This window comes from Spodoptera frugiperda, chromosome 1 (assembly GCF_023101765.2).
Source record: "Spodoptera frugiperda isolate SF20-4 chromosome 1, AGI-APGP_CSIRO_Sfru_2.0, whole genome shotgun sequence".
Taxonomy (NCBI): domain Eukaryota; kingdom Metazoa; phylum Arthropoda; class Insecta; order Lepidoptera; family Noctuidae; genus Spodoptera; species Spodoptera frugiperda.
Window position 1 is genome coordinate 340 of NC_064212.1, and position 109,513 is coordinate 109,852.

A 109,513-nucleotide genomic window follows, 5' to 3' on the forward strand; every position below is an offset into this window, starting at 1 on the left:
CGAGTACTGGCCGGATCGCCTCGACGGTAGCGAGGCCGGCGGCAGGGCGCAGAAGCCTTTGCCGCCATTCCGCCACCAAGACCTGACGGAGCTCTTCTCGGCGTCGCTCGATCTGCCGCTGAATCGGCGTCGAGCCCCGTGCGCGCTCTTCCTCGCGCCATCGATACAATGACGCGAGTACTTTCGCCTCTAGGTCCCAGGGCGGGGATCCGGCCAGAACGCAAGCCGCCTCGTAGGAAATCGTGCGATACCCGCGGACGACTCTAACGGCCATCGCCCTCTGCGGTTTGCGCAGAATGGCGAGGGTGTTGGCCGTCAAGTCCATTGCCCAAACAGGGGCCCCATACAGGGCCATGGATCGCACGATTCCCACGTACAACCGCCTACAGGCGGCGCTCGGGCCCCCCAAGTTGGGAAGCAACGTTGAAAGCGCGCCCGCGGCGCCCATCAGCTTGGGCGCCAGTCGCCGGAAGTGAGGCCCGAATTCCCATCGGCTGTCGAGCACCAATCCCAGGTATTTCATGGTAGACTCGACAGCTATGCGAGCCCCGCTGACCACGATGTGCGATCCCGGCGCCGGCGCACGCCGGGGGCCATGAAACACCATGGCCTCCGACTTGTTCAGGGCCACCTCCAGGCCCAGGCGCCGGATGCGGTTCACCACCTGTGACACCGCAGCCGTAGCTTTCAACGTCGCTTCCCTGTGCGAGCTCCCCGGGCAGTCACTAGCGTGTCATCCGCATAGCACGTCAAGTCAGCGCCCGGCGGGAGTTCGCCTCGCAACACCCAGTCATAGCCGATGTTCCACAGGAGCGGTCCCAAGACCGATCCCTGTGGAACACCGCAAGATACGAGGTGCCGACCTGCACCGTCACGTCCCCGATAAATGACGCATCTACCCTCTAGGAAAGCCCCTACTGTGCGGCGGAGGTAGGAAGGCACGCGATGGTAACTTAGTGCCTCCCTAATACAACTCCAGGGTAGGGTGTTAAATGCGTTGGAGATGTCGAGAGACACCGCCAGCACCACCCCACCCTGGGACACCGTCTCCTCCGCCAGGGTCCTCACGCGCATGATGGCGTCTATGGTGGAGCGCCCCTGACGAAACCCGAACTGGTTGTCGTCCAGGTTCGGCCCCTCTCTGCACAAGTGGCTGACGAGGCGATTCGCGATAATGCGCTCGAAAAGTTTGCCCGCCTCGTCGAGCAGCACTATGGGCCGGTACGCGGACGGCGAGTCCGCTGGGCGCCCCTCCTTCCTCAGCAGAACCAGCTTCCCCTCCTTCCACACACTGGGAAACTGACCCTGCCCGAGACATGCCGTGAAGATCCCTCTCAGCTGGGGCTCTAGCTCCTTCAGAGCAAGGACGAGAGCACGTCCAGGAACTCCGTCGGGTCCGGGCGCCGTGTTCTTTGCCCGGAGTCGCAACACGGCCGCTCTCATCTCTGCTTGCGTCACCTCGGGGACGTCGGTGCTCTCCTCTGCTGGAGAGTCTGTGGCTGAGGGCGGAGCCATCGCCGGGGGAACGTACTCAGCTCGCTCAGGGAAGAGAGCCGATACCACCGCCTCCAACAACTGTGGATCCATGCTTTGGGTTAGTGGGGGTGCCCATGGACGCAACTTGCCCCGTACCCAGCGGTAGGGGCGTCCCCACGGATCCCTATCTAGGGACCCAAGCAGCTCCTCCCTGGCACGCGACTTTGAGTCGGCGATGGCCCGCCACAGAGTCTCCTTGGACGTGCGGTACGCTTGGTACAGCGCGTCCTCCTCGACGGGATCCCGTCGTCGTCGTCTCCGGTATCGGGTGTACCGGCGGCGAACCGCGACACACGCTACGCGCAATTGCGCGATCTCGTCCGTCCACCAGTACACCTGGCGCCTTGCGGACTGTGGGCGGACGCGGGGCATGGACGCGTCACAAATTTGCGTCATCGCCCCGCGAAATCGCAGTGCCATCGCCTCGACGTCGACGGGGCCGGTCGTCGTCGACTCCCAGTTCCAGGACTGGACTAAGGCAGCTTCTTCGAGTATTTCCCTGTCGATGCGCTTGAGCGCCCAGCGCGGGCCGTCGTTAATCGGGGCTGTTGATTGGCGGCCGCTCGCGGTCCGGGCAGAGACGTCGAACCGGATGTATCGGTGGTCCGATAGCGTCTCCACCTCCACAGCGACACGCCAGTCGCGGACTCGGCCGGCGGCAGAGGGGCTAGCAAACGAGACGTCCACTATCGACCCGCCCCGCTGCCGCACGCAGGTATATTCCGAACCCCGATTCAGGACGACCAAACCAGTCGTGATCGCCCACTCTTCTAGCACCTCGCCCCGGGGGTCAGTGACTGGAGATCCCCATGCCGATGACTTGGCGTTGAGATCACCCAGTACCAGAACGGGACGAGGGTGATGGCGACCTACGACGGCGCCCAGCTCGACAAGGAAACTCTCGAAGTCGGCGAGACTCTTGTTGGGGGAGAAATACGCCCCCACAATGGCGATGCCGCCCGAGACCGCAGCAACCCAGCCGCGGCCACGAGACGGGTCGATCAGAGTCCCGCCAATAATGGCCACCAAACCATCAGCGCATCCCAACCAGTTGTCACGGGCAGGGATGAAGTATGGCTCGGCGACCACAGCGACGTCAATCGACCACTCTGCAATGCTCTGGACTAGGAGGTCCTGAGCTCTGGCACAGTGGTTGATGTTGCCCTGGAGGAAATGGAGTTGTGCCATTATTGACAGTCCATTCCCTCGGCAACAGTCCTGGACCGGGAGTCGGCCGCGGAGTTACTGGCCTGCGGGGGTGGCGAGGTTTCCCCGGCAGGCTTAGAGCTCCTCTTCTTGTTCTTTTTTCTCCTCGTTTGGGCCTTGTTGGTGGCGGGTGCACCACAGGCCCCTCCGCCCACTTTGTGTCCCGCCGGTTTTCCTGCAGCCGAGCAAAGGCTGCAGTTGAGCGCTGCGGAACACTGGGTCGCTTTGTGGCCGGGCTGACCGCAGCGATAGCAAAGATCACTACGGTCGATCTCGGCGGTGCATTTTGCCCGGACGTGCCCCTTCTCCAGGCACCGGAAGCACTGCAGAGCCCGGGGCTGCAGCAGTTTTACCCGCGCTGCAACCCAGCCAATCAGCAACCTGCCACTTTCAGCGATTTTCTTCGCTGACGCCACGGGGCACCGAATCCAGACCACGCCGAGTCCAGAGGCGTCAGCGCGTATATCGCCGGCCCGCACATTGTCTGGCGGACACTCACCACTTCGGGCAGCGGCCGCCACCACCTCCTCGGTGGTCACGGAGTCGTCCAGACCAGCAATCCGCAGCTCTGCGGTTTTCATTGGCCTGGAGACCCGGACGTCCTCCGGATTGAGGACCTCCCTAATTTTGGCGGCCAGAGCGTCCGCCTTTTTGGCACTGTCGCTTACAGCACCTGGCACCTTGAACAGCCGCGCACCCGTGGCAGCCTGTCTGAGGGTGACGGACTCGAGGCCAAGATCGGGTAGTTTGATCTTGGCCTTGGCCTCGGCAATGACGGACTGGTACGTTACGCCACGCTCCGCGGCCCCCGGCTGTAGCGTAAGCGTAACAGCCTCGGAGCGCGGGGCACGTATCTTTGGTCCTTTGCGTCCGCCTCTGGTAGTCTGCTGTGCAGGCTGCGCAGCCGCTTTAGCGGTCCTACCGGGGACGCGTGCGGCTGCTGCGGCCTTTTGACGGCCTTGCGGGCTTTCTTGCGGCCCACGACTTTCGCCCAAGTCTCGCCCTTGGACCCGGCAGACGTGGGCTGGCCGCGCAGAGGGGCTCCTTCCGCCGGCTTCTCTACTGGAGGCCCTGGTCTCGGCCGCTCCTCAGTCCTCCGCGCATCGGCGGCTAGAGGAGGGCGGAGGGTTTCGGCTGGAAGACGACGAGAGATCGCTTCCAGCCGAGCATTGACCATGCTCCCGCACTGGAGCATGCAGAGCCGGACAATGCGCTCGACCTCTTCGTCGGTGCGAAGGCTATTGGGTTGCGGCGGCGGTGCAGGAGCAGGTACGGCATCATCAGCCGCGGGTCGCTGCTGAGAGCTTAACTCAGCGACTTGCCGCCGAAGGTCGTCAAGGTCGTTACGGAGGCGACTGTTTTCCTCCCGTAACTTGGCGACCTCGTCAGAGGTCGTCCTATTGAGGAGGAGGGCAACCGCCTCCTTGATATCTGCGGCAGCCTCTTTTAACCCACGGGTGAATGTGCCCTTCAGGCTGCCGGACTTGGTGGCAACCTTTAGGACCAAGTCCACCCCATCAAGAGCCAACTGGCTCAAGGCCACCGCAGATGGCTCTCCCCTTCCGCTGCCAAAGCGGCTCGCCGCTCGCGAGCGCGTCGGGCCATTTCCGACACTTCGTCGGCCGCGACGGCTTTGCGCTGCTCCCTTTTGGCGGCATTGAGATCCGCCTTTGAGCTCCCCAGTGAGGCAGTGCTTTCACCGCCATCACATGGGTCCTCTATAGTGACCCCAATGTCACTCTCTACCTCGCTAGCCGCCGGGGTATCGGAGCGCACGAAACGCCCGTGCCTATCCCTCCGCGGCTGCGAAGCACTCGCCTCTCTTGTTTGCCGTCGTCCCCTCCTCGAGGTCGGCAACTTAGGAGCCGGCAGGCCTTCCTCGTCGGATGACTTATTAACTGGACGCTTCCTGGTGGAAGACGTCCTACGCGAGCGATTTTCGCCGCTTTCTGCATGCAGCTCCGCTGCAGCTGCAGGCGAGCTGAGCTCACCTGCCCTCTCCTCCTCTTCTGTTGGTGGTGTTTGATTTAAATCCATACAAGTCCCACGAGTATGGGGGAAATAAACGGTCCACCCAGGCAGTGCCCCCTGTACCTGGGTAAGTGTACATTTGTTCCCAACTGGGGGGTCCACCGGTCCCCCAGCTGGGGGTGCGCTCAAGACTGACACTACTCCTCAGCCACGCATACCCTCGCCGCGCACCAGAACTTGGTATTGAAGGAATTTTTTATAGAGGTTATCTTCCTCGCGGTCCGGGCAATCAAGCCAAGACCCTCGTCCCGTTAGGAGTCATAAAACATGACCATGACCTCTTCCCGGATTACGATATCGGCAGTTGCAGTCGAGGACAGCCTGTGTCCCAATGCTACTCGTTGGCAGGGTAAGTGCGCAACGAGCACCGCCCTTGCCTCTCCGCCACGCTCTCTGCTAGGTTCAGAGAGACGGGCGGAGAAACGACCCTCGGTAGCGCGGGCTATGTGTAGCCCGCCGCTTCCAGAACCCATCTCGGGTTCGCCCGCCCTGTCCAGAAGTCTGCTACAGGTAATAGTCACTCCAACACTATCGCCCCCGTCAGGGGGACTATCACCTGTACCCAGGGTGCACCACGGGGAGGTCTTCTGGCACCGCACCCCAACCTAACCTAACCTAACCTAACCTAACCTAACCTAACCTTTTTTTTTTTTTTTTTTTTTTTTTTTTTTTTTTTTTTTTTTGACCCTGGGAAAAATACTTTATGTATCGTCCTCCCGTCGGGGGACGGGAGGGATATGTGGGACTCTCCGGTAGAAGCCGGCATACCCACTAAAAAACCCAGGAGCACACCCGCATCGCCAGTTAGGGGGTCTGGGAGACCGGCTGAACCTTTACTACCAGAACCCCCTCGGCGGAGCCCACCTGTGGTGGCAGGCCATTACAAGCCCCTCCCTAGCATGGGAAAGGGGCATCGGGAACGGTCGTGTGCCAACCGCTCCCGTCCCGCGAGAGGTGAGTAGTGCAATGCAGGTGTAGGCGCCCCCGCGCCTAGCACCCGCTACTCACCCCGGGAGGGAGAAGACGGTTGTATTATCGTCTTCTCCTGCCGACTCTTCTTCGTCGGAGCGCTGGAGCGAGAGCGTCTTCCTCTCGCTCACGCTCCGCCACCTCCTTCTGCGATATTACGCACTCGCAGAAAGAGGCGACCGCCGCCCATGCCTCCTCACTCCCCAGCATAGCGCGAACAATGGAAGGGAGCGAGAGGTCTGCTCCGACCGCCGCAACCAAATTCTGCCGCGGCTCGGACCACGATGGGCACTCCTCCAGAGTATGCCGCACCGTGTCCGCTGTTGCGCCACAGTGGTGGCACGACGGGCTCTCCTCCCGCCCGATGCGGTGCAGGTATGAGCCAAAGCAGCCATGGCCTGTCATCACCTGCACCAGGCGGAAGGAGAGGAAACCAAACGGCCGCTCGAGCCAAGCCTGGAGGACTGGCCCGATGGCGTCCAGCGTTCGTCTGCCAAAGGCAGCAGCGGCAAGGTCGTCCGCCCAATGGACGACTATGGCCTCCTTGGCCTCCTGCCGCACGGCCTCCCTCACCTCATGAGCCGGGTGCTCTCCGCGCGCCCTCCGCTCTGCCGTCCAATCATAGACTCTGGCGAGCACCCACGCCTCCAGCTCCCACGGAGGTGTGCCCGCCAGTGCGCATGCCGCCGCGAAGCCCACTGTGCGGTAGGCCCGCGCCACCCGCTGAGCGATAGCCCTTTGAGGCACACGAAGGGCGGTGGCATTCTCCCTTCTGTGTAGGGAGTCCGCCCAAATCGGAGCCCCATAAAGGGCCATGCTCCTGAGAATGCCGGCGTACAAACGCCGGCATCGCGCGCTGGGCCCCCCCAGATTTGGCATAAGCCACGAGAGGGCATTCGCTGTTCTTAGAAGGCGCTTGGACAGCTCGGCGAAGTGCGGGCCGAAACGCCACCTGCTATCTAGAATGAGGCCCAGATATTTTATCTGGCCCTCTACGGCGACCCTGGTGCCGTCCACATAGATGTGGGCGTCGGGAGGGGGGCGCTGCCTCGGGCCGTGGAAGAACACGGCCTCGGTTTTGTGCAGCGCCACCGTCAGCCCCAGGCGGTGGATCCTGTTGGCAACCAGGGAGCCGCCCGCTGATGCCAGGTTGGCCGCCGTCGTGAAGCCCCCGCGGGCAGTGAGGAGAGTGTCATCCGCGTAACATATGACACTCGTCCCGCGGAGGAGCGTTCCCCGCAGGAGCCAGTCGAAACCAACGTTCCATAGGAGGGGTCCTAACACTGACCCCTGCGGAACGCCGGACTCCACGACGTAGCGCCGAACCTCTCCGTCTCTGTCGACAAGGACGACAGCCCTGTCTGCCAAGTAATCGGCCAGTAGGCTCCGAAGGTATTGAGGCACCCCGTGGAATCGGAGCGCCTCAATGATGGTTGAATGGGGGATGGAGTTGAACGCGTTGGCTATATCAAACGACACAGCCAACAGTCCATCCCCTTCTTCCACGGCCTCCTTGACCTGGCCCTTGAGACGGGTCAGGGCATCTATTGTCGACCGCTGGGCTCGAAAACCGAACTGAGCGTCGGAGAGATCCGGTCCAACGTTGGCAAGATGGCGGTTGAGGCGGGCAGCGATGATCCCCTCGAACATTTTTCCGACCTCATCGAGCAGAACGATGGGCCGGTATGCCGAGGGGGAATCCGCCGGGCGTCCGTCTTTGCGCAGCAGGCACAATTGCCCCTCCTTCCAGGGTTTCGGGAACCTCCCCGTTGCGAGACACGCGCTGAAGAGGTCCCGAAACCGCTCCTCCATTTGGGAGGCGGCAATGGCCACTACCCTAGCGGGGATACCGTCTGGGCCGGGGGCAGTTTTCTTTCCCCGGAGGCGGACTAACGCCGTGTGAAACTCGCCTTCCGCGACAGGAGGGACCTGTACCTCCGCCTCCATATCCCGAGGGGGGTTCATTGCTGGAGGGGTGAAATCGGCGTTCCGGCGCGGGAACAGGGACAGCACCACCTCATCCAGCAATGAAGGCTCAAGGGTCTCGGTCACCGGGGGACCTGAGGGGCGCAGTTTGTTACGCGCCGCCCTGTATGGTCTCCCGAATGGATCGCCGTCTAGTGTCTCCAGCAGCTCGGCTCTCGCTGCGTCTTTGGCGGCGCCGATAGCTGACTTGAGGGCCGCCTTTGCCGCCTTGTACGCTTCGTACAGACGGTCCTCGTTTGCTTCGTCTCGGTGCCGCCGGCGACGACTCCGCGTGAACTGGCGCTTTGCGGCCATGCACGCTGCCCGCAGCTGCGCCAGCTCCTCCGACCACCAATACACGGCACGGTTTGGAGGCGGACGACGAGTCCGAGGCATGCTGGAGTTACACACTTCGGTCAGAGACCCTCTGAGTTGTGACGCCGCGGCGTCAACGTCCAGGTCAAGGACGGCAGGGGGCGAAAGCCAGTCCTGCAGGAACGCGGCCTCCTTTGCAGCCTCCCGGTCCAAGCGAGTGAGAGCCCAACGCGGAAACGGGGATCGGCCCGACGATGTGGAGTTCCCCCGTCGGCTCTGGGTGGAGATTTCGAATCGAATATATCTGTGGTCCGACAGAGTCTCCACCATGTCCACCCGCCAGTTCTCCACACGTGCGGCCAGCACTGGGGAGGCAAAGGTAACGTCCACTATGGACCCACCCTGCCGCCGCACGCATGTTTGAACACTCCCCCTGTTCAAGAGGGAGAGACCAGAGGAGGCTGCCCACGCCTCAAGCGCCCGCCCACGAGCGTCGGTGGCAGAGTTGCCCCACGTCTCTGACTTGGCGTTCAAGTCCCCCAGAACGGAAACCTGTCGAGGCGCCATCCTGCCGACTACGGCCGCAAGTCCCTCGAGGAAATCCTCGAAGGCCTGGAGAGGGCGATTTGGGGAGAAGTAGACCCCCACAAGGGCCAGGTCCCCCCACACGGCGGCCACGTATCCCGATCCTCTCTCTAGAAGCGAGAGGGGAGGGGAGTCTGTGGAAGACCGTGCCGCAATCGCGACTAGGCCATCCCTGTCGCCCAGCCAACGGTCGGGAATCCGGTAGGGCTCGGCAACTACCGCTACGTCCACCAACCAATCTGCCATGGTCTGCACCAGCAGGTCCTGGGCCGCTCTGCAGTGGTTGGTGTTGGCCTGTAGGATGAGATGATTGCGCCCCATTATTCAATCATCTCATCTCCCGCGTCAGCGACCGTGACCGGGGTAGCGGTGGCGGTAGCATTGGCAGCGGCAGGACGCTTTGGCGCCTGCATTTTGCCCTTCTTGGTGGGAGGAGTGCACTTCCTCCCAGCCATGAAATGGTTCGCTGGGCGACCACTGGCCGCGCACACAGCACAGTGCGGCGTGGTGGCGTCACAGGACGCCGCCAAGTGCCCCGACTTGCCGCAACGGTAGCAGGTGTCTGCCCTCTCCGCGCTGGACGGACACATGTATCGGGTGTGGCCAGTGCCGAAGCACTTGAAGCAGCGCAGAGGTTGCTCCTCAAGTGCTCGGACCACAGCTGAGCTGAACCCGACCAGCAGCCGTCCTTTGGTTCTGTTCAGGACGGCCTTGGCTGCGGTGACTGGGCAGTCCACACGGGTCATGCCCAGGCCGCGGCGGCCAGTCCAGATGGTCCGACCATGCACCGCCTCGACGGAGCAGCCTCCTGCTGCTGCAATGGCCGCAACCACTTCATTCACGGAAACTGAATCATCGAGATCCACAACCTCCAGTGTCGCGGACTTGACTGGTCTGGCGACCTTTGCCACGTCCGCGATGCCCTCTCGCAGCTTAGCCGCGAAGAGGTCCGCATTTTGCGAACCCGCGGCCCCGGGGAACTCGAATAATCGAGCGCCGGTTTGGGTACGGCGACACTTGATGGGGCCGATGCCCAATTGAATGGGGTCAGCGAAGCTACGAGCCCGCGTCAGCACCGACTCGTATGTTTCACCCCTTTCGGCGGCCTCTGGAGTGATGGTCACCGTCACCGCCGCCGACCTGGGAGCCGCTAGCTTAACAACCTTGTTTAAGGGAGCGGCAGGAGCCCTATTGGCTGCAGGAGCAGCCGGGGTGATTTTCGGGACCGTCTTCTTCTTTTTCCCTCTCTTCACCACCTCCGTCCACGTCTCGGTGGGAGGGGTGGCGGAAGGTTCCCCCGCGTCGTCCGGCTGGCTCAGAGGAGCTGCTTGGACGGTTCCAAGCTCGACTTGTGCATCTCCACTTGCGCTGGGCGCAAGTGGAGCTGCCACCTGGGACTTTTTTCCCTTCCCTTTGCCCTTAGAGGGCTTTGGGGCCTGGGGTTGCCCGCTGGTGGAAGGGACCGTTGCCGGTGCCGGCATCGCGACTGGCGCTCTGTCCGCCGCGAGTGGAGGACGGATGCGCTTTTCCGGCAACAGCCGATCCTCTATACCTGCAAGGCAGGCTCTGGTGAAGGCTCTCTCCTCCTGAGTGACCTTGCGGATGATGTCCTCAAGGTCGGAGGAGGAGCCTGTTGCTGCTGAGGTTTTGGGGGCAGGAGCCGTGGCTTCAGCCAGCTTTTTATGCAGCTGGCTTACCTCAGCCTGCAGGCGATCCACCCGCGCCTGCAGCTGCCGCGACTCGTCCGTGGCCGTGCGCTGCACCAGTTCCGCAATAATGCCGTGCAAGCTGGCTGCACGGCATTTAAGGGCCTTTTGAAAGGTTCCCTTGAGGTTGGAGGACTTGGAGGCCACCTCCAAAATCTCCTCCTTGTCCTCCAGCGCCATTTGCGCTAGCTCGGCCACTGAGTGGTCTGCGTACAGGACGTTGGAGGCCCCGTAGCCGGCCCTGGACCGTGCAGCACCGGTTGCGCGCTCCTTGGCGGCGACCTTTTCTTCTAGGTCCTTTTGAACCTCCACCCGCTTTGCTTGCGCCAGAGACGCCCTCAGCTGGCGTTGAGCCTCATCAAGTCCCACATCGTGGGAACTTGATTTCGCCTTCGCCTTTTTAGTCCTACCAATTACAGATTCCGAAGAATCGTCGGATTCTTGCCTCAGGTAGGCCCGCTTTAAACCTAACCTAACCTAACCTAACCTAACCTAACCTAACCTAACCTAACCTAACCTAACCTTTTTTTTTTTTTTTTTTTTTTTTTTTGACCCTGGGAAAAATACTTTATGTATCGTCCTCCCGTCGGGGGACGGGAGGGATATGTGGGACTCTCCGGTGGAAGCCGGCATACCCACTAAAAAACCCAGGAGCACACCCGCATCGCCATTTAGGGGGTCTGGGAGACCCGCTGAACCATTACTACCCCCTTGGCGGAGCCCACCTGTGGTGGCAGGCCATTACAAGCCCCTCCCTAGCATGGGAAAGGGGCATCGGGAACGGTCGTGTGCTAACCGCTCCCGTCCCGCGAGAGGTGAGTAGTGCAATGCAGGTGTAGGCGCCCCCGCGCCTAGCACCCGCTACTCACCCCCGGGAGGGAGAAGACGGTTGTATTATCGTCTTCTCCTGCCGACTCTTCTCCGTCGGAGCGCTGGAGCGAGGGCGTCTTCCTCTCGCTCACGTTCCGCCGCCTCTTTCTGCGATATTACGCACTCGCAGAAAGAGGCGACCGCCGCCCATGCCTCCTCACTTCCCAGCATAGTGCGAACAATGGAAGGGAGCGAGAGGTCTGCTCCGACCGCCGCAATCAAATTCTGCCGCGGTTCGGACCACGATGGACACTCTTCCACAGTGTGCCGCACCGTGTCCGCTATCGCACCGCAGTGGTGGCACGACGGGCTCTCCTCCCGCCCGATGCGGTGCAGGTATGAGCCAAAGCAGCCATGGCCTGTCATCACCTGCACCAGGCGGAAGGAGAGGAAACCAAACGGCCGCTCGAGCCAAGCCTGGAGGACTGGCCCGATGGCGTCCAGCGTTCGTCTGCCAAAGGCAGCAGCGGCAAGGTCGTCCGCCCAATGGACGACTATGGCCTCCTTGGCCTCCTGCCGCACGGCCTCCCTCACCTCATGAGCCGGGTGCTCTCCGCGCGCCCTCCGCTCTGCCGTCCAATCATAGACTCTGGCGAGCACCCACGCCTCCAGCTCCCACGGAGGTGTGCCCGCCAGTGCGCATGCCGCCGCGAAGCCCACTGTGCGGTAGGCCCGCGCCACCCGCTGAGCGATAGCCCTTTGAGGCACACGAAGGGCGGTGGCATTCTCCCTTCTGTGTAGGGAGTCCGCCCAAATCGGAGCCCCATAAAGGGCCATGCTCCTGAGAATGCCGGCGTACAAACGCCGGCATCGCGCGCTGGGCCCCCCAGATTTGGCATAAGCCACGAGAGGGCATTCGCTGTTCTTAGAAGGCGCTTGGACAGCTCGGCAAAGTGCGGGCCGAAACGCCACCTGCTATCTAGAATGAGGCCCAGATATTTTATCTGGCCCTCTACGGCGACCCTGGTGCCGTCCACATAGATGTGGGCGTCGGGAGGGGGGCGCTGCCTCGGGCCGTGGAAGAACACGGCCTCGGTTTTGTGCAGCGCCACCGTCAGCCCCAGGCGGTGGATCCTGTTGGCAACCAGGGAGCCGCCCGCTGATGCCAGGTTGGCCGCCGTCGTGAAGCCCCCGCGGGCAGTGAGGAGAGTGTCGTCCGCGTAACATATGACACTCGTCCCGCGGAGGAGCGTTCCCCGCAGGAGCCAGTCGAAACCAACGTTCCATAGGAGGGGTCCTAACACTGACCCCTGCGGAACGCCGGACTCCACGACGTAGCGCCGAACCTCTCCGTCTCTGTCGACAAGGAAACCTAACCTAACCTAACCTAACCTAACCTAACATAACCTAACCTAACCTAACCTAACCTAACCTAACCTGACCTAACCTGACCTAACCTGACCTAACCTGACCTAACCTGACCTAACCTGACCTAACCTGACCTAACCTGACCTAACCTGACATAACCTGACCTGACCTAAACAAACTCAAAGCTCAGCTTAGATTTTATGAATATAAAAGTTCTCTTTATAGGTTATCGATAAATTCTAACTCTTTATATGTTTTTAAGCCGGGTGTAGTCGGATATCATATAATTCAAAATAGCGGAAATACAGAAAACTAGTCGAAGTGCGAAGTGGGCATCATATTAATTTGGCCAATTTTATCAAACTTTTGCTACTCAATTAGTGGTGTGGTCGTAGCGATTATATAGATATATATCGATATCGATAAATTTTGTTGGGATAGCAAAGATAATTTAAAGCATAAACTTGATAACAGTAGAGTAATCTGCATTACAAATTTTTATTTACAATGTAAATAAATATAAAATAAATAAATAAATATTTAAGTATTTACAATGTTATTGGGAAATATGTCATATTTCACATTAAAAAATATAGATAGATACTACAGGCAGAATGGATTGGTGCCATTCATTTGCAGCACAATATGCTCGCAATATAGTATGTATTAGATGATATCATAATCATCTTTACGTGTTATTAGAACTTATGACGGGATATTTACCATGTTTATTAATTTTGATGAGTTTCCAGTTACAGTACAGTTAATCCGTGATCATGGCGCTTGCAAAAGTGCCGAAATATACGTGATGGGGCGATGGCCCAGGGCGACAAGTTCCGGGGGGCGCCGATGCCGCCTCCGATGATTCCGCCTCAAAAAACTAACACTTGATATTGCTTCCCTCAAGTGTGAATTTTCGCCCGGGTTATCAGTGGCCCTTACGCCGGCACTGAACAAGGGATAGTGTATTTGATGATGTCGATAATATAATTAAAACCGGCCAAGTGCGAGTCGGACTCGCTCATGAAGGGTTCCGTTACAGCAAGTAGATGACATAATATAAAAGTTGTAAAATAACTTGGTTTTACATAGTGTTTGTATGAACGACAAAGTTATATTTGCGGTTTTTGAAAATGTTTTTATTTTTTAAAAACTAAAAATGATATCTCATTCAAACCAACTTTCCTTGTTAGTTTTCATTGAAATCTACATTATATATTTTTTTCAGTTTTCTCACTCTCTTATTTTAAAAGTTAGAGGGGGGGGACACTTATTTTTCCACTTTGGAAGCGTCTAACTTTCAAACGATTGATTTTGACGAAAAGTGGTTTTAGGAACCTCCATGTCTTTTTTAAAGACCTATCCATAGACACCCATCAAGGATATGTTAGCTGAAAAAAAAATTTTTTTGAATCAGTTCCATGTATGGAGTGCCCCCCTTTAATTTTTAAATTTATACATTTTTATTCATAATTCAAGTAGCGGTTACCGAAATACATCATCCTACAAAGTTTCAACTATATAGGCCCAACAGTTTCGGAAATAAATGGCTGTGACATACGGACGGACGGACGGACAGACAGACAGACATGACGAATCTATAAGGGTTCCGTTTTTTGCCATTTGGCTACGGAACCCTAAAAATACAATGTCCAAACCTGATCGAGCAGAAAAATATTTCGACTTATGACGAGATTACCACCCTTATTTTAACAAAATAATCGGTATAATTGCTTACATTGAGAACACCGCCATCTATGACTTAAGCTGATTTTGATTAAAATTGAAACGACTATTCAAAACAATATTTACTTATTTGTAAGTAGTACAATATCATATTATGATAAGCATTTTATTTATTTGCGTTTGCGTTTTCTAATCCGTGGTTTTTTCGACGCTGTCCATAGATAAAAGTCAATAGTATGCAAAGATTTCGGTGTTAACTGTCAAACTAGGTATCTGTCGGTTGTCACAATAATATCAATGACAATGTTACATCATATTGTCACAGAGACAGCGTGTAATGTTGTTGTTAATATTATTATGAATATGAATAGGAATATGGTATTAATTCATTGATATTGATATTATTTTGATTAAGACGATGAGTAGAATATATGGAAATACGTACAATTCTAATAAATACGTATTTTGTTGTTTTTATTGCAAACGAAAATTGAGATGTTAGGTGGTCATCGGTTGGCGATTCTGTTTTGACATCAAGTGAGCATCCAGAAGTATCATATCATACAACATAAATTAGAAAAACAGCCGACCGATTCGTCACCGGAACCGTGTCCCCGCCGGTAGAGTGCACAGCGGACGTAGGTTTCAGACGTTAGTGCGTGCAGAGTGCGCCACTCGCCAGCGATGTCAGTGTGGCAGAGCGAGGAGGCGCGCTGCGCGGTGGTGCTGCGCGAGGTGCTGGCGTGGCTGGCGGGCGCGGAGCTGGCGCGGGCGGGCGCCGTGTGCCGCGCCTGGGCGCGCGCCGCCAGCGACCCCGCGCTGTGGCGCCGCCTGCTGCTGCGGGACGCGCTGCTGCCGCTGCCGCGCGGTACCGTGCCGTGCCATGCCGTGCCATGCCGTGTCATGCCGTGTCTGCACTGTCACCTGCTCAACAACTAGCATGTGTTGTGTGCTAACTGCATGAGTTCATACATTGGCCAACTGGGTAGTTATCTTTGTATGTAACATCTAATAATATGTGTATAAAATAATGTGGTGGCCTGGAGGTTTAAGGCACCCGTTTCTTGTTTGAGGGTGCAGATTTGAAACCACCAATGTGATTTTTCTGAGTTACATGTACTTTCCAAGATTATTATGATGCTACTGACATACAATGAAGGATGGTTTCCTGGGGAAAACTGGGCTTATAATTTTATTATATGTTTGAAATTGCCAACCCGCACTGAGCATGTGTTGATTAACTAATGCTGAAAACTTTTTTGTGTGAGAATAGGCTTATGGCCAGCAGTGGCCGTTTATAGGCTGTTGATATGATGTGGAAATAATGTTTATTGTGCACTAACTGAAGACTGCATAATTAGTACAACTGCTGTCTACTGGGCAACATGCATTAAAATACTAATATGATCTGGATCTGAATGTGATCTGATCCCAAACATATAATAGTCCAGGATCCCAGAGCCATAAGTAATTTTCTAAAGCACATAACTAACTAACTTCCAATAGTCCCTTGTGTATTATTTAACCTGTTGTATGTCGGAACACGGTTCTACACGAGACACAATGTGCTTTCTGTTGTGTCTCATATACCGACAGATTAGAGGTTAATTCAATTTGTGCAGCTTTCCCTGTGACACCTGCGCAGGTACCAGAAAGGTAACCGAACTCAGAGTTACTTAACTTAATTTTTATGATTGATGTTTATATATGTTTTGCAGAATATTACTCTGAACTCATATAAAATAAACAGACACTTTCAGGAACCAAAACTTTTATCTGCCGCTTTAAATAAAGCTCTAAGAAAAATAAATGAATTAATTTGTTTCTATTTCTGATTTATTGGTATGTTATTAGGATAACTATAATTACAATTTTATATTTAACTAGCTTTTGGCCGATTACTTACCTTCAGGTGATCTGTCTGAACGTTTGCCGGCTTATTTTTAACACCAACTAACGTCAACGTGGGGATAATAATTCGAGACGGTCATCAATCCATGGAAAACCTTATCACCGCGAGTCAGAAAAATGACGTATTTGCAGAACGCCGTCTATGGGTGAATAGATAAAACGTCCGCACAAAGCGTGTTACTTGTGCGAGCGGGATTTTGCTTTTTAGTAATTTTACATTATCTCCAAAACTGTATGACCTATTGACATACTGTAAATAGCAAATCTTATCTGTATGATGTCCTTGCGACACTGAAATAATTTATTTTGATAATAATTAATATTTTGTTGCTTAAATAATCAGCCAAAGTAAGTAAGCTGAAAATATATTTTTTTAAACAATAAAAGACGTATAAAAGGTAAAATATTAAATTGTGAGTTACAAACAGTTCCTGGCTCTACGCTGGCGTAACAGACAAATGTATAGAAAACCAGTTGACCGTTCACACACAACGTACTGACGTACCATCGGTTGAGTGTGAACGGTCAAGTGTGACCGATGATAAGCGACGCATGTTCCGTCAGATGTGAACCGACCCTTAGGGTGCGTTTCCATCAGACATGTCCCTGTGTAGCTATGCTACGAAGAAGTAATAGCTTATCCGTGAAACTATGCGACCGTTTCCAGTGTCTTCAATGATTTTATTTTCTTCAGCAGTCGCGTTACATCGACGTAATCAAAGGTAACCCCGTTACCTTTTACTTAGCTCTCTCGCCACTTTTCAGTGCCATGTCTGCGACGAGACGGCATCTGGTCTAGTTTTCCAAAGGACTGGAATAGCAACAGCTTGGCGCTGCTGACTTCCTCGTCCTTAAAATTAATTAATTATTTTTTTCATTTTTTTTATTTCACAAAATTATTTCACAAAATAGTTATTTACATGAAACAGTCACAAATAAGTATTAAACAATAATTATGCTAGTGCACTAGGAATCAATATATTAATACGTGATGCAAAAACTTTGGAACAATTTTTACGAAAATTGCGCGGACGTAGGAGCATAAAATTTGGTACACTTATAGTTTATGTGTAGAAGAAGTGCATAACGCTAATATTTTTCAAAAATAATGCTCATAAAGTACATTAAATCAATAAATAAAACATTACACACACTACCATGCATAGTATCTGATCGTATTTGACAAAACGTCAAAATCGACAGACATTGCGATGATATTCTCACGTCATATAAATAGAGTTTTCCTGTTCATGATGCGCCGGAATATATTAATTTGAATTTTACAAAACTAATAGCAATTCGTTAAATAAAAATTATCCTTGAACGTACGTTAAGTGGTATTGTAAATTAAATCGTATATGGTCGAATTTCGACCACTAGGCGACCACTAGTAACTTAATAAGTAACTTACCAATATTTATTAACTAAAGGAAAATTTACTTTTTTGACCTAGACTTATGTATAATTAGCGACTTGCCCGAGCTAGGTTTATAAAAACCTGTGTTTCGGGTCATCACTTACAAGACTATCAATTTGGGTGCATGTATACAGAAATAGAATAACAACTTACAAACTAATCTTACATTCAAACTAAAACTTCCAATAGTTTCTCTGTGTCTGTGTAATCAAGATTTAGTAGATACTCTGATAACAATGTACTACATTTATAATAATTTACACTATATATATTTAGTATTTTGTTGACCTTGTTGTACAAAAATGGTCCTAAAAATACGTAAAATCTATGTGCAAATGCATGTCTTGTCTGTGGTTTAAAGTAAACCAAATCTCTCCTCCTCCCGGTTTGGGATACTGGGTCTAAAGGAAGCTGAGAGTGCTGATAAAGTACGGTTTGCAATATAAATAGTTGGCGCACTGTTAGTATTTTACATGCAGTGTTTAGTTGGTGTGTGGGAAACCTAAAAGGGCGGAAGGTAGTGTAGTGTTTATTAGTATTTGGAATAAATAAAATACTAGACACTAACTTTAAATTGTCTATATTGAATAAATAATAAAATATACAGTATTAGTAGTGAGATCAACGAAATTATATAAAGTTAACGCGAGAGTAAGTTTTCGATGCGCGCGCGATCGCTAGCCGAGGCGGACTGACGTCACTGACGTGGGCGAGCGAGGGGCGCGAGTGAAGCGCGGGGTGGAGGCGGCGGCCGCGCCGCGTGCCGAACGGCTCCGCGAACTCCCGAAGTGTCCCGAGCATGTTGTCAACGCGGGCGCCAGGGCTCCGCTAGCGGCCGGACGGTGTGTAGGTATAGCTAAGGGCGTGTACATACGTGCGCAGGCATAAGGCCGTGTATAGATGAAATAAAGTTATAAAGTAGTATGTATGGTAAGAATGTGAATGTAATGTATGTAGTATGTAGATTTGTATGTATATGTATTTGTGTATTTGTATGTATGTAAATGTTTATATTTATTTATGTATGTATTTATGTATGTATGACTGTAAATGATATGTTTATGTTTGTTTATTTATGCGTATAAATGTTTGTTATTATAATGTACATTAGCTATACCCTACAGTAGCAACCTTTAGAATTACTCTTTGAGCGCCTTCCAGAGGAAGCAAGATAGACTTTGCAGTTCCACCCCATGATGTAATACAATAGGTGAGAGCAGATTGACACAGAGCCAAATAAACCTGTTTAACTTATAGTCGGCTATGTGGCGTAGGTTCTTAAAAATGTACATTAATTTACGCACTCTTTTGCATAGTAACTCGATATGTTTACGGAAATTCAGATTTGTGTCAATCGTAACACCTAGATATTTTTCCGGAGCTGCGGACTACCTAGCGGGTTTACCGGGGCTTCGGGTCGAAAAGCAGGAGTAGGAACGGGGTGGTTTTTAGTCAGTAAGAGTGTGACACTCCCTTTCGCCTTGCCCAAGGCGGGAGAAGTCATTGGATGATTTTCCCCCTCAAAAAAAAAAAAAAAACACCTAGATATTTTATGTGGTTAGCTTTAACTAAAGTGGGACAAGTACAAGCAATGTTAGCAGAATTGCAATTATGTGCAAATATATCTAGGTTAGTAAGCGGTGGATTAATGTTTCTAATTGAAAATGAAATATATTTAGTTTTATCTATATGTTATGTTAGAAGATTTTGATTAAGCCAATTTGACACAACATTAAAACCGTTTTGGGCATATTCATATGCTTCACTTTGCGATTCAGCGGAAAACAATAGGGCTGTGTCATCCGCATATGATAATAGCCCATTACGAAGGACCAAACTACATAGATCATTAATGTAAATTAAAAATAATTTAGGACCCAAAATACTCCCTTGAGGTATTCCGAAACCACTATTTTCCATCTCAGAACTTGTGTACTGACCTATTTTAACGCATTGTTGACGACCTCTAAGATAATCGGTGAACAACTGAAGTTGTTTGCCTCTTATTCCAAGTTTTTCAAGCTTGTGTAGTAACATAGAACAAGAAATTGTGTCAAAAGCTTTAGCGAGGTCCAGGAAAATCTGTGAACTGCTTGGTTAGTCGACCTTTTTGGTCTAAACCCAAATTGGTTATTTGAAAGCAATTTGTTAACTTCAAGATAATCTATTAATCTACTATTTATATTTTTTTCTAAAATTTTTGAGAGACCTGTTAATACTGAAATGGGTCTATAGTATTGGTATATATTATTTTACCCGACTGCGCCAGAAGGAGGTTTATGTTTTTCGAGAGTATGTATGTATGTATAATTGTTTGGCACGCTCTGCAGCCTAAAGTTTTTATATTTGTAATATGCTCACCTCGTCCGTGCAGTCAATGGAACGCTAGTAATTCGTTTACTATGAGCGGTTGGGATGGGTTCCCAACCGCACATAGTGTCACCATGCAGCGCCTATTGCCGCGCAAGCCGCGAAATATTGAAAACAGCGTGCAGTGGACACACGTCCGTAGCCGAGCGAGTATCGCACTGCACATAATTATAAAAGTCAGTCATAAAAAAATAAGTTAAGTAACTCTGATTTTGTTTACCTTTCTCTCCTGCGCAGTTGTCTCCGGGCAAGTTCCACAAACATCCAAGTATTAAAAAGTACACAAGACAATACTGAGAACTGAAATGCCAAAAGTTTCTTTAGAAAACAATTGCCCCACTCTAGGATTTTCTCGTGTGTCTTTGCTTTGTTAAATCCCCCACGAACGAACTGACACAACTGACAACCAGCGACCATAACTGAAACAACAATTTGTGAATCATACAGTGTTGCTCCGTGTGGGAATCGAACTCACTGTACGTTACGTGACAGCCGGTTGCCCAGCCACCGCGCCAACCGTGCAGTCATTGAAGTGAAATTAGTTATTTATAATAGTTCAGGACGTGTTCTTTACAACAATAAAACGTTTAAAACTCAGGCGTATCATTTTGGTACTAACAATGTAATGTAATGAGATGCTTCACAGCCGTGACACTAAAATAATACGTTCGTGTGATGTCCGCAGTCCCCGGCGCGCGCTGGCGGCACGAGTACGTGCGCGCGCACGCGGGCTGGCGGCTGGGGGCGCGCCACGCCGCGGGCGCCAGCCTGCTGCACGCCGCGCTGGCCTGGGGGCGCGGGGGCGCGCGCCTGGCGCTGGGCTGCGACGACGCCAGCGTGGCCGTGTGGGCGCGCGGGCCGCGCGGCTGGGAGGAGCGGGGCGCGCGGCGCTGCGGGGGCGCGGCTGGGCCGCCGTGGCGCGCGTGCAGTGGCCGGCGGTGGGCGCCGCTCGTCTCCTGGTGGCGGGTCCGCTGGCGCTAGTGGATGACTGGGAGTTGCTCGTGCTCTCTGTTGAAGGTGGTCAAAACTTGATCGTAATATTACTTACACCTAAATCGATTCGGTAATTTAATTAGGTATCTTATCTAAATGTGTAACAGACCGCCAGAGTTATTTTCATATATACTTTCGTCTTGTCGTGCAGAGAGCTGAGTCGACTATAACTGGTATTCGCAGAGGACGGTGCGTTGGGCGCTGTGGCCAGCCGCGTCCGCTGCAGCGCGGGCGCCGCGGGCTGCTGGGCCGACCCGCTCGGACACACCTTCTGCTCGCTGGAGCTGCGCCGCCTCGGGCCCGGCCTGTACTGCACCACCGTCTGGCTCAACACTGCCACGCAGGTACACTCCACCCTCTGCACGCCGTCGCACCCTAACTCTTTGTGTATTTATGTGATTTTTACGCGCAGGAAACGGAATCTGAATATGAAGGAGTGACATCACCATTGCTGAGAATTTTCAACGAAGAAGGCCAGCATTTGACGTGAGAAGCGCTCGTCTGTATGTCCGCGCGTTCGTTTCGCAGCGTCGCTCACGTGGCGTCTCCCGCAGGCACGCGGCCGTGGCGCGCGCCGAGCCGCGCCTGCTGCTGGCGGGCGGCGGCCGGCGCCTGGCCGCGTGGCGCGTGTGGGCGCCGCGCCCCGCGCGCCTCGAGGCCAGCGCGGCCGGCGACCTGGCGGCGCGCGTGCGGCGCCTGCGCGCGCTGCGGGCCGCGCCCGCGCCCGAGGAGCCCGAGCCGGACGAGGAGACCGTGCGCGCGGCGTGCGCCCCCGCCGTGGCCTGCTGCCGCCTGCCGGCGCCGCTCGTGGGCCTGGCGCTGGACGAGCGGTCAGTTCTGACTACTTACTCGTATCACTGTATATTGTCATGTAGAAAATAAACTTATTTTTGAGTCGCTCTTTTAAAGTGTGTGAATGGAACATGTTCCGCTGTGTAGCGACGCGCCGTGACTGGTGTGTTCCAGTATAGTCACGTCGCGTCTCGATGTGTGACCCTGAGTCGATGTACTGTGCCCGGCCCGCAGGGGGCAGTGCGTGTGGGCGGCGTGCAGTGACGGCGGCGCGGCCTGCGTGTCGCTGGCGCTGCAGCCGCTGGTGTACGTGCGCGGCGCGCTGGGCCCCGCGCCCCCGCTCGCCCCCGCGCCTCCGCCCCCGCCCGCCGCGCACTACATGCAGCCTGCGGCGGCTGAGCACCTCGCTGCATGGTGAGTGTGTTCACGTACCGTTGGTGTGTGTGTGTGCGTGCGCGAGTGACCGTGTGTGTGCAGGTCGCTGGGCCCGTACAGCGCGGCGGTGCGCGTGTGTGCGACGCGGACGTGCGCGGGGAGCGCGGTGCTGACGCACGCGGCGCCCGCCGTGTGCTGCGTGCTGGCGGCGGCGGACGGCGCGGACGGCGCGGCCGACTTGTCGCCCGACGGGTCTCGCGATGGGTCTACCGACTCGTTGCCCGACTTGCTGGTTTTGGCCGGCGATGAAGTCTACGTGAGTGCAACAACCCCAAGGCAGTCAGTTGCCCGGTATACAGACAGTACACAGTACTACAGCGGCCTTGTGTTGCAGGTGTGGCAGAGCCGTGCGACGCCGCAGCGCCAGTATCTAGCTGTGTGATGCTTTCGTTGCCGATTTAATAAATAAATAAATAATCCTTTATTTCATTATTTCACAAAATAATGTACATGAAACAGCCACAAATAAGTATTAATCAATAATTATGCTAGTGCACTAGGAATAACTTAATAAGTAACTTACCAATATTTAGGAACTATAGGAAAATTTACTTTTTAACCTAGACTTATGTATAATTAGCGACTTGCCCGAGCTAGGTTTATAAAAACCTGTGTTTCGGGTCATCACTTACAAGACTATCAATTTAGGTGCATGTGTACAGAAATAGAATAACAACTTACAAACTAATCTTACATTCATACTAAAACTTCCAATAGTTTTTCTGTGTCTGCGTAATCAAGATTTAGTAGATACTCTGATAACAATGTACTACATTTATAATAATTCACACTATATATATTTAGTATCTTGTTGACCTTGTTGTACAAAAATGGTCCTAAAAATACGTAAAATCTATGTGCAAATGCATGTCTTGTCTGTGGTTTAAAGCAAACCAAATCTCTCCTCCTCCCGGTTTGGGATACTGGGTCGAAAGGAAGCTCAGAGTGTTGATAAAGTATGGTTTGCAATATAAATAGTTGGCGCACTGTTAGTATTTTACATGCAGTGTATAGTTGGTGTGTGGGAAACCTAAAAGGGCGGAAGGTAGCAACCTTTAGAATTGCTCTTTGAGCGCGTTCCAGAGGAAGCAAGATAGACTTTGCAGTTCCACCCCATGATGTAATACAATAGGTGAGAACAGACTGACACAGAGCCAAATAAACCTGTTTAATTAACTTATAGTCGGCTATGTGGCGTAGGTTCTTAAAAATGTACATTAATTTACGCACTCTTTTGCATAGTAACTCGATGTGTTTACGGAAATTTAGATTCGTGTCAATCGTAACACCTAGATATTTTATGTGGTCAGCTTTAACTAAAGTGGGACAAGTACAAGCAATATTAGCAGAATTGCAATTATGTGCAAATATATCTAGGTTAGTAAGCGGTGGATTAATGTTTCTAATTGAGAATGAAATATATTTAGTTTTATCTATATTTAATGTTAGAAGATTTTGATGAAGCCAATTTGACACAACATTAAAACCGTTTTGGGCATATTCATATGTTTCACTTTGAGATTCAGCGGAAAACAATAGGGCTGTGTCATCCGCATATGATAATATTAGCCCATTACGAAGGACCAAACTACATAAATCATTAATGTATATTAAAAACAATGTAGGTCCCAAAATACTTCCTTGAGGTATTCCGAAACCACTATTTTCCATCTCAGAACTTGTATACTGACCTATTTTAACGCATTGTTGACGATCTCTAAGATAATCGGTGAACAACTGAAGTTGTTCGCCTCTTATTCCAAGTTTTTCAAGCTTGTGCAGTAACATAGAACAAGAAATTGTGTCAAAAGCTTTAGCGAGGTCCAGGAAAATCCCAATGGTATGCATACCCTTGTCAAGGTTAGTACTAATGTATTCGGACAGTCTGTGAACTGCTTGGTTAGTCGATCTTTTTGGTCTAAACCCAAATTGGTTATTTGAAAGCAAATTGTTAATTTCAAGATAATCTATTAATCTACTATTTATAATTTTTTCTAAAATTTTTGAGAGACCTGTTAATACTGAAATGGGTCTATAGTTGTTAACACAGTTTTTATCTCCCGCTTTGAAAACTGGCGTAACTACTGCTTTTTTAAGCGGTTTGGGAAAGATTCCTTTAGACAAACATGACTGAAAAATATGGGTCAATGGAGGAGCAAGAAGGTGCTTAAACCTTTTCAGTATGTTATTAGGAATACCATCCCACCCAACAGCGCAATCGTCCTTTAACCCTGTAATTATCCCTAAAATTTCATTGACGTCAGTGTTTAATAAAACAAAAGATTTTGATGTTTTCGTAGGGGTATTTACAGCCGACAATGGTTGGTGGGGATAAGTACTATGGTTCAAGGATTTTTCAGCTAAGGTTTTGCCAATGTTAGCAAAAAAACTATTTACTTTATTTGCGGCTACTAATGGGTTTATTTCTGAAGACAGTAATTCGAGAGGCGGTTCAGGATTTTTCGATCGAAAAGTATTTGTTTTAATAAATTTCCAAACGAGTTTACTGTTTTTTCCTGCCTTCTGTAATTCATTCTTCTCGTGTTGATATTTAATTTTTTTTAAAAGGTTGTTACAAAAGTTTCTATACCTTTTATATGAAATAGAAAGTATTTCATTATCAGGTGCAAGTTTTGACTTTTGGTGTAGTTTGTCCCTATGCCGTATACAACGAACGAGACCTGGAGTGATCCACGGTTTGATCGATTTATACCTTCTAGACGTTATTTTGGTAATTGTATTTTTGTTTATCGCATGTTGTAGCGCATTTATGAAATACTGTAATGAAATATTTGCGTCATTAGTATCGTAAACAGGGTCAAAGTCGATGTCGCGAATGTCACGTGCAAGATTAGTCATATCAATTTTTAAAAAGCTACGCATGCAGTTTTTTCTAGGTGAGGATTTTTGTATTGTTAGCAAAATAGCTTGATGGTCCGTAAGCGATGAATTGGTGACTAATGTTTTGTTCGGATGTCGGGTTTTTATGATGAAATGATCCAAACATGACCCAGACTGGTGCGTGGGATAATAATGGGTTGGTAAAAGACCATGAAATGAACAAATATTTAGGTAGTTATGTACATGTGTATCTGCTCTCTCAGAAGCAATATTAATATTTATGTCACCCATTAATATAATGTTCTTAAAAGCAGATAAATGTTTTAAGTTTACATCAAGTGAGTCCAAGAAGCTGTCAATGTTTTGAGACGGTGGCCTATAAATGGCCATAATTACAGTATCCGGAATAATTTTAATTACTAAACAGTTACTATTTTGAACTCTGGGCTCTTCCACTAGAACTTTTAAGTTGTTTTTGATGTACACCACTACACCATCATTCTGATTCATGTTTGAATTTGTTTTGTGAGTGCAGTAGCCGTCGAGAGAAGGTAAATTGGCTGTCTGAGAAGACAGCCAACATTCTGTTAGGACAATAACATCACAGTTAATGTCAAGACTTTCTAATAGAACTTCAAAGCCATCCATGTTGCGATTAATACTGCGAATATTTTGAGTTAGTAGCGTAAGCGTATTTTCCCCAGAAGGAAGAAGAAGTTTACAATCTTCTACATTACAGGTATTGGCTTCAGACACAGAAAATTCATCCAGATCAGTGATTAGCTGACTGGCCATAAAAACTAATTACTAAATTAATAAAATATAGAGTAACTTTTAACTTACGAGACAATAACTAAGTGCTACTAAATAAACTATCCGGGGCGCTCTTAGGCGCCTTCATAGTCAATGGAATTGATATAATTAATCTCGGCATATTTACGCGCCGGACACTCTGCGTCACCAGTCTGATGGTCAGATTTCTTCTTGAAGCGCTTGCACGTCGCACATTGAGGCGGAGAAGATTTACTGCCACACTCCTTGTGGGAATGCCCAGTCTCCCCACAGTGGTTGCACGTAGGACTAGTTTCACGACAAAACTTGGCTGCATGGCCAAACTGCTGGCAGTTGAAGCATCTTGTAACTATTGTGAAATCTCTTACAGGGCAAGAAGTCCAGTTTATAAAAATCCGGCCTTGGTTTATGAGTACTTTCCTGACGGCAGCAGAAACTTCTAATATATAATTGCAAGTGGGAAGACCTTTCTTACCTGACTTATGGCTCAATTTGACAGTAGCAAGAAAGGACTCTCGAGTACTATTTGCCAATTTCTCCGAAAGGTTTTGCTCATAGATACAGTCAAATACTTCTCTTTCAGTAAGTGCTACTGGAACTCCAACGACAGCAATCCTAGGTCGGCGCTTGGGGGTTTCTTCTACCGTAAGGCCAGATGACATCAGTTTCGCTGAATTCCTGAGCTTTTCAATATCTCCTTTGTTCTCGGTCCTAATAAGTACACCCCCGTTTCTGACTTTTTTTAGGCCACGGACATGAAGCTTTAGTTCTTCAGGCGAAATAATTTTCTGAACAAGTGACTTTGTGTCTTCGCTTGTTCTCGTCTTGTCGCAAGGATAGATGGCCACAGAACTCAGATTTGCTGGACGGATGAGGGTTTCGGAACTTTTTTTTACTATGCTAGCGTAAGATGAAGAGGTTATGTCCGAAGGCGATAATTTGTCGATTATAGTATTTTTGATCACCTTAATAGATTCTGCAAGGTCCAGCTGTTCTTTTAGATGCAGTACTGTGTGGTGCGCTTGGATGGTTTTTTGCTTTAAAGCTTGATATTCTACGGCCATTTGACTTGTCCCCTTTAAAACGTTGCGACAAAGGGCGGAGACACGCTGCTTTTGATCGTTGTTCATTTTCCCTTCTGAGACTATGGTGCAGACCTCAGTGAGAACGGCGTCTATTGACCCAATCCATTTCTGGATATCTGGTGTTGAAACAACTTCAGGGGGTAACTCACCAGCCAACACGGCTGGAGCTTGAGGTGGAATTTGCTCAATAGGTTGAACTGGTTCTGGTTGATTTGGAGTCGGTGGAGGACTTCGCTGCAATAGTTGGCTACGCCCGAAAGGGGAAGCTGTTTGGTTAGACATAACTAACACAGATATATGTTATAACCAAGAAATATTTAGTTCATCTTGCACAATATAAGTAAGTATAAATTGTAAAATCACACTCGCGACACACTTTACTTTCGAACTGACACTGCAGTTAATTTTATAGTGACAATTATTGTAAGTTATTAAGATATTACATTATTATTAAAGGCAAAGTACACGTCTATGAAGTCTCGCGTCTTGTAAGCGAAATAAACACATTGGGGAATCAATAAACTATTGATTCCCCAATGTGGTCTTATTATTTCATTTTGAATAACGTGCGCAGTTACTTACATACTACAGTACTACTCTACCGTTATACTAAAACATCTGCAGGTTCTAAAAGTATGCTGGTATGGATACGGCACCAATATTCGACAAGGTAAAGATAAGTGCGGAAATCAGAATTTTTAATAATTGGTTGCATTATCATAGAGTAGAGTTTCTACTTACATTTAGTGAAACATTTTGATACTTAACTGAAATTAGCCGAAGTGATTTTCGGCAAAACGTTGATATACCAAACGACGGGTGAACCACGCATTATGACATATATTGCAGGGAAATTGAATTATGATAACTCTTGGTGAACAATATCGGCACATAGTCCTATGAAGCCAGTGATACTACAATGAAACGCAGTACCTCAGAGCGAGACAAATTTATTGCTGTCAAACCTAGTACCCTAATGGTTTCCCTGTAACTGAACCATTTCGCGATGTTACTCGATCCCAACACCATCTATCGAGCTACATGGTAGTTTTTATATATAAATATTGTTTTTAATAGTAGTATGGTGTTGGAACCGAGTGTGTCTTTATAAGAAAGACTTACAACTTGAACACTTGGTATTTGGTTCATGAGATTTTATACTATGGGGAAAATGTTAATAGTTACACTTATATTAGATTTAGAGCCAGAGAGAAATATAATCAGGTTCGCAACATTTCTGAGTTATTTGAATAACCAAATCGTTTTGTATATTCTGTGAGGTAGAAGGACTTACAACTGGACAATGTGCAGTTGTACACCCATGTTACTGGATCTTACTAACGTCGGACACGGGCAAGTCGTTGACTCATTGCACTATGCTACAGCTGTGGATTCTAAAGGATACACAAATATTCGGCTTTCAGCCCCTATTTCATGCCTTCTTAGGTAAAATGCGTGAAAGACGTATTTACTTGTTTAACGGTAGTAACCGCGTAACGCAAACCTTATCAGTAACTTGTTTACTTAGTAGGTATTTAAGTAAAGTAAACCATCGCCATCATCAAACATCCTGATATATAAGTCGTAGGTAGCTGTAGGTTGGGCTCGCTGTTATAGCAGCGGTAAGTCCCCTCTTTGAGGAGTGGCTAGAGAGGCGTCACGACGTCCTCACCTACCGCCTGACGCAGGTGCTTACCGGACACGGGAGTTTCGGTAGGTTCCTGCACCGCCTGTTCTTAGTGATGTGATCGGTGACGGTGACCTCTCGCGTCCGGCTCTGGTTCAGGTCATGGTGCGGAGTGAGAGGGAATGGGACGCCGTCTCCTCCTTCTGCGAAGCAGTCATGCTAGCTAAGGAGGAGTCGGAGCGCGTGAGGGAACGATTCTCCTCACGCCCCAGACCACCACAGATGGGGCTCAGTAGGGCTGATGCCCGATCCGTAGCTACGGACAACGTAAAAGGTTACCGGGGCTCCGCTCAAAGCAGGAGAAGGAACGGGATAGTTTTTATTGTCAGTAAGAGTCTGACACTCCCTCCCGCCTCACCCAAGGCGGGAGAAGTCATTTAATGATTTTCTCCCCTCAAAAAAAAAAGCTGTAGGTATGTAACATGTATGCATACAATGAATGTATCGCAATGGTTGTGGCGAAAAAAAAGACTGTCATATATAGTATCAAACAAATACAAAACCGAGTGGCCGCGGGACACATCGCGAGGGCCGCGCCAGTGGCCGGGCCGCAGTACTGTACACACACGACATGGCGCTACTCGTCCCACTGCGGGCGGCGCGCGCGACCCTCGGCGCGGGGCGCGAGGCTATAGGCGCGGGGTGCGAGGCGCTGGGCGCGGGGCGCGCGCGCGGCAGCCTGGCGGCCGGCGGCGGCTCGTGCGGCGGGCGCGAGGTGCCGGTGTGCGCGCCCTGCGCCGCGTCCCGGCCGCCCGCGTGCCGCGGGGACTCGCTCGCCCCCCGCACCGCGCAGCGCGTCGTGTGCTGCCCGCCCCCGCAGGGCCAGCGGCCGCCGTGCGCGCCGCGCGACCCGCCGTGCTCGCTCTCCTGCCTCGATGCAGTCGACCAGGTGACGATTGATGGCTCGTGTGCAACGAGTCGTACGTTCATCAGCATGTCACTGTGCACTGGTGGACAGTTAATGAAAATAATATTGATTAATAGTTATAATATTTTTTCTTCGTTACATAACTTCATATCAGCAACCTTATAAGTGGCCAGTGGCCAGTGTTGACCAAACGCCTCTTCTAGCACGGAGAAAGTTTGAGCATTAATCACTAAGCTTGCTCAATGTGATATATGATAAACAAATTATATAAATTATATAATTTGGAAAATGTCAATTGGTAAGTAGGTACCAACAGCAAGTCCTAAACAAATTTTATAAATTATATAATTTGGAAAATGTCAATTGGTAAGTAGGTACCAACAGCAAGTCCTGTTGAAGTCCTGTGTTTCGAACCCGCACTCTCATGCATGAGAAGCGGGCGTTTTAAAGCTCCGGGCCACCACGACAAGTTTAATTCAATTAAATTTAATCCAATTCTTATATCGTAACAAAAAATAATAATAATCGCTTAGAGAAGTACTTACTTCATGTGGGATAGTAAGTACCATGTATGCACATTGAGTGGACCACTGTTTTGTACGAGTTTGGGGGAGCATGGACCACCAGGATCGTGGTGTGTCTCATCTGCCCGCGAGCGTACACGAGCTGCGAATGTACCAACACCAGCATTCGCCCGATGTGAACGTATCGTTATACCTATATGACATCATACTTTTCAGAATCCGGAATCTTCAAAACGACCGAATCATATAGATCCATGTCGAGACACGTTCAACATTGGCGGATGTGACCAAGACCCTGTTGCGCTAAGACTGAGGCTCGCTAAATGCGTGCAGGAAGCTGCGTATTGGCAGGAGGTAGCAGAGCGCGCGTGCCGCGAGCCGCCGCGAGCCCCGCGCGCCGACTACTGCCTGCACGGCCAGCAGGAGTGCGCGCGCGCCACGGACGGCTGCACGTACGCCGTGCTGCCGCCCAGCGAGTGCGCGCCTGCGCCCCCGCGCTGTGGCCCCGGGCGCACGCCGCCGCCGCCGCGCTGCGTGGAGCTGGCGCCTGACGACGCTTGCCGTATCCGTGACGACGCGCACCTCGACCCGTGCGCGCACCGCCCGCGCATTATGATAGAGATCGACCGCGGTGCCAGCGCCGCGTGCCCCCCGCCCGGCACCGTGTGCCCGCCGCCCGGCACGGTGTGCCCGCCGCCCGGCACCAACCGCCCCCCGCCCGGCACCGTGTGCCCCCCGCCCGGCACCGTGTGCCCCCCGCCCGGCACCAAGCCCCTCCCGCCCGGCACCGTGTGCCCACCGCCCGGCACCGTGTGCCCCCCGCCCGGCACCGTGTGCCCGCCGCCCGGCACCAACCGCCCCCCGCCCGGCACCGTGTGCCCGCCGCCCGGCACCAACCGCCCCCCGCCCGGCACCGTGTGCCCCCCGCCCGGCACCGTGTGCCCGCCGCCCGGTACTGTGTGCCCGCCGCCCGGCACCGTGTGCCCCCCGCCCGGCACCGTGTGCCCCCCGCCCGGCACCGTGTGCCCTCCGCCCGGCACCAACCGCCCCCGCCCGGCACCGTGTGCCCGCCGCCCGGCACCAACCGCCCCCCGCCCGGCACCGTGTGCCCGCCCGGCACCGTGTGCCCGCCGCCCGGCACCAACCGCCCCCCGCCCGGCACCGTGTGCCCGCCGCCCGGCACCAACCGCCCCCCGCCCGGCACCGTGTGCCCCCCGCCCGCTAGTGGCTGCGAGGACCCTGTACCGAGGTGGTGTGCCAACCCGCCCCCGCTAGCTCCTGCGCCGCCTCGATGTCGCCGGCCTTCAATTTTGGAAAGACTTCGGGCTCGTCCTCCGGAATCTCCCAATGAAAGACGAATTCATACATCAATAATATTGTCTAAAGCAAAGAACTGTTCTAAATCTAAAACTACTGCAGGTGGCTTACAAAATATGCTCCGTTCAAAGCAACAGCTAAACGAAGCCGGGCTCGGGCGCGTTGTGGTTTGTAATGAAGCAGGGCGTAGCGAGCAGAAGGCTCCCGGCGGCAGGCTGGAGCTGAGCGTGCCGGCGGGGACGCGGCGCGTGGCAGTGTTGGTGTCGCTGGAGGGCGCCACTGGCGGCGCCTGCCCCCCACTGCCTGCGCCCCAGCTGTGTGCGCCACCCGCGGCACCCGTATGCGATAACAAACCTTCCTTCTGTACTAAAACTTCTACGACTTCTGCGAGACCGGATTCTTGGCTTTCGATAAAACAAATTCAGAAAAAATTGAACCGATGCGGAGAGAGCTCCTCCGATGTAAAAGCTAGCTCGCGCAGCCCCGGCCGCAGACACGGGACCATGGCTCCGAGCGCGCCCCAGAAGCCGACCCCCCCCGCCACCCGCTGCTCCTCAACGTCGGCTCTCTTCGCAACCACTGTCGGAGTTGGCTCCGTCTAGAATCGAATACAGTCGTGTGTGTATTATTTTTTAATAAAATAATTTTGCTTGAAGAACGGATTTCATTTATATTATTATAATTTATATTTAATTTATATACTTATATATTATCCATATTTTAATTGAATAATTGTAATAGCTCCATTCTTCGAGTTTAATTCTCTAAATAAATCAATTATTTATTATAAATAACTTGGTGCTTAATGAGAAAAATACCAAGTATTTTTAACTTGCCAAACGTACAAAGTAACGAATGTGATTTTTTGGGATGGTAAACGAGCCGGCTTATTACCTGATGGTAAGCAATCGCCGCCGCCCATGGACACTTGGAACACCAGCGGCGTTACAAGTGCGTTGCCGGCCTTTTGGGTTTTAGGAATTTGAGGGTTGTTGGGGAATCAGGGATTTGGAACGATGGGGAATTGGGCCTTCGGTAACCTCAATTACACAACGAAACGCAAGCGTTGTTTCACGTCGGTTTTCTGTGAGGCCGTGGTATCACTCCGGTCGAGCCGGCCCAGCGGTGCCGAAGCATGGCTCTCCCACACTTAAATTGATGTTGCTTTGAACGGACAAAAGTTGGAATTTGTTAAGGAGGCTATATAAGCTAATTGTGTGCAACATGTATAAAATGATTAATTATTATGTTATCGGCTTACTCACGTAATTGTTTGACGAGGACTTTGACTAGTTTTAAGCCATGCTAGAGGCTCATATTCATGAGCAGCATTCCGCGACAATCGCCGCGTCGTGTGTCACGGAATGAAACTAGTCGAGTTCCTCGTCAAACAATTACGTGAGTAAGCCGATAACACAATAGTCCAGTCAAATAAGGTTAAATTAGGTAAGAATCTCGGAATGCGAGATACCCAGCTGTAATTTTGTATATACTTGTATATTGACCCCCTAAAACTTGTCTCAAAACCTACATATGGTAGGGTGTAAGCAACTCTTAAATTTTAAGGTCAAAGGTTCCAAAAACCGTTTTCGAGATAGAGGGGGAGTTTTTTTTTGCGGTTTTTTGGAAATATCTCATTTCCTATGGGTTTTAGACGAAAAAAAATTTTTGAAGAGATGCAGTGACCGCGCTCTCTCCGCCCTCTATCACGAAAACGGTTCACCGTATAAAAAAAAAGTTTATACAAAAGTTGGAGAATTTTGTATTCTATTTATTTCCAAAAAAGCGCAAAAAAAACGTGTTTTGGGACCTTTGGACCTTAAAATTTAATAGTTGCATTTAATACCAATATTGTAGAATACAAAATTCTCTGCAACTTTTGTGTACACATTGCGTTTTTTTTATACGGTGAACCGTTTTCGAGATAGAGGGGGAGAGCGCGCGGTCACTGCATCTCTTCAGAAGAAAAAATTTTTTTCATCTAAACTATTCTCTATGGATAGGACATTAAAAAATACGTCATGGTTTCTAAAACCATTTTTCGTCAAAATCAATCCAAAGAAAGAAAGTTACAATAAAATTATGTACTTATAAAATGTGCAAAATTAGGTATAATAGATACTATGGAGGTATATCACGTTGTTGCACGATGTGTTTATACTGGTTTTAGTATACTTTGGTTGTTACTATACTTATTAGTTATTATACTACTTATAATTATGTTTGTTCTTTATCTATCAGGGAACCACAGCCGAAGCCAACTCGCAGAGACCCGTTGAACAATTTCAATCTAAATGTAATGGGACATCAACCGGTGATTATTCCTGTATGCACTATGGAAATACACCAAAGGACAATCCCCGGCTGATGCAGGACTATTAGGAGATATGGTAAAAAGAAATGATAGGGATAAGGGTGTGGGTGGCTGTGGAATATTGATATATATGATTATGATATGATTGCCCCTGCCCCTGACCAATATTGATATATACCGATAAACAGGCAGGGGGTGACTAGCAAACTCAATTACTGGGCCCTCGAAAACGGCCGCTAGTATGTAGCGACAAGGGGCCAACATACATTGAGCTGCTTGAGGAAGGAGAGGCATCCCACGGCTATCAGAGCAATCCCGGAAGTACGGTCGAGACCCCTACCAGCATCTTACTGGGATACGTCCTTCCCCCAAGTGGAGCTGAAGGCAACTCCACTCTTGCGAATCTCCACTCAAACCAGCCGGTTAAGGCAAGAATGAGGTAGGAGAGGCCTCTCCGGTTAGTACTAACCGGAATCGAAAAATAGAGCCTCTCCCGGGAGTCGGGTCCGTGGGGTCGCCACTGCCCAACAGCTCGCCACAAGCTGCCTTGCGGACTTATTATTATTATTAGTATTCCCCTATACTTATTATACTCTTTGGGTTGTTATAACAGAAATACATTGACATGTTTCATGTTTCTTAACTGCCATCCAAAGACTTCTATAGTATACTGGCTACATCCAAACTTTCTAGACAAAGGACTTGTTCTTGACTTGTATATACCACAGCTCACAGTACTGTCATAACATTTTTTGTCAGAGGCCGGCTTTACTCCAAGGAGTATAATAAGTGTAGGGGAACTTTACTCTTTGAGCGATGGAGCGATGAATGTTTTTAGAAACTGTCAATCATAGGGAAGTTGACATTTTTAGCATTATTATATTTGTAAAATATATTTAAAGTTTATATACATTTATTGAGAATGGATATAACTAGCACGTACGCGATGAAGCGCTCCTCGATGGGCAAGCAGCTGATGTTCTGTGAGCAGTCGACGCAGCTGTGCGACTCCGTGGCGCCGGACCCCGTGGAGGCGCGCCGCTACATCCTGCGCAACCCCGTGCACGCCACCGTGCAGCACGCGCCGCGCTACTCGGAGCACCACATCAACACCATACGGGCGGACTACACCAACTCGGGGGCCAACCACTCGGAAGGCGGCTGGCCGGACTACGTGAACATCCACGACCCCGAGGCCACTCAACGATACCGACGCAAACTTGAGAAGGATGACGGTTACATCCATTGCGTTATGAATCTGACTCCGGTGAGCGAACCGCCCTCAGTGACATGTGCCGAGTGTGCAGAGTGAACACGAAGCATACATTTGATAATTTAACGTTTTGCAGGACTTGGAACATTACGTGTATCAAAACAACGCCATCGACATGTACCAGACGTACTACACGGAGCTGAAAAAATATCCAAAAGTGGAAGAGAGCGATTGTCGCACGGTGAACATCTTCCGCGACAAGCAGACCCACGACGGCCGCAGGTCTGTCAGCTCCATCTGCTGGCAGCCGGAGGGCGGCTATCGCTTTGCGGTGACTTACGTAGACGTGGACTTCAACATGAATAGTCTCTCTCCCGTGGAGGCGTACATATGGGACGTGGAGCAGTCGACCAGCCCCGAGACGACGCTGGAGCCGCCGTGCCCTATGGTGGACCTGCAGTACAACCCGCGCGACCCCAGCGTGCTGGCAGGGGCGCTGCTGAACGGCCAGGTGGCGGCCTGGGACCGGCGCAGCCCGCACGGGCCCGTGCTGTTGTGTCCGCCGCACGTGGCGCACCGCGACGCTGTGCGCAGCGTGCTCTTCATCAACGCCAAGTCCGGCGCGGAGCTGTTCTCCGGCGGAGTGGACGGTGCCATCAAGTGGTGGGACCTGCGGAACTTCACGGACCCTACCGAGGAGCTCATCCTCGACCTGGTGAAATCCAATGAGCAGCAGGTGCTGTCCAACGCTAAGGGAATCAGTTGCCTGGAGTTCGAGCACACCATACCGACGCGGTTCATGGTGGGGACAGAAGTGGGAATGGTCATTACGGGCAATCGCAAAGGAAAGACTTTTGCAGAAAAACTGCCTGGAAAAGTACGTGTAACATGTTTTAATTTTTACTAAACAGAATAGGGATGATGACGGGGTAAGAAAATTAATCCATCAGTTAGATATAATGAAAAAATATTAGATGCGTATTTTTTTTTATTTTGTCATAATATAATATAACAATACTTAGATGAAACGAATTAAAGTTTAGGCGTGGGAACAAATACGTCTTTTCTACGTATAAAATGCACCTAGAAATGACATCACGCAATATTTCATATCCACATAATAATATGTAAGGTAACCTAACCAAATAAGGCCTACCTTATTTTTATTACCGCCTAGCTCGTAGGTTTAAAATGACAATGGGCTGATAATTTCAAAATCTTATATTTATTTATTAAACTTTGTAATAATAGAATCAAAATGGCTTTAGAAACAAAAATTACAATTTTGTAAACACAAATAACTAAAGGGCCTTATTGGGAACCCTATGTCTTAATAAGGCCTCAATAAAAACTAGTAAGTATTCAACTTCATAATTATAATAAAAATTTGTCAATGCTTATAATAAATGTAATGAGATCTTATTAATTAATTTTGGTCATTATACATCAGGCTAAACGAGTTTCTCATCATGTAATACCCAAGTAACATATTTGAAGTCATCGGTACCCCAGCATCAGTCAAACGAATGAGAATAACTTCTTGTTCTGTAGCCAATTTAGCGACCGACCTAGCTTTCGTGTAGTCGAACCACTCTTTAGATGCTGCGTACTTCTTTGGAAATTATATCTGGCTGCAGCAGCCTACCGGGTAAAACAGGGTGCATAAAATTCGAAGGGTAAATAGATACTATGAAGAATTTCCCGATATCCATTCACCCCTTTTCTGTATCTATTCACCCCGTTTACCCCTTTCTACCATTTTAACAGCGTTTTCCATCTTTTGCAAAATCCATTGGCTTTATTTTTGACAGAAGCTGGTGATCCGTTTTCTATAAAATTACTGAAAAACAACTATGTCGTAATAAGGCCTACACGTTTTTTTTGTAGGCTTTATTAGGGCATGGCACATAGGTAAACAAAACAATGATTATATGAAATACACCGATATTATAGCTATTTCACTTATGTGAGGAGATGGCTAAATGTATAATTGTCATACAGACAAAACACGGCACGTCGTATACTGATAAATATAAAAATACTAACAGTTTACGCAACTCGAATTTTATAAAAACTAAAGTGCGCTCCACGTCGTGATTGTTTTCGACTGTAGGTTCCAACATAATCGCGGCACGGGTTGCTTGCTGTGCTCAAATTAGTTAAGTAATGTGCATGCACACTTCTAGAAACTTTGGCGACCATTTGACATCGGGAAGAGGGAAATTTTCAAAATAGGCTTTATTGGGGCATAGGCCTTATTTGGTTAGGTTACTATATATCTTCGAAAGTGTTTGTTCCGTAAGAAAATAAAAATACGAGCGTAATATTTTAAAATACGCTAGGGTATTGTTAGGATTCTCGGTAAAAAGTTTATACTAAGACGAGCAAACGAACGACGATGTATCTGATTTGCTGGTCGTGGATGCAACACGGTGCGCGCCCCGCACACTTCACAACTAGTGTCAGAGAGTGACCAAACACTAATAAAATTATGTCTATAAGTGGATCACAAAAGGTGGACCTGTCACGTAGCCACCGAGGAGTCCAGACAAGTCTGTACTAGTTTGGGATATGGGGTTCCCTAGTCCCCAGTCAAATGTGTCAGAAATGATGAAAACTATCATCTCTTGAAGGATTGGGGCCGACTGATCTGTAGCCCTGTATAGTATAGTAGGTATAGATTAGGTTTGAATGTAGTCCGCGTCGCCACTGTATGCCGATACAGAACTTGAAGGTACACGAATATTGGATTTGAGCACTTTTATCTGATGGTAGTATAGTCTGTGGTATAGTATTTTGCCGCCGTCTTGTATGTATAACGCAGCGTGGCAGCGTGGCCCAGAAGTAGACCTCGCATATTTACGACTACTAAATTGTAGGTAGTTATTTCTTTTTTTGGATTTAGACTTTGGCTTTGAATATTTATATCTGTCGAAAACAAATGTTGCTTTGCGAATAACAAGTGAGTATATTTTTACCGTGGCAGAGCATCGAATGTTCTACCACTAGTTAGACTGTTTCTGGTTACTTCCTTGGAAGTGTTGCCTGAGTGCAGACCCTTGTGCATTGTGTTGTCCCTCGATTGCCATCCACTGCACTGGTGCGCTTCTTTGGTTTGTTTCAGTTTGACGCGCACGTGGGTCCAGTGTGGCGGGTGGAGCGCAACCCTGGCTTCCTGAAGAACTTCCTGACGGTCGGCGACTGGACGGCGCGCGTCTGGAGTGAAGAGTGCCGCGAGTCCGCCGTCTTGTGGACGGCTCCACACCGCCACATCATCACTGACGGTGCCTGGAGTCCGACTCGGTAAACACGCAAGGCACCGTTCTTGTCCTAAAGCATTTCATCAAAGAAAGAAAGTAGTTTCTACTTTCTTTCATAAAATAAAGTAGTTTTGCAATTCAACCGTACACGGTAGTGATGTAAGGAATGTAATTTTTTAGACATTCGTGAATATTGGCTTAAACGTTTGGACCCTTTATTTTGGCAGCTTACTGGGCGCGTGAGTCGCAGTACACGTTTGTAATTGTTTGCATCTACTTGTAGTCTAGTTAAAGTACCTAGACACCAAAATAGTAGGCAAATGACTAATAATAATAATAAAAAAGCGCAACCTTCACTGTACTTTCATCGACTATAAAAAAGCATTTGATAGTATACCGCACTCTTGGCTTATAAACATCTTAGAAGTATATAAAATTAACAGTAATATAATAGACTTTCTCAAAAATGTAATGCCTTTATGGAAAACTACTTTACTACTTAATAACCATCACAGTACCATCGTTAGCAGAGAAATATCAATACGAAAAGGTATATATCAGGGTGACTCCTTAAGCCCCCTATGGTTTTGTCTCGCCCTTAACCCTCTGTCTCAACTACTTAATAACCAGCGCGCAGGATTTCAACTTAGACATGATAACATACAAACCACAATTTCACACTTAATTTACATGGACGATATAAAATTGTACGCTAAAACTGATAAAGAGATGGATAAATTAATTGAAGTAACAACAGATTTCAGTAAAGATATCAACATACAGTTTTGTTTAGATAAATGCAGAACTATTCACATTATAAAAGGCAAAATACGCGCTGGAGATTACGTGATTGAGAACTCGGGGGACGAGAATCAGATTATCAAAGCGATGGAACCAAACGAAATGTATAAGTACCTGGGATATGAGCAAGCAAAAGGATTAGACCACAAAGATATTAAAAATAAACTAACTTTAGAATACAAAAGAAGATTAAATAGAATCTGTAAGAGCCGATTAACAGGAAAAAATCTAATAAAAGCAATTAATACATACGCTATCCCAGTGCTGACATATTCGTTTGGGATCATCAAGTGGAGTCAAAGTAATATAAATTCTATAGAAAGGACTACTCGTACAACTCTCACAAAATACAATCATCATCATCCAAAATCAGCAATAGAAAGACTTAATATTAAGCGACAAAATGGAGGTAGAGGTCTTATATGTATATATCACTAATCTATGGAAAAAGCAAATTAACTCATTACATAAATTCTTTAAGCAAAAATCTCTCACCAGTAACATCCATAAAGCAATAGTAACGAATGACAATAGCTACACACCTCTTAACTTACAGCAAACTTATGAAGAAAATATCCTAACACCCAACCAACAAGAAACAGTTCTGAAAGAAGCATGGCAGAAAAAAGCCCTACACGGACGACATTATAATGACCTCGAACAAGCACCCATAGATAAAGAAGCATCAAATAAATGGCTCAAATTAGGTACCCTCTTTCCGGAAACAGAAGGTTTCATAATAGCTATCCAGGATCAAATAATCAACACTAGAAATTATAGAAAATTCATTATCAAAGACCCTACACTTACAAACGACAAATGTAGAAAATGTCACATCCACTCTGAGACAATCCAGCACATCACTGGAGCTTGTCCCCATCTCACACAAACGGATTACACAACCAAGTTGCTAACATCATTCACCAGTCACTCGCCATTCAACACAACCTCATAGCAGACACACACACTCCATACTACAAATACACTCCTAGCACCATCCTAGAAAACTCCACTCACAAAATGTACTACGACCGCGCAATACTCACAGACAGAACCATCCACTACAACAGACCTGACATCACTCTACAAGATAAAATAAATAAAACCACTTACCTGATTGATATCGCCGTTCCCAACACCCACAACCTAACAAAAACAATAGCTGAAAAAGTACACAAATATGCAGACCTCAAGGACGAAGTAACCAGAATCTGGAGACAGGATAAAGTGTACATTGTGCCGATTGTCCTGTCTACTACTGGAGTAATCCCAAAACACCTTTTCCATAGTTTAAAATTATTGAACATCAAAGACACCACATACATCAAATTACAAAAAGCGGCTATACTAAATACATGTCGTATAGTTAGGAAATTTATGCAGATAGATGAAAATGAAATCTCAGCACCACCACCACCACCACCACCACTACCCCAAACTACAGAACCGATAGATAACCACAGACCACCAACAGCTACCGAAACCGAATAATATTCTTTATATGTCCTTTACTTGGCGCGCGCCCGTAAAGGACATTAAAACCGGCCTTAGAGCCGAGAGCAAATAAGATTGCTAAAAAAATAATAATACTTAATATATTTATTTGCATTAAACATGGTATACAAGGTCTTACACACAAAAATCGTTAGTTCAAACATGTTTAGCTTATGATAAAGCATGCAAAATTGTTACAAGTTGCAAGCGTTGGAATTGTAACGTTATTCTAAGTACTCCTTAATACTATAAAAATTATTTTCATTCAACCACTTATACAATTTAAATTTAAATAGTCTACAATTTAATTCTTTTAGTGTCTTTGGCAAGTTATTATATACACGTACACACATAGCTACACAGTTTTTATTATATTTGGTACACCTAGGCAGTTCGTCAAGTACAAGTGTGTATTGGTCACGCCGACTTCGTGAACATACCTCTTCAGCTGTTTTAAATAAGTCTTGGTGCTTTTTTACGAACATACACATCTCATAAATATATAATGAAGGCAACGGTAGCAAACCAAGCTTTTTAAATATTGGCTTACAAGATTCATCGGGCGGAATCCCGTATATGGCGCGTATACACTTTTTTTGTGCGATAAATGCCCTGTTGTGTTCCGTACTATTTCCCCATGTTAGAAGACCATACCGCAACGAAGACTCAACGTAAGCTCGGTAAGACATTACAGCTGTTTTTATGCTGGTAACATGTTTAATTTTTTTAAGAGCATATACAAATTTATTTATTTTATTGCATACGTATTCAACCTGCGCCTTCCAATCTAAATATTCGTCTAATGTTATTCCTAAAAATTTTGTCTGCTCGACATGTCTTATTTTACTTATGTCTATTTTAAAATTAAATTTATTATTATAGTGCTTGTTAAATTGTATGTATACGGACTTGTCAAGATTTACAGATAAATTATTATTGTTCAGCCAGTTTATAAGAGTGTCAATAGTATTATTTATGTCAGTTTCATGGTTAGTTATTGAATTGTATTTTTTATCAGCAGTTACAATTATTGAAATATCATCAGCAAAAAGAAAACATCTGTGTTTAGTTATATCAACTATATCATTTATATAAAGAAGAAATAAGATGGGACCCAATATGCTACCTTGGGGTACGCCGCGCTTTACACATTGATATTCAGACATATGCATTATCATGTCCCTATTTTCATCTAGTTTTGTAACTGCGACACACTGTTGTCTATCAGTAAGGTACGACGATATCCATTGATGTGGCAGTCCTCTGATACCAAGAGCTTCTAATTTATGTAATAAGTTGGTATGTGTAACAAGATCGAATGCCTTCGATAAGTCAAAGAAAAGCCCCGTTACAAACTGATTTTGGTTTAGACTGCTTAGTATTGTTTTTAAGAGTGAGAATATGGCTAACGATGTCGACTTATTTTTTTGAAATCCAAATTGTTGTTTTTTTATAATGTTAAACTTACTGCAGTAGCTCATTAATCTTGATACATACATCGTATATTTTGTGATGGGTATTAATGTGATAGGGCGATAATTGTTCACGTCACGTTTATCACCCTTTTTGAACAATGGTTTAACTATGGATAATTTTAGGGCTTTTGGGAATACCCCTTGTGAAAATGACAAATTGATCAAATGTGTCAATACTTTACTTATTTCATTGGTACATGTCTTAATGATTCTGGTGTTTAGTTCATCGTAGCCCTCGGACATGGTGTTGTTCAATGATATTATCTGTTGCCTTACCTCGCTTTCAGACATAGGAGTGAGGAACATCGAGTTAGCAATTACGTTTACATTGAGACAACTATTTATTTGATTTTGATTTTGTGTAGGGATACAGTTTATGAAATGGTTGTTAAAGGCAGATGTTATTTCCGCTGGTTTTGTCAGAATAGTATTGTCAACTTGTAAACATTCAATATCCTGGATGTTCATATTTTGAATTTCGTTTTTTATAACTGACCAAGTGGCTTTACATTTGTTTTTATTATTATTCATAAATTTGATGTTAGCATTCCGTTTAGCATTATATATGCAATTTTGTAGTATTTTAGAATATGTGATGTATTTGTTCTTGTTGGTTCTATTTTTGTTTTTGTAATATTGATATCGTAAGGAACGTTTAGTTTTAGAACTTAGTTTAAGACCCTTAGTTATCCAAGTTTGTTTAATTTTATTGTTTGAATTTATTTTAACTCTTACTTTAGGAAAGCAGAGATTGTAGAACAGACATATTAAGTCATGAAAGCTATTGAATGCCGTATTTGCATCATTATCCATATATACATCCGTCCAAAATAAGTTTTGCAAGCATTCCTTAAATTTAAGCGTATTATTTATACTGTAATCTCTTTTGTAGATGTAATATATTGTTTCTCTTGATTGAATTTGTAAGGGAAAACTTAGCATTTGCGCTGTCTCGTGGTCAGACAGATGTAGTGGTAGGACGTTAGCGGATGCTTGGTGTATATTACTAAGTATATGATCTATGCAGGAATTTTTTCGCGTGGCTACGTTAATATGAATTTTCAAGTTGTGTGTATGTGCTAAATCTTGAAATTCTTGGGTTATTTTGCCTTTTTTCAATGTATTTATATTAAAATCCCCGGTTAAAACTATTCGCGTTTTCGATTTGTATTTTTTGTATAGATGTTGTAGCATACTGTCTAATTTAGTTAAAAACAGGCTAGGGTCGGACTGAGGTGTTCTATACAAACAAATAATGACTAACTTCTCTAATGCTAACTCTATTCCGCATGCCTCGAAGGTATTTTCTGACGCATATTTTTTTACAAATGCTAGTTCTCTAAAGCTGATACCCTTCTTAACCAGTATGCAAGTACCCCCACGATTTTTTTCCCTGCAAAAATATGTTGCCATATCATAATCCGATAGCTTGAGATAGTTCTCATAACCTTTTTTGATAAATGTTTCAGAGAAACAAATTATGTGCGGGTCATTCTGTAAATCTCTCATCTCCTGTAGTGTTAATTCTATAAGTTCCTGCTTTGATAGTACGCTTGCAATATTTTGGTGGAGTATCTTAAAATTGTGTGAAGTAGGCATCGAGATTTTAGAGACGAAAAAAATTGACGTTTTTACTAATTTGACGGAAATAATAAGGTATGGTACCTTTTTTAGGTTCATCTGAAGGAATATTAGTAAGATTATTTACTCTACATTCATTACTGTTGCTACTAGAGAAGTAAAACGGGATGGTCCCCTTTTTGGGCTCCTTTATCGTTGTTTTTGGTAAAAAGCTTAGTTTGCTACTGGTAAGGTGCTTCCTGATCTCAACTGGATCTAGAAATTTTTTGTCATAATCTTCACAATCTATCAGGTAATTTATCGATTTACAAAAGTCAGACAAATTATATTTACTATTGTATATGAATTTACAATTTTTATAATATTTGCACATATTGACACCAGCAATGTATACTACGCTAACTCGAAATTTGGAAAAATCTCTTTTTTTATGCCAAGTTGCTTAAAATGTGTGTTTACATACGTCATAAAAAAATTGAGAAGAAATATGCAATAATAAGAAAGTTACAAATCTTATAAAACGCTAAGTAAAGGTACTTTTTGAAATCACTCGATTTATATTACGCCAACTATTATTAGCGGAGTGTGCGCGGGGATCACTTTGGTCAAAGTCCGTGCAACACTGCACTATCAACTCATAGTTAGCGTAGTTTAGTGCGTTCGTGTGTATACTTGTTCGTTTGTAAAATGAACGACTTAGCGACATTTTACATAGTAAATACTTATGTGTTAACGTATTAATTAGTTTATTAATGGTACGTTGACTATTCTTTTTGTAAGAAAGAACATGTATTCTTTATAAAATATTGAAATATGCATCAGATGATTGATCATGCACTACGACCTCCCGTACTACACTACGCTAACATAAGTTACATTTGTGTATAAGGTGTAACATTTTTTGATGAATTACGTTTGTATACGGCTAACTTGCGTTAAATCAAAAAATAGAAATAATTAAGGAAATATAAATATGAGATATTACAATGAATAAATTAAATATTAAGCATACCAAATTTCAAAAAAGTATCTTAATTAATGTAAACGTTATCACGTTTTTCCCTTTAAACGCCTCTACTGTAAAGTACGCTTTTTGAGTTAGCGCAGTATAAATTGCTGGTGTCGATATTTTTTATACTATTGTTTAGTTTATTGACATTTAGGTTGTAATTTTCCAACACATTTAAAATTATTATACAATTTTTATCAAACGTCGTTAGTACACTTTTGAGTTGAGATAATACATTTTTTATATAAAGGTCATTTTCGCCTAGACATATTACAATTTTGTCTTCTGGTCGGAGGTTAAGCTTAGTACAGGACTTTACAATTTTGTCACTATGTGCATATGGCATCGTATGGGCAAAGACTTTATACCTTTCATATTGTGTAGATTTTCTTGAACGAAGTAGAGCAGCAGCCAGGCCCACACATTGCTGTGCGCCAAAGATAGATATAGTTTTTTCTATTAAACACTGATGCAGGTTTGAGGTTGGATGGATCTCAGTAGGTGATGTTGGTTCTGACGTAGGTTTTGACGTAGTCTTGAGAGACTGCTCTAGTTCCTGAATTTGTGTATTTAAAACTTTAATCTCTTCTTCAGCGCTTTGTAGTTCTTTTTGTAGAATAATGATTTTCTGTTGTAAATGTGAATGAGTGGGGTCGGTGTTGGTATTTGCTGTTAATCTCGGAGAGAGAGGTGTAGATGATACGTTTTGATTGAAGCGAGAATATATTTCCTTTTTATCAGTTTTTATAGTAAAGAGCCAATTTTTGGTGGAGACTTTGCGTTCATCATTAAGAATCAGTAAATTGTGTCAAAATTCTATATATTCAAGATAACTAATGTGGTTCAAAGATTGTCTAATCTTTTACTTTCTATATTTTTTTACCTGTATTAGTGCAGTACTTTCAATATTTATTGTTAATAAAACATAATAATTATAAAACTTACCAACTTTGAGAAAAAATTAATGCTTTGAACCAAAAATTACGTTTAATGTGCGCTCATGTAACGTTTGACACTTTTTTCCTAATGGTGAACCCAAGATTCCCCCAAAATTCTCATTCTTCCCTCATTTTTAGGGTTCCGTAGCCAAATGGCAAAAACGGAACCCTTATAAATTCGTCGTGTCTGTCTGTCTGTCTGTCTGTCTGCCTGTCTCTGTCTGTCTGTCTGTTTGTCCGCCCGTCCGTATGTCACAGCCGTTTATTTCCGTAACTGTTGGGTCTACATAGTTGAAACTTTGTAGGTTGATGTATTCTGGTAACCGCTATTCGAATTTTGAATAAAAAATTATAAATTTCAAAATTAAAGGGGGCACTCCATAAATGGAACTGATTAAAAAAAAATTCGTCTAACCTGTCCGTGATGGGTGTCTATGGATAGAACTTTAAAAAAGGCATTAAGATTTCTAAAACCATTTTTCGTCAAAATCAATCGTTTGAAAGTTAGACGCTTCCAAAGTAGAAAAATTAGTGTCCCACCCTCTAACTCTAAAAATAAGAGAGTGAGAAAGCTAAAAAAAAAATATAGCTGTAGATTTCAATAGAAACTTACAAAGAAAATTGGTTTGAATCAGATATTATTATTAGTTTTTAACCGACTTCATTAAGAATTAATACATTTTCAAAAAAACATAAGTATAAGTTTGTCGTTCATACAACTACACTATGTAAAACTCACTCTTTAAAAAACACGTGAGTGAAAGTCATACCTTGGCACCACTGCGCTGGTTCAACCGCAGTCTCGGCGACAATGTTCGCTTAGGTTGTGTTTCAAGTTATTTTATAACTTTTATATTATGTCATATAAGTTCAGCTACGGAACCTTCATGGGCGAGTCCGACTTGCACTTGGCCGGTTTTATTATTTTATTACAATTGTACAGGACTGTTCCGACTTCCGAGCATAGTGAAGTGCTTATAAATATCATGTTGGTACCTTAGTTTGAAAATTAAAATTTAAGTAAAGACGAATTTAAGTAAAAAGTACTAGAAGAATATTATTCTCCTCGATTTCGCAACAATCCTTAAATTCCTAAGCCCTAAAAGGCCGGCAACGCACTTGTCACGCTTCTGGTGTTTTAAGTGATCCGTCTGCTCGTTTACCGGCTTATTCCACAAGGTGAGGTTTCGAATGCGAATGTCAAAAAATACGTGCGAAACTGCGAATGCTAATATTCGTTACATCACCAGTACACCGTCATTTCATCAGTGTTTATATGCATAATGGTTAGTGAGTAAAGTTAGTTTATAGTAAAAGTGCGGTGTATGTGCGGCAGGGTGTCGATGCTGATGCTGACCAAGAGCGACGGCGTGCTGGCCGTGTGGGACCTGCTGGCCTCGCAGCACCAGCCCGTGCTGAGCACGCAGGTCTGCCAGGACCCGCTGCTCAGCGTGCGCCCGCACGAGGGGGTCAGTGCCGCACTATTATTACGGATGGCGCAATCAGACCTGTACCATCGCCTCACAAAGCAGCGACCGGAATTATCTGTTACTGTAAACGTAGGTCCAATCCCCAAAATGGAAGGAAAGCACTTACAACCACTCCTTATAAATAAACTAGCTTCACCCGCGGTCTGTGGATGAAAAGTGACATATGTGTTATTCCAGACCATTATCTATCCCTGTTCCAAATTTCATCCTGATTCCTTCAGCCATTTTGACGTGATTGAGTAACAAACATACACACAACCGTACAAACTATTAGCTTTTGCCCACGGCTTCGTCCGTGTAGAATAATGACTTGTATCATTAGAATCGATTCAATAGCTAAGTTGAATTTAAGGTACTTCCGTGCTTTAGTTCCGTGAGGTAAACAGATTCACAATCCCACTGCGGTGGTACGCCGACAGTAGTCAGTGGCTCAGCGCCATGAAGTCGTGTCGAAGTTGGAGAAATGTTGTGCAGGGCGCGCTGGTGTGCTGCGGCAACGCGGCCGGCAACGTGTACCTGCTGGAGCTGTCGCACGACCTCACGCTCAGCGACAAGAACGACAAGCAACTGCTCACCTCGGTGAGTACCCGTGTGTGCGTGTGTATACGTGTGTGTCGGTGTGCGTGACCGTGCGTCTGTGCAGGTGTTCGAGCGGGAGAGCAAGCGCGAGCGCATCCTGGAGGCGCGCATGCGCGAGATCAAGCTGAAGCAGCGGCAGGCGGAGGAGAGCAGCCCGGCGGCGTCGCTGAGCTCGCTGGACGCGGCGGCGGCGGGCGACGCCGACCTGCACCTCGCCGGCGCCGAGTTCTTCTCCATCGTCAAGAAGGAGCTCACCTACTTCTGATGTGCCTACCTACCTACTTCTGCGGCCTATATCCATCTATTTTTATGGATATATTTTTGTGATACTTTAATTTTTAGACCACTGTAATGTTACCTGATGTACCTATTTGTTAGACTTTTAATTAATTTTTAGTACAGTTATATCTATCGTTATCTTGTAATACGTTTTTAATTGTTAAGGAGGATGCGGAATTTAAATTTTCCTATATATTTTGCAATTGTTTGTGGCCTGACATCGGATAGTACTTACGATGACAACATATATATATCTGCTTAGTAATTACATGCATAAATGAAGCATCCACCTTAAAATAATATTTTAGAATAACATATATTTTGTAGTTTTGTGTAATTTGTTTCATACCTAATATTACGCGTTTGTTATCAATAAACATATTAGACGAGGTAACTATTGTTTTGTAATGTGATTTATGTACATACAATGTATAAATGTACACACGAGCTTGCACAACACATACTTAACATTTATTAAATAGAACTGAAGCACAGCCCACGGCCTCGTGAAGTAGACAAGTCTAAAGTTTGTGCTATCAGAGGTTTGTGTTTCATCTGATTCCACAATTTCCCCCCTCTTTACATGCATGATTGCACATTTGTCCACACCAAATTCCATCCTAACGGCAGTACTGAACGTTTCAGTGACATTTAGTAATTTCATTAGATGCGAGTTGTTTGGAGCAAATAGCTTTAAGTCATCCATGTAAAGTAGGTGGGATATCATTTCTCCCCCTCATCTCAACCTGTAACCTAACCCGGAATCCTCAAGCAAAGTGCTTAGAGGATTCAGGGCTAAGCAAAACTACAATGGACTCAAACTATCACCCTGGAATATACCACGCTCTATCCTAATGGGCTCATCGTTCTCACAATTTTTCCACATCTTGGATAATTGGATTCGAATTTCTCCATTGCCTCACACATGACATCGGGACGGCACGTACAGCTGTATCGACTTTGTACAGCTCCAGTACCCCCATGATGTATGTGGCACGGAGTTGTAGGCCTTCTTATCTTATCTTATCATCAATTTGTCTTTTGAACAAGGTTGCTTTCCTGACAGACTCAAACTATCTCTGATAAAACCGCTACACAAAAAAGGGTCCAAATTTGACGTTAATAATTATCGACCCATAGCCTTAACTCCAATATTATCTAAGATATTTGAAAAAGTTATGTTTAAAAGAGTGTTAAAATATTTAAATAAGTATAATATCCTCGTAAAAGAACAGTTTGGATTCCAACAGAATAAATCTACAACGTTAGCCATACACTCGTTAGTTACAACAGTAATGAATAATATCTGTGGCCCTAGTGAAAAGGGGTATAAGTCCGATTTTGCCGAAAATGAGTTAAGTACACCAAAGTGTTCAGAAAAAAATGCTCTATCGATTGGTGAAAACGGATCTAACCTATCTCTAAAAATAAAGAAGTTACTGTGTGCAAAAGGGTTTAACTCAAACAAAAAAAAATTGAAAGTTCGGGTATAAGTATATTCAAATTTCTTTATACAGAACTATGACATCTTTACTTTGTGAGTAGGAATTTAACTAATTATAGATTTCCAGCGTTTCGTTTTATTTGGCGTAAAACGGCTTAAGTGTACTTGTTCTTTAAAAAATGTTTAGTGAATAATGGTTTTACTAGACATAAATCTCTTTTCACCTACATAAAACAGAAAAATCAAAAACAAGTCTGTTGACATCTGTTTTCACGTTTTTAATATTGAAATTAATAAATTTAAATCGATTTAACTGTATTTGTATCTTACGAGTATGTTTTATTTTACGTGAAAAAAGTTACGAATGTACGACTCGGGGTACAGTGCGGGTGGGTGGGGAGCGCGCTGCAACTCGATTTATTTTACTCGATGCTTTTTTTGCTAAACCAAAGCTGTTATTGTTTTTCCGTTTATTGATTATTATTTTTGAAAATCGATAATTACGCGAGTGAGTTGTATCCTTTTCCACTTATTTTAGTCGATTATTTCAATGTTATCATAAAATTGTATGGATTTTAGTCAACATGTATCCTTTTACACTGAGTTTCTAGTCTCTGTTCTAATAATATTTCCTACAATAATAAAATTAAATACGAATGATAAGTGTTTATTCCTGTAAAGAGTCGTAACTTGTTGACATAGGTTATTTTACTTATTACTCGGTGCTTTTTTTTGTTATTCCGTTTATTAATTGTTACTATTTTATGTTTGTTCTTTTCCTATTTCGGGACCACAGGGTCCCGGACCTTTAGAAGGCATACGAGGAGCCGAAGCCAACTCGCGGAGGCCCGTTGAAAAATTTTAATCTAAATGTAATGGGACATCAACCGGCGATTATCCCTGTATGCACTATGGAAATACACCAAAGGACAATCCCCGGTTGATGCAGAACTATTGTGAGATATGGTAAAAAGAAATGATAGGGATATGGGTGTGGGTGGCTGTGGAATAGTTAACCGGTTAACTATGGGGGGGTACTATGGCCCCTGCCCCTGACCAATATTGATACATACGGATAAACAGGCAGGGGGTGACTCGCAAACTCAATTACTGGGCCCCCGAAAACGGCCGCTAGCATGTAGCGACAAGGGGGCAACATACGTTGAGCTGCTTGAGGAAGGAGAGGCATCCCACGGCTGTTAGAGCAATCCCGGAAGTACGGTCAAGGTAAGATGCTGGTAGGGGACCAGCATCTTACTGGGATACATCCTTCCCCCGAGTTGGAGTTGAAGGCAACTCCACTCTTGCGAATCTCCACTCAAACCAGCCGGTTAAGGCAAGAATGGGGTAGGAGAGGAATCTCCGGTTAGTCGCAGGTACTAACCGGAGTCGAAAAATAGGGCTCTCTCGGGAGTCAGGTCCGTGGGGTCGCCACTGCCCAACAGCTCGCCACAAGCTGCCTTGCGGACCTATTTTATGTTATTATTGTTATCACTAAGTATTAGGAGCCACTCCCGCTCGTCCCCACTGCGGAAGACTGGGAATGTTGCGTTCTGTTCATCTACTCTGTGGACGTACAGAACGCATTGTTCCTAGTCGTCCGCACCCCGTCATCTCACGTGTAGTCTAAGAGTTAATCAAGAAAATATGAAAATTAGTTTAAAACTACATTTCTCTAATAAATCTAAAGATTTTTTTGCGTATTTTATACCTACTAAATGTATAACATAAAAATGTGTCACATTTTAATTTTACATTTTTTATTATAAATATTAGTATATCCAGGAGATTGTATCTTTTAAAACTTTTTATATATTAATTGTATTTAAACTCATATTGATACAATACTCAGTGTGTAAAATTAAAATGTGAAACATTTTATGCTATACATTTAGTATAAAATACGCAAAAAATACTTTAGAATTAGTAGGTATGTACTTTTAAAGTAATTTTCATATTTTAGTTAGACTAGACGTGAGGTGACAGGGTGTGGACGAGCGGGAATGACTCAGTATTAGTTTTTTTTTACTTTATTTATTATTTACACAAAACAATAATACAATAAATAACAAATAGCAACCAAAAAACCACTAAGGTTTAGAACCGTGCTATGGAATCTGCCTAAGTTGTATAAGTACACCAATTTTCCTTTTCGATTTCGTACTTACATCCACTTTATACGCCAAAGGTTTTTGCAGCGTTTCCCAGGGGTATTTTTTTAAAGTAAATAATATTTTGTTTTGAATGGCTGGTCGCGGTCGCAGTAATCGTTTGATAGATCTTGTTCACAAAGATATGGCAATGATGACCGAAGATGATTGGGTTACTGACGAATCTATACCACCGTGTTCCGAAAGCTATTCTCCAAGGGCTATGTGTGAATGACACTTTTTATTTTTTAATTGATTTTATAAATTATTTTCATAATAAAAAACACTATAAAGTAATTTATTACTTTTACTTGTGTTAAAAAATAGATATAATTACACAAAATGATTCACATAAGTCTTTATGGCCCCCTTAACTTGTCTATAATCAATGTGAAAAAGGGGACAAATAATTACTTTTCATATTTTTTAAATTTTAATCATGTTGATGGTAAGTTTATTAAGAATACACGTGTTTCTGATAGTTAAACACTTATTAATCCATTGCATTACTTAGTTATCATAAAAATTATTCCAAATGCGTATCCTTTTTCACTTGTGTAAATGAACTTTTGATTTAAATGTAAAGGGGTATAACTTATTTTATACCCTTGAGGCTTTCATTTTGTGGTTGGTATAAGTCACTATTTCGGAAACTACTAAGTTTACATAAAAAATAACTACATAAAAGGAAAGAGCATACATCGTTTACCTATAAAACATATCACATGTATTTAATTTGGCAGCAGTATGACCGCTACAAATATTGAAACATCGCGCGGAGCGTTTTTTGCGTCTCCTGTAAAGTTGCATTTTTAGACTTACATCCCTTTTCACTAGAGCCACAGATATGAACTCTTCTACATCTACTTGTGCTTTGTTTTTGGATCTATCTAAAGCTTTCGATCTTGTGGACCATTCTAGATTAATAGCAAAAATGGAAAGATACGGAATCAGAGGTGCAGCTCTAAAATGGTTTGAGTCTTATTTAAGTAATAGGCAACAAATAACCAGAGTTACAAAACTTAATGACGCAAATAATACACTAGAAGACTTTGACTCTAAGCCTCTAATAAACCTCTGTGGTGTGCCACAAGGTAGCATTCTGGGACCATTACTATTTCTAATCTATGTAAATGATCTGCCACAAGTTATCAAACATCGGTGTGTTCTCTTCGCAGATGATACTACAGTAATCATAGAATTCAAAGGCCCACAAAACTATGATACTATTGTAAATGAAACATTAGGTGATATCACTAAGTGGTTAGATAACAATAAGCTAAAATTAAATGTATCAAAAACGAATATATTAAAATTTAAAACCTGTCGAAGTAAGCCATTTAAATATACAATATAATGGTCAAATGATTGAACAGGTTCACAGTGCAAGATTTCTTGGGGTTATCCTCGATGAACACCTAACGTGGAAAAATCACATAGATAGTGTTTGTAATAAGATTAATAGGTTTGTGTTTGCTTTAAGAAAAGTTAAGGAAATCACATCCACACATACAGCTCTTCTTGTTTACCACGCTTATATCTGTTCAATCATTCGATACGGAATTATTGTTTGGGGAAACTCCACAGAAATTTCAAGAGTTTTAATAGCCCAAAAAAGTGTATACGTGCAATATTTAATTTGAATTGGTCTGAATCTTGCAGGCCTATATTTCGTTCTAATAAGCTGTTGACGGTAACTTGTATTTATATCTATGAGATTGCAAAATTTTTAAGATCTAATCTCTCACTCTTTGAAGCCAAAGACAACAGAAATAAAAGAAAAGTAACATGGAGGCATCTCGAGATGCCTGCACCTAAACTGGAACTATTCAGGCGTAGTTGTGTCTATATGGCTCCCCTCATATACAACACGTTACCTAAGTCTATAAGTGATCTCCCCTATAAAAAATTCTGTACTGCTCTAAAGGAATGGCTAATAAAAGAAAATTATTATTCTATAGATGAATATTTTGTGAAAAATAAGTGTAAGTCCTTTGGGTACAAAATAAAAAATGTAATTATTTAATTCGCCTTTATGCCTGTTCTTAAAATGCGTATGTATTATGTATTACCTAAGTCATTGAGATAACTACAATGTATTACTTTGTAAACATTAGTTTAATGTATAAGTTTTCAAGTAAAATAACTTGGATAATTTGCATGCTGCTACGACAGCGAAACATGTTGATCTCTTTTAAATATTTATGTAACAACTGTATTTACCGTGTTTCTGGCAAATAAATATATTATTATTATATTATTTATTTATTTCTTATACTTTTGTTACATTTTTAAATATTAAATTAAAAAGAAAAAAATAAAACATTTAAAAATATAAAAAGCAGTAGCCCACCAGCAACGGGATAAATCCAAGCTACCGGTGGTCAGGGCTCAAGAGAGAGGAATTTCCGGACAATACGCGCCGTGTCCAGAAGTACCGCCTTCTGCATCAGGCTCTTAATCCAAGCATCTAATGGTACGAGAGCTAGCAACGTCGAAAAAACAAGAATTTCAAGGAGGCTAGTTTTTCGATATACTCGTATTATGTCTCTCACTCTCCCAGACATCATACGGGCTATCTGGCACCTGGTAGTCGTTGCGTTCATCAGTGCGCATCGCATTTGTACAGGTAAAATTTCAATTTTTCAAACCATTTTAAGAAGTTATTTTTTATTATTATTATTTTTATTGAACTTATAGTAACATGAATCTCTTATTGCCAGGCATTTTTCATGTTGTTTAAGGTCTGCCAGGCGCCAATTTTGAATTTAAAAAAAAATTTTTTCAAATCATTTTAGTATGGCTGAAATTTTAGTATGATGTTATTTAAGTAAGAAAAGACCCAAAATTAATTTGCCAAGCAGTTATTCGGTTGTTAATCTTCAGCCAGACCGATCTAAAACTGAAAAATGATGTAGTATCATTTCGCTTGGTCTAGAAATATTTGTCGAACGAATTACAGAGAAAGGGATTAAACAACCGGCCAAGTGCGAGTCGGACTCGCCCATGAAGGGTTCCGTAGCAGCAAGTAGACGACTAAATAAAAAAGTTATAAAATAACTTGGTTTTACATAGTGTTTTTATGAACGACAAAGTTATATTTGTGGTTTTGGAAAATGTTTTATTTCTTAAAAACTAATAATGGTATCTCGTTCAAACCAATTTTAGTTGAAACATTTTATTGAAATGTATAGCATATATTTTTTTTAATTTCCTCACTCTCTTATTTTAAAAGTTAGAGGGGGGTACACTCATTTTTCCACTTTGGAAGCGTCTAACTTTCAAACGATTGATTTTGACGAAAAATGGCTTTAGGAACCTTAATATCTTTTTTAAAGACCTATCTATAGACACCCATCAAGGATATGTTAGCTGAAAAAAATTTTTTTTTAAATCAATTCCATGTATGGAGTGGCCCCTTAAATTTTTAAATTTATTAATTTTTATTCAAAATTCGAATAGCGGTTACCGAAACACATCAACCTACAAAGTTTCAACTTTGTAGGCCCAACCGTTTGGGAAATAAATGGCTGTGACATACGGACGGACGGACAGACAGACGGACAGACAGACAGACAGACAGACATGACGAATCTATAAGGGTTCCGTTTTTTGCAATTTGGCTACGGAACCCTAAAAACTATCAAATTAATTCGTAAATTAATACGGTATCAAAATACTGATTTTTTTGTACAAAATTAAGATATCTCAAGTATAAAAATAAACATAAAATTGAATGGTTACATGAAAATTAAGGCTAAAGTTGAAGATGAGCTTCTAGCATGGCTAGAAACTAGTCGAGTTCCTCGTCAAACAGTTACGTGAGTGACTTTAAGAGAAAAGAAACTTTGTAGGTTGATGTGTTTCGGTAACCGCTATTCGAATTTTGAATAAAAATTAATAAATTTAAAAATTTAAGGGGCAACTCCATACATGGAACTGATTTAAAAAAAAGTTTTTTCAGCTAACATATCCGTGATGGGTGTCTATAGATAGGTCTTTAAAAAAGACATTAAGGTTCCCAAAACCATTTTTCGTCAAAATCAATTGTTTGAAAGTTAGACGCTTCCAAAGTGGAAAAATGAGTGTATCCCCCCTCTAACTTTTAAAATAAGAGAGTGAGGAAATTAAAAAAAATATATGCTATACATTTCAATAAAATGTTTCAACTAAAATTGGTTTGAACGAGATACCATTATTAGTTTTTAAGAAATAAAACATTTTCCAAAACCACAAATATAACTTTGTCGTTCATAAAAACACTATGTAAAACCAAGTTATTTTATAACTTTTTTATTTAGTCGTCTACTTGCTGCTACGGAACCCTTCATGGGCGAGTCCGACTCGCACTTGGCCGGTTGTTTAATCCCTTTCTCTGTAATTCGTTCGACAAATATTTCTAGACCAAGCGAAATGATACTACATCATTTTTCAGTTTTAGATCGGTCTGGCTGAAGATTAACAACCGAATAACTGCTTGGCAAATTAATTTTGGGTCTTTTCTTACTTAAATAACATCATACTAAAATTTCAGCCATACTAAAATGATTTGAAAAAATTTTTTTTTAAATTCAAAATTGGCGCCTGGCAGACCTTAAACAACATGAAAAATGCCTGGCAATAAGAGATTCATGTTACTATAAGTTCAATAAAAATAATAATAATAAAAAATAACTTCTTAAAATGGTTTGAAAAATTGAAATTTTACCTGTACAAATGCGATGCGCACTGATGAACGCAACGACTACCAGGTGCCAGATAGCCCGTATGATGTCTGGGAGACTGAGAGACATAATATATCTAAAAACTGGCCTTCTTGAAATGCTCTCTCAAAAACGTTGCCAGCGCTTATACTATAACGTTAGCCTACTCAGGTGTTGGTCGAGGCTTTTGGCTATAAGGCCATTGGCAGATACGACTATCGGCACAATGATTGCTGAATCTACATCCCACATGTCGACAACCTCATGAGCTAAATCAAGATATTTACTGGCTTTATCTTTTTCCGCTTTCACAAGATTCTCGTCATGTGGGATTGTTATATTATTATTATTTTCGGTTCCTTTTTCTAAGCTCGGCTGCGGTGCCGGATTTTAAGGTTAGTACGGGCCGAAGCCAAGTGCTAACCCGCGTGAGTAAATACTCACTTTTGGGTTCTGATGGACGAAGTTTAGTCTGTTTCGGCCAAAAATTTTCTAACTATATGACATGTGTTTAAAATGGCAGCTTTCTGGAGGGTTCGGTATGTGTACGGAGGTAGTTCGAGTGTTTTAATGGATTGGTGAAGATGTTTTGGGATAACCCCCGTGGTTGATAAAACTATGGGGACTATTGTGACGCTGTTAAGCCGCCACATTCTGGCTATTTCAATTTTGAGGTCGGTGTATTTGGACAATTTTTCTGCAATTGTATTTTGGAGGTTATGCGTATTAGGAATGGCTATATCTATGATCTGTGCACTTTTGTTGGTTTTATCAATGAGGGTGATGTCTGGTCTATTGAAATGTGTGGTTTTGTCCGTAAGAATAGCTCTATCAAAATACAACTTATAAGAAGAATTTTCTAAAACTATTTCTGGTTGGTATTTGTAGTACGGTGTTGGAGGGCCGGAGATTAAATTATATTTTAATGCTAATTTTTGGTGTATGATATTTGCCACTTGGTCATGTCTATGCTTATAGTCGGATTGAACGATGGTTTTGCAGGCACCTGTGATATGCTGAATAGTTTCAGAGGCACTATTACAGCGCCTGCAAATGTCGGTGGGTATCGGGATACGCATTATATGTTTTTGGTAGTTGCGGGTTTCTATTACCTGGTCCTGTATCGCCAACATGAACCCCTCGGTCTCGGGAAACAATTCACCACGCCTTAGCCATTCGTTCGATGCAACTTTATCGACGTTAGGCTGGCTAAGGTCGTGGTAGTGTCTCCCATGTAGGGACTTTTGAGCCCATGCGGCGAGTTTGGTTTGTCGGTCAGTCTGTGTCTCATTGTTTTGTGTTGATTGGTCGGCCATGTTTAAAGGTGTGAGTTTCTTGTCATTTTGGGCTATTGCATTATGTAGAATTGATGTTGGGCTTTTACTATAGAAATAAGACCTTAAAGCTGTAATTTGTTTGTTATGCAAGTTGGTGATATCAATAATACCTCTTCCTCCGTCATTTCTTGGTAATGTGAGTCTCTGTGTGCATGATCGTGGATGGTGTCGTCTGTGTTTTGTGAGTGTTGTATTTATGTTGCGTTGTAGATTCTGAAGTTCTGTTTTTGACCAATTTATGATACCAAAGGAATATGTAAGAATTGGAATGGCGTATGTGTTGATAGCTTTTATAGTGTTTCGGGCGTTTAGTTGAGTATTACATATTATTTTTAATCTGTGTTTGAACTGTTTTGTGAGCTGATTTTTAATTTCTTTATGCAAGATTTGTTTGGTTTGTATGTATCCTAGATATTTGTAGGTACCACTTTCATCCAAGGAATCAATGGTATCGCCTGTTTGTAGCTGATAGGAGTGTGTGTAAGTTTTACCTGCTTTTACCGAATTGATTTTACATTTATCGATTCCAAACTCCATTCCTATGTCATTTGAAAATATTTCGGTGGTGTCGGCTAGTTTATGTAAATCCTCAGTAGAAGACGCGTATAATTTGATGTCGTCCATGTAGAGAAGATGGTTTATTGTATAGTGTTGGTGGTTAGTTTCTGTGGTTATTGTGTTATATTTAAGTTGGAAGCCAGAATTTAGGGAGTTTAATTGGTTTGAGAGTGGGTTTAAAGCTAAACAAAACCAAAGAGGACTGAGTGAATCACCTTGAAAGATACCGCGCTGGATCTTAATAAATTCTGTCTCTATTACTCCTGCAGATGTGTTAACATGTAGTCTAGTTTGCCATTTACTGACGATGTTTTCTAAAAAGTGTGTGATACGTGGATGAATTTTGTAAATTTTCAAAATGTGAAGTAACCATGAATGAGGTACCGAGTCATATGCTTTCTTATAATCAATATACATACTATATAAATCTTTCTTGTCCTTTTGTACGTCTTTAAGTATAACGGAATCTATTAATAACTGTTCTTTGCATCCTTGGCTAAACTTTCTACATCCTTTCTGCTCTTCTGTTAATATTTTGTGTGTGTCGATGTGTTTGTATATTATGTTAGTTATGCATGATGTCATTATTTTGTATAGTGTTTGTAAGCAGGTTATAGGTCTGTATTTCGCGGGATTTATTGTGTCATTGGGGTCTTTTGGCAACATATATGTGATGCCTTCAGTTAAGTAGGGAGGAATATTTGTTGGGTCTTCAATAAAATTGTTAATATGGTTGTATAAGTGAGGGTGAACTGTAGTGAATTTTTTATACCAAAAGTTATGGATATGGTCTGTTCCTGGGGCTTTCCAATTGTGGGCTTTGTTGAGGGCATCGTGAAATGTTTCAGGATTTATTTGTTCGAATTGCATTTGTGGACTACTATCATATTTGATTTCCTCAGTTTTTATCCAATCTGCTTGAGTGTTGTGGCATACAGGATTTTCCCAGATTCCTGCCCAAAACTGACGTAGGTCCTCTTCAGCGGGAAATACTGTATGTGCTGTGTTATTTGACGTAGTGTGGTTAGTTGTTGATTGTTTTAAAGTTCGGTAAAAAAGCTTTTCGTTATTTCTGAATTGACTATTTTGTGTTTTACGTAAAGTACATTTAGTATATCTATTTAACCTACTTTTAATTACTGTGAGTTTCTGTTTGAGTGTATCTAAAAAGTGTGTAAGTTGTATGTTTGGTTCTTCGTGTATAGTATGTGTCTTATAATCTCTTATTATCCTGCTTACTTCTCTTTCTAGTTTTCTACTTCTGTGGCCCTGCATATAATATGTTAACCTACCTATTTTAGATCGAATTACTTCTAGTTTACGCTCTAATCTTTTTTGCCATTTAGGTTTACGGTCGCTTCGGGGGTTATTTCGGTCCTGAGCAGATGATAAGCTAATTTTACTTCCATTTACTTTAGCAACTGTCCACGCGGCGCTATATATGATTGTTTGTAGTTGGTTAAAATCTATATCTCTAAGAACATGGTCTGGCAATATTACTTTATCAACGTATTGTATTATTTTTGCGAGTTTTTTTGAAGTCCTTTGTTTGGGTATATAGCATCTATTTGTGGGGTGTGTATCAGTGTAGTATTGCAGAGCTTGTAAAAATAGTTCGTCTATTTCAGGGTCTCTTTCATAATTTACAGTATGTGTGTTATTAGTATTAGGTTGTTGATGTAAGTTTTCGTCTATAAAATCTACTTCCTGCAATTCTACTTCTAAACTGTGAGTGTTTTCCAAATTTATTTGTGGTTGTGTATGTGTAAAATGTGTACTTTGTTCTAAGATTGGGCTATTCGATCTTTGAAAAACTGTTACATCCCTTTCATGTAATTTTTGCTCTACTGCCGTTTTTATCATCTGTAATCGTGTTTCAGAGATCATTTTATTGTTTATGATTACTCGTTTCTGATCGGATATGCGTTGTTCTGATAAGTGTAATAAATGAGGGTAATATTCTATGAATTTGTCTCTAAGGTTTTTACGCCAAATAGTCATATCTGTTTCCATCTTGGTAACTTCAAAATAGCATTTAATAAGGGTTTCATTCAGTTCGTTGGACCATTTCATTCTAGTTTTTGTTTGCATGTGCTCTAATGTATTATTTTGTGTAAAATGTTGTTGATGTGATAAAGTCTGATTTTGTGTTAGTAAAAGAGTCTGTACTTCTAACCTAATTGCATCAAGTGTAGTTGTTGGTAGTAACTTGTTGTTGACAATGGCTCTTCTTTGATCGCCAATCCTCTGCTTTGAAACTAACATATTTGGGAATTGTTCAGTGAATTTAGTGTGTAGTGCGTTTAAATAAGCATTTGTTTCAGTTTCTAAATTTGTGATGATAAGATAGTTACGCCAAATGAATTCGTTCATTTCGTTGCTCCATTTTTTACGCGTATTTTTTGTACCAGTAGCGGGTGTCGGGTTGTTGGCTGCAGTAGCCTCCGACACAACGTCTACTGATATTGTTGATGAAACAGATGATCTGAGTGAACGTGATGTGAATGAAAGTGACGATGGTGTGATTGATGAGAATAAGGACCTCGGAGAGGATGACAATGACGCCGTAGATGTTTCAACATCTGTTGGAGGCACCTTTGCCTGCATTGTACTTTTATTTTTGGATCTTGTAATCATTCTTATTCCCACGAGTAGCTAGGGACAAAACAGGTCGACCACAGCAGAGCCCTGCGTTCACTGTGGCAAGGGTAAATAAAACTGGAGGTCCCCCGGTCTCCAGAGTTGGCATACTCTTGACTAAGCACCCCCTTAGCCACGCAGCCCTCGGCGTATGCAACCTTGGCTTGGGTTGTATCTCTTTTGGTCGGGCTCCTACCCCAGTCAAAATAAAACTAGGGACCAGAGCCCTTAAGCCCCACCACGTCGACAACGTAGAGATACGTCGGTGGGGTTATTATTATTATTATTATATCCTATCCAGCATGTGGACAAATTTTGTGAGATTTACGAACCTGTTGCCAAATGGACAATGCAATGAGGAGAAGCTCCTTAGTACCACGGGACCTATTCCTACATCCATTTTGAGAGGTAGACATGATATTATTGTCTTCAATATGCTTATTAAGTTTTTCTCTCAAAATGGATGTCAGGAGTTTATAAACGTCATTCCCCCCCCCCCCCCTTTATCACTTTAGGACGAGAATTGCCAAAATCCTCTCTCTTAGTGCTCCCTACATGAATAACACAAATACAATATAACTGTTTAAATATATGTATTGATGCCAAAATGTTAAACATTAATAATAATATTATCCAAGTAAAGATAAACTTATTTATTAAAAACTAAAAATACTTAATATAACAAGTATCTCTAACAATTATACATAACAATACCATTAACTATCTAAAGTATTCACTAAAACACTTACAAACGTATCAAGCGTAGTAAATAATATTATGTAACTTGCAATAAGGTGAATGCGTTGCCATGGTAACGGTAGCATGTCGGAAAGATATTTCTAAGTATGGCCGCAGCCCCACAAAGTTGAGCTTCGGTTGGCCGCTACAGTGCAGCGAACTCCTTCCGGGTGATCTGCATGAACTCCTGCGCCGCCTCGAGCAGGTCTCGGTCGCCGAGCGTCGCCTCCATCTCGCTGGCGGAGTGCACCGGGCTGCCCTCCGCCTGCCGCTGCTTCAGCTTGATCTCGCGCATGCGCGCCTCCAGGATGCGCTCGCGCTTGCTCTCCCGCTCGAACACCTGCACAGACGCACCGTTACTCACACACGTGTACATACATACGTGTGCATGTACAGCACACACACTCACCGCGGTGAGCAGGTGCTTGTCGTTCTTGTCGCTCATGGCCAGGTTCTGCGAGAGCTCCACCAGGTAAATGTTTCCCTTGTGACTGCCGCACGTGAGCAGCGCGCCCTGCGGGCCGGTGATGTAACATGTAAACATTTATTGAATGGTCAATCAACAGCTATGGCCGACACAATCTAAGGGTATGTACGCACTATGCGGATAGCCGGAATGCGGTCAACCGTCCGGTTAGCCGCAGTCAAAAAATGAGTATTTATACGCACTGTCATGCGGCTGCCGTGCCGCTCAACCGTTGCGGTCGCTCGCAGCCATACACTATACAATATATACTGAGACTCGCAGCCATACACTATACAATATATACTGAGACTCGCAGCCATACACTATACAATATATACTGAGACTCGCAGCACTGCGGTGTGACTGACGGGCAGCCGGACGGTTGCTATACACACTACGCGCTAGTAGTTTGCGGTCGACCGCAACTTTAATTCCGGCTTAATGCTTTTCCGAAACTTTGTATCTTGCTTTGTTATACAGGTTCTCAGATTGCTTATACCTTATGCGCTGTAACAAGGTGCGGCTGACAGATTCAGTAACGTTTCGTATCACTCTTGAAAGTTGCTGCGATTTAAAAATTATGCCTTAGTATTTTAGCTGTACCACATTCGTATTATGTCAAATCATTCGGAAGCGTAGTTAATTAAATTAAAACCAACCGGAATGTTCTAGTCTTTAATTAAAATCTAATAGAATGAAAAATAAAGTGTTATGCGTATAAGGTAAAGCAAAAGACGTGTTTAGTGATGGGATATACTGCTACGATGGATAGGTAGTCGATGTTTTTTTGGAATAAAAAACGAATATCGTGCATAGTTCAATTAGCATTCTTAAAAAACCTTTAATTATGTGGGTAAATCTACTGTAGACGCGACTCTCTCTGCCCAAACCACAGTGACATTATCTGAGCAGAAATATGTAGTAGGCATTTTTTCTAGACATTTCCGACGCCATTGATAATGCGTGGTGATCTAAATCTAACTAATCTAACATATACAAACTAATATACCCTTGTTTTCATCACGGTTCTGTAAAACTGAAACTCTGAAACACCTCAGGGCTCGGTCATAAAATATTTATTTTGACAAGTATATACACGTAGTTAGACTGCACAACTAAATAACACACACATTTAATAAAAAAATTAAAAAGAATTAAATGTATGCTGCGAGTATCGATAGCGATAACAAAAGATTTTTCTAATGTCCATCCCTGAAGAGAGACGTCAACGTCATACTGGCATCTGTCAGCCGCACCTTGTTACAGCGCACAAGGTATAAAAGTTCTTCAAATGATTTTAGACTCATTCTAGTGTATCGATAAAACTTGTCTTCATACTTTGTGAGCTCTCCAAAAAATATTTAAAATGTTTATCGATCAAATATCGCAATCGATATTTTTATTTAGAGTTTATTGTTTTTTTTTATGTACATATATGATATATTAAACGAAATAAGATTTACAAATATATTTAATTTTGTCATTAATAAACGATATTTCGACATTAAAATAAAACTAAAAGATATTTTCTCAATTGAAAGTTATGATTTACTTGAATATCAATTATCATTAACGACTATTTGAGTAAAAACTGTTTAAGAAAATTTAAAACATCAATATAACATTGGAAAAAATACATATTTTTGTGTGGTATGATTTCAATCGATTTTAAGAAGACCGATTAAACAACACCATGAGGGTGTTGTTTAATCCACACACCCACTGGACATCCCTTTTTGGTTACTTCAATTTCACCACAACTTCAAAACCAAACGTCCAATTTTAATCATTCAAAGACCAAATATTATCAACATAAACTGTACTTATTGATGAAATAATTTATTTTGATAAGGCAATTAATTATATTAATAGCATGAGTAAAATAAACGCGTTTAAATGTAGTCCAAAAAAAAATTCAAGTTTTTTAAATAAAAATGTGGTTTTTGTGCCTCACTCGACATAGTATTTTTTTTGTAGATATTTATAAGATCTACATTTAATTATAACATTTTATGGTTCTATCTTTTGTAGTTTAGGCAGCGTACGCAAAATAAGTAACTTCTTTGATTGATTTTTTTCAGTCCGAAAAATCCAAATTTCTTACGGAACCCAATTTTTTTCCAAAATTAAATATAGTCTATGTTACTCGTGGATAATGTAGCTTTCGAATGGTGAAAGATTTTTTTTAAATCGGTCCAGTAGTTTTTGAGGCTATTCATTACAACCAAACAAACAAACAAAGTTTTCCTCTTTATAATATTAGTGTAGATGTAGATAGAAAGGTACTCGTAATCTTCTAAAAAAACTTTTCTAACTTTTCGTTATCTGAAGATAAGGCGTAGAGATTCACAAAGATGCTCACTCCATCGTGCGGGCGCACCGTCAGCAGCGGCTCCTCGCACACCTGCATGGTGAGCACGGGCTCGTGCTGGCGCCGCAGCAGGTCCCACACTGACAGGTTGCCGTCGTACTGCGTCAGCAGCATCAGCGACACCCGCGTGGGGCTCCAGGAGCCGTTGGTGATCCGGTGGCGCGCGGGCGGCGTCCAGATCACAGAGGACTCGCGGCACTCTTCACTCCAGACGCGCGCCGTCCAGTCGCCGACCGTCAGGAAGTTCTTCAGGAAGCCAGGGTTGCGCTCCACCCGCCACACTGGACCCACGTGCGCGTCAAACTGAAACATTTAATTGTTCGTATCATTCAAATGTGAAGCACTGGATATTGACACGCACCTGCGCGAGGGAACTGCATTTTAACACGCCCATTTAATGAAATTCCAGGAAAAGTACTAAAAAAGTACACTTATTAAAATATTCATTGGCAATAAAGTGTAAGTAAGTTTACACAATATATTTTTATTGTTGTCTACTTGTCTAATTTTTACTAGTCGTTTAGTCTGCAAATAGTAGCCACAATGAGTACAGACACGCTTTAGTGGACGAACCTTTGCTGGTAACTTATCCATCGCAGATTTTCCCTTGCGGTTGCCGTTTATGACCAGTCCATTCTCTGTGCCGACCATAAACCGCGTCGGTAGAGTAGACTCGTACTCGAGCACACTCACGCCGTTGGACTTGGCCATGCTCTGAACTTCGGTTTGAGTTTTGACTAAGTCGATGATCAATTCGTCGGTGGGTTCATCAATTTTGCGAATATCCCACCACTTGACGACACCGTCTGGTCCGCCTGAAAAGAACTCCAAGCCACTCTTAGAGTTGATGAACAAGACGTTCCTGACGAGGTCGCGGTGCGCCACGTGCGGGGGACTCGCTGCCGTCGGCTTGTTGGCCTTCATCCGCAAGTCCCACGCAGCCACACCGCCGTTCATCAGGCCGCCTGCCAGCATGTGCGAATCCTTCGGATTGTACTGCAGGTCCAACAAGGGACACTCTGGAGAAATTGTGGTCTCGGGACTGTTTGCACTGTCCACGTCCCAAATGTACGCGTCGAGCGGAGCGCGTGTCTCACGATTGAAGTCGATGTCCACGTACGTGGCGGCGAAGCGCGACCCGCCGTCGGGCAGCCAGCAGATAGAACTGACTGGTCGGCAAGGGCCAGAGGATGCAGAGCCCGAGCGCTCGCGCTTGGAGGCGCCTGCGCCGTCGCGGTACACGTTCACCGTGCGGCAGCTGTTTTGCTCTACTGCTGGCATGTTTGCTAGTTCTGCGTAGTAGGTTTGGTACATTTCGATTGCATTGTTCTGTAAAACTAGTTTCTCTAATCCCTGTAAAAGGTAAATCGATAGTAAAGCCGCTGAGCTCTAAGGCTACGTCCACATACAGGCAGGTGGCGCGCTTAGTGCCTAGATCCTAGTGAGCAGGTAGTACACTACTGAGAGCGGCCGCCGTGTAACCGTAAAACCTAGGTGACTCACTACGCTCTCTAAGCACTATGCCACCTTCCTGGGCGGACGTAGCCTTTAAAAATTGGAGCGCTGTGGCCTTCACCTGACTTACCGGCGAAAGGTTCATGACGCAATGGATATAAGCATCGTCCTTCTCAATCTTACGGCGATATCTCTGCGTGGCCTCAGGGTCGTGTACGTGCACATCCTTGGGCCAGCCACCTTCGGCGTGGTTGGCGCCACTGTTGGCGTACTCGGCGCTGCAACAGGCGGCGGGTGAGTGCGGGCCGCGGCCGCCGCGGGTGGGCGGCTGGCGGCGGGGCGCTGGCGCTGCACTTACCGAATGGTGTTGATCTCGCACTGCGAGAAGCGCGGCGTGTGCTGCGTGAGCTCGTGCACGGGGTTGCGCAGGATGTACTGCTTGTGCTCGACCTTGTTCACGCCGATACTGTCGCACATGTCTGTCTTCCCTATGGCGAACTGTATCTGACGTCCGAACTCACAACGTTTTTTAGTGTAAACGTATGATAAAGCCATAATCCACGGCAAATATTATAAATAAGTATCACAGATAATATTGGCAATGGTATCGGTGAGATAAAAAACAGGTAAAATATTTAGACATAAATAAATAGCAAATGTGGACACAATTTCACTGACAATTATATGTACCAAAGACACTTTCCATAATGTATAATTATAATCTTTACAGAAATACTTTGACACATATATAGTGTCGTAGACCGTAGTGTTTATTTATATTTGAATTTGAATTCGACGTATTCTTTTCGGGAGGTGATAATACAACTAATTTCGAATTCGTCGAATTCAAAGTCAGCCTGTATATTAAATACAGCCCATAGGTCACATAGCTTGTATGTTCGATGTTGGCCGGCCGCGTGTGTCGCGTGTGTCGCGTGTGCGTGACTTACATGCACCAAAGAGTACAATAGTCGTACCTGCGCTCGTCACAACTGACGGCTGTCACGGTGACATATAAACAAGCCCATCTCTCGAGCTACTGCTGCAGAGTTGTACAGCCCCGTTTAGGCCCGTGCACGCCCGTTCAGGCCCATGCAGGCCCGTGCATGCCCATGCGGCGAGGCGGCGGCGCGCTATGAGTCAGTTCCCGCTGTTCCGGCTGGGCACACTGCTGGCTCGCCAGCTCAGTGCGCCCATCGCTACTCGGATTAAGGTGCCCAATGATTGACATTAGTGTAATGGGTGTAATATAATGTGTAAGATGCTCGTGACGTGAATGATCGTATCGGCGACAACTTTGTTTCTGACTGCAAATACATTTGTTGTACAGTGATTGCGACATCATTGTCTTATAATAAAATGTAACAAGCAGGCGGCACCGAAACACAGGTAGGGAGATATTACGAAGACTAGTTTCATTAAACCAGTGCCACACGCTGAAGGCTTAATGGGTTACCGGGGCTCCGGGTAGAGGAGTAGGATTAGAAACGAGGTTGTTTTTAGTCAGTAAGAGTCTGCCTGGCGGGCGGCGGGCGGCGGGCGGAGTGATTGCACGAGTTCCAACGCTTAAATAAAGTATCCCACGGAAATGGCACAAGGTCACTTGACGGGAATAAAAATTTCACTTTGTTTCGAAACCGTAATCTCAAGTCTGGTTACTCCAGCTATCACACCTAATAATAATATGTATACGAGAAAGGCGAAGTAGTATTAAAACTAATTAATACATATAAAAAGACAGTAAAAATCGAATGTCTGTACATTAATTATTTTTCCAAACAACTGATAGGAGGCAACTAAAGAAGAGACACAGAAACAAAAAAACTATTTTTGGAATTTTTGTTTGTCTGTCTGTCGGACTTTCTGTCTGGTACGTTATAACTTCGAAACTACTCAACGGATTTGAAAAATGCGGTTAGATTACATATAATTAGGGGCATTATCAAAACTTTGTTTCGTCAAAATCGGTTAAAGGAAAAAGTAGTTATGGCCAATTGAAAATTTACTTTAAGGACTGCTTCAAAACTTTTTAACACTACAATTTAATATCTATTAGTCACAAAACTTATATACTATGTAGGTATCTTAATTTTATAACTTAATATATCTTAATGTAACAAAATAACGAATAACACAGTGCGCGCGGCCGATAGATGGCGTTGGTCAAATAAGTCCTACATCGCGGTGTTAAGATTCTCAGTTGTGCAATGACTACCATGGGGTTCAATAGATCATTGTCGTTCGTTAGTTGTCTATCAATTGATTCGGTTCTATTTGTTGGTTTGCTTCTCGGTCGTATGTTGTGTTAAAAAATTCTTCATTTCTAAATATTTATGTTTACCTGTGAATATACGATCGTGTCGTAATTATTTTAATTTAATTACAATAATGCCTAGAAGAAAACGGTGTAATGTCGGCAGCGCCATGCATTGTCTCGGTGTTTAGAAACCTCTTCTGGAAGAGTATCTCGGTTGTCCGCTGATCTCGAGCGTCATGCGTTATTTCGGGTTTCGGAAACGTTTACCGAAACGCAGGCTCGATGGATTCGTATGCTTAATTACGTATATTTGGATAAAGTCCTGACTACTTCAATTCGCATGTACTAACTCATCACTAATTATTGAGATTTTGTCTACCTTTCTCGCCCTGTAATCCCTGTATCACTTTAGAAGTAGCCTATACTGTCATATCGTCTACTCTTGTCTGTAATTATTTTAAGTTTTTACTTTTTTTTTTTTTTTTTTATATATGAATGGGCCGACGTTTGCCGCTATCTCGCCTGATGGTAAGTGAACGGTGTAATGTCGAGCACGTCTGCCCATAAGCAACCTATGTCACTCGGTGCTTTAGACACCCAGGTTGTAATCAGGAAACCAGACTCTGGCAAGAGTATCTAGCAGTTCGCACAAAGAAGCTTGAATCGTGCGAGTGGGTGGGATATCCACCGTGAAATGACGCCTCGCCGTTATTGTCTTGTGGTTCGTTGATGGAAAGGACTAGGGGAATCAAGTTGTGCAGTTCCCCTGCACACTCTCCGAAACGTAGTCCTCTTGCGATTCTGTGTTCAAGGTATGCATTAATTACGATATTTTTGGATCAAGTGCGCTCGAGCTACTTCAACTGGTTCTAGCCGAGCCGTCCCAAAGGTACTAGTACTCCATCACATACCTGCGCCTGGTACAGGCTTAGTTGAGATTTACCGTCTCACCTTTCTCAACTTCCTACCAGCCAATGCGCCTGTATCACTCTATAGAAGAACCGAAGTTTAGCGTTGGCGATAGAGTTACGCCCAGAAGCTCAAGATGATCCGATACTGGAACGGACACATTTCGGAAAGTCGGAGCCAGCGGAAATTGACTCCGTTTTCTGGGTTTTGGTAGCGTTGATTTACTTGATTTTAAGTTGGCGTCACCCCAATCGGAGACCAATTATATATGGTTATGCGAAAAGCGACCAACACGCGGGCGGAGCCGCGGGCAACAGCTAGTTTTTAATAAACTACGTTTGAAGAAATATAATAAAACCGGCCAAGTGCGAGTCGGACTCGCCCATGAAGGGTTCTGTAACAGCAAGTAGATGACATAATATAAAAGTTTTAAAATAACTTGGTTATACATAGTGTTTGTATGAACGACAAAGTTATAACTTATAAGTAAGTCATTCATGGGATTCGGTGTTAAATGTTATAACAAAATTCCAGAGGAAATAAAACACCTAAATGAAAGACAATTTAAATTATGTATTAAAAAAACGATGTGTAGATTAGCATACTACAAATTGAATGATTATATAGAGGATAAAAATGCTTGGAGGCAGGCTGGTCCAGCTCCACAGGGTAACGAAAAAATAAAGTAATTTCAATAATGTAATAATAAAACCATGTTATTTCAATTTGTTCTGTTAAATTAGATACAATCATTGTAAATGTGAGAGCCCTGTAATTAGCTAAAACTGTATTAGACTAGTAGAATGCATTTATGTCAGCTTGGAGTTGTCATGCTCACTCAAAGGTCTCATTGGCGGTGGCACGGGCATTGGATCGCTCGATTCCCTGCAACATGGTTGAGTTGGGCGGTGCTGGTGTACGTGTCATGTTCGTGAACGGGCGCTGTCAACTGGGACTGGTCAGCTCCAGGCTGCATTAAGATTGTTGTCCTCAGGGTTATTTTCTTTTTCTATCACTTTGACTAAATATTAGTTTTACATTGTTCTCACATAGTTGAAGCAATCGAAACAATGTAACCATAAATTGTATTGTGAATCTGATTGGAAAAGAGTAACCTATGGAGTTTCTTGCTCGTTCTTCTCCATAAGAATCTACACTTTGGAACGAGCAAATAGCTTCACTAGAGGACTGACCGACAGACTGACGTTATTAATATTATTATATTTGCTTTGACGTTCAAAAGTGCCTTCCTGGTCTAATTGAAATAAATAATTTTGACTTTGACTTTATAATTTGCGGTTTTTGAAAATGTTTCATTTCTATAAACTAATAATGATATCTGGTTATCTGGTTCAAACCAATTTTCGTTGTTAGTTTCTGTTGAAATCTACAGTATATATTTTTTTTAGGTTTTCTCACTCTCTTATTTTAAAAGTTAGAGGGGGGGACCCTCATTTTTCTACTTTGGAAGCGTCAACTTTCAAACGGCTGATTTTGACGAAAAATGGTTTTAGGAACCTTACTGTCTTTAAAGACCTATCCATAGACACCCATCACGGATATGTTAGCTGAAAAAAATTTTTTTTTGAATCAGTTCGATGTATGGAGTTTTGAGACCCCCTTTAATTTTTAAATTTATTAATTTTTATTCAAAATTCGAATAGCAGTTACCGAAATACACCAACCTACAAAGTTTCAACTATGTAGGCCCAACAGTTTTGGAAATAAATGGCTGTGACATACGGACGGACGGACGGACGGACGGACAGACAGACAGACATGACGAATCTATAAGGGTTCCGTTTTTTACCATTTGGCTACGGAACCCTAAAAATCGACTTCAAATTCCTTCTTGTTTACTTCGACTTCTAACCTCTCAGTTAGTAGGTACTTATAAAAGTCATTTTGTGCTTTTTAGTTTTAATTTTTGGTGAAGTCGGTTTTTTAACGCAGATTTTTTATTATTACTTTTATCTTTTTAGTATAAAACTACTTAGACCTGTTTTGCCACTTATACTCCTCGGTGCAAAGTTCTCATCAATACAAGTAGTTTGATGGACCCGGGAATCAGACCCCATGCGAGAGATGCGAGACAGGTGATGTAAATAGTACACACAATACATGTTGGCTGGTGTGTGCGCAGGCGGTGGCGGTGAACCACCCGTGGTTCCGGCGGCACGTGTGCGTGCGCACGGGCCGCGCGTTCAACGCCTGCCAGCTGCGGCTGCGGCTGTGGACGCTGGCGCTGCGCCAGCCGCGCCGCCTGCCGCCCATCTCCGACCACGCCGCGCTGGAGTCGGGCGCCAGCATCCTCGGTAGCTACAGCGTCACGTGCTGCTCACTGGTGGACACGGTCATTAATGGTGCCGTTTGTTGGCAGGTGAAGCGATAGTGTTCGGCGTGGGTGGGCTTATTGTCATTTTCGAAGTAAACAGACAAGCGAACAAGCAAGAAGATAAGGTATTTCATTTAATAACAGCTTGAGAATCGTCTACGTGGAATCTCTAAGGTGTAATGGGAGTAATACCATTACAAAATATAACTTACCGATTACCTTTGCCTACATTGTACATAGATATCTACTAGGTCTTTGTTTAGTACTTGTGGCACCAACTTCTGAACTAGCAGTGGGTCGATACAGGCAGTACAATGAATAATATTTTTTTGGGTTTTTAGTTTAAGGTATACATGTCACCGGAAAATAACAAGATCCGTAAGTTTATCAATCTACTAGGAAGTTTATCGTAGGATTCTAAAGAGATAAATATTGTAATATTTTACGTTCACAAACGTGAAAAAAATTAAAATGCAGACTAATTTTATACTCAGGTGTTGGCGGAAGCATCGCAGTGGCTGGCATTGTTGGTGTCCCTGGAGGAGCTGCAGCGGGAGCTGGTGCTGCAGCAGCAGGACATCGACCGGCTGTCCGCCGCACTGCGCCGCCTCGCGCCGGACCGCTTCCCGCCGACCCAGCAGGACTCGCAGCCAGACTCGTCTGACCAGCCAGTGCAGCCTGCACCACCGACATCATCATCTCCACCGCTACCTGAGCCTACTGCCGAGCTTGATGCAGGGCCTGCTCCAGCGGCGACGTCAGAACCCCCGCCGCCCCCGACATCAGACTGTCCTCCTCCGCTAACACCAGAATGTCCTCCACCGCCAACGACAGAATGTTAAATATAAAACCCTCGCTCTATATTAAATTGTTAAGTCAAGTAAATTGCTCTATTATCTAATTTGTAACGCGCTCTTGTTATGGCAGAGATAATTTTGTACTCGTAAGACATGGTGATGATAATAATTTGTTGCACGAAGCAGTATATCAAAACGCGTGTCAGACGGCAGGACTGGCAGCAGTATAACACGGCGCGTGTCAGACGGCAGGACTGGCAGCAGTATAACACGGCGCGTGCCAGACGGCAGGACTGGCAGCAGTATAACACGGCGCGTGTCAGACGGCAGGACTGGCAGCAGTATAACACGGCGCGTGTCAGACGGCAGGACTGGCAGCAGTATAACACGGCGCGTGTCAGACGGCAGGACTGGCAGCAGTATAACACGGCGCGTGTCAGACGGCAGGACTGGCAGCAGTATAACACGGCGCGTGCCAGACGGCAGGACTGGCAGCAGTATAACACGGCGCGTGTCAGACGGCAGGACTGGCAGCAGTATAACACGGCGCGTGTCAGACGGCAGGACTGGCAGCAGTATAACACGGCGCGTGCCAGACGGCAGGACTGGCAGCAGTATAACATCAGACGGCAGGACGGCGCAGTATAACACGGCGCGTGTCAGACGGCAGGACTGGCAGCAGTATAACACGGCGCGTGTCAGACGGCAGGACTGGCAGCAGTATAACACGGCGCGTGCCAGACGGCAGGACTGGCAGCAGTATAACACGGCGCGTGTCAGACGGCAGGACTGGCAGCAGTATAACACGGCGGCAGACGGCAGGACTGGCAGCAGTATAACACGGCGCGTGCCAGACGGCAGGACTGGCAGCAGTATAACACGGCGCGTGTCAGACGGCAGGACTGGCAGCAGTATAACACGGCGCGTGCCAGACGGCAGGACTGGCAGCAGTATAACACGGCGCGTGCCAGACGGCAGGACTGGCAGCAGTATAACACGGCGCGTGCCAGACGGCAGGACTGGCAGCAGTATAACACGGCGCGTGCCAGACGGCAGGACTGGCAGCAGTATAACACGGCGCGTGCCAGACGGCAGGACTGGCAGCAGTATAACACGGCGCGTGCCAGACGGCAGGACTGGCAGCAGTATAACACACAACGGCAGCAGACAGCCGCCACTCGCGCTGCCGCCATGCTGCGGCCTGCGGCTGCCTGCGCCTGGCTGTCGGCGCTGCCGGCGCTGCTGGTGCTGGCGCGGCTGGGAGCGCTCGTGCGTGCACAGGACGCCTGCGCGTATGTTCATTCAGGTCAGACTTACAAGGGTCGCATGTGACTCAAATAAATGAATTAGTTTGAAAATTAATCTGATTAATTTAATATTCAATCATGAATATAGAATACCTGTCACTCTTAAATAACTCATTCACCCATTAATTTCTTTTTACCGCGATTTATTCGGTTCGGCTTAGCCCCATATTGAACACTTTATATTACGGAATATTGAAACAAATAATATCAAATCGAATCATAATTATATAATTTTGGTGTAATTCAACATACGCTACAAAGTATTGTAATAAGTAATTGGTCCTGCGCGGTCTGGTGTAATTGTCCCGTTATGCTGAGCGCAGCCCGCGCCGTCACTCCAAGACACTACTTCGAATATAATTAATTTGTTTTACTTGTACAGGATCACAAAGGGGCGTGCCTTATCACTTAGCTGTGACATATTTATTTCCCGGACTGGCTGACTGGAGTATTATGGTCCCAGTAAGTCGTTTCTTGTATTTATATATGCTCGCGAGCAAAACTATGGAATCACTTGTATTTGCTCCCGCACGATGTTGACTACTCAATACCTACATACCTACACGTAGGCTGCTGCTCCTATGGATGTGCACTTTCTGAATATTCGCACATTGTTTAACATTAGCATTCGCATTAGCAGTTTTTAATGTGAGTATAGCGAAATCGGTTACGATTTTAAAAATATTACACATGGTGGAATGATCGGTGAACAAATAAAATAAAAAAAACAAACTTCCGAACTGAGTACCTCCTCCTTTTTTCGAGGTCGGTAAAAAGTGATAATGTCTTGTGGTTTACAGTGGCGCGGTGCGTTAGACCTGCAGGCAGGCGGGGAGGGTATTGGACACTAGTATCGGATTGTAATGATTGTTGTTCACTATGGTTGGTGTGTTCCAGCGGCCCCCGGAGTGCGCGGGCGGCTTCGTGGCGGGCTACGTGGCGCGCGTGTGCGACCACGACGCGGCGCCGCGCCTGCGCGCCACGCCGCAGGGCGCGCTGGTGCAGCGCGCCGGCTGGCTGCGCGGGCCCGCCGCCGTCTACTGCACCGTGTTCTGCGCGTTCCCCCGGCTGCCGCCGCGACTGCCGGAGCTGCCGGCGCTGCCCGCGGTGCCGAGCCGGTCCAAGCACGTCACGACCGAACCCGCGGCGGCGACCACGTTCGCAAAGGCATTACTGTCCACAGAGGAGCACTCGAGCGAGGCAAAATCAACAATAGTGGCGACGCTTTCTTCAACATCGTCGTCATCCAGTGAGGAGGAGGAATCAGCAGAGGAGAGCATTCAGAGGTGACTGCGACGGAGCCTACGAAGAGAAGGTTCGCATTGTTATCAAAATTAAGGAGCGTGCCGTAATATATTCGATAAATAAAGTAAAGGAGATGTTTCATTGTGGGCCGGCGCTACGTACACAACAGTGGTACACGAATGATAATTCGGTAAAGATGTGTATCCTACCTAGTGTTATTAGTGTTTGGGTAACTAATGGCGAGTTGTGGTTGACAATTTGACAGTAGTGAGTGACTGGTCGTATCTGATGTTTGTATAATGAGCATCATAATTGTATTTAGAAATCTAGATAATGTGTTTTGTTCTAACTGGAACACAATATCCAAGTGGGTACTGTCACAGTACTCGATAAAATTATTTTATTTTGTTAGTGACAGATCATACAAATTACGTTCTATATTCCTTATTTGGTGCATAGCGGCTGCTCGCTGTGTACCGGACCATTGTGCATGGGAGAATGAGCGTGGAACGTAATGTAGAATTACGATTGTAGGACAGTAGGATGCTACTCCATGCAGAATGCACGGTTCACGGAAATGTCTATTCTCAGGAAGCTCATTTCGCAGAAAACCTTATTGGTAGAAAATACTGTTCGTACATAATGTATAGATGGAGCTTCAGCATACAATAACAACAAAAATGGAGAATCATGATATTTCTTGCATGTGTGCGTGCGACTTGTGGTTTACACGGTGCAAAATAATACCAACTACAACGACAATACTGCCACCTTTATATCTCCCACAAATATTTGCGAACACGTACTACACCACTTGGAAATAAAGTAACAAAATAAACCGACTTCACTAAAAAAGTTAAAAATAACTTTAATTTCGGAAGTCGGTATTTCTCGGTATTATTTGTTTGTTACACCGCCTTCCGAAATTAAAGTTATTTTTAACTTTTTTAGTGAAGTCGGTTTATTTTTTTTAAAAAGTATTTTATTTCACACTTTTTAGTTGCGATTAAAATTCTCTATCTCAATTAATTATTTATTTGTATTGTCACAGTCACTTAATTAACTTTATTGTGATTTCTATGTGAGTATGAAGTTCCATTGGCCATTTCTGGTCTTCTTCATCAGTTCCACCTCTTCAAAGGTTACTTTTTGACTGTAAATGCTTCAATTCTAGATGAATATACCAAAATCACTATATACTTCCCTATAATATTTGAGGAGTTCCCTCGATTTCTCTAAGATCCCATCATCAGATTCTAACTTGGTGACAATGGGACTACCTCAGAACTATCTACTCTCGAACAAAAAAAGAATTTTGAAAATCCGTCGACAATTGACGGAGTATAACTTTATTGTGATTTTTATGTGAGTATGAAGTTCCATTGGCCATTTCTGGTCTTCTTCATCAGTTCCACCTCTTCAAAGGTTACTTTTTGACTGTAAATGCTTCAATTCTAGATGAATATACCAAAATCACTATATAGTTCCCTATAATATTTGAGGAGTTCCCTCGATTTCTCTAAGATCCCATCATCAGATCCTAACTTGGTGACAATGGGACCACCTCAGAACTATCTACTTTCGAACAAAAAAAGAATTTTGAAAATCCGTCGACAATTGACGGAGTATTCGATGAACAAACATACAAAAAAAAAAAAAAAAAACATACAAACAGCCGAACATAGTACTTTAGGGAACAGCGAGTAAAGTTTCCTGAGCAAAGGAGGATCCTCCGACCAGGCGAGGTGGTCATGCCTGGCGGGCTTTCTGCCCAACTGTTGTTCGTTGGGATTTTCTATCCGTGTTAATTCGCATGCAAACTTCATATGTGCGATGCAGGATATTTGTGACGTCATCCATTGATTTGCTCGTCGATAGTCTATGTGCGACTTCTGTCATCTGTCACTTGTCACTTGTCAATGTGTCGCCACATCACTCCCCCAAGACCGGAGGTCGATCCTGTTGAGACGGCTGTCGATGCTTGAGATGAGCGGTGCCAGAGCCAGTGTAGAATGTCCCTAGTTCCAGTGAGTCGGAACTGTGCCGCTGAATGCCCAGTGAGTCGGGTGAGCGGTGCAGGGTGATACTCCAGTGAGTCGGAGTAGTGAAGCTCGCAGTGTCCCACGGTGAGTCGGGGAATTGATGCTGCGAGGGTAGGTGCGTAGTGGCCGGCGTCTGCGTTGACGGGAGGAAGACGTCCTCAGACCGTGTGCAGAGTGCTGTGCCTAGACGCTGATGAGGCCGTAGGGAAGAACCAGGCTGCATATCTTCGATGTAGCGTGTGGTGGTCCCTGATGAGGCCGAGGATGCTGGTTGGCTGCGACTTGATTACCGCTCAGCGGAGAAGTGATGGGTGAGGGAGATGGCGATAAGGATGACGGTGCTGATCTGCTCCGTGAAGGTTGCTTTCAATCACTCGGGGGTCACCACTTTAGGGAACAGAGAGTAAAGTTCCCTAAGAAAAGGAGGATCCTCCGACCAGGCGAGGTGGTCATGCCTGGCGGGCTTTCTGCCCAACTGTTGTTCGTTGGGATTTTCTATCCGTGTTAATTCGCATGCAAACTTCATATGTGCGATGCAGGATATTTGTGACGTCATCCATTGATTTGCTCGTCGATAGTCTATGTGCGACTTCTGTCATCTGTCACTTGTCACTTGTCAATGTGTCGCCACAGTACCTCCTCCTTTTTGTGAAGTCGGTAAAAATGAGTAAGCATCACTTTAAAGGCCATAGGGCGTAATCCGACCCGGTCCGACCCGGTCGCGGACATGAATGAAAATTATATATAATGAAAGAGTATTACTTAACATTACATAAGGTTATTTTTTTAATCCAAAACAACAAATGGTACAATAAAGTTTGAACCGAAAATATATTTACTATTTGGTAAATACTAGTGTTCGTTCTGTTAAATAGCTTCTAAAGGGAATAAGTATCAAGATCGATCATATGTTTAAAACCAAAAAATATGGTTCTATTTTAATATTTTATCTTACAGTAATTCAAATAAGTATATCAAATCTGTTAAAACCGATTTTTAAGAATATGAATAACGATAGATCTGAAAAGGGATAATGCACTTCTATGATTTAAAGATTCGAGCTTGTTGACATGGATAGACAAAATAATTGCGTAGTGTGTACCAGATCTGTGTTACATTGACCATTCAACCCGTCGAGATATTTTAATTACACCAGACTTAAGAATCCTTTAAATGGTTTTTTGTGGTACGGTATCTGCGCGCATATTGCCAGTGGAACGCATCCTTGACATAATTGCACAGAGCTGAAAGTTGGCATAGATGTAGTAAACACATGATCATAAACAAAACGTCTAAAATCCCCATCGATTCCACTTTTGCTAAAAATAACTATTCAAGACCAAAATTACGGTGTTTTTCATTTTTCTCGAAAACGGTAAGTTTTATCGTTAAAAATATGTTGGAGACAGTTGTAGATCATACAATTTTGTACAAAAATCATCACTTCTACTCTAACAACTTAAGCGCCGTATTCATGGTAAACATTTGTTTAGCAACAAAGTTGAATCAACGTGTTGCGGAGTTGCTGTCAACATGTTGCTGGCAACACTGCGTGGACAGCATCATGTTGACGAGCTTAAACATAGTTGCTAGCAACATTCTCGCCGCTCATCAACAATGTTTAGCAACTGTTGCTAAACAAATGTTTACCATGAATACGGGGCTTAACCATCCGTGAGATATCGCGGTTTTAATTAACATCTATTTTAGCAAAACAACGCATGCGTAGCTCCCTTTGTATGGGTTTAGGAGGCTAAAGGCGATAAGACAAATGGATTACGTCGTGGTGGAAACATCGACAGGCAGGGCATTGGCCATGAGAGGACACGTCCAAAGGACATGGGGAATAATTCAATAAAATACATATTTATTATTTGTAGTGCACCCAGTTTAGAAATGTCATGAATATCTCGCGTGACTAATAGCGATTTGGTTTTATTTTATGGTTTTATTTATTTCATTTGAAATGGTGTATCATTCGTGCTGCGCCCCTCATTAGTAACAAAATAGAATGTTGCATTGGTCACGCGCGCTGGACACAATGGCGAGTGATGTTCGCGCAGCAAGCAATCAGCGCGGCGCCGTCACTCGGCCGCGCAGCATGCTGCACCGCGCGCGCCTGCTGCTGCTGGCGACTGCTGCCGCCGTCTCCGCCGCACTCTCTGCTGGACACAACCTGCGAGATACACTCCCAACGAATTGTGGCTCCGCCAGTTTCGGTATGCTTATAATTATAGAGTAGTACTATTTTAATAATATCAATAAGTTGCTGATAATAATATCATGTCTACCTCTCAAAATGGATGTAGGAATAGGTCCCGTGGTACTAAGGAGCTTCTCCTCATTGCATTGTCCATTTGGCAACAGGTTCGTAAATCTCACAAAATTTGTCCACATGCTGGATAGGATATAAGAAGGCCTACAACTCCGTGCCACATACATCATGGGGGTACTGGAGCTGTACAAAGTCGATACAGCTGTACGTGCCGTCCCGATGTCATGTGTGAGGCAATGGAGAAATTCGAATCCAATTATCCAAGATGTAATAACACATCGGGTTATATAGGTTAGCATTACACGTGTATGTATACTTATATGTATATATTTCTTACTGCTACTACAACGATGAGCCCATTAGGATAGAGCGTGGTATATTCCAGGGTGATAGTTTGAGTCCATTGTAGTTTTACTTAACCCTGAATCCTCTAAGCACTTTGCTTGAGGATTAGGGTACAGGTTGGGTATGTTAGAAGCGTTAGGCATTGATGTAGCTGTCATGAAGCAATCGTTGCGGGAGCGTTTCTTTGGCCGCCTGAAGAAAGTTCTCAATAGCCTTTTATCAGGTGGTAACAAAGTGCGCGCTTACAAAGGTTGGGTCATGCCAGTACTGATGTACTCTTTTGGCATACTCAAGTGGACTCAAACGGAACTGGACGCCCTGGACAGAAAAGTCCATAAATTGCAGACTGATCATTGGATGCATCAGGCATTATTCAACGGTAATGAGGCTACAAATTCCGCGTAAATGTGGTTTCTTTAATGTCAAAACCCTCACAACAGTGAAGTGTGCAGTCTCCGTAAATATTTTCAAAATGGAGGTATGCATCGAGGTGTTGTCGTATTGGACAAAGGTCTCACTCCGATCTCTTTGGCTAACGCGGACTGGAGAGAGCCTATAATATTGTCTGCCTATAATATTATAATTACAGATGGCGGTTTGTCGTTCTACGTGGAGGACTAAGGGGGAGGCCTTTGTTCAGTAGTGGACGTCTCTCAGCTGATGATGAAGATGATTATGAGAATATTGTCGGATCAGAGATCGGAGAATATTGTCATATAATTCCAGGTTGTTCTCACTTAGCTAACGGAGAGTACTTGCATGGATACAATTCCGTAGGATTGTTCATCAGCAACTTTGAAGTACAAACTTGTTGAATCTAAAGTGCCATATTATAAATATCGGCTACAAAAGCTGACCATAAGCAACCGCTGCCCTCGTGAGTCGAAGGCATAAAGGATGAATGCTTCAAACCGTGAAAACATAAATTTTGTATTTACTTATTAGTTGTTTTCGATTCTATAAAGTAGAAGTTACCCATACCAGGGGAACTGCCATCGATTTGTGGGAAATGGTTGTGCTAATATTGAACGTGACCACGTTTGCATGGCCTTGAATGCAGTCTCTTGCATTATGATAATAATTAGATGATATGATAATACACGTAGCTTTAGTAAATACGAACCACGGTAGTAGTAGTAACTTTCTACGATTACATTAATGTACACCAACTATGGCAGTCCCATTACAAACGTAGTATATATACTATATATCACTAAACTATCACTATTACTATTATATAGCCGCTATGTGCCTTTGTGTGACGCAGGCACGCCGACGGGGACCGCGCAGCGACTGATCGAGACGCAGCTCAAGCCCGGGGTGGCCGACTGGAATATCGTAGTGCCCGTGAGTCGAGTGCCACCATTGTACATACTAGAGTACGGCCGCGTTGTATAACCTACTTGTTGGCTACAGATGCCGCCGGCGTGCGAGAATGCCGAGGTGACCGGCGTCGACATGACTGTATGCGATTCTGACGCGGCGCCCGAAGTCACTATGAGCGACGCTTTGACGGCGCGGGTGCACCGCACAGGCCAGCTCGCCGACTTCGCAGCCGTCAACGTTACCGTCCACTGCATCCCGCCCGCGGCGAGCAAGAGCCCCACCACCGCACCCGCCCCCCCCGCACCGACCACACCGCCTGCTCCTCCGTCCACCACGGACGCTAGGTCTACTTATGAGATGTTTTCAGATGAACTGATTTCAAATGAGGAGATCCCTAACGAGACCCCGCCTAACTATTTCATGGACTACGACTTAACATCGAATGAGTTGATGACACCGACGACGGCTGCACCGACCACAGCGACACCACCACTGCCAGAGGCCACCACGCTGCAATTCGAAACAACGTCTACAACAGAACTGGTCACAACTACACGAAAAAAAAAGATTCGACCCAAGGTTAAAAAACCACGTACACTTAAAGTTACGATAAAAATAGCACCAATGAAGCATGATGTTAAGGAAAAGGATGGGGTACTGAAGTCTGTCGGTGCAGAGCCTTTATCTCATAAAGACAAGCCAGACCAAGAAGTGTCGTTCCAGAGCTCCGAATATCCATCGTACATGGAGACCCCGCCGCGGTTCGCAGTAGATCCTCCGGCCCGCCACAAGCGGCGCCACCGGCACGGGCCCCGGCCGCCGCGCGCGCCGCGCTGGCTCGCCGAGCGGCCCGCGCCCTACGACACTGCGCTGTACGGCGCGGTGATGTCTCCGTACTCAGTGCTCGGCTCCACCAGACTACTTGGGCCGCGGCTATTGTACTGGCTGCGTCACAGGCCTACCGTGTTTTTAAGTCACTATTAAGTATTTTTAATAAATGTTCATATTAAAATTCAGTGCGATTCTCTGCTGTTTGTAATATTGCAGTTTTATCAAAATACTTGTGTAGTCTTTTAACCAATTTTGAAAAGAATTTGATTTGTTGACCACGGGATGCTTCTGCAAAAATTTTGTAAAATCATTACGAATTTAGAAGTACATAGTTCCGTAAGCTAAGGTAAATAATAATATAGATATTCAATAGAGACCGCACTAGAGCGTGTTTAGGTGTCGTGGTGGCACTTGAGGTGGCTGTAGTCCTTCTGTTTAACCCCTGACGCAAAAAGAGGGGTGTTATAAGTTTGACGTGTCTGTCTGTCTGTGGCATCATAACTCCCGAACGCATGCAGTGATTTCAATCTAGTTTTTTTTATATTAAAGATGACTTATGTGCGAGTGTTCTTAGACATGTTTAGTGATAACCTGCCCTACCTATAAAAAGTATGAAATAAATAATAAAATTAAAAAAACCCTGACACAACAACTTAAGTAATTCCCCTTTAAAAAGTAAATAGTAATAAAATAATAAGTTGTGTCGGGGGTTTTTTAAATATTTAATTTAATTCTTTGTTCCCTTACAAATTCGGGGATGTTTGCCACCACTGTTTGGCATCGTAGTTACAATTAAATGATATCGTTTGGTCTTCTCATTTACTTTGTCGGTAAGGTTTCGAGAAACATATCTTCATACTACTAATTATATAAGAAGAATGTTTAATCAGTATGTCTCGCTCGCACACAATCATGTTGGGTGAAACAGCATGCATATTTGCCACACGAGTGGTACGACCTTTAAACCTTCCAAAAAATAGCGTAAGTACTCCTTTTTTAAAGGCCGGCGACGCACCTGTGGCTTCTCTAGTGTTGCGGGTGTTAGGTGACCAGGCTGGTCAACACCTCGTTTGCCCCCCTATACCATATATATAAAAATAGAGATAATTTGAATGAAATTTTAGTTTTGTACTACCGAGAATCATAATTACTCATAAGATTTATTACATAGGAGTTACTTACCCTCTTCGGAGTTCAATAAAAGTACGTATTTGAAAATGAAAAGTTTCCTAATAATAAATAACCCTTCAGTGATGTCTTGTTAGGTAGCCAAATGTAACATAATGTGGTACCTTTGGTTTTGATTGGTAATTAGATATTATTTTATTATGCAAGCTATTTTTTGTTTTTATTTTCGAAGTGCACAGATTTACCGCTGGTGTATTGGCGATGGTGCGGCGCCACGCTCTGAACAGATGAACACCTTACCACGCTTGGCGGAATGTTTGGGAAACATAGTAAACAATGTTCTTGGTAATGTTCCTCAATTAGTCACGCGAAATCTTTACAGGTGGTCATTACCACACGACGACTCGACTACGAACTAATTTTCAAAACATGATTGAGTAAATTAATTGTGGTTCGTAGTGACATGTGAAGGCAATTAGTACTGAGCGCTAAATAGCGCGCGCGCACCGCGGCGGGGACTAGCATGGAGCCGCCTGCGCCCGCGCACACGCTACTGCTGCTGGCTTGTGTAGGCGCCGCGCTCCTCGAGGCCGCGCGCGCGCAGGAGCACTGTGACACCAAGCAGTTCGGTGAGGGTTGTGTACAAGTACCTAATTATAAATAAAGTAAAACAGGATACGTACCTTCGTATATAAAGGCTACTAGGTGTATTGTAAACGTTGTTGTGAATGCAATGTTAACTTTGAATACCTAGGAGAGACATCGGAGAATGAGTACAAGCTGGGCGAGCAGCGCATGGCGGCCGGCGAGCTCTTCCGGGAGGTCACCGACACTGGCGTAAGTTGAGCCCTTCACCTATAGCCAAATTGTAGAATATTCTGGGACTTCATTAGTAAAGTAACTCGATACATTTTGACTAATTATGTTAATTATAAAAGGTATCGGTGTTTCCGCGACATTTTGAAAGTTATCTTGTATTTTTATTTATTGCTATATTAATTATTAGATGATGAAACTGCAACAAGTGTCGATGTGTTCGACAGGCTTGTAGCGATGCCGAAACAGTCGGCATGACAGTGTCGGCTTGTGACTCGGACCAGGCGCCGAGGGTGTACCTGAGGGAGGCGCGCGGCGTGGTGGTGCGCGAGGGGCACTTGGGTAGTGCGGCCTCCGTGCACACGACGGTCTTCTGTGCCGCAGGCCCTAAAGTAGCAGCAGGCGAGTCTCTGCAGCCAGGACAGCCATTGTCAACTGAAGAGGAAGGAGGCAGTTTTGAAACAACGACTACGCCGATGCAGCCTGCATCGACCCCGCCGCCTGCATCGACCCCGTCGCCTGCATCGACCCCGCCGCCTGCATCGACCCCGTCGCCTGCATCGACCCCGCCGCCTGCATCGACCCCGTCGCCTGCATCGACCCCGCCGCCTGCATCGACCCCGTCGCCTGCATCGACCCCGCCGCCTGCGTCGACCCCGCCGCCTGCATCGACCCCGTCGCCTGCATCGACCCCGCCGCCTGCGTCGACCCCGCCGCCTGCATCGACCCCGTCGCCTGCATCGACCCCGCCGCCTGCATCGACCCCGTCGCCTGCATCGACCCCGCCGCCTGCGTCGACCCCGTCGCCTGCTTCGACCGCACCGCCATCTGAAAGAGAATACAAGTCAATGATTTCAACATCTACAGAACCATTATCAGTTCAGCATGTTGAGTCTCGATTTTCTTTAAATGATCAATTAAAATTACCACGTCTTCCATTGAGCCAGTCACCAGGGCTCCAGGATGTACGGAAGCCCCACGGACCACCATCACTGGGGCAGGCCAACACTGCTCCGTTTTCAATTTTAGAACCACCTTTGAAACATAGGATAAAACACCCTTCATTTATTAATGGTTCGCCAGCTTGGCTTAAAAAAAAAACGTTTTCTCCTCCCGAAACAATTCCACGCTTACCTAGATTGCCACTAGGTCAATGGAATGTCCATCAAACACCAGCGTGGCTGCAACAACCAATGAGACCTGTACCTTCACCATGGTTAAATCGACGATCAAATTTTCATTGGGACACACGACAATTTATGCCAAGACATCGTAACAAGCACCCAAGAGGTTATGTTTCGCAGGATGGTCACCCTGGATCAACTTATGGTGACGTTGTCTCTTTATATTGTTCTGACCTTCGCCCGAGTACCAAATTCCCTAAAACTGCACCTTTTATACATTATCGTAGCATGAGGCGGCCGAAGTGGACTCAGTCAAATATTTGGAGCAAAGATTCTGCTACAGTGATATATGAACATCCCTCGCTTATGCCAATCAAACACGTATCCTATAACCAACTGGAAAATATACCATCGACACATGAACCACATCCAGCTCTGTTAAAACAATGGCAATATACTCATACGATACAACCACAGATACGCCGTACACCATTGTTATTGCAAGACAAAAATAATCTATGCGGTACATGTTCCTGTTGTGGATCTACTCACTTCGTTGTAGATGGCGACACGTGGTTGTCAGAGCTATGCCCACAATGTCATGCAGGTGACGGTGTCCGATGGCTGCCAGATTCCATTGTGAATGTTGATTCACGGGGATCATATCTATGGCCAAGTCTGTACATCGCGCGATGGAAGTTGCCAAACCTACCTCAACTGTTACGATTTCCATCGGTTTATAGAATAGAATTTTCTGATTTGTCTTCATCTAAATTGTTGAATCGTTTTCCGTTACCAGCGTCACAACCATCCCTTGTAGTGGAGCGGCTGTCATGGTGCCTGAAATGTCTTCCCGTGAAAACTAGTGAAGCGCAGTATCACCTGTGCTCCCGGCACAGGGTGTAGACACTGCTTGACGACCTCTGTCATCCACGGCCCGTAGTAACGCCCGCGACTCATCATGTATGGTCTAGGAACTTCTTGTCACCACCGTTGCTATCACACCCAACTTACCGCGACTTGACACATGTTATCCGGCCTCGAAAGGGCTTAATGTGAGTACAAGGGTTTAATTTTAATATATAAGGTCAGTGTAAGCGTCATCAGTTTGTTGGGCCAATAAAATGTTTTCAAAACAATTTCATTATTTTTACCAGAATCCTAACAAGAAGAAGGTTTTCAATTTTGCTGTATTTTTGTTACGCGATCATTATCATAATTTTGATTTTGAATGTGCGAACCACATTAATATTACGAAATAGTTAATAAAGTCTGTTAATAAATCACGCGCTTCGCCTCCTCCTTAGCTAGCATGACTGCTTCGCTGAAAAAGGAGACGGCATCCCAATCCCCCTTGCTCCGCACCATGGCCTGAAGGAATGCCAGACCACCACGGATGCGAGAGGTCGCCGTCGCCAACCACGTTCCTGAGGACTCGGCGGTGCTCAGCCCATGCAGGGTACACTGCAACTCCCGATACTCCCGCGTTTGGTAAGCAACAGTGTCAGGCGGTAGGTGATAGGCAATAACAGAGAGCCCAAAGAGCTGACCCCCTGCCGTGGTCACTAGTGAGGCAGTGACAAACCGAGGAAGCTGAATGCTACGACTGTGCTTAACGATACCTGTCGTATGTGACACGATAAAATTTCAATAATGAAGATGACAAAACCTAGTCAAATGCTGGCGATGGCAGTAGGACGCAGAGGGGGGGAGGGGGGCTACACGGCAGGACGGGGCTCGGCTGATTGCGTCCGCAGCGTCACAATGCGCTATTGTTGAGAAACAGAAATAAATACAAGCACAAAAGACGACGTTTTCTTGCTATAATGAGCACGGCGCGGAAGCAAATAGTTTTGTGTCGCGCGTTGCATTCTGCCCGTGTCGCGAGTCAGGTTCGCGTCACTGCGTCACACGCCGAGTGATGTCGCGAGCGAGCGCCAGCGACAGAGCAATTATAGTCTGACAGTAATCGCGCCAACACCTTTACAGTCAGTCGCTCACACCGCACATATTTATCCTACATACTCTATGGTTGACGTTTATAGAATGCCCTAAGGCATTAAGTCCGCCATTCACTGTTATTTGTGTGAAGAAGAAATAACTTAATGAATAATATACTTAGTACAGTATGTATTCATGATAAAGTGTAACCCTCAGTTGTGTGACCTATGCAGGGATGCACGGATCATGGGTACAATATTTAACTTGTATTGGAATGCACGGTAAAATAATTCTTCTATAATAATCAATTCTTATCGGACCTACGTATTTAACGTGAAGGTGAGAAGTTTACGTTATAACGTACTGTAGAATGATATTAAGTTCCTAAAAGGATAGTACTTACAACACAGTTTGCCTGGCAAGGCCAAAATATCGCAATTTTTTTTTTAAACAAAGTAACTATTACCGTGATGCATGCTTTAGATTAGCGAAGGATACAAACAGACACACTAAACAAATTACTCTACTTTATATCTATTTGTATTACTCCTCGCCACACAACACCCCGCCCCCAGCCGACCTGCTTGCTACCAAGTACCACCACACAACACCCCGCCCCCAGCCGACCTGCTTGCTACCAAGTACCACCACACAACACCCCGCCCCCAGCCGACCTGCTTGCTACCAAGTACCACCACACAACACCCCGCCCCCAGCCGACCTGCTTGCTACCAAGTACCACCACACAACACCCCGCCCCCAGCCGACCTGCTTGCTACCAAGTACCACCACACAACACCCCGCCCCCAGCCGACCTGCTTGCTACCAAGTACCACCACACAACACCCCGCCCCCAGCCGACCTGCTTGCTACCAAGCACCACCACACAACACCCCGCCCCCAGCCGACCTGCTTGCTACCAAGTACCACCACACAACACCCCGCCCCCAGCCGACCTGCTTGCTACCAAGTACCACCACACAACACCCCGCCCCCAGCCGACCTGCTTGCTACCAAGTACCACCACACAACACCCCGCCCCCAGCCGACCTGCTTGCTACCAAGCACCACCACACAACACCCCGCCCCCAGCCGACCTGCTTGCTACCAAGTACCACCACACAACACCCCGCCCCCAGCCGACCTGCTTGCTACCAAGTACCACCACACAACACCCCGCCCCCAGCCGACCTGCTTGCTACCAAGTACCACCACACAACACCCCGCCCCCAGCCGACCTGCTTGCTACCAAGTACCACCACACAACACCCCGCCCCCAGCCGACCTGCTTGCTACCAAGTACCACCACACAACACCCCGCCCCCAGCCGACCTGCTTGCTACCAAGTACCACCACACAACACCCCGCCCCCAGCCGACCTGCTTGCTACCAAGCACCACCACACAACACCCCGCCCCCATCCGACCTGCTTGCTACCAAGTACCACCACACAACACCCCGCCCCCAGCCGACCTGCTTGCTACCAAGTACCACCACACAACACCCCGCCCCCAGCCGACCTGCTTGCTACCAAGTACCACCACACAACACCCCGCCCCCAGCCGACCTGCTTGCTACCAAGTACCACCACACAACACCCCGCCCCCAGCCGACCTGCTTGCTACCAAGTACCACCACACAACACCCCGCCCCCAGCCGACCTGCTTGCTACCAAGTACCACCACACAACACCCCGCCCCCAGCCGACCTGCTTGCTACCAAGTACCACCACACAACACCCCGCCCCCAGCCGACCTGCTTGCTACCAAGTACCACCACACAACACCCCGCCCCCAGCCGACCTGCTTGCTACCAAGTACCACCACACAACACCCCGCCCCCAGCCGACCTGCTTGCTACCAAGTACCACCACACAACACCCCGCCCCCAGCCGACCTGCTTGCTACCAAGTACCACCACACAACACCCCGCCCCCAGCCGACCTGCTTGCTACCAAGTACCACCACACAACACCCCGCCCCCAGCCGACCTGCTTGCTACCAAGCACCACCACACAACACCCCGCCCCCAGCCGACCTGCTTGCTACCAAGTACCACCACACAACACCCCGCCCCCAGCCGACCTGCTTGCTACCAAGTACCACCACACAACACCCCGCCCCCAGCCGACCTGCTTGCTACCAAGTACCACCACACAACACCCCGCCCCCAGCCGACCTGCTTGCTACCAAGCACCACCACACAACACCCCGCCCCCAGCCGACCTGCTTGCTACCAAGTACCACCACACAACACCCCGCCCCCAGCCGACCTGCTTGCTACCAAGTACCACCACACAACACCCCGCCCCCAGCCGACCTGCTTGCTACCAAGTACCACCACACAACACCCCGCCCCCAGCCGACCTGCTTGCTACCAAGTACCACCACACAACACCCCGCCCCCAGCCGACCTGCTTGCTACCAAGTACCACCACACAACACCCCGCCCCCAGCCGACCTGCTTGCTACCAAGTACCACCACACAACACCCCGCCCCCAGCCGACCTGCTTGCTACCAAGTACCACCACACAACACCCCGCCCCCAGCCGACCTGCTTGCTACCAAGCACCACCACACAACACCCCGCCCCCAGCCGACCTGCTTGCTACCAAGTACCACCACACAACCACTTTCAAAAAGTTGTCTTTGAGAACGTATCACTTTGCTTGCACTCTCAGTGAAAAGAAAAACTATCATTGTACAAGACTGTCGTATAGTTTCGTATGCACTGAACATGCTGCAAGGTGGCCACCGCTCTGTACTTAGTTCTCACACACTGCCAGCGAGCTCAGCTGCAGTCTGGGCAGCAGTTTTTTAATTTTTGGCATAATAATTAAAAGAGAACGAAGTTAATGACTTCATTCATCAAAGGAAAGGACATGGCTAAACCAAAGTATGGACGTCGTAACCCGTACAAATAAATATTGTATAAATATGGTACCTAGCAATAAATAAAGCCGCATAATTAAAAATTGATATTTTGTAATTAAGAAGGTCCAGAAACTTGGCATATCTGCGCAATCCTGAAAATAAAGTAGCGTTCCTACGTCAAACAACGTTACAAAAACTTCAAACTACATAACATTGCTGTGAACTTTTACCAAGGCGTTTTGATGTACCTGAGCCGAAAGTTATTCATATAATTATGAGGTAGATAGGTAAACAATTCTGCTTATACTAGATAATGAACACAAAGTAACCAAGGACAGACAAAATATATAATAAGATTGTGCAATCTTATACAAAATATATATTTTGTGTCGATCAAAACATTTACAATTATTTGGTTTCAGAAAAAAGTCATTATATTACCGTTATTAAAAATTGATGTTCGTTTAATTATTTCGATTTGATTTTCGGGGAAACTAATGTCCTAATAATAGCTTGCAGTACCTACTTCCGTGTTGTCATGTCAAACCACAACAGAAAAAAATCAATTATGAAACTTATTTTTTGTTAATTTTTGTTCACCAAGTTATAAGAATTAGTTAAACACAAAATAATTCATAAGTGAATATTTAAATGATACGGGTTAGCGTAAAATTCGTATTCTTGTTATTATGCCTGGGTCAGTCATTTAGCCATCTCCTTTGGCGCGCGATGGCCCGAGGAGCAGATTAACGAGGTTCTTCCTGAGTGGCTGGCTGCGGGCGGCCGTGGCGAGGCCTGCAGCGCCCATTACGAGGACACAAAGCGACCGCGCGACCTGCCGGATAATTATGTAGACTCGATTGTTTAGTGCATTTAATGGTTTCATGTCCCACAAGTTGTGTGGTGCCCGGTCCTACAACTGCTGGGGCGGGAGTCATTTATGAGTTTAACAAGCGACTGGTACACAAGACCAATCTACGGAAATTAGAATTTACTATTTTATAAAGTAATAGCTCAGCGTTTGGTCGCTGTTCTCCTGGTGTAAGTGATGATGCTGCCTACGCGGGAGTACGCCTGCCCATTAGCAGCCTATTCACTCGTCGACTGCGAGCTTGCACCTCAAGGGCGACGCGCCGTAAGCACGCTGGTAGCTAGCGGTAGTCACATTGGAAACAACGCCGTGCCGGAGCAGAGACGTAGCCGTGCTCGTTAAGGTGTTTGACCTTAATTGTGTTGTAAATAAACACGCGCCGCGCCGCGACAGTGCGGGCGGCGGCGGCGGCGGCGGCGTGCGCGGGTGCGATTAGCTCGGCTAATTAACGTTATTCAATATTTGTTTGCAACGAAAAGGTTCATTACCACGCGCCCGGCCCGCCGTCCTCGTCGCTCGGCGTCTCGACGTCGTCCTAAGTAAATAAAGGAATTACGAGAGCGCCACACAAACAAACAGACAGGAAACAGATGAGTTTTTCTTATCGTCAGCTGTTAGCGACACACTTGGCGACACTGTAGAGATGCTGAGTAGAGTGAGCCCTGTCGTTGTGATATACAGCCATCTGTGCGGGTTCTAGCAATATATATTTACTGGATACAAATCTATCGCATATCCTACCTGCCCCCCCTCCCCCCACACACACAGGGGGCCGGTCACTCGTCACACGAGCAGCTGCAGCTGGTGTCGTGTCGCTGTGTCAATGTTATCGAGTTTCAAAGACTACCACTTGTGTTCATGTTCGCGGTAATTAGTTGAATGTTAGCACCGCCGCGCGACCTGTCGGATATTGTAGGTATCAGCCTCTTACCATACATGTACATTATATAGCTATGTAAATAAGGCGGAACATATCGCCAAATTGATTTTCATTGCTTTATTGTGGTAAACTAAATGTTTCACTGCACTTCAAATAATAATTAGGTCTAAAAGCAATTGAAACGAATGGTTTGTAGTACAGGTAGGTTTTTAGTAGTAGTCCGCCATGTCGAGTCACTCCATGGCGCACGCAGGTAGAGGTGCCGCTGTGAGTGCAGCTCGGCCTCTTGCTGAGAGGATGAACCCTCCGACGACACGTCTTTATTTAAATGTAACCCTTTAAAAACTTGATGGTCCTATAACTGCATAATATTTTTTTTGTGTCTTCAAGGTACCAAAAGTCATATTTTGATACCATCATGTTTGAATCAGACAATATGGCGGTGAAGGCGCGGTTTTCTAAAATAAGTATTAAATGCAATCATTGGGGAGCATCACTTTTATTTTATACAAGTGGTGCGTGGCGGAGTATAAGTATCTGCCCTGCTGAGGTAGCAGGCTAGATAGCTATTACACGTAAGGGGAGAGTAGAGGAAGGCAGAACCCATAAGTACTTATAAAAGGAATGTTAACAATAACTTAGGTTAGGGTTGTCCTGAGGATGTTATACTTAATTTGATCTCACTCATAAAACTTTCAAAAAGTTACTCAGAAAAATGCAGCAATGTGATGAAAAATAGAGGAACCAGTAAAACCTGTATAAAACGTATTTTACATGCAAGTACCGTACAGCAGGCGTGGGCGCGGAAAATCATTGGAAGCGCATCTGTGCGATTACAATGCAATAGAGATTTTTCACGTGAATACAGCGGATTATACCCGGCCAGATATAGACGATACTCGAGAGAAATTCCCTTGACGCTCGTAAACGAGCTAAAACATCCCATCGCACAAGTCAAAATCGACCTTGTTTCTGTTGGCACTAAGTACAATTCGGATATCATACGATTGGAGATGTAAAGAAAAGTGTGAAAACAAAGCTTAGACCCGAGCTGGGAGGCACTTAACGCTGCCAGCTCGGCGAGTGAATTATTCGCGACGCCAAATGCTTCGCTCGCTTACTGCCGGGAGCGCCGCCGCCCCGCGCCCGCACCGACTGCTGCTGTCTGAACGCTGCAAAGTTTAATTATAATTCCGATGTTGAAGTCATCATTATATTACGCAGTGCGTGACACCAGGCGACTAGCGCGGTAGCGGGTATGTAGACTGCACGGTTGGTGCAGTGGCTAGGCAACCGTCCGCGCAATGTGGAGCGGGTTCAATTCCCGCACGGAGCAACTCTTCGTATGACCCACAAATTATTGTTTCGGGTCTGGATGTAATGTGTATGTAAAATTGTATGTTTTTAAACGCACCCTCGATACAGGAGAAAATACAAATGAGGGGCGACGTTTAAAAAAACCGGCCAAGTGCGAGTCGGACTCGCTCATGAAGGGTTCCGTAACAGAAAGTAGATAACATAATATAAAAGTTGTAAAATGACTTGGTTTTACATAGTGTTTGTATGAACGACAAAGTTATATTTGCGGTTTTTAAAAATGTTTTATTTCTTAAAAACTAATAATGATATCTCGTTCAAACCAATTTTCGTTGTTAGTTTCCATTGAAATCTACCGCGTATATTTTTTTCAGTTTTCTCACTCTCTTATTTTAAAAGTTAGAGGGGGGGTGACACATTCTTCCACTTTGGAAGCGTCTAACTTTCAAACGATTGATTTTGACGAAAAGTGGTTTTAGGAACCTTACTGTCTTTTTTAAAGTCCTATCCATAGATATCCATCACGGATATGTAAGCTGAAAAAAATTTTTTTTTGAATCAGTTCCATGTATGGAGTGCTTTAATTTTTAAATTTATTAATTTTTATTCAAAATTCTAATAGCGGTTACCGAAATACACCATCTTACAAAGTTTCAACTATGTAGGCCCAACAGTTTCGGAAATAAATGGCTGTGACATACGGACAGACGGAAGGACGGACGGACGGACGGACGGACAGACAGACATGACGAATCTATAAGGGTTCTATTTTTTGCCATTTGGCTACGGAACCCTAAAAACAAACAAGGTGTAAGGTTTGCTCCTATAAACTGCAGCGATGTCTTCCAGAACAGTTGTAAAACAATTGTGGCGACACTGACAAGTGACAGATGACAGATGACAGAAGTCGCACATAGACTATCGACGAGCAAATCAATGGATGACGTCACAAATATCCTGCATCGCACATATGAAGTTTACATGCGAATTAACACGGATTGAAAATCCCAACGAACAACAGTTGGGCAGAAAGCCCGCCAGGCACGATCACCTCGCCTGGTCGGAGGATCCTCCTTTTCTTAGGGAACTTTACACTCTGTTCCCTAAAGTGGTGACCCCGACGTGATTGAAACCAACCTTCACGGAGCAGATCAGCACCGTCATCCTTATCGCCATCTCCCTCACCCATCACTTCTCCGCTGAGCGGTAATCAAGTCGCAGCCAACCAGCATCCTCGGCCTCAACAGGGACCACCACACGCTACATCGAAGATATGCAGCCTGGTTCTTCCCTACGGCCTCATCAGCGTCTAGGCACAGCACTCTGCACACGGTCTGAGGACGTCTTCCTCCCGTCAATGCAGACGCCAGCCACTACGCACCTACCCTCGCAGCATCTATTCCCCGACTCACCGTGGGACACTGCGAGCTTCACTACTCCGACTCACTGGAGTATCACCCTGCACCGCTCACCCGACTCACTGGGCATTCAGCGGCACAGTTCCGACTCACTGGAACTAGGGACATTCTACACTGGCTCTGGCACCGCTCATCTCAAGCATCGACAGCCGTCTCAACAGGATCGACCTCCGGTCTTGGGGGGGAGTGATGTGGCGACACTGACAAGTGACAGATGACAGATGACAGAAGTCGCACATAGACTATCGACGAGCAAATCAATGGATGACGTCACAAATATCCTGCATCGCACATATGAAGTTTACATGCGAATTAACACGGATAGAAAATCCCAACGAACAACAGTTGGGCAGAAAGCCCGCCAGGCATGATCACCTCGCCTGGTCGGAGGATCCTCCTTTGCTTAGGGAACTTTACTCGCTGTTCCTGTGTAAACAATGTATGTCTAAAAACTCGTCAGGAACAAACGTAATCTCTTTTTAAAATAATTTCCACAAGGAAGAGGAACAAAGGTCCCGGCCGCCGGCCGCGAATCAATTAATTCTTTGATTACCCGCGTTTTTCCAATCTTTCCTGCCCGTCCCCGTCCCCTTGCTTGGTGCCCCCGCGCCCCTATATTACACCACAATGAACATTTTAATCGGCCCATTAATAAGAACGACTGTACCTACACAGACTCCACACTAAAGCGACAATCTGAAGAGCCGCAAAAGAAAATCAATCGAGTATAAAGTTGGTGGGATAATACATAACGCCGTGTGTTGCAGTGTGCAGCTGCATGCAGGTACATGATGCAGTTGTTTGTGGTACTGCAGCAGCAGTCACTGGAACACGCTAAACAACATGCCGATGTAGGAGACAATCGTACTACAGACTAAATGATGGCCACGTTATTGTTTATAAGAACTTTGTTACAGTACCCAACATCGCAACAAGCCGCGGCTGACAAGTAGTGAACGACAAACGGCAGCTATTTTGAGAGTTAACCAAGTCACAAGTTGTACAGTTTCACTTGTTTGATCTCGTTAAGTAGACTCTAGTGCTGGTAGTCCCGAGTGCCGAGTCGACTGCCCACCGCGCCGCCGTGTGTTGCATTGCTCAACGCTGCAACGTGCAGCTGCAGTTACCTACACTAGGTACATACGTGCACTCAGCCCTCGTGCTTATATCCACCATTAGCGCAGTAGTTGGGCGACTGGCCACAGTGCAACGTGTATCAGGTTCGTTTCTCGCTCGGTACCACTACCTGCGCGATCCACTAATTGGTTTTCCGCGTCAATGTGTGAGTGCGTGTATGTGGAACATGTTGTAAACACAAACATAACAAATATGAAGTTGTTACCACGTCACAGGAGGAGGGGCCGAGTGTCTGCCACCTCATGTACAGTGAGTGTGGGTGCCAGGTACCCGCGGCGTTGAGTTATGGCTCAATTATACCCGCGGCGGCGCGTGTGCTCGTGTGGTCACGCGACCATGGGACCCTCGATAGGGAACCTGCACATGGCGTGTAATCTCAAAGAGTGAGCACCTTCTATTTAATTAAGGAGCAGGCTGCGATGGAACAACACTGATCACTTGCGGCGACGTTGCCTGCGCTGTGTGGCGCGGACAGCTGCAGCAGACACGGCACGCACTATAATGAACTAAATAATACAAGTGTGCGAGCGCCGGCAGCGGTAGTTTTAATATAAAGCGGCTTAGGAGTCCGCCGCATGAATATTTAACAAATGCGGCCCTTTGTCCTTACTCTAATGAAAACATGGCCCGGTAATAGGTATTTCAAGATTACTTTATTTTCATAGTTCCAACGGTAAAGCGTCCAGTAACGAGAGTATCTGGGGAGTGGTGACTGTGACACACTGCATTATACATATACAGGTCGCCCAGCTAGCTGGCTCGTGTGGCGTCGGGCCGCGGTTTGCCTGGCACTGGGTGCACGGGCGCCGCACAGCGCTTCGCTTGCGGCCGATAAATCGTTCGCTCACCTAAAGGCATTCCTCTTAGATTGCAGGCGCCGGAATGTCGCCTAATTGTTATCTCCTTCCAGGCGCAGTCACCCTCCCTACACGCCTGTACATATATCACATACGGCATGACTGTTAATGTGAAAATTGGTTTAAATAAGTAGTCGGTACTCGTCAGCTCGATCGTCGACAAGTACTTCAATATTGAGACCAAAACATGCAGTAAACAAGAGAAGGACGGAGTACCTAGGTACATGATAATTATATTTATTCATTAATCAGCATTCTGAATTTTATATTTAAACCATCTTGTTAATAAAATTAAAAATTTAAAACCAGGCACCGGCACCTACCTGTGTATCTTTTGGTGTTGCCGGTGTCCATGGGCGGCGCTGGTCGCGTACCATCAGGTGACCTGTCTGCTCCCTATTCCATAAAAAAACAAAGGTAATAATATAAAACCGCGTGCGTGTGCCGTGGAGCCCCGTTGTGGTAGGTATTGTCTACCACTGTACTGGGGATTCTGTACAAAAGTGTTTACAAACACAAGTATCACACAGATAGTATTTAGTCTAATAACATTTTTCATGACAAAGTAGTGTGCTGCGGCGTGTGTGTGTGTGTGTGTGTGTGTGTGTGTGTGTGTGTGAGAGAGAGAGTGTGTGTGTGTTTCATTTAATAATTGATATGAAACATAGCGGTATGGCATGAGCACAGAGATTATTAAATAATACAGATTGTTCACAACAATTGTTACTGATGTGTACTACGGTATCTCACCAAATATAAATCTTAATAGGAAAAAGTGGTGCTGGAATCAGCTCAGTAGTTAATAGCAGTAATTTGTCGGAGCTAATCTACGGCGACATTAATCACTGGCGCTCCAACTCGCGCTGACTCGCTGTGTCGGTGCGAAGTCAGAGCACAGTCCAGCACTTGGGCGTCACGGCACGGGCCAGGCGATGGCCACGTATCGACGGGAACTGTATGTACAACACACGTAAAATTATTATCAAATCCAGAAGTTTGGTCAAAAGAATAAACATGTTAGTAATGTAATCGGCCAAGCGAGAGATGTCGTAGGCCAACTAAATTATTACTACGTATTCTATCGACATCCAAAATGTTTGTAGATTTGTTACTCTCCGGATACTAGACAATCGCTTGCTACATGGCGTGCGTCGTTTCGCGCACGTGTCGGACTATGTGCCTATGTACATAATTCAATGTAATTACTATTACCTCGCTATCGATTGCATTCCATGTGATTCCCTGATACACAGTGAACTGGTTATTGTCATAATTTCTCTCTCTATACGAAGTACTCCAATTCTGCGCGCAACAGTTACCTTCCTGTGTTGGAATTAAATGTTCGCTGATAGTAGGAATTTTCCACAATATGTATCCAATTATCCGTGCGACCTGTGGGAGGCTGCACAGGTTAGACCATTTCAATCAGTAAGCTCTCACAAACTTTCTCATTCATAAACATTATTATAGAGAAGATTAATTTAAAAGCGAACTAGTTTGTAAATTTGTGGATCGTATTATATAAGAGAAAGTATTTTTTTATGGAATAAGCCGGTAAACGAGCTGACGGATCACCTGATGGTAAGCAATCGCCGCCGCTCATGGTCACATGAAACACTACAGGCGTTACAAGTGCGTTGCCAGCCTTTTGGGGGTTATGAATTTAAGGGTTGTTGGGGAATCGGGGATCGGGAAGGGGAGTATTATTGGGCGGAGGCCCAATGAAACGGTACTCAGACGATAAACGATACCCTCCGGTAACCTCACTCAGACGACGAAACACAACGAAAGCGTTATTTCACGTCGGTTTTCTGTGAGGCCGTAGTATCACTCCGGTCGAGCTGGCCTATTCGTGCCGAAGCATGGCTATCTCACACTTAACATATATAAATGATGTAAATATTTTAGGAAGTCATGTACCGCGGACATCTTATGTTAGAACTCACTCTGGTCGGGTATACGATACAAGTTCAGCAGTGGGGAAGATGTATCATGTTGCACCATGGCCTGCGAACTGCGGTCGATTGCTACTAGATGGCGCGCCGTGCCGAAATATTACGGGACTTCCATCGCATTGTGAGCTAGAGACACACTACCGCTTCGTTGTATTTTCCTTTTTTTTATGTAACACGTCGTTAAACGAGCAGACGTATTACCTGATGGTAAACAATCGCCGCCGCCCATGGACACTTGAAACACCTGAGGCGTTACAAGTGCGTTGCCGGCTTTTTGGGGGTTCGGAATTTAAGGGTTGTTGTTCGGGAATCGGGGATTGGGAATGGGGGAATTGGGCCTCCGGTAACCTCACTCACAAAACGAAACACAACACAAGCGTAATTTAGTATATTTATCAGTGACCCGGTGTTGCGTTGAGAATGCTGTTTCTTTAACTAGAGGTTTATAAATGCATGAATAGTGAAACGCTCGCGTTCTTTTTAGTTGCTGTTTCTAGAGGAACCTGTGACGCACATATGAGGCGCAGTATTTACATTGTAAGTATTATTATTGTTACACTAGCGTCCGCAGCACGCGGCCACTCCACTCGTTCTGCAGCTGGGAATGATGTAGACATTAAACGTAATTATGTTGGAGTATAATAAAAGTGTTCGGTTTATTTTCATATTTTAAGGAATAAAGATGATCAAGGCGTTATAGGATTTACATCGGCCCCCAGAGCCAGATTAATGACGTAATAAAAAGTTGACGTGACGCCGACGCTGTGGGCTATTTTGGCTATCATCAAAGTTTTTTATTACACCGTAAAGTCCGACGTTTTTAAATATCTTTATGAGTAAATACTTATTTTAAAATTAATCTCATTGCTTTACGGACATTTTAAAATAACAATATAAGAAGTTGTAGCACCGGAGTGTTTCGGAGTATTTATAAAGTATAAGAATGTTGTAGAAAATATTATTATGAAATGAAGTTATTGTTCAAAGTGAAAAGAGATGGTGAATATAAATATTAGATGCGGAGAGTTTAGCTCGGATAGTAAAGCGATGAGCAGGAGCACCATCAAATATTTACAGCTTCGTGCTTGTTCAGGGAATAAACGAAATCTTTTCACTCATTTTTTCCGAATAATTTTCACGGTTCCTTAGCTGAAAATCTTTAAAACGTCTTCCCAAGGGAGAACCAAAACCGTGCTATAGGACTTAGAACATATTTATAGTCTATTGTAAGTAACGGAGCAAGGAGCAGTAATGGCCGCCAAGTCACCAACTGTAGAACAATTATCAGCCACGTTACATCCGCGTAGACAACGCGTCACATATTATACACGTAATTTTAAAATCAATTGAGAATCACTGATCAATTGAGAACACAAAGACTAAGACTGAAGTACGAAGTAATAAGTAAATAGTAAGTCTATGTTTCATCATTAGTGATGTATCTGTAGTAGTCTGTGCGAAAGGTACGCAGGTGTAGCACTTTTGTAGTGAATACGTTACATTTCATTAGCAGGGCAGTGCATGACTAATGGCCGCCATTGTCGGTAAGGAAGTGGCGAGAGGGACGACGACGGATGAGTGGCCATCACTCAGCGGATAACGTCGCGCCCTCTACCGGCCGAGGTGCGCAGTGTGCGTGCACGTGGGAATATTCACTAACACATCCACTATACGGACACAGATTGACGTCGTAGCACGTCGTAAAACGTCGTAGCATGATGTAGCACGTCGTAGAATGTCGTAGCATGACGTAGCACGTCGTAGAACGTCGTAGCATGTCGTAGAACGTCGTAGCATGACGTAGCACGTCGTAGCATGATGTAGCACGTCGTAGAACGTCGTAGCATGACGTAGCACGTCGTAGAACGCCGTAGCATGATGTATCACGTCGTAGCATGACGTAGCACGTCGTAGCACGTCGTAGCATGACGTAGCACGTCGTAGAAGGTCGTAGTATGACGTAGCACGTCGTAAATCGCTCGTAGCTAAATACTACGTCACTAGTTGTGAAAAATATAATGAAAAAAATAAGACATTTATGTAAAATAATTTTAATTGACTACAATATCATGGACATTATTTAGAATTCAAATTTACGTGAGGATTAAACATAATCCTTTCACATTTCGGGGTTATGTCGATACGAATGGGTAACGGTACGGAACGGGAATGAGAACGTTATGACGTAAGCTAAACTTACATTCACTATATTTAGAGCACTATCTAAAGTGTTGCGTCGATCTCTAAATAAATAAATAAGTTTTGAATATACAAAAGCCTGTTGTGGCCACTTGAACAAAAAGCCATAAAATGTAGCGGCTCATAAATAATGATGTGGTATTTATAAAGACGAGCCGCGACGTGGCGCTGAACACGCGCCGCCGCATATTCATTGCGCATAATCTGTCGCTAAGTGATAGCGCATGAATATTTAAAGTTATGCACTCGCTTACTGTAGCGGGCGCGAGCCAAGTGCCCGCCACGACATCTACCAGTACCGCACCATACACACTCCGAGTACTGACAGGAATGTAGGTGACATCTCGGCGTCAAAATTGAATTGAATTGTTCATCATTTACGAGTTATTTTATGTCCAAGAACTTTTGAAAAGCATACGACTCAAGTAGGACAGGTTTGTCATATACGCGGTGGGGAGTTGTTCAGTTCGCAAGCATTCTAAGAGATGGCGCTACTCGTTGGTTTCACGTGTAATTGGACGTGGTTCAAGTAATGCAATACAGGCGTGACAAACGTGTTACAAGTAATCATAACTGCTCAACTAACGCGAATGATAACGTTCATTTTTTTTTGAGCACGTTACCTATTAATAATAAGAGAAATAAGAAAAGCGTCTATCTAAACCTGTTCAACATATTCCCATAAGCAAAGTTTCAGACGTAAGTAATAATATTGTGACAGCGATATTGTTCACACCGGGGACGTGGCAGCCGCACCAGCAGTACTTGCGAATTGGATAATTACTGAACAAACATTGACGAGCATGCGACTGGCGCGCTCATTAACTCGCATTGTGTACCTGTGTAGAGTCATCAATACATGTTGATACCACTGCACATGTTTATAGTATATCATAGATTTCATTTATACGTGTGCCCATTACGTTTTAAATCCCCAAAATCAAATGTAACACATGTGGTTTCCAATTCTGGCTAGACTCCGGTGTACAGTCGACCTTACTGTTACCGGTACTTCAGACATAGATCGGTCTCTGTTCACCTAATAAATACAGTACAAATTATGGAGCTTTTACCATTTGGACTATAATTCACAATGATCACAATATATACACATAGTGCGTGTTACAGATTAGCCGCAGTGGGAGCAGGTCACTATGCTAATACGTAATTAACACAGTTAGCACGCGTGTGTCATTATATTGTGTGCACACATACAACACTATCGATATATTATAGTGACGTCACATTCAAACTTGGCTCCTGGCATCTATTAGGTGCTAACCAGATCGCGATCTGTGAGAATGCAACCGTGGGCCTCTTGGAGTAACTGACGTGTAGTGCGGGACACACTGCGTCCTGACACAGTCTGCTTACATCTCTGTATGGTCAATATCTGAACATTTCCAACATTAACGCCCAACATTCACGTTAGTCAATGACTTATTTATGACGTACGATGATTTGTGAAACATTTACATTAGATACTCGCAACAATAAGTAAATGCTCCAGAATGTTTCATTTAAATCTTTCGTTCGGATTGTGGCTCCTTTTTGAAATGAAATCGTTTATTTATTAGGTGTAGGTGGCGGGCGGCACCGGGCGCGCAGGCCGTGCGCGGCTAAGTCGTCCGCTCTGATTTATGTACACCTTGCCTTTATTCTAAATTGCTCTTTCATTTGTAATGACCTCTAAATAACAAGGGGGAAGATTAAAACGTCAAGTCTTCTGCAAATATTTACATTTTATGTTATAAACGCGACTGCGGGGGCGTGTGTCACTCGTGTCTCATTGGGTTCATGTCCCATTGTGAAACAGATTAAAAAACTCGGAACATTAAAATAAAATAAAGTTACTACTATTATGTCCGTTTTCGCCAACCTATTTCATATTTTAAGTAACCCCTAACTTATGATAGGTGACACTTAACGTGGTTTTCACCAACTTTTAAGATATACTTAAAAATTCAAGACCGGGTTTAGTTTTAGTGCTACGACATGCTAAGTAACTCTTAGTTAAGACATAGTTTAGGGATGGTTGGTGAACACGGGCACTAGTGAAGCCACCATCCACCATCAGGTGACCCGTCTGCTAGGCTGCCTCCTCCTTTATAAAAAAATCACAGATGAGTACTTTGCACTTACGACTTGAAAGCAATGCGAACAATATTCTACGTACACCGTGACAGTTTTGTAGAGAGAACAACACAATTTGTTCCAATTGTGTGCCCAGCTGAGATGATGGGCGGGTTCAGATTACTTCCCGGTATGTAGGCAGTGGCTGGTGGCTCGGCGCTCGGCGGTCGGGTGAGGCATCGCTGGCGGACACGCAACGCGCGCATTAGCGGGCGGCACATCATCGCCGCTGAGCGTACACTTCATTATCTGCGCGCAAACACGGCCGCGTCACATTGTCTTCCAAATGTACCATCTGTGCTTTACCAGGAACACAATGGCTGTTCCTTAATCATCCTCCATCTACCACATCTCCCCACATATCTGTACTGCTGGCAACAACTAGCTTCACATTAACATCATACGTTCGTTATACGAGTATACACAGCTAGTGTTAATTAGTACCGAAACTGCTGTATGCTAGTCGACCAAAACAATTACTTGTAGTGAACAATCTGGTTAACCAGCTCTACTAAGTATTACAGAAATATTTTCAGCAAAGTATCGATTAGTCGACGAGTACCAATTAATCATAACAGAAGGGTGGCAGTTTGGAATAATCATTTATCGATAAATCTTCGGAGATGTGTCGGATCAAATCAATCACACGACTAACTCGAACAAGATACAACTCTTGTATAACTCATTGATTTATATTCAACATTATTACAACATATGTATCTATATACAAGCCGATTAGTTGCGTAATGGGAGTAATGAAAAGCATTTTTATATTTTTCCAAAAACTCCTTGAGAGCGCTCGAAGTTGAGTCGGTGCATTTCATCAGAGCGCAGTGCTCACACAGTGCTTGCAGCGACCACCGAGGTCGCTGTATGTACTACTGGTACTAGTACAGCGGCGCCACCTGTGGGCTGCACAGACGTAGGTCAAAACAGTTTGAAATACCCCGGTTGGCAAGGCTGCAAGTTGGTAGGTGCTGACATTAAATATCTCAAGGCGAAACCTAATTACTCATGAAACCAATATCGCAACGTCGTGTTATACAATTATAAAAAAATGCCTCGTTGGCCGAGTGGTTGCAAGTGAGACTGCCAGGCAAGGGGCCTCGGGTTCGATTCCCGGGTCGGGCGAAGTATTACTGGGCTTTTTCCGGATTTTCGAAAAATTTCTCAGTGGTAGCACGGAGTCTGGAAATGTGCCCGGTATATGGCAATAGGCTCACCACCTATTACATGGGATTTACAACATAAATTGTGAAATGTGGGTGTACATTGGCATTATGTGCCATAATGTGCACCTCTGCCTATCCCTTCGGGAATTAAGGGCATGAAGTTATAAAAAAAATGGACAGTGGCGAATATAACTAAGTACGTAAAAGTATATTTACTCACACTTACCCCACAGCGAGGGTGACCAGGTACTTGGTAGTTAACTTGATAGTTGGAAGTTGTTTTCTTAATTAGGTACGTGCAGGGAAAGTCTGTAGCTGTGTGTTACCGTAGAACAATAAACGCGACACGTGCAGCACTGCCAGTACACTGCACTCGTACAATGCAAGCAGTGGTCCTGCAAGTTGTGCAAGTTGTGCTGCCGCCACTTGGAAGACATTGTGTGGGCACACCGCGTGCAGAGTACGGGCACGTACAATATACACGTATAATACGCACACTGTTTGTGTTCTCCTAATTATAGTATACACGTATAGTAGCTTGATGTCCAGAGAGGTCATCGAGGAAACATCTTTGCTTCGGTTCTCTTGCAAGAGAGGAGGACATGTGTACACGTAGCTACATTCCATAATAGATTACATATGACTGCAGCGCTTGCCGGCGCAAGAGGTCGCGAGCTGGCAACTCGCACTACGGAAGAGTACGCAAGTGCGGCGAGAGAGCACGGAGGGTGGCCGAGAGCGGCCGAGAGTGGCCGAGAGCGGCCGAGAGCAGTCGAGAGCTGCCTTTGCACTGCCGGGATGTACAGACTCAAAGGAAATCACAATTGAATCGGAGTACGCAATTACCTAGATAAAGTAAGCGGAAAAATTGAATCATCTACTTTGATTCAGGTCGGCGGGCGGCTTGGATCGTGTCTCCTCGTACTGTGGCGTGTGAGCAGCGCCGTACCAATAATACACGCACGCAGATATCTGACTCTGTGGACAACGTAACGACGTTGTACGATTGCAGGCCGTTATTGCCTTAAATCTAAAGCTAGTAGTCTCTAAGCCTACCATTAGTTAATTAGACACACGAGTTGTTGTGGTCATTAAAATGAAGAGTGTATATCAATATCAGATCTCCAGGACTTCAGGAAGAAGAATAAATTCCAATTACTTTTGACCGAAACAAACAAACAGGTTAGGTTAAATAAAACCGTTTCAAATGTCTGGTAGGTTAAATAACATATTATTATAAGATTGCATAATTAACTCGGGTTTCACATGCATGTAAACATTTAGTACATAGCTTTAATATATTTGTTTTATGTATGTATGTTCAATGAGATGTCTTATTTCTAAATGGCATTACATTACCTACAACTTGTGTGCAGTCAAGGAATATATGTCAGCGACACACCGTGGCATGCCCCAAACGACCAAACTCCACGCTCCACATAACTGTACGACCAGCATGGTGTATACAGCAACGTATATAACGCGCGACGATCACTTTCCCCGTAAACTGACCACATCTTACACTTCCACAACACCATGGACAATTTTATTTCCGCTACAAAGTGCGCGGCTATAAATCTCCTCGACTATTTCCCGGACACCGAGATAGCCGCGGGGCGGGGACGGGACGGCGGGACGGCGGGACGGCGGGGGGGTATTACTTACAGCTGCCGGCGGACCAACACACACACACACACACACACACATGCATACACACGCGTGAAGGCAATACATGGATCATCGATAAAATATAATCACTTGTAACATTACACGTACCCGTTAACACACAAGAAGATTTTTAGAAAACAAACCTCTCTGTAAGTCCACGCTTGTGGACCGAATTATTTGCCTTGTTCTTTAAATGACAATGCCAGATCCTGCCCCACTTAATTTCATCAATGTACAAGAAATGTAAATTAATCAAAATTATGCAATGAAAATAAGACCCTTGGTTACTTAATTATTATTCTGATAAAGTTGCGGATAAAAATTAGGAAATAAAAAGAATTTAAAAAACCCAAGGCCTATTTCCTGTATTTATCGCGACCATCTGCGTTTCTTAGTACGCTTGCACAAGGAACAAAACGAGTCATTCAATAAAAAAAAGATTTATTAATGTAATGTATACGGATTTTAATATGAATTTGGTTTTAATACATACTGTTATTTGATTCTTTTTAACCGACTTCAAAAAAAGGAGGAGGTTCTCAATTCGACCGTATTTTTTTTTTTTTTTTTTATGTATGTTAATCGATATCTCCGGCAGTTATAGACCGATTTGAGAAATTCTTTTTGTGTTTGAAAGAGTACGATGTCAGTGTGGTCCCATATATTTTTTTTAAAGTCTGACCATAAATGTGGAAGATAATCCAGGGAACTCCTCAAAAATGAACAGAATGTGCTCTGCGTTTGAGTTTAAGTGATGTATATTAGCTTATCTTTCTGAGTAACCATAAAATTCAGGACAGATAGTAGCATATCTGGTATAGAATGATGGGTAGCTTGATGTGCTGTCTGATTTACATGTGTATGTAGGTACCTAATCTGTTTGTGTTTGACAAATGCATATCTCTGGCAGTTATAGTCCGATTTGAGAAATTCTTTTTGTGTTTGAAAGAGTACGATGGCAGTGTGGTTCCATATAATTGTTTTTAAAGTCTGACCATAAATGTGGAAGATAATCCAGGGAACTCCTTAAAAATGAGCAGAATGAGCTCTGCGTTTACGTTGAAGTGATGCATACTAGCTTATCTTTCTCAGTAGCCATAAAATTCAGGACAGATAGTAGTATATCTGGTATAGAATGATGGGTAGCTTGATGTGCTGTCTGAGTTACATGACTGTACACCTATGTGGGTATCTAATCTGTTTGTGTGTTTGACAACTGACTATTTATGTAGCTTATGAACAGGTTACTGTTTGCTGTCGGCTCAGCAGATTATAAGTAAGGGTATCAGGTTATTATACATTTGAAAATAATGTAATTATGCGTCAATATGGATAGATATTAATATTATTCATTTAAACGGCGCTGTCTCATATGAGCAGCGCGTTTAATAGGTCTACCCATACTCAAATAAGTTAATCACTAAAAATCAAGAAATAAAAAACAATTTTAACAAAAAAAAAACCGACTTCAAAATATAAATATTCTAAAACAAATTAATATGCACTAAAAAGTAAAAGAAATAATTGCGTATTTTTCAACAACTTAATAGATCAACTAACTTTACTAACTCATCACACACATTATAATGTAAGTAGGTACAATTATTGTTATTTTTGGAGTCGGTGTCAGCCTAGGAAACGCCAACAACTAGCACGGCACGGGCGGAGTGGTGGTTAAACCTACTTACAACTGGTGTAAAACTGTAATGTTTTGTTGTGATAATAGGTAAATAAAAAACCTATCTTAGTTGGCTGACACCGACTCCTCATAGAGATTCTGGCATTGTCATTTGTATCTATTCTTTGCTACATCTTTATATATATAATTCTTCTGTAAGTGTGTATGTCACTGAACTTCTCTTAAACGAGTGGACCGATTTTGATGATTTTTTTTTTGTGTGTGTTCAAGGGGATCTGAGAATGGTTTAGATTCACAATTTTGTCCGCTGGACAATGTTTTTTTAATTAGTTTTTAATTTATTAGTAGTTGTTGATTTTGGAATGTTTTACATTGGATCCGACAGACGGCGCTACCATCGCATATATCAAATATTAATGACGTTAGATATTGTCATATCATTTGAATAACAATTTTCATCAAAAAAGTTCCAGAAAGTTTTAGCGTATTAAAAAAAGTTAAAAATTTTCAAATTAAAGACGTGTAGACAGGACAACGTCTGTCGGGTCCGCTAGTATACATATAATTTAGATTTGATCTAATAGGATTTTTGTAAACTTTTTTCTAGCTTCGCTCAGAATAATGCAGCTGGTAATACAAGCGGAATAACTGCACAGTGCACATCTGGGCTTACTGTAATTTGAAAGATCATCAATTAATATAAACACAAGACGTACATTTATAAATACCATTTTTAAGTGACTGAAGTTGTATTGTAAGTTACTTTCTCTAAACAAGAATTTGTATGAAAATGTTCGGATGCATCAACTTACTTATCAAATAATGTGGAGCACATACTTGAGCGAGTCGTGCAGACGACAAGTCGATAGCGAGTGGCCGGACTCAGGAGCGGGTGGAGTGGCTACAGCAGCTATTACTTTATGCAAATGGCGGAGACAGAGGCGACGCTAAGGAACGCCACGGACTCGCGACACCCTCCCGCCCTGAGCCTACTTTCACATCCACATTATGTAGGCACTCACGGCGTGAGGCCTCGGTCAAAGAGGGCTCCAGTGGATCCACTTATATTTGTCAGGATTTGAATTCCAGATCGTACTCGATAAATTCTGATTTGAACAAGTTTTGAAGTAAGCGTTAAGTAGAACATTAACATTCGCAGTTATTTAACTAAAACACATTATTTTGTCGCTTTCCCATCATCCATTTCGTTTTGCTGGCAGTCAGTGTGGGGATTGCAGTTTAGTAATAAAAAAAACCCAAGAAAGTCCTTTACAAGCAAGGGAAACAAGTGAAGTTTGTTGCTGTGAGGCTGGCAAATAGTGTAGACATTGTTCGGCTGCACCTCGTGGAGCTGATGAGCTGAGCTGCCAGTAGTGTGGCGCGCCTTACTGCGGCCGGCGAGGCACTCGGCCGCAGCTGTGCAGGCGAGCGGTCACAAATCGCGCCGTGTCTGTCCCGCCCCCCTCTTGCCCTGCATATAAACACTGCTTGCTGTCACCCGTGACTTTATTTGTTTGCAATGAATTGCTACGAAATACAAATAGACTTATTTTAAAAGTTCTTAGACCTAGATGCGGCGAATTAATAGAGCATTATTCAATAATACTCGTAGTGACATCGGAATAAACTAGTTTTGCAGTAATTGTTGCCAATCTCGGTGTTTACGTACATTGACTTGACTAGTTGCTGACAAAGCGAACCAATATGTTCACTTGACATCGCTGGTATATATTTGGACTCAGTGTGCAACTTACCAACACGCGGAACAAACGTACAAGTAGGAATAGCCAAATTTTATTACGGTGTACTAAATTGTAACAAATCATAGTTCGGGATACTACGCACAGTTTCACAGGTTGGACACACTTGCATTAACTATCGAGTAAGGTGTACATTTCAGCAAGTGATCTGTGCCGTACACTCAGTTCGGTACATGATTCCATCTCAATCCTTGTTGTCTGTAATTGGAGCTCCATGCTAAGTGATCCAGTAACACAGTATATACCGTCTCGGCGCCAAGCATCGGGTGTGTGCCTGCTTGGAACTAGGTGAGCAGTCCGTGGACCGCAGCGTGGCGCTGATATTAATTTACGAGCGCGATAACCGTCGCCCGCCGCCGCCGCCGCCGCTGTATTAATCACATTCGGATAAATTAGCCTCCACTGCGTGACTCTCCGAACTTTTTGCATGAAGAGGGTTCTACTGATATTTACAATACCTTAACCATAGAAATGGCGAAGGTATTTATTTAAGGCAATTTATAATCAACATCCAAAAGATACATATTTCAATTTTAGGGTCCGAACTAAAGTCGACAGGTATGAATATATACCTGTGTTCATACAGAGGGTAACTACGCCAAAAAGCTCCGTCCTGAAGCTTTGAAATGATAAATAAACACCACGCAGGTACGTACAGCTCGCCGTGAACACTGAGTGGGCACTAATTATCGTAAATACACAAGCGAAGGATCGTGAGTGGGCGGCGATGGTCAGCTGCGGGCCACTATCTTACGGGACACTGTTGATTTAGGCCTGTTTGTGCCGCACCTGATACATCGCCCTAAACACATCAATTGTGTTCGCTACTTTACGAGGCCCGCCCTGCTACAGCGGCCGGAACACGGCGTCAGCTAATGTTCCTAGCTTCTACATGTTTTGAATCAAGTCTGGTACAATGTTCATTTAAAATATTATCTGTTTGTTCTCTGAGCCCCGGTGGGTAATGCAGAGTGAGGACTCGGAGGATATGGTGGCAGCACGGGATGTGTTCCACTGAAATTATAAGCAAACACGGAGTGGGACAGAGGGCCGCGGCTCGTACACGCTGAGGTTCACAATTAAAACGTCAGCCGAACTGCGCGCGTGTGTGACGGACATAATTAGGGCTGGCCCGCGCCGCCGCCCATCCTTGTTGTTTTATAATTTATTGTGAGCATCGCCGCCGCCGCGTCTCAGCCCTACTAGATGCCAGCGTGAGAGCCTTCCCTTCGCGGGAATGATAAAGTCACGAAACGGACAATGATCCTATATTACTTATACCCAGTGCAACTTCACCAGTTGCAGCAACAGACGTAACTCTAACGTCAGAGCTCCCAACACGAGCAATGTCCTGCAGCTGCCTGCAGGCTGGCGGTGGAGTGTGAAGTCACATCACTTGCTAAAGAATAATAAAACACTTTAAAGGTGAAACTTTCGTCGGCTAACGAGTT

The 109,513-nt window shown here is 44.7% G+C and overlaps 8 protein-coding genes, 1 long non-coding RNA gene and 1 other non-coding gene across 11 annotated transcripts; 7 read left to right on the top strand and 3 right to left on the bottom strand.

Moving 5' to 3' along the window:
• The first annotated feature begins 14,467 nt into the window (after positions 1–14,467).
• On the top strand, positions 14,468–31,867 carry LOC118273292 (uncharacterized). The gene is made up of 10 exons (XR_007705569.1): positions 14,468–15,045; positions 20,561–20,892; positions 21,052–21,212; positions 21,281–21,354; positions 21,423–21,727; positions 21,895–22,074; positions 22,138–22,351; positions 28,985–29,389; positions 30,109–30,953; positions 30,998–31,867. It is a non-coding gene; the product is annotated as an uncharacterized LOC118273292 (transcript).
• Positions 15,823–20,553, bottom strand: LOC126911541 (uncharacterized). Its single transcript, XR_007706049.1, has 3 exons — positions 19,047–20,553; positions 17,741–18,868; positions 15,823–16,932 (listed from the first exon to the last, which is right to left on the bottom strand). It is a non-coding gene; the product is annotated as an uncharacterized LOC126911541 (long non-coding RNA).
• On the bottom strand, positions 24,924–27,309 carry LOC126911537 (uncharacterized). Its single transcript, XM_050699144.1, has one exon. It carries the CDS (start codon positions 27,093–27,095, stop codon positions 25,824–25,826), a length of 1,272 nt encoding a protein of 423 aa, XP_050555101.1. The 5' UTR covers positions 27,096–27,309; the 3' UTR covers positions 24,924–25,823.
• A 2,468-nt stretch (positions 31,868–34,335) lies between the features above and the next one.
• LOC118273263 (dynein axonemal intermediate chain 2) lies at positions 34,336–48,036 on the top strand. 2 transcript variants are annotated; one of them, XM_035590154.2, is made up of 6 exons: positions 34,337–34,790; positions 34,873–35,613; positions 37,861–38,039; positions 46,631–46,763; positions 47,259–47,363; positions 47,428–48,036. In XM_035590154.2, exons 1-6 carry the CDS (start codon positions 34,446–34,448, stop codon positions 47,626–47,628), a joined length of 1,704 nt encoding a protein of 567 aa, XP_035446047.2. In that variant the 5' UTR covers positions 34,337–34,445; the 3' UTR covers positions 47,629–48,036. The 2 variants fall into 2 exon arrangements, with proteins under 2 accessions (XP_050549292.1, XP_035446047.2); XM_050693335.1 differs by lacking the exon at positions 47,428–48,036 and having other exon boundaries at positions 34,336–34,790; positions 46,631–46,767; positions 47,154–47,301.
• A 13,014-nt stretch (positions 48,037–61,050) lies between these two features.
• On the bottom strand, positions 61,051–66,368 carry LOC118273262 (dynein intermediate chain 3, ciliary). Its single transcript, XM_035590153.2, has 6 exons — positions 65,863–66,368; positions 65,635–65,782; positions 64,623–65,402; positions 64,041–64,352; positions 61,622–61,726; positions 61,051–61,552 (listed from the first exon to the last, which is right to left on the bottom strand). Exons 1-6 carry the CDS (start codon positions 66,057–66,059, stop codon positions 61,358–61,360), a joined length of 1,737 nt encoding a protein of 578 aa, XP_035446046.1. The 5' UTR covers positions 66,060–66,368; the 3' UTR covers positions 61,051–61,357.
• A 136-nt stretch (positions 66,369–66,504) lies between these two features.
• Positions 66,505–72,369, top strand: LOC118273265 (optic atrophy 3 protein homolog). The gene is made up of 4 exons (XM_035590159.2): positions 66,505–66,717; positions 70,814–70,985; positions 71,051–71,130; positions 71,500–72,369. The coding sequence occupies exons 1-4, from the start codon at positions 66,640–66,642 to the stop codon at positions 71,845–71,847; spliced, it is 678 nt and encodes a 225-aa protein (XP_035446052.2). The 5' UTR covers positions 66,505–66,639; the 3' UTR covers positions 71,848–72,369.
• A 247-nt stretch (positions 72,370–72,616) lies between these two features.
• LOC118273264 (uncharacterized) lies at positions 72,617–74,494 on the top strand. Its single transcript, XM_035590156.2, has 3 exons — positions 72,617–73,108; positions 73,492–73,571; positions 74,007–74,494. The coding sequence occupies exons 1-3, from the start codon at positions 72,994–72,996 to the stop codon at positions 74,397–74,399; spliced, it is 588 nt and encodes a 195-aa protein (XP_035446049.2). The 5' UTR covers positions 72,617–72,993; the 3' UTR covers positions 74,400–74,494.
• Positions 74,495–77,830: 3,336 nt separating this feature from the next.
• On the top strand, positions 77,831–82,337 carry LOC118273712 (mucin-5AC). The gene is made up of 3 exons (XM_035590811.2): positions 77,831–78,615; positions 80,284–80,363; positions 80,433–82,337. The coding sequence occupies exons 1-3, from the start codon at positions 78,408–78,410 to the stop codon at positions 81,324–81,326; spliced, it is 1,182 nt and encodes a 393-aa protein (XP_035446704.2). The 5' UTR covers positions 77,831–78,407; the 3' UTR covers positions 81,327–82,337.
• Positions 82,338–82,758: 421 nt separating this feature from the next.
• On the top strand, positions 82,759–85,456 carry LOC118273291 (uncharacterized). The gene is made up of 3 exons (XM_035590189.2): positions 82,759–82,930; positions 83,056–83,138; positions 83,345–85,456. Exons 1-3 carry the CDS (start codon positions 82,825–82,827, stop codon positions 85,145–85,147), a joined length of 1,992 nt encoding a protein of 663 aa, XP_035446082.2. The 5' UTR covers positions 82,759–82,824; the 3' UTR covers positions 85,148–85,456.
• Positions 85,457–85,637: 181 nt separating this feature from the next.
• On the top strand, positions 85,638–88,951 carry LOC126910974 (cell surface glycoprotein 1-like). The gene is made up of 2 exons (XM_050695658.1): positions 85,638–85,732; positions 86,758–88,951. Exons 1-2 carry the CDS (start codon positions 85,638–85,640, stop codon positions 88,949–88,951), a joined length of 2,289 nt encoding a protein of 762 aa, XP_050551615.1.
• Positions 88,952–109,513: the final 20,562 nt, after the last annotated feature.

What these genes read in the sequence shown, in the direction of transcription:
- LOC118273262 (XM_035590153.2), bottom strand. Translation starts at nt 66,059, where the DNA reads ATGGCTTTATCATACGTTTACACTAAAAAACGTTGTGAGTTCGGACGT. An exon ending in TGGATAAGTTACCAGCAAAG is followed by an intron (nt 64,353 to 64,622) that starts GTTCGTCCACTA and finishes TAAATGTTTCAG; the next exon opens with TTTGACGCGCACGTGGGTCC. An exon ending in ACAAGCACCTGCTCACCGCG is followed by an intron (nt 61,553 to 61,621) that starts GTGAGTGTGTGT and finishes GCGTCTGTGCAG; the next exon opens with GTGTTCGAGCGGGAGAGCAA.
- LOC126910974 (XM_050695658.1), top strand. Translation starts at nt 85,638, where the DNA reads ATGCGAGAGGTCGCCGTCGCCAACCACGTTCCTGAGGACTCGGCGGTG. An exon ending in TCCCGATACTCCCGCGTTTG is followed by an intron (nt 85,733 to 86,757) that starts GTAAGCAACAGT and finishes CCCCGCCCCCAG; the next exon opens with CCGACCTGCTTGCTACCAAG.
- LOC118273712 (XM_035590811.2), top strand. Translation starts at nt 78,408, where the DNA reads ATGTTGCATTGGTCACGCGCGCTGGACACAATGGCGAGTGATGTTCGC. An exon ending in TTGTGGCTCCGCCAGTTTCG is followed by an intron (nt 78,616 to 80,283) that starts GTATGCTTATAA and finishes TGTGTGACGCAG; the next exon opens with GCACGCCGACGGGGACCGCG. An exon ending in ACTGGAATATCGTAGTGCCC is followed by an intron (nt 80,364 to 80,432) that starts GTGAGTCGAGTG and finishes TGTTGGCTACAG; the next exon opens with ATGCCGCCGGCGTGCGAGAA.
- LOC118273291 (XM_035590189.2), top strand. Translation starts at nt 82,825, where the DNA reads ATGGAGCCGCCTGCGCCCGCGCACACGCTACTGCTGCTGGCTTGTGTA. An exon ending in CTGTGACACCAAGCAGTTCG is followed by an intron (nt 82,931 to 83,055) that starts GTGAGGGTTGTG and finishes TTGAATACCTAG; the next exon opens with GAGAGACATCGGAGAATGAG. An exon ending in GGGAGGTCACCGACACTGGC is followed by an intron (nt 83,139 to 83,344) that starts GTAAGTTGAGCC and finishes TGTGTTCGACAG; the next exon opens with GCTTGTAGCGATGCCGAAAC.
- LOC118273264 (XM_035590156.2), top strand. Translation starts at nt 72,994, where the DNA reads ATGCTGCGGCCTGCGGCTGCCTGCGCCTGGCTGTCGGCGCTGCCGGCG. An exon ending in CTGCGCGTATGTTCATTCAG is followed by an intron (nt 73,109 to 73,491) that starts GTCAGACTTACA and finishes TTACTTGTACAG; the next exon opens with GATCACAAAGGGGCGTGCCT. An exon ending in ACTGGAGTATTATGGTCCCA is followed by an intron (nt 73,572 to 74,006) that starts GTAAGTCGTTTC and finishes GGTGTGTTCCAG; the next exon opens with CGGCCCCCGGAGTGCGCGGG.
- LOC118273263 (XM_035590154.2), top strand. Translation starts at nt 34,446, where the DNA reads ATGGATATAACTAGCACGTACGCGATGAAGCGCTCCTCGATGGGCAAG. An exon ending in CAGAAAAACTGCCTGGAAAA is followed by an intron (nt 35,614 to 37,860) that starts GTACGTGTAACA and finishes GGTTTGTTTCAG; the next exon opens with TTTGACGCGCACGTGGGTCC. An exon ending in GCGTGCGCCCGCACGAGGGG is followed by an intron (nt 46,764 to 47,258) that starts GTCAGTGCCGCA and finishes AATGTTGTGCAG; the next exon opens with GGCGCGCTGGTGTGCTGCGG.
- LOC118273265 (XM_035590159.2), top strand. Translation starts at nt 66,640, where the DNA reads ATGAGTCAGTTCCCGCTGTTCCGGCTGGGCACACTGCTGGCTCGCCAG. An exon ending in GTCGGGCGCCAGCATCCTCG is followed by an intron (nt 70,986 to 71,050) that starts GTAGCTACAGCG and finishes GTTTGTTGGCAG; the next exon opens with GTGAAGCGATAGTGTTCGGC. An exon ending in CGAACAAGCAAGAAGATAAG is followed by an intron (nt 71,131 to 71,499) that starts GTATTTCATTTA and finishes TTTTATACTCAG; the next exon opens with GTGTTGGCGGAAGCATCGCA.
- LOC126911537 (XM_050699144.1), bottom strand. Translation starts at nt 27,095, where the DNA reads ATGTCTAACCAAACAGCTTCCCCTTTCGGGCGTAGCCAACTATTGCAG.